General features: G+C 39.1%; 6 protein-coding genes across 24 annotated transcripts; 2 read left to right on the top strand and 4 right to left on the bottom strand.

Annotated features, from left to right (window-relative positions):
* Positions 1-19,191: 19,191 nt before the first annotated feature.
* Positions 19,192-20,228, bottom strand: LOC105481870 (H4 histone 16). Its single transcript, XM_011741669.2, has one exon. The coding sequence runs from the start codon at positions 20,158-20,160 to the stop codon at positions 19,849-19,851; it is 312 nt and encodes a 103-aa protein (XP_011739971.1). The 5' UTR covers positions 20,161-20,228; the 3' UTR covers positions 19,192-19,848.
* Positions 20,229-23,498: 3,270 nt separating this feature from the next.
* LOC105481862 (H2A.J histone) lies at positions 23,499-25,288 on the top strand. The gene is made up of 2 exons (XM_011741664.3): positions 23,499-23,968; positions 24,443-25,288. The coding sequence occupies exons 1-2, from the start codon at positions 23,602-23,604 to the stop codon at positions 24,541-24,543; spliced, it is 468 nt and encodes a 155-aa protein (XP_011739966.3). The 5' UTR covers positions 23,499-23,601; the 3' UTR covers positions 24,544-25,288.
* Positions 25,289-35,642: 10,354 nt separating this feature from the next.
* On the bottom strand, positions 35,643-53,650 carry LOC105481785 (WW domain binding protein 11). Its single transcript, XM_011741521.3, has 12 exons — positions 53,513-53,650; positions 51,509-51,617; positions 50,941-50,972; positions 49,826-49,919; positions 46,862-47,058; positions 45,076-45,209; positions 44,647-44,846; positions 43,853-44,044; positions 40,706-40,807; positions 39,991-40,284; positions 38,111-38,293; positions 35,643-36,662 (listed from the first exon to the last, which is right to left on the bottom strand). Exons 2-12 carry the CDS (start codon positions 51,570-51,572, stop codon positions 36,229-36,231), a joined length of 1,926 nt encoding a protein of 641 aa, XP_011739823.1. The 5' UTR covers positions 51,573-51,617; positions 53,513-53,650; the 3' UTR covers positions 35,643-36,228.
* C10H12orf60 (chromosome 10 C12orf60 homolog) lies at positions 53,363-73,760 on the top strand. Of its 19 annotated transcripts, none has more exons than XM_011741552.3 (5): positions 53,730-54,027; positions 58,867-59,030; positions 60,867-60,947; positions 71,653-71,797; positions 72,815-73,760. In XM_011741552.3, the coding sequence occupies exon 5, from the start codon at positions 72,839-72,841 to the stop codon at positions 73,571-73,573; it is 735 nt and encodes a 244-aa protein (XP_011739854.2). In that variant the 5' UTR covers positions 53,730-54,027; positions 58,867-59,030; positions 60,867-60,947; positions 71,653-71,797; positions 72,815-72,838; the 3' UTR covers positions 73,574-73,760. The 19 variants fall into 19 exon arrangements, with proteins under 19 accessions (XP_011739944.2, XP_011739909.2, XP_011739854.2 ...); XM_011741543.3 differs by lacking the exon at positions 53,730-54,027 and adding an exon at positions 54,233-54,491; XM_011741566.3 differs by lacking the exon at positions 58,867-59,030.
* LOC105481792 (single-pass membrane protein with coiled-coil domains 3) lies at positions 55,836-63,926 on the bottom strand. Its single transcript, XM_011741531.3, has 2 exons — positions 63,677-63,926; positions 55,836-56,871 (listed from the first exon to the last, which is right to left on the bottom strand). The coding sequence occupies exon 2, from the start codon at positions 56,853-56,855 to the stop codon at positions 56,178-56,180; it is 678 nt and encodes a 225-aa protein (XP_011739833.1). The 5' UTR covers positions 56,856-56,871; positions 63,677-63,926; the 3' UTR covers positions 55,836-56,177.
* Positions 73,761-73,904: 144 nt separating the features above from the next.
* On the bottom strand, positions 73,905-93,649 carry LOC105481776 (ADP-ribosyltransferase 4 (inactive) (Dombrock blood group)). The gene is made up of 3 exons (XM_011741510.3): positions 93,091-93,649; positions 90,570-91,281; positions 73,905-79,462 (listed from the first exon to the last, which is right to left on the bottom strand). The coding sequence occupies exons 1-3, from the start codon at positions 93,277-93,279 to the stop codon at positions 79,371-79,373; spliced, it is 993 nt and encodes a 330-aa protein (XP_011739812.1). The 5' UTR covers positions 93,280-93,649; the 3' UTR covers positions 73,905-79,370.
* Positions 93,650-121,729: the final 28,080 nt, after the last annotated feature.

Genomic DNA, 121,729 nt, shown 5'->3' with positions numbered 1-121,729 from the left:
AAATAAATGTTTTATTTTGATTAAAAAAACAAGATTAAATTACAAAAAGAAACGCTAAGATTAAATGGAGAATTTCTTGTGAAAGTATGTTGAGTTCACATATTCCCACTAAGCTCCAAGACTCCTGACAAAAAATAAAAGTAAAGATAAATAACAATTTACAAAGAGCTAAAAACCAAATAGCCAGAAAATGTTGGTAATTGAAAACAAGGGTCTAATGCTTTCAAAGGAGGTTTAGGTAAGAAACATAAATTCGAGCATCATCTTTAGCGAGGTGGTAAATTAATCCATTAATTTGAATGAACTCATTTTAGGACAAATAATGAATGAGGAGAGAATGAGCCTTCCTGCTAGAAACAGACTGAAGATCCAGAAACTCAAATTTTAGGGTGCGGTGTGGTGGATGGGCAGGTAACATGATCCATTAATGCCTATCATCTGGGGAGAAACTAGGAACTTACATGGGGGCCCTCTCACCTCCGAAGGAATGGCTTAAAACGAATTATAGTCCCTGAGGGAGGGGTGGCCTGTGTCAAGCTGCTGCTTAGAGTGGGAAGAGAGAAGACTGGCAGCCTGCATACCAGGACCAGGGCCATGCCAACCTTTGCTAGGTGCACAATAGCCAACAGAGCATTAAATATAAGCTATCAATTTAAGCCTGGAATGGAGCTGAGAAGCCCAGTCAGTCATGTGGGCACAATCTTAAAATAATCAGAGACACAGTAAAATTAAAGAGTGTATGGAGCCTCAACCCAGAATGCCATAGAGAGAGAGAAGATGCAAAACCAAGTGGCTAGGTCATGGGCAATTGACCCAGGTACTTTGGTAAGGAGTTAATAGTGCGGACCCTGAAGCTATGTTATAACGATTTAAATCTCGAATCCATTGTTTACTGACGGTGTGATGCTAGCCAGTTTTACTTATCAGCCAGTGTTCATAGTTTTCTCATCCGTAAAACAGGTGGAAAGACAGCACCTGTTCCATAGAATTTTTGTGAATCACCCTTTAAAAAAAGTAAGCACTCAGAAAATATTAACTATAAGTATACTTATATATACTATTTATACTATTAATAATTCTTGTTTTGTTATATTAGTATTTTATGAGTTCCACAAGTAAAAAAATGAAGAAAATTAAAAACAAGCAATATTTAAAAAGAAAGTGGCTGAGAATTTTCCCAAATTGAAATCCACATATCTTTTTTTTTTTTTTTGAGACGGAGTCTCGCTCTGTTGCCCAGGCTGGAGTGCAGTGGTGCAATCTTGGCTCACTGCAACCTCTGCCTCCCGGGTTCAAGCAATTCTCTGCCTCAGCCTCCCAAGTAGCTGGGATTACAGGCACCCGCCACCACGCCCGGCTAATGTTTTTGTATTTTTAGTAGAAACGGGGTTTCACCATATTGGCCAGGCTGGTTTTGAACTCCTGACCTCATGATCCACCTGCCTCGGCCTCCCAAAGAGCTGGGATTGCAGGCGTGAGTCACTGTGCCTGGCCAAACCCACATATGTTTAAGTGTACTTGAGGCAAGACACCTCCAAGACTGAGAATCTAATGGAAAGCATGCTTCTTTTTCATGCTACAGTAGCAGTTGCCAGAATTAAATAGTTCTAAAGTGCTGAGAGAAAATTTCTCTCGATCTAGAATGTCATAAATAGCTAACGTATCATTAAAAAATAAAGACCAAATATAGCCATTTTCAAACATACAAATATAAAGAAAGTTTGCAACCCACACATTCTTGCTAAAAGAAATACTAAAGGGACCTGGTTCAGAAAGATGTCAAGTGAGTCCAGGAGAGGGAATAGGATGCAAGAAACAACTGTGAATCAGGTGTCAGTAAAAAACACTGGTAAATGCAATTAGCTATTGATTATAAAAAACTTAGCTTGTAGTTACTCATAATGTTTTCTTAAATTGTTTTTATATTCTTTATATATGTGTGCTGTTTAAAATTATTCTTAGCAGGCCGGGCATGGTGGTCACGCCTGTAATCCCAGCATTTTGGGAGGGTGAGCAGATCACTTGAGGTCAGGAGTTTGAGACCAGCCTGGCCAACATGGTGAAACTCTGTCTCTACTAAAAATACAAAAAAAAAAAAAAAAAAGAAAGAAAGAAAACCAATTAGCTAGGCATGGTGGCACATACCTGTAATCCCAGCTGCATGGGTGGCTGAGGCACGAGGATAGTTTGAACCCAGGAGACGGAGGTTGCAGTGGGCTGAGATGGTGCCATTGCACTACAGGCTGGGCAATCTCAAAAATTAAATAAATAAATAAAAATATAAAATAAAATAAAATTACTCATAGGAGACATTTTTCTAATTTATTATTGTTTACAAAAAGTTTGCTTTTAGCTTTGGTTCTCCTTTTTTTAAAAGTTTTTAAAGTTTGTTTTCTTAATGTTTTTATTTTACTGATCTCTTTTATTTTTCTTATCTTTCATTATTCTTTCTATAAATTAATTCATTTTTCTGTTTTCGTTATTTTTGAAATGGGATCTCACTTTGTTGCTCAGGCTAGACTTGGACTCCGGGGCTCAAGTGACCCTCTGTCCTCAGTTTCCTGAGTAGCTGGGACTATAGATGTATGCTGCCATTCCTAGCTGTTTTCCTTTTGGTTTTTTTTTGGGGGATGGAGTGTTGCTCTGTCACCCAGGTGGAAGTGCAGTGCCACGATCCCAGCTCACTGCAACCTCCCCTTCCGGGTTCAAGCAATTCTCTTGCCTCAGCCTCCTGAGTAGCTGGGACTACAGGTGCGCACCATCACGCCCAGCTAATTTTTGTATTTTTTTAGTGGACATGGGGTTTCACCATGTTGGCCAGGCTGATCTTGAACTCCCAACCTCAAGTGATCTGCCAGTCTTGGCCTCCCCAAATGCTCAGATTACAGGCATGAGCCACTGCGCTCAGCCAAAGTGGTCTTTCTAAAACAGAAATGTGGTTTATACAACTCCTCTGATTATTCTTAAATAACTTCACATTCATTCAGATGAAAATCTAAATTCCTTAACAGTGGTATAGTCATTTCCTATGCCCCGGGCACCATTTCTCCCTTCCCTCTATTAGAGACTAGGTCAGAGGCGTAGTGCATAAATTCTGGTATAAATTTCCTGACTCCTCTTTAAAAAGCACTCTTACTGGTTCTTTTTATACCCATATTCTTTTCCTTATTTCTAGTGTTACACTTATAAAACAGTTTTGCAAATACTTGTTTTTACTATATGTAATTGTACAGACCCTGAGGCCTATGATGTGTTTCACTAGGGTATAAGAAAATGCTTGTCATATATAACTTGTATGATTATGGTAAATAATAATGCGTTGAAGAAATTATTGCCCCATCTTCTTTTCCGAATCCTCTAAGGCAGCACTTGAGATTTGTACTTAGCATACATACTTAGATGTGTCGGGAATGGTAGGGTTGAATTCCCTAGTGGAATACAAATTTAATAAATTGGAGAGCAGTCATAGAACTCTTATCATGCCTGCTGGTTTCCTTTTTTTCTGTAAGCCTCTAATGGTAAGCAAATCTTGATTTTATTTCATGAGAATATATCTTCTTTAAAGAACAGAACTATGATGTATTGAGCACCCTTATCCCAGACTGTGTGAAGCTTTTATGGCATTCGTGTAGTCACCTGAACACCGTTGTATGGCCACACACCACACCTCCACTGACTCCAGCATGTGTGACATCTTTTAAGATTTCCTGTAAATAGCTGGGCATGGTGGCATACCTGTGGTTCCAGGTAGAAGACAGAAGATCAGTGTTAAAGAACACTCATCATATTCTTATAGATTCACTTGATTAAAACAATTAGGCACACTTGAATCAAATCCGGAAGGAACACTATTTTCTGACTACAAATACCCACCTTCATTGAACTGTTATTTTAGTGAGAAATTAACTTGTATTGCATTAAGCCTCTGAAAGTTTGGGATTTGTTTGTTCAGCACCTATAAATCTCTATAAATATTTGTAATAGAAAACATTATTTACAGTTATAATATAAGGAACAGTTTGGAGGAAAAAGAAAATTAATTTAGAAAGAAGGTGCATTTCATAAGGACATATGGGAGTTAACAAAAACAATTTGGTCTCAGCTGGGCATGGTGGCTCACGCCTGTAATCCCAGCACTTTGGGAGGCTGAGGTGGGTGGATCACCTGAAGTCAGGAGTTCGAGACCAGCCTAGCCAACATGGTGAAACCCCGTCTCTACGAAAAATACAAAAAAAAAAAAAAAAAAAAAAATTAGCCGGGTGTGGTGGCGTGCACCCCAGCTACCCGAGTATAATCTGAGTTACCTGGGAGGCTGAGGTAGGAGAATCACTTGAACCCAAGAGGCGGAGTTTGCAGTGAACTGAGATTGTGCCACTGCACTCCATCCTGGGCAACAGAGTGAGACTCCATCTAAAAAAAAAAAAAAGAAAAAAAAAAAAAGAAAGTTGTTATCATGGAGGTAGAGAGTAGAATGATTTAGAAGCATACAGTTAGATAGAAGGAATAAGTTCTAATGTTTGATTAGCACAATAGGATGACTATAGTTAACAACAGTGTATTGTATATTTCAAAATAGCTAGTAGTGAAGATTTGAAATGTTCCCAACACAAAGAAATAATAAATGTTTGAGGTGATAGATATGCTAAATACTTTGATGTGATCACTACACATTCTATGCATGTACCAACAGATCACATGTACCACATAAACGTGTGTACAATTGTGTATCAATAAAAAAACTTGGAGGCTGGGCGTGGTGGCTCATGCCTGTAATCCCAGCATTTTGGGAGGCCAAGGCGGGCGAATCGCTGGAGATCAGGAGTTCGAGACCAGCCTGACCTCTACAAAAAATACAAAAATAAGCCGAGTGTGGTGGCAGGCACCTGTAGTCCCAGCTACTCAGGAGGCTGAGACATGAAAATCGATTGAACCTGGGAGGCAGAGGTTGCGGTGAGCGGAGATCGTGCCACTGCACTCCAGCCTGAGCGACAGAGTGAGACCCTGTCTCAAAGAAAAACAAAAAAACAAAACAAAACAAAAAAACTTTGAAAAAAGAAGGTGCATTTGTGAATTTTATCACCCAGTGAAACCAGATAAAACCAGATGTAGAGAAGATGAATGGAATCCCCCACAAATAAGCACTGGCAATTTTAAGGGGTGAGCAAGCAAACAGCAAAGAAGAGTGCTTACAAACAGAGCTAAGAGAATCCAAGGTGTTTAGAAAAAATTGTTACCTGTGCAACATGCTACGGGCGAGGCAAATAGAAACATTCCATTCCCTGCCTCTCAGTCACATATACTCTGTCTTTCTTCAGGATTACGTGGCCAAATGAAAAAGTGAGACTTTGTCGTGAGCACCCACGAAAATGTTCTCCCTTTCGCTTTGTTTCTGAAGATTAAATGTTCAAAAACCTTACTTACTCCCACACTAATCAAAGGCGCATACCCTGCTATTTGGAGGAGTAAATATTATTACTGAAGTATAAGTTCAAAACATTTACCAATATTTGCTTTACTATGTTCACAGAACTCAATATCATGTTTCAGATTTTATAACTTTTTAGTTAAAACCTATGTAAAATTTTAAATGCTCCTTTTATTTACTAGGAAAACTTCAAGTCATTTAATAAATATTTTCAAGTTTTGGTTTAGTTCAAAAACTAAAATAAAGTGTCAGGAGAAACTGGGAAAATGCATCTGAAAAATATGGCATACCAGTTTATGGTCATAATATATAAGATGATTCTTTAAAGCAAATTTTCAAAGACTAACATTTGTATTGAAAATAAGATGGTAAAGAACAGAAACTGACAATTCTTTTCTTTTTTTTTGAGATGGAGTCTCGCTCAGTCACCCAGGCTGGAGTGCAGTGGCCTGATCTCAGCTCACTGCAACCTCTGCCTCCCGGGTTCAAGCGATACTCCTGCCTCAGCGTCCTGAGTAGCTGGGATTATAGGCATGTGCCACCACACCTGGCTAATTTTTTATATTTTTGGTAGAGATGGGGTTTCACTATATTGGCCAGCCTGGTCTTGAACTCCTGACCTCAAGTGATCTGCCCGCCTTGGCCTCCCGAAGTGCTGGGAGTACAGGCATGAGCAATTGCGCCTAGCTTGACAATTCTTAAAAAACAAAATCTAAATGACTTATGTATATATATATATGAATGAGTGATCAATCTTTTTATAATCATTCATTCATTCAATAAATAACTATTAAGCCATATTATTTTTCATTTTTTCAGATGAAAAATCAAAATATCATTTTCAGATAAAAATGGTAGTTTTAAAACTATGTTACCATTAGGATTGATGAAAGTGTGAAGAAATGGGGATTTCAACACATTAATTGCAGAACTTCAAAAGGGCAAGTTAGGCCCATATTTCAAAAGCCATGCATTTCCCTTGATGTAGATATTCTACCTGTGGGTATGTATCTAAGTAAATAATCACAGAGGGTCACAGTGATTTATAAACAGTAACATTTGTTGTGGCATAATTCATAATAGCTCTCAAAAAGAGACAAACAAAATGTCAAACAATAAGAAATTGGTTAAATAAGTCATGGTGTATTTATATGATATTTAATAAAAGTTACATTGTGGAAACGTATTTTTTGACATGGAAATATTCTTGAGATGTTGACAAGTTAAAAAGAAAAATTTTAAGTAATATGTATACTATTATTCTGATTATCCATTGCTTATATGTTTGAAAGTTCTCCCAAATATAAACAAATATACCATTCCATGTGAATATATTTGCATATAATATATGCTAACACATTATTAGCACATATAGTATATGCGAACACATTATTAGCATATATTATATGCTCATCAGCGATGACCTCTGAGTGCTGTATTTAGGAGGCTTTTAAATTTTGTTTTTGTGTGTGTGCTTTTTCTATATATTTTGCCATTTCCCCCGTTAAATAACCACTACTTTTGTAATGAGAAAATAAGCTACAAAATTGGGTTTTTAAAATTAGGTCACTGATAACCTTAGAGTAATTTCAGTATGTTTTAAGTGTGGAAGATTTTAAAATTTGAGTAGTGAGTGTGACTTGAAGTGGAGGCAATGAATGTAGACTGCCCTTCAGAACATCTGGCATTAAGGAGCACTAGTGAGAAACAAGGGCAAGTTTTGGGGAGGTCAGATGGAGGGAAAAGAAGATGGGGGCTGGGTGCGGTGGCTCACGCCTGTAATCCCAGCACTTTGGGTGGCCGAGGCAGGCGGATCACGAGGTCAGGAGTTCGAGACCAGCCTGGCCAACATGGTGAAACCCCGTCTGTACTAAAAAGACAAAAAATTAGCCAGGCGTGGTGGCGGGCACCTGTAATACCAGCTACTCGGAAGGCTGAGGCAGGAGAATTGCTTGAACTCAGGAGGCAGAGGTTGCAGAGAGCCAAGAACGTGCCACTGCACTCCAGCCCAAGTGACAGTGTGAGACTCCGTTTCAAAAAAAAAAAAAGAGGATGGGATATGAATATATTTGGAGGATAATGGGAAAAAGACAATGGGGAAAAATATTTGTACATAAATTAAGGTTATCTAGAGATATAATATCTTGTCCTTATCCATGTGCCTTTGTATATAGGTTCAAAGGAAATGGAAAATGCAAACAACTGTGCTCTGAATACATAATAAAACATGTATAAATATGATGAAGTGTTAGAAGGTTGCATTAGGGTTCTGCAGAGACATGGAATCAATAAGATAAAGGCCAAAGAACTATCGTGGATGGTCTTCTTTATTCGTTATTATACTCTTCCTTTATGTTTACATGTTTACTGATACATAATAATCGTACATATTTAGGGAGTACATATGATGTTTTGATACATGCGTGTTTAGATTCTGATATTGAGAACAAAAGAGAGAATGGAGGGTGTCACAAGCAGTGTTTGTCACAAATAACATCGCGATAAAACCAAAAATAAAAAGAAACAAATTGTAGTGATAAACTCAGGGAAATTAGAATATACATCACCTCAAACATTTACCATTTCCTTGTGCTGAGCACATTTCAAATCTTCTCTTAGCATGGGACCCTTAGCTAACCTCAGAATCTACAGTACCATGGAACACTATCTAGACTTCTGAGAAAAAAAAAAAAAAAGACTGAAATGTCATTAAGATAGCATTTAACAGACAGCATGAAGAAAAGATAGTCATGGAGTGCAAAATTTCTTAGCTCCTGCAGAGCTTATAGCTTGCAGTGAACACCAAGAATAAGTTCTCAGACTATTCCAGCTGAGTGGGGCCGGGGGGCAGCCTGAGAGAGTCCGTCCCAGCATCCGTCTGCCAAGTATTTATTGAAAGGGCTTGTTAAACCACAAACATTCACTAGATGGCCTTTTTGAGGTCGGGTCGTGAGACACCTGTGGCCTTGTAAAAACACTCAAACTGCATTATCAGGAGGCTCTTTTCAGTATTCCTTATTACACCACTCACTCCACTCCCTGTCCTGTTTTCAGGGTCAAGGAGTTTCATGCTCATGCACAAAGAACATACACACAGTGCCTCCGTATTTTTCCATGCCCCAACCTCAAATGCCATGTACATAAGCTTGAATAAGTTGCCGTGCACACCTACAGCTTCTATTACCGACATAACTCATCTAAGGAAAATTCTTTAAAAAGGACTATTCAATCAAAAAATAAATCAGAACACAGACTTTGATATCAGAGAAGATGAAGAGAACAAACAGTAGTGAGCAATGATTCATCTGTTGCATATATAATTAAGTCTGAGTAGATAATGATATAGTGACTGGGAATTTGCAATGTAAATGCTAAATAAAGATGCTTGAAATAATAGAGGTATTCGGCAAGAGAAATCATAATAACAGTCTCGAATTGAAGTGCTAATCTCCCTACATCTTTGAAGTTGACAAGGGATACAGAGAAAGGAAACGGAAGTGATGAAAAGATGTCAACCAGAGAGTAAAGATGGAAGGTGGGGCAGTAAATATTCTGGAAGTCTCCACTTTCTGAGGTGGGATAAGTAGTGATGTGGCTGGATATACAAGAACTGGTATTTCATAAAAGAGCAAAGAAATGTTTGACTATGCATGCCGTGAAAGAGAATGTAACAACCAATGAAATAGAAAAATACAGTATTACTTCTAAATTAACAAGGAAAAAAAGAGGAATACATATTCTACCAGTTTGGTATCACTTTGGGAAAATTAGTAACAGAGAGCTGAAATAACAGGGGCTTAAACATAAAAGTTTACTCTTCCCTCATGTACAATATATCTGAAGGTAGACTACCTAAGACTGATGCAGTGGCCTCATGATTTCATCAATGTCCAGTTTCCTTTTATCTTTTTTGTTCCAATATCATTAATATTCAGTTTCCATCTTCAGTGTCATCTTATGAATGCTATATGGTCATTATTACTTCCATATTCCAAGCAGGAACAAGGAGGAAGACTGAAGCACAAAGCTTCTCTTGTCTGCGTTATCCTCTGCAAGGACAGTTCGCAGTTGGACTGGAAAACCCACATTTCCCACTGAGTGCTTTACCACTCTCAATAGAACTCAGGTTCTGATACTGAGAACAAAGGAGAGAATGGACAATGCAGGGATCACTAGCAGTTTTTGTTACAAATAGTATCTTGAAAAAACCTTAACAATAAGGCGAGGTGTGGTGGCTCATGCCTGTAATATCAGCACTTTGGGAGACCGAAGTGGACAGATTGCTTGAGCTCAGGAGTTCGAGACCAGCCTGGGAAACATGGCGAAACCCTGTCTCTACAAAAACATACAAAAAATTAGCCAGCATGGTGGTACACGCCTGTAGTCCCAGCCACTCGGGAGGCTGAGGTGAGAGGATCACCTGAGCCCAGAAAGTCAAGGCTGCAATGAACCATGATGGTGCCACTGCATTCAAGCCTGGGAGACAGAGTGAGACCCTGTCTCAAAAAATAAATAAAATAAAAAGAAACAATAGAAACACACAAAGTAAGAAGGAAGGAAAAATCATATTTGCAGTTTTTAAATGTGAATGAACTGAATTCTCTTATTAAAAGATAAAGACTGCCAGATTAAATGAAAAATACAAAACCACTTAAGTTGCTTAGAAATACAATTGTAACAAAATTATTTTATAAAAAGGCTGAACTCAGGAAGCACCTTCCCCAGTTTCTTCATCTTATGCTTCAAAGAGTAAACAAGAGTTCAGAGCTAATGATGATGATGATGAATAAAGACGACACAAAAATGTAGATATTTAATTGAAAAATATAAAGTATTTCCTTTTTGTATATCTAGTGCAGCTAATTCAATGGTTTTTCAAATTATAAGATTAATATATAATTTATCTCTAAGACAATTTGCTTTTCATCAAATTTCACAAATCCCATTTAAAAATGTAAAACAGCACAATAAGTATTATGGAAAACTTATTGATATGCATTATGTCTTAGTCTGTTCTCTGCTGATTATAACCGAATAACTGAAACTGGGTGGAAAAAAAGAAAAGAAAGAAATCTCTTTTCATTTTTTTGTGAGACAAAGTCTCACTCTGTCGTCCAGGCTGGAGTGCAGTGGCGCAATCTCAGCTCACTGCAACCTCCACCTCCCGGATTCAAGCAATTCTCCTGCCTCAGCCTCCCAAGTGGCTAGGATTACAGGCACCTGCCACCACACCTGGCTAATTTTTATATTTTCAGTAGAGATGGGGTTTCACCATGTTGGCCAGGCTGGCCTTGAACTCCTGACCTCAGGTGATCCTCCCGTCTAGACCTCCCAAAGTGCTGGGATTACAGACATGAGCCGCTGTGCCTGGCCTAGGAATTTATTTCTTACAGTTACGGAGTTATTAAATTTCAATAAGAGTTTTGGAAGAGACAAATGTTAAAACCATAGCACACTATTATAATTTTTAAGATTATAAGGGTGCTGTTTGTATTTTAGGATATTATGATTTGATTGAGTTTCTAGGGAGGAATTTAGTAGTAGATTATTTTATAATTACAAAAATATGTACAAAGGATTTTAGATTTCATAATGAACAAATGTATTATCAGACGATGATCATAATCATGATGAATTCAATGCCAGTTATTAAAAAAATACTTATTGGGTGGGCTGGGTGTGGTGGTTCATGCTAGAAATCCCAGCACTTTGGGAGGCTAAGGCGGGTGGATCATGAGGTCAGGGGTTCAAGACCAGCCTGGCCAAGATGGTGAAACCCTGACTCTATTAAAAATACAAAAATTAGCTGGGCATGGTGATGGGCGCCTGTAGTCCCAGCTACTCAGGAGGCTGAGGCAGAGAACTGCTTGAACCTGGGAGGTGGAGGTTGCAGTGAGCTGAGATCATGCCACTGCACTCCAGCCTGGGTGACAGAGCGAGATTCCGTCTCAAAAAAAACAAACAAAAACTACTTATGGGTAATTAAAACATCAGCTTGTAAATGTTGCAAAGGAATGATAGGAAAACCATTGAATCTACATTTAAAATAAAGTGTGTAATGAGAGGCTTTGAGTTGTCAGAAGGAAGTGTGATATGGTTTGTCTGTGTCCCTATCCAAATCTCACCTTGATTTGTAATAATCCCCATGTATCAAGGGCAGGGCTAGGTGGAGATAATTGAATCATGGGGGTGGTTCCCCCATACTGTTCTCATAGTAGTGAATAAGTCTCATGAGATCTAATGGTTGTAAAAATAGGAGTTTCCCTGCACAAACTCTATTTGCCTGCTGCCATGTAAGACGTGACTTTGCTCCTCCTTCACCTTCCGCCATAATTGTAAGCCCTCCCCAGTCAAGTGGAACAGTGAGTCAATTAAACCTCTTTCCTTTGCAAATTACCCAGTGTTGAACATGTCTTTATTAGCAGTGTGAGAACAGACTAATACAGTAAATTGGTACTGGGAGTGGGGTGCTGCATAAAGATACCCAAAAATGTGGAAGCAACTTTGGAATTAGGTAATAGGCAGAGGCTGGAACAGTTTGGAGGGCTCAGAAGAATAGCTTTGGTCAAAATGCTGATAGTGATATTGACAATAAAGTCCAGGCTGAGGTGGTCTCAGATGGACATGAGGAACTTGGGAACTGGAGCAAAGGTGACTCTTTTTATTCTTTAGCAAAGATACGGGTTGCATTTTGCCCCTGCCCTAGAGATCTCTGGAACTCTGAACTTCAGAGAGATGATTTAGGGTTTCTAGTGAAGAAATTTCTAAGCAGCAAAGCATTCAAGAGATTATTTGAATCCTGTTAAAAGCATTCAGTTTTATGTGTTCACAAAGATATGGTTTGTAACAGGAACTTATGTTTCAAAAGGAAGCAGAGCATAAAAGTAGAAAATTTGCAGCCTGACAATGTAATGGAAAAGAAAAACCTATTTTCTCAGAAGAAATTCAAGCCAGCTGCAGAAATTTTCATAAGCAATGAGGAGCCACATGTTAACCACCAAGACAATGGGGAAAATGTTTCCAGGGCATGTCAGAGGCCTTCAGGCAGCCTCTCCCATCACAGGCCTGGAGGTCTAGGAGGAAAAAGTGGTTTTGTGGGCTGGACCCTGAGCCTTGCTGCTTTGTCCTTTCTCAGGACTTAGTGCCCTGCATCCCAGCCATGGCTAAAAGGAGCCAACATACAGCTCAGGTCATTGCTTCAGAGGGTGCAAGTCCCAAGTCTTGGAGGCTTACATGTGGTGTTGGGCCTACGGGTGCACAGAAGAATTGAGGTTTGGGAACCTCTGCCTAGTTTTCACAGGATGTATGGAAATGCCTGAATATCCAGGGAGAGGCATGCTGCAGCAGCGGACCCCTCATGGAGAACCTCTGCTAGGGCAGTATAGAAAGGAAATGTGGGGTGGGAGGCCCCACAGAGTCCCCACTGGGGCACTGCCTAGTGGACCTGTGAGAAGAGGGCCACCATCCTCCAGACCCCAGAATGGTAGATCCACCAACAGCTTGCACCATGCACCTGGAAAAGCTGCAGACACTCAAAAATGCTAGATGGGAAAGCAGCCATGAAGGGGTCTGTACCCTGCAAAGCCACAGGGGCAGAGCTGCCCAAGACCATGGGAAATCACCTTTACATCGACATGACCTGGATGTGAGACATGGAGTCAAAGGAGATCATTTTGGAGTTTTAAGATTTGACCACCCACTGGGTTTTGGACTTGCATGGGGCCTGTAGCCCTTTTGTTTTGGACAATTTCTCCCATTAGAATGGGTATATTTACCCAATGCCTGTACCCTCATTGTATATAGGAAGTAACTAACTTGCTTTTGATTTTACAGGCTTATAGGTGGAAGGAAATTGCCTTGTCTCAGATGAGACTTTGGACTGTGGACTTTTGAGTTAATGGTGAAATCAGTTAAGACTTTGGGGGACTGTTGGGAAGGCATGGTTACCTTTGAAATGTGAGGACATGAGATTTGGGAGGGGCTGGGGAGGAATGATATGGTTTGGCTGAATTGTAATAATTTCCACATGTTAAGGTTGAGGCCAGGGGGAGATTATTTAATCATGGGGGCGGTTTCCTCCCATACTGTTGTCATGGTAGTGAATAAGTCTCATGAGATTTGATGGTTTTATAAATGGGAGTTCCCCTGCACAAGCTCTCTTTGCCTGCTGCCATGTAAGATGTGACTTTGCTCTTTCTTCACCTTCCACCATGATTGTGAGGTCTCCCCAGCCATGTGGAACTGTGAGTCTATTAAACATCTTTTCTTTATAAATTACCCAATCTTGGATATATCTTTATTAACAGCATGAGAACAGACCAATACAAAGTGTGAAAGTGTTGGGTGCTTGAAGGATGGAAGAGAATAGGTACAGAAAGAGAGAAATGTCAAGGACACATCTGTCACACTTGGAAATTTTACCAAGGACCTCCAAACCAGATTGCAAACTCTCGGTTTTCTATTTGCCACAATTGTATCAAGTCACTGTAACTCCAGCAATACCCTTAATAGTCCTGGTTTGACCTTTGGTTGCATGAGTAAGTCACATCTTGTACTGACTTTGTAATGTGGCTCTAACTATTCACAGACCTTGAAAAATATAATATAGTAGTCAATGTTCAGCTAACTTAGAATAATGATAGACATGAAAGATAAAGTTAATACTCAATCTGATTATACCAAAGGAAAAAATGTCAGTTTCACTAGTAAATCTTAATACAAGGAAGTGGAAAAGCTGTATCTGTATGAGTTGCATAAAAGTAATGACACATAAAAGAGATTTGAATTTAAACTTTTCACTAATAATAAATAAAGCATGAAGAAGATAACTTAGACCATTATAAACATGTTGCTTTTTATTGTACTAAGTTCTTAACATATGCTGTCTCATTGAATAAAACAACAATCCTGCTAATTAGATCATATTATCACTCTACAGAGGTGAAGACTACAAAGGGGTTTAAGTGGTCTGCCCATGTTTACACTAGACACTGTCAGAACAAAGCCTCAAATGCAGATTTTCTAACACCAGGTCCAGTCTTACTCATAATACACTGAACTGCACACCAACCAAGTTTTCTTGAGGTGCATGAATCCATACTGGGTATATACTCAGAGGAAAATAAATCGTTCTACCAAAAAGACACCTGCACTTGTATGTTTACTACAACACCAATCATGATAGCAAAGGCATGAATCAACCGAGGTGCCCATCAGTGGTGGACTGGATAAAGAAAATGTGGTACATATATACCATGGAATACTACACAGCCATTAAAAAGAATGAAATCACATCCTTTGTAGCAACATGGATGCAGCTGGAGGCCATTAGCCTAATCAAATTAATGCAGAAACAGAAAAACAAATACTGCATGTCCTCATAAGTCAGAACTCAACATTGTGTACAGATGGACACAAAGATGGAAACAACAGACACTGACGTAAAAAGTAGAGGTTTCTCTTCAAAGACTTTCTTCCCCATCTAATTAGGAATAAATAGTAACTTCCCTTAGAAGCAAAATTTATTCAAAGACCTGTGCTAACATTCTTAAATATCTGCTAGCTGTAATAAAGGAATCAACGTAGTTTATGTTCTTAGCTCCCACAATTTAGCCTAAATATTTGCCCTGGCATGCTTATACTGGTCGAAGCAAGCATTAGGTCATAGCCTGTTCCTCTTCCTTATTTGAAGGTGTTTTTACCTTTCTCAGCATTCCGCAGGTTACTTCCTTCTTCCTTTGTTCTCCTCTGCCTTTGCCTCTTTTAAAAAGTTCTAAGTTGCTAGCCAATCGGGACAAATACAGAACGTGAGGTCCCGTTCCAGCCAATGGAAACCAGACACAGCAGTAGGGTGGATGCATCAGGTTACAAATGACCCTGTCTCCTTTGTTCTGTGCACTCATGACAAAACTGCTAGCGAGTGTACTCTTTCTGCAGAAAGTAAAAATGGCCTTGCTGAAGAAATTAAATTTAGGTTCAAGTACTATTTCTCTATGGCACTGGGGAACAAGCATTTCTAACACTGGGGATTCATGAGAAGGGAGGGAGTGTGGCAAGGGTTGAAAAACTAAAAAATTACCTATTGGGTACTATGTTTGCTACTTGGGTAATGGGGTCATCAGAAGCCTGAACCTCTGCATTATGCAAATACTCATGTAACAAACCTGCATGTGTATCCCTTGAATCTTAAATATATATATAAATCTAGGGTTACACAGGAGAATAAGCCTTGGGAATAAGCTGTAAGAAATAAAACTTGACTCTTCTAATAGCCTAGGATACTCAAATAGGGCTAAAGTGGCCCCAGTCCATAGCAGTATGTGACCCAAAAGACAAGCAAATGCTAATTATCTCTGGAGGCTGCATGCTCAATTTAGTTTCTCAGACTCCCACAGATGACCTTCAATCACATGTAAGTTCAGAATAAAACTGCCAAACATACGAAGATGCAGGTCTTAATATGTGTCAGCAGAGAAACAAAACATTCGCTGTAAACCACTGTTAAGTCATATTGGATTTATCTGTTAATTTTGACTGCAAAATATTTCACCATAATTTATTCATCCACTCTTGTCAATGGGCATTTGGTTTCTTTGTTGTTGCTATTGTGAGCAGTTCTACTAAGAACTTTAATGACACCTCCTGGGGCATTCACGCTATCGTTTCCTTAGGTAAATATCCAGAAGTGGAATTGCTGCTTGAGCATATAATGTGAATCTATCTTAAACTTCACAAGATAATGCAAACCCTTAGTTTCAAAAATAGTTGAAACAATTTATACTCCTACCAGCAATATAAGAGATTCTGTGTAACATTTGTTAATTGTTGTCAATCTACTGAGTCCAAAGTTGTATTTCATTGTGGTCTTTTTTTGAGAGTCTTGAGTGCAGTGGCTGATTTCTGCTCACTGCAACCTCTCTCTCCAGGGTTCAAGTGATTCTAATGCCTCAGCCCCCGAGTAACAGGGATTACAGGTGTGCACCACCATGCCCAGCTAACTTTTTGTATTTTTAGTAGAGACAGGCTTTCACCACGTTGCCCAGGCAGGTCTCGAACTCGTATCCCAAGTTATTTGCCCACTTCGGCCTCCCAAAGTGCTGGGATTACAGGCATGAGCCACCACGCCCAGCCTCAGTGTGGTCTTGATTTGTAGTTTCTTTGTCTTGATTTGTAGTTTCTTGATGACTAATCAACTTGAACATCTCTTCTTATGCTTATTGGCCATGTTTTTCCAGTCTTTTGCCCATTTTTCAATGGGCTTGTTTGAACTTGGTTTCAATTTTTATTCAACTAGTTGCCTAGTTCATTGCATTATTCTTGGGCAAAGGACAAATTAAATATTCAACATTAGATTCTCTAAATACACCCTGCCTGGAAAATACTCTGGCATTTGTTTATGCTGTTTGTTCCCCAAATTGGTGTGGCCTTCTTCAGTGGGTCATTAGCTCAGAACAGATGGCACCTGTGCTCTTTGAAGATACCCATACACTTGGCTGACAAAATTTGTCCTTCTGTATACCAATAGCATTTGATTTATACCACTCTATTAGAGCAAAGCACATGTGTACAATTACATGTCTTTCCCCTTTCTCTCCTAGAAAAATAGGAGCTTCTTGATGGCAGTAACTTACTCATTTTATCTCTGAATATTCAAAATATGCTTGGAAAAGAGGCATGAAATAAATGTTCAAAATTCAAAAGGGATGACTTTGCTACAGGATCAAATTTCAATGCATTCCATTCACTTTAGACATTTTATTATTATTTTATGTAGAGATGGGGGTCTCACCATGTTGGCCATGCTTGTCTCAAACTCCTGGCCTCCAGCAATCCTACTGCCTCAGCCTTCCCGAAGTGCTGGGATTATAGCCACTCCCACCCTGACCCCCTCATTCACTTTTTAAGTGAGGCATTACAGAGAAGTTTTAAATCAAGTTCTTTAACATTTTTAGTAAGCAATTTTATTACTAATAGTAAACTTCAGAAAATCTTGGTCATTTTCAGTTTGACATATTCTGTTCCAGTTATTGAACCATGTGACCCAGTTTTGGTTTGGAAGATATGGTTATTGTCAGGACTGAGTACTTACTATACCACAGAACTCATAGTCACAGACAAAAATAAATATTTCTTGGGTTTGGATAACTATATTTTATAAAGAACAAAACACACACACAAAAATAACTATGCTACAAGGGAAAATATTAGTTCTATTTAATCAAAGAATTGAGACCACTCCAAAAAAAAAAAAAAAAACCGAAACCCAAAACCATAAAATATTTAAACAGTTCCATATAAATTAAATACTTAAGGAAGAGTTTTAATTGTCATACAAATATCTACAGTATTTCTATCCTCCATCGGGGCCCTAACCTTCATCCTTAATTTATGTGAAACTCAAAATCACACATTTGGTCATGCAACAAATATTAAGGGTACGGAAGTATGTCAGACTCTATTTCTTTTAAGTAACTCAATTTTTCACTTGCATTAAAGAACACTGAGCTTCTGCAAGTGTCTCACTGTCCTAGAAATTAAACTAACACCAGTATTGTGTACTCACTTGAAGTCTTTATGGAGTAGGAGAAAGTACTTAGAAGTGACACGTCAGCAGAAAGGAACCCGGGTGCCTTCCTGGCAGAAGAGGAGGCAATGTCAAGATCTAGCGGTGCGGAATCCTTCGCCAGTTGGGTTCAAATCTTGGCTCCAGTTCTTTAATCCCTGGGGCTGGGAAACTCCCTTAGAGTGACTTCAGCCCACCACACCAAGGAAGCTAAATGACTTCTCCATGTTTAGAAAAGCTAGAGTGAGACCAAGCGTGGTGGCTCACGCCTGTAATCCCAGCACTTTGGGAGGCGGAGGCGGGTGGCTCACTTGAGGCCAGGAGTTCAAGACCAGCCTGGCCAACATGGTGAAACCCCGTCTCTACTAAAAAATACAAAAACTAGCCGGGCGTGGTGGCGCAGGCCTGTAATCCCAGCTACTAGGGCGGGTGAGGCAGGTGAATCGCTTGAACCCGCGAGGCGGAGGCTGCAGTGAGCCGAGATCATGCCACTGCACTCCAGCCTGGGTGGCAGAGCGAGACTCGGTCTTGAAAAGAAAGGCAAAAAGAAAAACTAGAGAAGAGGCAGATTGGTTAACGTGGCATGGATCACACCGCATCCTGGGGTGCTAAACCTAATGAGAAGTTAGGAAGGACAGAGCTAGGAGTAGAGCGAGGCTGTTAGGCGGAGCTTTACCGGAGGCCGGCACGGCCCGGCCCCTACGGCCTGCACGCAGGCTGATCACCAGGTCTTCAGCCTCTACCCTTGCCTACTGGAAAGTGTGCTTAACTGGTCGCCCCTGCGCCCCACCTTTCTCCAGGACCCTCACTACACCCCGGGAGTACTGGGTAGGACCACGCGGCTTGCTAATCCCACAGCTGTCTCTCTTACTTTCTCACTGAACTGACTAGAACCTAACCCGCCGCCCGTTTCCTTTCTAGACCCCCAGGCTGCTCTGAACAGGGCCTTTACTCGGAAGCCAGGGCTTATCTTTCGGCTGCGACCGGGTCATTTGTGATAGGAATGACACTGCCCGGAGCGGAGGACTCCCGGCAACTTGGCGACCCGCAGGTGGAGATCTGGCTTTCCATGCCGGCGTGACCTCCACTGCCTGCCTGCCAACTCCACGCCCGCCGCCAGGTGGCCGAGCAGGACGCCACCCGCTCGGCGTAGGCAACTTTACGCAGCTGGCTACCGGAAGGGGCAGGGTGCCGCGAGTTTCGCCCAGCCGCCTTACTCTCAGCATCTGAGCTTGGTCACCTCTCACTCAGGACGTCAGCAATGAATTAAAATAGTACCCAGTAAGACTACAACGCGCCACACTAGGGCTGCATTCAGCGCTTTCGGGCTTGCAGGTAGCGGCGTCCTCCCATTTCCTGCGATTTAGCAGGCCCTGCACACGCACGAACCGCCCTCTGACGCGTGACGCTCACCCCTAAAGGTCGGCGGGAAGTCACCTAAGCCCTGATTTACATGGAAGCCATCCATAACGTGCTTAAGGGCCAACGACTCGGCCGCTTAAAAACCCATGACCAGTTCTAACACTGGGGCTTTGTAGAAACACTCTTCTAAACAAAATCCGCAGCCTGGATTTTAGGTGCACAGAAGTGGGAGGTCACTACTGCGTTGCACGGCACCTCCCAGGGCCCTTCCTAAGCACAGGCGGAGTCCCCTCTATGAGGTCTAGTCGTCCCCGCTCCAGCCAAGCCTAATCCCGGGCAGATGATCGGGTCGCGAATGTCCCACTCCCGGTATCCGGAAGGCGGCATCAAAGGGCTGATATTTACCCGGTATCTAGGAAGTGTTAACAGCTCTTTCTGTGACAGTTTGGGGGCCCTGAAAAGGGCCTTTTGGAGTCTGGAGAGAAGCTGTGGGGACAGCTCAGCCGCCGAAACCATAGAGGGTGCGACCCTGGCGTTTCAGCGCGTATACCACATCCATGGCAGTGACGGTCTTGCGCTTGGCGTGCTCCGTGTAAGTCACCGCGTCGCGGATCACGTTCTCCAGGAAGACTTTGAGGACTCCCCGGGTCTCCTCGTAGATGAGACCAGAGATGCGCTTGACGCCCCCACGTCGGGCGAGACGGCGAATCGCGGGCTTTGTAATGCCTTGGATATTGTCCCGCAACACCTTCCGGTGGCGCTTGGCGCCTCCCTTACCCAGCCCCTTGCCGCCTTTACCGCGCCCAGACATTCTGAAGTCACAGCTCCTACTTAGCAGAAAAGCGGGCAGCCTACTGTGATTGCCGGGCGCAGACCAGGGCTTATAGTCTCTCGATGCGGACCTGTTTGAAAACGTGAAAAAGTGGGAGGAGCTCTAGGCCCCACCTCTAGAGACGTGCTATAGTTGTTAAATCCAGGAAGCAGTCAGCGAAACCAGCCTGATTTTTTTGTTGTTTGCTCTTTTGGGAAAACTTTTTCTGATATTTGGAGAAAGGTTCATGGTGATACATTTTAAAGTTAAAACAGTATGAGCTAATAGAATTTATATTGCCTTTTTTCAGCCCTTAAATAAAAATAGGCCAGATCCTATGAACGTTCCTTGTTCTGTCTCTCCCTCCCTCCCTCCTTCTAATCATGTTTTTCCAAACGGAATTCCTGACTTACTGTGAAACTCAATAAAAACCTGAAAAGCTTTACATCTGAGATTGCAAAGCAATTACTTAAAAATTTTCACATGTGGGTCTTTTAAAGACATAGTAGGGGGGGAGGATTTTTTTTTTCCACTTTTGCGGCCCTGCAGAGAATTAAGATACTTTCAATTGAAAAAAAACAAGCCCAGCTTCCCGGCCCCCACCTACACTCCACCCCCACCTCCCCCAACCCCCGCCATTCCCCTTTCAGCTGCTTCTGCGCAATTTGCAGGTTTTCCTGCCCTGCAAGAGCCTGTGTGCTTTTCAACTAAGTAACTTCCTATGGTTATTTAGTTGAAATATTGTAAATGTCTTATGTCATTCAAATCTCAGGTTCTCATCTCACATTTTCCACTTAAAAATTCAAAGTTCTTGTAAAATAGTGGATGCCACAATCATGACTTGGAATAATGATTTCTACTGCAAATCCCCTCAGGAGGTTCTGAATCCCTTCCTTTCTCAAGAGAATCCCTGAACAAAAACGAAAGTTTCTGTGAGGTGTCACCGGTCTTCGAAGGTGTCAGGACCCTGTCTTCTCTAAAGGTCTGACTGTGTTAAAAAGCAGCTGTTATTTAGAGGATGATTCATAAGTCTTTCCCCAGGTACTTAATTAAGATTCTGAGCAATGTATTTTAGTAAGTGGGGCTCTTTGTACCTGGTCTTGAAGATAAGCCTTTACAGCAGGAAGGCTTTATGGTAAATTTTTATTATATTTCTAAATGCTTATAGTTAACATTTGTTTCAATCTTTGCCCATCTTCATAACCCAAAAGGTATTTCTTTTTCTTTTACTTTTTGTTAAAGATAAAAGAGTTGGAACACTTTCTTGAATGGCTGGAAAAAGTCCTGCATGGTCGAACTTCACTCCATGATTTTAATACTTTACTCAGAGGGAAGAGGAAAAGTCTATCAGATCTTGAAGGGATAAGAATTATTGTAATGGGGCTGGGCGCGGTGGCTCACGCCTGTAATCCCAGATCTTTGGGAGGTCGGATCACGAGGTCAGGAGATCGAGACCATCCTGACTAACATGGTGAAACCCCGTCTCTACTAAAAATACTTAAAAATTAGCCGGGCGTGGTGGCGGGCGCCTGTAGTCCCAGCTGCTAGAGAGGCTGAGGCACGAGAATGGCGTGAACCCGGGTGGCGGAGCTTGCAGTGAGCCGAGATCTCGCCACTGCACTCCAGCCTGGGCGACAGAGCAAGACTCTGTCTCAAATATATATATATATATATATATATATATATATATATATATATATATATATATATATATATATATATATATATATAGTAAAATAGGTTGACTTACTTATACTCACTTTCTAAGAAATCAAGGCTAGAATATTTTCAAATCAGAAATCTCTTGCTTATTAGAATAAAAGAAAAAAATCGTGTCCAAAATAGTAATAGTCTCAAAAACTCCTGAAAATTCCATCCATGATACAGGCGAAAATTTAAGCTAGTTTACAGAACTCATTCCAGGAACATCTCGTTAAAAACTGTATCAGAGATTTGTACGTCCATTTATTTGGTATATCTAAGAGTTGTTGGATGCTTACTAACGTATTTAATTTTCAAAACACTTTGATACAGATACAGGAGTCAAATAACTTATCCAAGATCACTGCTTAGTGGTGAAGCCAGGATGTAGGCTGAGGCAGTCTGGCTCCAGAAAGGCCGCCTTTATAAAGCATGACAATAGCTCTGAAGACATTTATTGAGTCCCCAGTATGGGTTAATCATTGTTCTAGGCAGTAATGACATTTACATAAATACTTGAAAATGTTATTTCAATGAAGTCAAATCTTTATTCGGATAGGGAGAAGGTAAATTTGTTTTACTTTAAATGAATCCATGTAAAATGTTTATTTTAAAAAGCAAGTGTTCAACATTACATCACGTATCGATGTTAACTGTGTTGCTGAAAATGTTCAGGTAAAAATGAATTGACCTCGATGAATTAGTAGAAAGTAATTTCTAATTAAAATAAAACAAAAATACTTTAAACAAAAACACTTTTTTTGTTTCAAAAAGCGTGGGTCCACAATTCAGGTATGTAAGAATAAACTGCCATTCTGACTTCAGTCTCTGGGCTCATTTACAAAGAGACCCGGGGGACCTCCACGTCCTCGTAGAGGACCCGATCCGCTGATCTGCGGCGCCCTGGCTTGCGCGGAGCAAGCGAAGGCCAAGACTTCGGCCTCTCCAATAAAACCTAGTGGCTCTTTGCAGGCCCATAGCCTTAAAGACAAAAGATATTTTGGCTAGGCGAGCTTGTTCCTCCCGTCAGCGCAGGAAGTATTCACGTCTGGCCATCACTAGCTTCAAAGACTTAAAAGTGAACGATTGGCTGGCTGTGAGCCGCAGGACCCAGCCGGGAGACCAGTGTGGTCTCCACACCGTTGGGTAGCTGCAGGCAAGGCTCTTGTATAAGAAACAGCCCACGGACCCTGTCCTGGGCAGGCAGAATTCCGCAGAGAGGCTGTTGTTTCGCCTAAGCAGCACGGGCTGCCGAGACAGAAACCTACCTGACTAGTATGGTGTATTATATGAGACCATCCACTTAGCATAGCAACGTCTACGGATAACCCCTGTAGCTCTTCTTCTGGATTGCTTTCTGTTTCCAACCATGTTTTCTTATTTCCTACTAGTTTATTTGCTTGGGAGCGAGCGTGGTCGTGGAAAACCCGTAACCGCTAAATTCATCTGGGTCCCCAAACGCGGAGCGGGTTGGCCTGGGTATTTATGTGAGCGGCTATATAAATGAGGATTCGGAGCTTGCTCTATTGATTGGAGAGAGCTGGAGGAGGCGGTCTCTCTTCCAGCGCGCTAGTTGGGAGCGGCGCCTGCCTGTCATTGGTCACCAGAGCCAATGGGAAGGGGCTGCCCCGCGGCCGCAAAGAGTTTGTAGAGGCAGTTCGGAGGCGGTACGTTGCATTCTGGTACCGGACGCCGAGAGCGGTTTGTCTCCGTCTCTGGAGTTGTAGGCGAGAGGTGGTCATGTCCGGTCGCGGAAAACAGGGCGGCAAAGTACGAGCAAAGGCCAAATCCCGCTCCTCCCGCGCGGGCCTGCAGTTCCCGGTGGGCCGAGTGCACAGACTGCTGCGCAAAGGGAACTACGCGGAGCGAGTGGGCGCCGGGGCGCCGGTGTATCTGGCGGCGGTGCTGGAGTACCTGACGGCGGAGATCCTGGAGCTGGCTGGCAACGCCGCGCGTGACAACAAGAAGACCAGGATAATTCCCCGCCACCTGCAGCTCGCCATCCGCAACGACGAGGAGTTAAACAAGCTGCTGGGCAAAGTGACCATCGCTCAGGGCGGCGTCCTACCCAACATCCAGGCCGTGCTGCTGCCCAAGAAGACGGAGAGTCAGAAGGCGAAGAGCAAGTGACCCTGACGCCGCCCTCAGGGAGCTGGCTTCCCCCGCAAGGGCCCTTTTCATGGTCATCCCGCAATGGTTTTGAATGTGGTGGATGTCATGGAGGGCCGGTGACATCTAGCGGGGAGGTGGGCAGCGAGGGGCCCGGCGGGAGCCAATAAAGTTGGTGAAAATCGTTTGGTCTAGAGAGCTGTATAGTCGCGGGGACCTGCCGGATGGCCCCAGGGGAGGGGGGCGATTGGGAAACCCCTGGAGCAGGTACTGGTGGGTGGGCTTGAGCCGCTCTGGACTGCTTTGGTCCGCAGGTCACCCTCGAGGCGTTAAGGGAGGGTGGCTTGGAGGTGGGCAGGGTGGGAGCGCACCTCGCTCTCAGTAGGGCAAAGGGGAGGCAGAGTTGGTGCGGCGAGGCCTCCTCCGGAATTATTTTTACTTCCTCTTCCCAGAGGCTTCGCTCTCCTGCCAGTTTGTGGGCACTCAGGACCAAGTTCTGGGAAGAGACCGTCGGATCGAGCTGGGCTCGGGGCAGGAAGTGTCTCCGGCCATATTTTTCAAAAAGTGGAGTAACTTTCCGTCTTGGAAGGGTGGTTCTGACGGCACGATATTAACTTAAGAGATTCTTCTTAGCCTAGTAGCTGCTGTGCTTTCATGCTTTGGATATCAGATATCTTTATATAGCACCTTATGTTCATATTTTTTTAAATGAAGGAAACGTTCAATTTGAGTCATGAGGTTGGAAATTCGTTCCCCGGACAGTCATATTGCATAACATTGCAGCGCCTTTAGTCGTGAGTTACATATGCTTGAGCTTTTAAAGTGATGTTTTCAGGTTTCTAGCTTCATAATGATCCTGTCTTCAGATTATATTCTCTTTGAGACTCAGTTTGACTTTGCTTTAAAACAAAGCAAAAACCTCTTGCTTTTAGGGGTTCTTAACCCAACAAATAACCTGTTTGAAATCTCTTATGTTCTCCCACTAGCCTGAAGCAATGACCTCATTCCAGTAATGTCTTTGGGAGTTGCATTGCCTAATGGCACGATATTGCTTTAATAAACATGTGAGGAAAGGTAGGGCCAAATACTTAAGTGCAGGGAGAAACACATTTCAGACCAGGAATCCATATTTAAGAGTTAACGCTAGTAATCATCTGCCCTTAGTTGACACTCCCATTTATTTCATCCTTCTCAGCTAATTTCATCCTGGCCCACAGACCCCACAAAAAAGATCCCAGTACAGATTTCACATCTTTGGACTCCTCTTTCCTGTGAGTCAGAATTGAAGTCTTCCCCCAAAATATATATATAAAATAATAAATATATATCATATATATTATAATAAACATATATTATCTATATTATAATATATATTATATATATATTATGTCTTCATCCTTAGTAGCAGCTGGCCCATTTTCCCACTTGGACTTTATTTTGTCCCCAGTATTTATTGAACAGCTGTCTATGCCAGGCTCTCTACAAAGTGATAGAAGTAGAGCTGTGAATGAGGCCAACCAGATTTCCATTCTCTTGGAGCTCATTTTATTTTTATTAGTTCCTGAAGACGGGACAAGGAACAAATACATACGTTAAAATGAGAGATCAGCTTCTGTTAGTACTTGTACCTCTCTATGTGTGGATGAATGATGGAATTACTTCTCCCATGTTGCCACTTTTGAGGTGTACAAAGGTCAGGACGTACACACCTCTGTTAGGGGGCAAATTATTGGGCAGGTTCCAGATGTCCTGCTATTCACTCCCTGTGGTTTTGTCATATGTAAAAGTCATAACACCTGTTTTAAGGATTAAGCTTGTTCATTTACTGTGTGCCACGTATTAGACAACAAATGGAAAAAAGTACAATGTTCTATGGGGGTATGGGTTTATCCTTATAGGTTAAATTATAGGTAAACATTAATAGGACTTTTAAAAAATGCCTAATTGTTAGAATTAATACTTGCGGTTACCACTTGGGGTCAGTGGAACAAAATGCATATATGGTTTTGACATTTGAGTCTAATTTCTTAAAGAGATGAGGCATCTGAGGGATTGTTACCAAAATGATGAAGAAATAAGGACAAGGGATATCAAGACATTCATAAGAAAAAGCACCTTTGCCTTTCCCTGGGAAGATTCACAGGAGTCTGTCCAGCTCTTGTTACATGATGAGCAACATAGACAAGATACAAGGCATGGTAACTGCCCTGTCTCTACCCGCCTCTCCCACCGCTACCCTAAGGATTCTTAGCATCCCCTCGCATACTTTGCCTGCCTCAAAATTCAATCATCTCCTCACCATTTTTGTTTTTGAGAGTTTTTTTTAAAGCTGAATCGTTTATTGGCAGTTTAAAATGCATACTCCTACAAAATCAGCTCAGTCCATGATCCACGATGGACAAACAGTAGTTCTTGCTGATGTGTGATTGTTAATTTAAAAGGCCACTATTTCTTTAAGCATAAGACCATATGGAAAAAGACCTAAGACAAAATCTGGTGGGAATTGAATTCCAGTTTTTAATAGAGTTATAATCCATAGTTTTAGTTACACACACACATAGTCTTTCCTGCAGAGATAAGCCCTTCAGTGCGGCTGTGGCTTGGCCAGGATTTGTTTGATCTTTGTTTTTCCTGCAGGGCCAGTCTTGTCTTTGTGTCCCTGAGGACTGGTCTGTTTAGTTGTGCCTGCCTGGAATCAAAAGGTTTAGTCAGGCTCCATAATTGGTGATAACTGGCATACTACATGCAAACCACAATGCCCCTTCCAGTGGTTGAAAGGTCGCATACCACTCTGTGTAAGAACTTCAGCTCTCTGCAATGAGACTTAAATTCAGATTCACTCTACTCATTAGTTATCTGATTTTTGGAAACTTAATCTCTTTAAACCTGTTTCATCTCTAAAATGGGCATAATAGTTTACCTCAGAGAGTTTGGGGAGGATTCAATGAATTAATGTGAGTGAGGACACTAGGATTCCCGTATAGAAATAGGCTCAATGAATAGTGGCTGTTCTTATTTCTATGTAAAGTGAGTAGCGGTAGTTGATGGGAGCTGTTGAAACAGGTAAACATACAGCATTCTAGCAATCCTATGACTTTTGTGATAGCAACCATAAAAACAATTTTAGTGACTTTTATTAAAGCACATCCACAATTCAATGTATAACGAAAAAGAAAGTAATAAATGATTAAAGCTTGTGAACCTGAATTTGCATTTTTGTGGGTTTTTTTGTGTTTGTTTTTTGTTTTTGCCCCTGAAGACAACCTAGTTTAGAATTTATGGCTTGTTAAGTCCATCCACACACATTAAAAATGGACCCTGCTTGTTCAATAATTTATTGAACAATATTATGTGTTACACCTGTGATTGGTAACCAGCTGCCAAGAAACTTACTATCATGGTACACACACTCAAAAGGAAGATAATAACAGAGTACATGTAGAGGGAAGGAGATGCTCAGGGTGTTAACAGGAACAGGGAATATGGGTACCTGTGTCACTCAGCCAGGTGGGCACACTGGCTGGTGGGAGGTGTAAGCTGGGCTGAGAGGCAGCACGCACGAAGACATGGGGGTCAAAGGTAACTCCTGCAACTGGATTTGGATCTGAATCTAGGGGAAAAAAGTCTGGATTGGAGATAAGAATTTGGGAGTCATGACTAAAAATAGCCAGAGTAGATTGAATCATCCAGAAAGAACATATACATGTATAGAGTATAGACCGATATCAAAAATTGCCACAACCAACAGAATGTGAAGATCTGTGAGATTTAATCAATTGGCAGAGGAAGAGGCATCACTAAAGAGAGAAAAGGATGTGGCCGGAAGGACACCAGGAGAGAAAGTGTCAATAGAGATTTTTCCACCATTTGGATCGTTGTGCTGCTTCGTACTCCCTGCTTGCTTATACTTAAAGAAATGGTCTTTAAAAGTTATTACTTTTTTCCACACATAGGAAATGGTGACAAGCTGGCTCATTTCACTAATGGAATTGGAATCAAAATGCATTTTTACCCTTTACATTTTTAAACTGCGCGTATGGAAATTCAAGGTATACATGGTGACAGCAAAAACATTTTTCTAAAAAAAAAACCTAGAATAATATTGGCAAAGATCCCTTAAAGATATCCTTTATCATCATTCTTTTTAGTTGAATATAATTTTTTACATATAAATTTTAAAGAAGTTTTAAAAAGAGGTAACTTATTCATAAAGCCAATGTGGGCATTTTAGAATGATTAAAACATGAGAAATTGGACTCTGACAAGGCAACTTTTTAAAAAATCAATAAATGTTTAGCTTTCCAAGAGAGAGAAATGGAGAGTAAGAGGAACAGAGAAGAAGCAGAGGGAGAAATAATGAAACTGGTTTCAGGCAGATATGAAATTATCACTGTAAAGCTTTATTTTGTTTTCTCCACAAGTGGAGGAAGGAAAACTTACGTGTTGAAAATTGGATTTTAACATATACATACTTGAAGGAGAATGGTGACTTGTTTGGGCAGTAACTTGGATCCATTTTTTTTTTTTTTTTTTTTTTTGTGACAGTGTCTCCCCAGTTGCCCAGGCTGGCGTGCAGTGTTGTGATCACAGCTCACTGCACCCTCCACCTCTAGGCTCAAGCCATCCTCCTACCTCAGCCTCCCGGGTAGTTGGGACTACAGTTGTGTGCCATCACACCTGGCTAATTTTTTTATTAATAATTTTTGTAGAGATGGAGTTTCACCATGTTGCCCAGGCTGGTCTCTAACTCCTGGGCTCAACTGATCTTTCCGCCTCTGCCTCCCAAAGTGTTGGGATTGTAGGCATGAGTTACCATGCTCATAGACCCTTGATAATTTTATCGAGCCATGAAATAAAAAAGGAAGCATTGCTTAACCCCAAAGTATGGAATCATAGGAGAGAGGAACCCTGTATTCAACAAAATTATCTTTCTTTTAGACAAACAAGCAATCTGAGCATGAGAGTTTGCTTTCTGTTTTAAAGCACTTCTCAAATGAACTGTCCTTTTCATGTCAAAAACCCAAGTGACCACTGCAATTCTGAACTATCCTTGATGAAATTGTTATATTAGAGACGGAAGTGTACAGATTAGCTTTGTAGTAAGACATCATGAAGAAAACGTGTATTTGGCCTGAAAGAAGTGCAGTTTTACATTGTGAAGACTAGGAGAAATGCAGTCGTATGTAAAGATGTGTAACCTCTAACCCCCAGAGTTTGGCCATGGGCCAGCTATTAGTCTAGGCAGACAAAACAAAATAGTCCAGTTCTCAGGGGCACATAGACAAGACTGAGGAAGACGTCTTAATCAGACTTGGAAATGGTAACCCCAAGCAAAATTTATCCTAAGATCTCTGGTCTGGAGACCTTCTGAACTCATTAGCACTCGGAAGTCACTTGCAAACAGATTTATCAGAAGTATGTTTATAACTTTCCCTGTGGACAACACTAAATATTAAGCAAGCAGTGGAAGCAAGGAATAGAAGACTAAAAATGGTTTGCTGAAAGAATATAAATCTGATTAGATAATTTTAAAAATTCCAAGAGATCGTCTTCCTAGGGAAACACATAAAGTCAACACTGAAGTGCTTCAACAAAATACAGGAACTCAGTTCAATGTGAACTTATTTCCCAGCCATGAGCAAGTGGCACCTCACACAGATCAAGTCACAAGAGGTCTCAGATGTGCACACTGCGTTGAGAGTCCTGGTGCAAGCAATAAGAGCTTTGGCTAAACCTGTAGTTTTGTCTACGCCCTCTAGCCGAAGACCATCAGGAACATATTTGTAGTTGAACAAGTTGGGATTATTTCTCTTTGCAGCAAGGGGGAACACATTCCATGGGGAAATGTGGGGTGTCTCAGTAAGAGGCTGTTAGGACGTATTATAGGACTTGGGTTTGTGTTAGTTGATTCAGGGGCTTTGCTCAGAATTGCATGCCGTCAGGAAGTAGGGTGCAAGGAATGTTGTAAAGTGCAGAATGCAGTGAAACTAAAGCTGTAATTGATAAATATGCTAATGCATATTAGCCAGGATAGGGATTTTTTGTTCATTTTTGTTGTTTGGACAATGTTCATGTTTTTGTTTCTGTTCAGACATGATTACAGAAAGGTCTTGTTTTTTATTTGATCTTTTTACGGCCACTCAGTGGCCTTGTCTCGTGTTAGTGTTCTGTGAATTGTGTATGTTCAACAGATCACCACAGTGTAGCTGTGTCAGGCCAACTCCTGGCAACAGCACAGCCTAGCTGATAGTCCAGATCAGTTGCTATCTGTCACGGGCTGCTTTTCCCTTGCTCATTAGCTAAAAAAATGTGACACACGGAAGAATGGTTGCTCAGCGGTGGAAGTAGACAAATACATCTCAAGGCAAATGTTGGCAGTGTCCAAGCATCATGCAAAAGAGGGAGCTACTGTCTTCAAGTAGTTCAGTCACACATTTATATATTTCAAGCATCCATATCCACTAACAAAATCCTCATTTTCATGTTCATCAAGTAACTTTCTATCTTGAATTTATCTTTTTGTCCATGTCTTCACATAGGGTAAGAATGTCCTTGTTTCTTGAACATGGTATTCCAGGTGTTTCTAATAATAAATCATGCTTTAAATTTTTTATATCTATATATGTATATTACTTATATTTATTTAAACATATATATTAGGTAAATACCATGCCCTCACTTTCCTCCCTTCTTCCAGTATCCTGTTTCCCATTGCCCAGCCCAAATGGAAGACAAAAGACAAGAAAGCCCATTGATGCCTTATTACAGTTTAGCCTTCTGGTGGCAAAGTATAAAGGTGGAAAAGTATAAAGACAGCATTAGGAGGGCAGACCTCTTAGTTGTCCAAATATAATATAAGCATGCATCCATTGCCAGGGTAAAGAGTGTCAGTGGACCTTTTACAACATGAGAAAGGTTATTTCCTCACAAAACCCTTGATATACAGAGTGTTCTAGCAAGAGCAAACAGTCCAGATGAAATCTCTGGTGTAAAACTTTCCTAAGAGTAGTCCTTAAATGAAGTCTATAAAATTTATAGCTTTACAAATTCCAGCCTGTTCTTCTGCCATTCTTTATAGCACTCACCAGCCATGCAAAACTATCTCTTGTCTCTTCCAGCAGGGAACAAGGGCACAGAGAACTCACACCCTCTTCTTTGCTTCAGCCTGTCCACTAGAACTAGCTCAGGCTTAATCTAACTGCAAAGCAGCTCAGGACATATAGAAGAGAAGATGACATATTTTGGTGAGTACCATTGTCTCTGCCAGTTTCTTGGAGCATTTTTGCTTACTTCCTAGTTCTTAGCTTTGTTCTATTTCACATACTTCTGTTGTGGAGCTTGCCAGTTAATTAAAGTTCCTTTGAGAGTTTTCAAGAAAAGTGACACACTCAGTTATATTAGCTAGCACACATAAGCTAACAGAACTAGCTAGTAGCCCCTGCCAAAAAGGGCTTGAGAAATACTCCATTTGTTTTTGCCAAAGGAACCTGTGCTAAGAATTGTTTTAAAACATTGTGATAGTAGAAGTAAAGAGCACTGTGTTTTCTTTGGATTCATGTGTGCCAGTTCTGAGCTCCAAATTAAAACTTCAAATTCGGCTCTGAGTTTTCTCAGTAGAGGGCCCCGTAGAGAAACATTGCAGTAAGAAAGGGCGTATTTCCATTTGGACACCAAGTAAGATAGGCTACCTGCCTTCAGTGCAGGTTTCATCTTAGGAAACCAGAGTAGTGACAGAAACTGTAGCTCACAAAGTCCAAAATACTCACCATCTGGCCCTTTAGAGAAAGTTCGCTGATCCCTGTTCCAGTCTATCTGTGGAAACAAAAATGAAAACTACGAAGCTCCCCAAACCACAAAGCATCTATTGAAATAACTGATGTTGTTCTGCTAGCTTTTTATGGAGAAAAACTAGCAGAACAACATCAGTTATTTCAAATAGATACTTTTTAAGGTTAACCCTTAAGTTTTAAAATGATCCGTCTTAAAATTATTTCGTCAAATACAAGGTTTTTTTTTTTTTTTCCATGAATACGTATTTTATAAATGAACTTTGAGGGTACAAGTGTGGATTTAAAAATACCTCCTCCTTTGGTCTGGGTTATTATGCAGTAAGAACAGTCTTAGGGGGAGATGTTGAATTTGTACTTGGCCTGGGTTTTACTTCCCTTTTCAATCAAGAAAGCCATCAAACATTCTTTGAAGGTAAGGTTTTCTTTGCAGTGAGTTGCTGAAGCCCTTTTTCGCTTTTACAAAGAAGTTCAGCCTTCATAAAAATAATATGGCTTTTTCATTTGTGGGTGGTATGTTTTATAAAATCAGACAGGATTTCAGAGATGGATGTTTCCCCCTCTTCCTGCCTAAACTTTGGCTGTCATCTTCCTTTTTTCTTTGCCTCACTCCCCATTTTATTGGGATCAATCAAGATTGCTGGGTATAGACAGTAATAATGAACAGCGCAGTTCATTCTGTTCTTCCTTGGACTATAAATTTTTCTAGAGATTCTATGGCTAGAAAAGCTATTGTATTCTTTCTTCACAAAATACTGTTACAAAAGCCATTATTTTACATTTTTTACAGCATTTTTAGAGTGTTAATTCTGCATATATTTATCTCCTGCAAAAGTGGTGTAACTCTTACTAAAAATGGACTTACCGTGGTATTTTACAATTTTAAAAAGCACAGCTTATTTTTAAGCTTAATATGTCTAGAGGGGAAATACTCTGTGACTGGAATAACATGTCAAGGAAAAATGTGTTTGGGGACTCATGGTCTTCTCTTGCAGACTTCCGATTTATTTTAAAAAACATACTTTCTCTATTTGGTTGCAGCACCATTAGACCCACAGTGTATATTTAATATTTCTAAACTTACAGAGAAAATATTCAATTAAAAAAAAACTTTAAAAAAGTTAACATATAAAATTATAAACATAAAATGAGTATGTCTTCACTGGCACATGGCATATATAGCTGATTTCCCCCCCAAATTGTTGTTAAAAAAAGATGCTTTAAAAATTTAGCATTAGTAAGTATTGTACTCAAGGTTTGAGACAGATAAAGACAATGAAGTTTATTCCCTGAATTTCCCTAAGGTCCATGAGGGTAGGGACCTTACTTGATTTAGCTCACCACTGTATTCCCAGCACCTAGCTCAGTTGTTGGACAGTAACTGTCTATAGAATAAGTAAACTTCATACTCTCATGTCCCCATATCCTCAAGTATGTCATTCCATCAATTACCCCATCATTCTCCACCCTCTCCTTATTGGCTATCGCCCCTCAGCAAAACGTCTGCCAATTAAAATCCCTCCGTTCACCCAGAGCATAGCCACCTGCCTTCTGTCCTCTTTGCTTCATAAACTACAAGGCTTTCTTAGAGAAAAAAGTTGGGAGACAGTTCTTTTGGCTTCACAGAAGTTCTAGTTCCGACTTTTGCCAAAAGCTCTTATTTCTAAAAATGTAAAAATACGTTTTCCAGCAACTCATTAATACCTTCCTGGATCTAGGATCTGTATATGAAGAAAGTATGTGTAGCTCTGCTTGGTGACAGCTTTGAGCCCCAGTAGTTCTGAAATAACGCCGGTCTTCCAAACTGGCTGAGGAACATTTTCAGATGTTAGACCTGCTGTAGTTTGAGTTAGGGATAAAACTGTTCAGTTCTATAGGGGTAGTGATTGTCCCATCTTCTCGGCCTGAAGAATTACTTGAATGCAATAAAAATAATTTTTAAAATACTTATAACCCTCCCCAGCTATACATAAGGAGGTATTTTAATAAAGAGCACAAACGAGAATATAGAAAATGATAATTGAAACAGAATTTTGGATAGCATCTGGGCTGCATGCTGATTCCATGACATGGCAGAGTATTATTGTGGTGATCCTTAATGTAAAGGGGCAATTGCTGTCCCTAAAGTGACACTTTGCTAAGGAAATAGTAACAAGTCTATCTATATACATGATTAAAGATTTTTATCATTTACATTTCATAGCTGTGATCTAACCATTTTTGTGAAAATATTATGTAAATTATGATCATAACAAGTGTACCCAGAATCAGAACTAATTAATTCCCCTTTCCTGTGGATGCAGCTGATGTATTGTGTCACATCTTACCACTGATTTTCAGAAAATTATACTAGCAATATTAGGAAATGCCTTTATGATAAACTATCAACAGCTTTCTTATATTAACATGAATCAGAAATCTCCGAGTCAAGGCTGAGATGGGAAGATCACTTGAGGTTAGGAGACCAGACTGGGCAACATAGCAAGACCTCGTCTCTAGAAAATAAATTAGCTGGTTGTGGTGGCACATATCTGTAGTTCCAACTACTTGGGAGGCTGAGCCCAGAGGATCACTTGAACCCAGGAGTTTGAGGCTACAGTGAGCTATGATCATTATCACTGCACTGCAGCCTGGGCAACAGAGCAGGCACTTGTCTCTAAGGAAAAATGATAAAAAAAATCGCTCCCAGAAAGAATATATGTTTCAAGTAAGATCATTAATAATATTTCAGATCAAGTATTGGGGAGCAATTCTGTTTATGCTGAAACTATAACTACAATATTGATACCATATGGTTTGATCCTTGATATCCATAAGGTTATCAAGGACAGTGTCAAGGATTGATACATAAGGTTCAATCCTTACATCTAAACAATCAGACTCAATTCACCTGCTGACCTATATTAATATTACACTAAAAAACCAACCCAAAACGGTCTATTTAGTGCTTTGGCAGGATTTGCTTTAATATTAAAGAATAAATCAGTATCTTCCAAGCAAAGTCAAAACAAACAAAAGATCTTGAATAAAAGTCTAAAAATCCATCAAATAAATCAACTCTAAGAAAATAAATGCCTTGTTGTATTATTGCACTACATTTTAGGTTATCACCAATTTTTGATAGTATGGGATTTACATGAAGGGCATTTGAGATACTGTGGAAAGTAACGTATGACTAAACAATGCACACACTGTGTGTATGTGTTTATGAAATACACACTTTGGATCACTGGATAAATCATGAGTCCTTTTTAAGTTTCAATACTCTCTAGTGTAAAATGGGGAAAATACCCAGAAAAGTCATCTATTAGGGTTACTTGGTAGATCAGTTAGTCATGAAATTAACATTAAACTTAATAGACTAAGAGTTAGTCAACATTGGTACATGAGTTTACATTAAAGCATTTTGTAAAGAAAATGGTATAAATGCAAATTAATGTTATATATATTAAAATATGAATGAATAATATAAAAGCACACAAAACCCATCATTTAGCTTTCCTTCAGAAAGGGAAAAAAGCTAACCTTTTCTGATTCTTTAATAGCTTAAAAATGGTTTAAAATGACTTTTGCCATTCAACTCGTATCAGTTCATGAAGCTCTAGAATAAGTAACCACTGAAGGTAAGCTATCTTTTAAACAATAAAAGCCAAACTATACTATTCCTAACACCTTTCAGTTTCTCTAAAGCCAGGAAAATAATTACTCCTCTTTTTTATCCCTTAAAATTTAAAACGTAGTTTCTACCATGTTTTCAGTAAGATTCTCATTCTGTACCAGAAAGGCAGTTCCTTGAAAACCCAAGTTTTAAATACTTAACCTTTTTTTTTTCTGTCCATAAACTAGGTATTATGTTTACACATTATCAGTAACACAGAGTCAGTATCTTGGTGTAGAACATTTATTTATTTTTCCCACGAATCACTGAAAGTTTAGGTCAGTGGGAAATAATTTTAATCAAATAATTATACATTTTCTTCCCACATATCCTGCCTTGTATTAGGAAATGACATTGTGATCCATTTCATTACAAGTAAAATATTACAAAATATTTACAGGAAAATATTAAAAATAACTCAAACACAAAAGGCAAGATGAAATAAACTGTTTTCAAAAATCTCTACTCCAGTGCCCACAGCACACAAGAGAGTCAAAACAAGTAAGCAACTAAGATCCCCCTGTGATCACAAATTTCCAAAGAACTGGAGGAGGGGAAGAAACAGGATGAAAATGGTGGTGTGAAAGGGAATGGATGTTAGCAGCACTGCTTCAATAACTGATCTATTCTGGATGAAATACCCTCTTTTATGTGCAGTAAATTCTGAACAAGGCTAAATTTTAGGATATTCCTTGAACTGAAATTAGAAAATACCCTGACAATGGAAGCAGCTCTTTCATCTAAGTTTAATAAGAGCTTCTTTCTCCATGGGCCACTGTTGTGAACAGAAGCCTGTTCTGGCATCAAAAGCTGTCACAGTAGCCCTTCCATCTCTTTCATGAAAGCCTCATAGACATCATCCTTAGTTTGTACTGAGACAGGAACAGAAGGACCAGATTTGGGTGCTGCTTTGGCAAGAGGCACAGCAGAATCATCCTCTGACTTTCTCTGGGGAGCAGCAGTAGCCCCTTTATTCTCCCGACGTACTCTCAGTGCAGTGGGCACAAATCGAGTAATCTCTGCCTTGGGATTAGTGATCTGTGGCTTGGCACTGATGGTTGCTGTGGCTTTCTTCTCAATGGTGGCTGCACTCGTATCATCCGCCTTGGGTCGCTGAATCAAGTTGGGTGGGGCACTTAAAACCCCAGGGTTCGGCAAGGGAGCTGGTGGGAAAAGCCCAGGGGGGGCAGGTCCAAGGGGAGGCACCAAAGGTGGGCGCATCATGCCAGGACGAGGTGGAGGAATACCTAAATGAATAAAATAGGCAGGATGAATACTGTAAGAACTAATACAATTTAATTACTATTAAGGACATTTAAATATTGGTTACCAATTTTTTAAAAAATGGATAACAACTTACAGAAAATAAGCTGAACTCATACTGGTTGCAATTTGAAACTCAGGAATATTTTATTATAAAACAGTATTTACCTTCAGCCTGTATTCCTGCACTTACAGTAATATGTTCTCTTCTCTAAATAATGTTCTACTTTAAAATATAAAGTGACATCAACTGGTTTCAAATTACTATCTCAAATCTCACATCCCAAGATTCTATTCCAGCTGCATAGTGCAGATATTAGTAAGGACAAGGTCAGGAGACCAATGCCCATGCATTATATTTCTATTACCATTTCTCCTGCACAAAAAGGTAACAATGTGCAAGAAAGAAAATTTTAACCCTGGTCATTAAATGCACATGGAGGTCAAGCATGGTGGCTCACATTTGTAATCCCAGCACTTTGGGAGGCCAAGGCGTGTGGATCATTTAAGGTCAGGAGCTCAAGACCAGCCTGACCAACATGATGAAACCGTGTCTCTACTAAAAATACAAAATTAGCTGGGCGTGGTTGTGCACGCCTATAATCCCAGCTACTTGGGAGGCTGAGGCAGGAGAATTGCTTGAACCCAGGAGGCGGAGGTTGCAGTGAGCTGAGATCGCACCATTGCACTCCAGCCTGGGCAACAAGAGCGAAACTCCGTCTCGAAGGAAAAAAAGTGCACATGGAGTAAGAGAATGCAACTAATCACAATCTGTCATCATTACTGGAAAAGAACTCATGTCCTATGGACAGTCAGACATACACAATATTCATGTACCAAGAACTGCAGATTTCAGTTCTTCAAATGCTACTTTTAAATTAAAGTACCATATTTTATCAAATCTAAGATCCTATTGATTACATAAACTCATAATTATTCTGTGTACCACTAAGAGAGAAAGAAAAAAAAAGTCCCAGATGGGGCACTTAAAAGCAGATCTTCACATGAAAGTGGGACATTTCAGTGTTGTAAACTAGAAATATACCTGCCACATAAAACAAGCCCACAAGAAAATCTGCATGTCTAACCTTGACACTAGGTAGAAGAAAGGAAAAAAAAACACTCTCTGTAATTTTAAACTTTAAGTTGGTACTCATGCGGATGCATGGAACGGCTTCATAACTACAACTAAAACCAAAACATTATCAAATAGAGAATTTAATCCCATGTTCTCTGGCTAGAAGTCCCTCAAGCGAACCAAGTGCAAATACCCACTGGAAGAACTCTACTTCAAACCAGGTCAACAACTTAAAAACCACCACCGACTGTAAGATTACCTCAGATTTCAGAATACTGAAATGTGACCATACATCTTAGAACAAATTAAATAAACAGTAGGCAAAGTTTTTATTATAGAAATTGAAAGTGTCACCTGGAGGTGCAGGGGGAGGTAGCCTTGGTGGGGGTCCCCGAGGAGGGGGACCAGGAGGCAGACCTGGAGGTGGACCTGGGGGAGGGCCAGGGGGTCGGCCTGGTGGTGGTCCTGGAGGTAAAAGTCGGGGTAAGGGCCCTCGGAGTCCTGGCATTCCAGGTGGTCTCAGGAATGGAGGAGCTCCTGAAAAGGGAGAAATGATAAATTAATGTCACACAAATATACATTAAGTAATAATTATGGCTTAAAAGTAACTCAAATGTGGTTTGACTTTAACCTGAAATCAGATTAACTTCAAAAACTTAATGAAACATACATGGAAACAGAATTCACTCAATAAATATCTCAGTACAGCCGGGCACAGTACAGCCACCTCACGCCTGTAATCCCAGCATTTTGGGAGGCTCAGGCGGGTGGATCACGAGGTTATGAGTTTAAGACCAGCCTGACCAAGATGGTGAAACCCTGTCTCTACTAAAAATACAAAAAAATTAGCTGGGCATGGTGGCGGGCACTTATAATCCTTGCTACTCGGGAGGCTGAGGCAGGAGGATTGCTTGAACCCGGGAGGCGGAGGTTGCAGTGAGCCGAGATCACACCACCGCACTCCAGCATGGGGGACAGAGTGAGACTTTGTCTAAAAAAAAAATATCTGAGCACCAGAAAAATGGTACTGGATTTGTTGTGGATCTTTTCACTTTATTTCCCAACACTGACAAAAAGCGTACTCAATCACAGCTCTGCAATGCTGGAAATATAAAAAGGTGATTAAGAATTCTTAAATGGTTCCAGTATAAGCTGAAAATGGAATATAAAACACAATGCTTTGTCCCTACAAAGGACATGAACTCATCCCTTTTTATGGCTGCATAGTATTCCATGGTGTATATGTGCCACATTTTCTTAATCCCGTCTATCACTGATGGACATTTGGGTTGGTTTCAAGTCTTTGCTATTGTGAATAGTGCCGCAATAAACATACGTGTGCATGTGTCTTTATAGCAGCATGATTTAGGGGGGAGGGACAGCATTAGGAGAAATACCTAATATAAATGAGGAGTTAATGGGTGCAGCACACCATGGCACATGTATACATATGTAACAAACCTGCATGTTATGCACATGTACCCTAGAACTTAAAATATAATGATAAAAAAAAGGCAAGCAAAAAAACCCCACAAAAAAACCAAAAAAAACCCCAATGCTTTAAGGACCCCTTGAAACCCATGAATATATAAAGACCACTAAGAATGACATAAAATATGTAACTTTCCTTTGCACCAATTGGAAAATGATTAGCTTAACTGAAGAAAACTTAGTAGGCTGATAATAGGATGAAGGACTAAAATCACAAATAGCTGAAAAGTTCTCTGTTGTTTCATTTTATAATCTTTTTATACTTTCGAGCTGAACACTTAATAAACAGACTAATCACCTTTGCCTCTAAAAAAGAACTACAACTAAAAAACTATGCAGATTACACTGACATTCAACATTCTTAACCTAAGAACACAAGACAGTATTAACTGTGTCTTACTCCCACCTGCTGCCAATTTAGAGCTAGGTCAACCTATCATATTAAAAAACAATACTAAAGAAAGCCTCCATTACATGTTCAAGTTTCTGTCTGTTGTAATCAGAAAAACTTTGAAAACAAGAGTGCTTTGCAGAAAAACAGGTGGCTGTCAGTAGAACTATGAGTTGCAAACAATGGTTTAGGAATAAACAAGCTTTACTTGTCCTTTGAGAATCTTTCACATCTTAAGAGAATCCCATTAGGAGGAAACAAGAAAACATGAACGCTAATAACACATACTGTTTTTTGGAATGACTTCACTCTAACCTCATTTAAACTTTAGTCACATGATGTAAGTGTTTACCTGGAGGTGGACCAGGAGGGAGGCCTGTAGGTGGCCCAGGAGGCCGTAATGGTGGAGCAGGTGGTGGTCCAAGAGGTGGTGGTCCTGGCATGGGAGGTGCTTGTATCTGAGAAGGAGGAACAGACTGCGGCGGAGCCTGCTGCTGTGAAGAAGCAGTGGATGCGCCATCAGAATGGGATTCCTCTTTATGCTGTTTTTGTGATTGCTTTTCTGCTTCAGAGTCATCAGAATCATCTTCATCATCGTCCTCTGAAAATTCCTCTACTTCCCGTCCCTCCTCAGGGATTTCTTGACCTGAAAGAAATTTTAAACTCAGTAAATGGAGTTGATTCACTTTTTTACAGTTTGGAGAACAGCAATGACTGAATACACATGGTTAATAAATGTGTTCTTAAAATTAAAAACCAAATAGTCTTCTTCAATAAAATACTTAGATGTGAAAGAAATACTATTCTATACTCATCTGTATTAGTGTAGCATAGTGGAATGAACTCAGGCTTTAAAACAAGACAGACCAATATTTAAATGCCAGCCCAACCATTTACTTGCTATGTAACTTCAGGCAGCCTATATGATGGTTCCAAATCTTATTTTTGTAAAACAAGGACTTATTACTTACTTGAAGGTTGCTGAGATACTAAATGGAAAAATGTATGTAAAGCAATTAGCGTGAGGATACACCAAAAGGTGATTCACTATTTTTTCCCTGCCTTACCTGCCATACGAAGCATCATGGCTTGAAGAGGAGTCAGTTCCTTCATGTTCTTCTTTTTCTTCCTTGATTTTCCAGGCATATCTGCAAACCGTACACTCAGACCTAGGGGGTCAAAGAAGGGAGTGGAGTAGATTGGGATCAACAAAATTCAGTAAATGTTTACTATATAACAGTATAAAGTACTAGATATGACTGCTACCCACTACTTGGCAGAGGTGCAATATGAACACCCAGATAAAAACAATGTTCTAGAAAATATAAATTATTAAAGTTGGTCAAAGAGGTGATAAGCCCAGAATATACAAAACTTAAATGGTAGTTGAACATCTACTCCTTAAAGGCTACAAATAATTTTAGGAGGAAATTCAGCCAAACATTAAGTTACAGAAATTTCCTGATAAACAGCATAGGAAAAGATGAAATGTTACCCAACTCATGAAGTTAGCTTAAACCTGATACCAAAACTCATCTATTGGCCAACATAAAATATAAGCAAGTTATACATGTTTATAGCAGCACAATTTGCAATTGCAAAAATACGAAACCAATTTAAATGTCATCAACCAACCCATGGTTAAAGAATGGTATACATCCACCATGGAATACTACTCAGCCATAAAATGGAACAAAATAATGGCCTTTATAGCAACTTGGATGGAATTGGAGGCCATTACTCTAAGTGAAGTAACTCAGGAATGAAAAACCAAATACTGTATGCTCTCACTTGTAAGTGGGAGCTAAGATATGATACCATGGACTTTGGGGACTCAGTGGGGAAGGGTGGGAGGGGAGTGAGGGAAAGGAGACTACAGACTGGATACAGTGTATACCCTACTTGGGTGAGGGATGCATCAAAATCTCAGAAATCACCATTAAAGAACTTATCCATGTAACCAAACACAACCTGTTCCCCCAAAACTATCAAAATTAAAATTTACAAAAAGGAAAAAAATATATAAGCAAGTTGAATCCAAGTGTTCTAAAAGCCAGCAATGTAGTTCACTACAATAAAGAACTTACAAAGAACAAAAAAAGAGTTACATCCCAACAGATATAAAAAAATACTTATGATAAAAAAAAAAAAAAAACTCTTAGCAAGCTAAGACTAAAAAGAACTTTTTTTTTTTTTTTTTTGAGACGGAGTTTTGCTCTTGTTGCCCAAGCTGGTGCGATCTCAGCTCACCGCAAACTCTGCCTCCCAGGTTCAAGTGATTATCCTGCCTCAGCCTCCCGAGTAGCTGGGATTACAGGCATGTGCACCCACGCCCGGCTAATTTTGTATTTTCAGTAGAGACGGGGTTTCTCCATGTTGGTCAGGCTGTCTCGAACTCCTGACCTCAGGTGATCCGCCCACCTCAGCCTCCCAAAGTGCTGGGATTACAGGCATGAGCCACCGTGCCCGGCCTAAAAAGAACTTCTTAATTGACTAAGGCTATCCATTGGACGCTGGATAGGAGTATTTTTAGTTAGTAAACATTTTAGGAGGAGAATAGTTCCATGTGAACAGGACTTTAGTTTTGTTTACCCTGTATCCTTAGTGCCTAGAAAAAATGCCGTGTGTATAGTAAAAACTCAATAAATATTAGCTGAGTGAATATCAACTCAGAGTTGGGATGGCCATTTTCAGAACATGTGTATTGATGAGAATATATAAGAAAAATGTGGTTGGGTGCTGTGGCTCATGCCTCTATTCCCAGCACTTTGGGAGGCCGAGGTGGGCAGATCACCTGTGGTCAGAAGTTCGAAACCAGCCTGGTCAACATGGTCAAACCCCGTCTCTACTAAAAATACAAAAATTAGCCGTGCATGGTGGTGGGTGCCTGTAATTCCAGCTACGTGGGAGACTGAGGCAGGAGAATCGCTTGACCCCCGGGAGATGAAGGTTGCAGTGAGTTGATATTGTGCCACTGCACTCCAACCTGGGTGACAAGAGTGAGATTGTCTCAAAAAAAAAGAAAAAAGAAAAAAAAAAAAATCTGTCGGCAGAATAAAAGAAAAAGAAGGCAAGAGACCACATAGACCCAGAAAAAAGTGGAGCTGCCGTGGCTCTAATGGCTTTCTACTTTCCAGTACTAGTTCCTACCTAACAGTCCTGTATAATAATCTTTCATTACCAGCTCTATTATTTTTAACTAGCTTTTTTGTGTTTGCAACCACAATTCTTAAGACACAGCAGGAGAAAAATTTGTCATTATCAATATTAACATTAGTATTACATAGTATTATATAAATATTCTGTTGTAGGCTACAAAAACAATCCCAAAAGAAGCTCCAAAACTGCTGAGGTTTGATAGAATTGGTGTGCATTTTGCACTGTCAGTACCTATTAACGATGCTTAAAATTTTCTTGACAAATGTCCTATTTGAATATTTTTTTTTTTGACACGGAGCCTCACTCTGTTGCCCGGGTTGGAGTGTAGTGGCACGATCTCGGTTTACTGCAAGCTCCATCTCCTGGGTTCAAGCCATTCTCCTGCCTCAGCCTCCCAAGTAGCTGGGACTACAGGTGCCCGCCACCACGCCTGGCTAATTTTTTGTATTTTTAGTACAGACGGGGTTTCACCCTGGTAGCCAGGATGGTCTCAATCTCCTGACCTTGTGATCTGCCTGCTGCGGCCTCCCAAACTGCTAGGATTACAGGCGTGAGCCACCGCGCCTAGCCTGAATTTTTTAATAATAAACATACACATTATAGATACAATATGTTTCATGATTCCACTCTTGAGTGTACCTGGGTTATAAATATGATCCTGGTTCATGTAAGATACTATAAAAGGGCTTCAAAGGTAGATATTTAAACAGATTTATAAAATACAACATCAATGTTTTTCTTAATATGGCTATTCTCCTTTCCTATAACATACCCATAAAAATACATGTTTATGCTGTTGAATAGTTATACCTTTTACCCCGAAGTGAACTTTTGCATAGACATTTTTATTACACACAGTTTGTTTTTCCTCATAAACATCCACTGAGTACTTACTGTGTCAAAAACTTTCAAAATTTTAGTATATAAAGATGAATATAGCTATGATCCCTACTTCCAAAGATTTCAGAGTACTCTCACAGATTCACTGATAAATTAGGACCTTCAGCTTGTCTTTTCTTTATTGATCAATACCATGGATCTTCATCCGCACATACCTGACTTCTTTTCTTCATTGTTGTCTCTCTCACCATCATCACGGTGCACAAATTCATCCCCGTCACTTTCTCCATCTGATTTGTCGGTGTCACTGTCATCAGTACTGTCATCATGCTTATCTTGATCCATGTCCTCAGGATAGCCATCATCTTCACTGGTGCTAGAAATATCATCATCATGACCTCGCTGGGCTGAAAAGTGGGAAAGGAACATGGAGAAGTAATATGATTGGACCCTCCATGACATGGTACCCAGAAATACAGAAAATTATCCTATTTAACTCACACTGTAACAACTTAATGCTTACAAAAAAACATTCCTGTATATAGCTATTCATACAGTCTAACAATATTTTCATTTGCCAATAATTTTAAACACTTCTTTTTGGTAATTTAAGATTTTTTTTAAAAGAGGTTCTACTTTGAAAACCCATTTCCTCCTTTAGCAACAATCATGCTTGTATACACATACACAGTCAGTGAATGTATACAACGATGCTCTAGTCTGATGACAATAAAGCTAAAAGGGAACCAGATATACAAGTCTTAAGGGATTAGTAGCAAGAGTGACATCTCCAAGGAAAGCCTGACTTAAAACACAATAAACATTTCTATACTTATGTATGATGCTTTTACTTGAGTAGATCCTATGATTTATCCAACTGTATGTATATTAGTATGTACATGATATCCTCTCATTTACTTCCTAAGTTCTGAGGGTGGTGAACAATATGTTAAACAGGCCTAACACAAAAAATGATAGTTATAACAGCAAAGGAACAGTCACTTCTCACCAAGTTCAGGACTATATAACATGTCTTCATCTCGCCTACGAGGGGGAAGATCTAGGGCAAAACCCACTTTACGGCCATACATCTGCACGACTTGAGGAGGAGGTGGACCAGGGGGAGGGCCAGGAGGTTTTCTGCCAGGGGGCAAACGTGGAACACCATGTCCAAGAAGAGGAAGGATAGAAACTGCCCGAGTTGGAGGTCTGTTAACAAAAAAACAAAAACAAAAAAATCCCCACAGTAATCACTTAACAGGAATGAGATATTTATTTTGTCTTCTAAACAATTTTCAAGGGATTTATTTTACATTTAATCAAATGTCACACTGTTTACATCCACATTGTCTTTATTTCCCCCTGCATTAATTTTGGCACTGGACAGTCAATTTGTGCCTTTACTAAATGCTCTCTGATTGTGACACTGCTTCCTTACCCATAGGCTGAGGTTTTCTTTAGTATAGAGGGTGGCTGGGCACCAGGAAGTGGAATGTCCTGGATCAAAATGTTGGAAGGAGCATGTGGCATATCCGGCAAAGGAATACTCTCCACTTCCACATGCTGAGCATTCTGAAAGAGAGAGAACCATTCAATAGTACGATAAAAAAGTCATCCACTAACTAAACACTAAAAATGACAAGTCAGCTGTTTCGTAATTTGGACACGCTTTCCAACTAACATAAATATCACTAAAAACCCCCACAAAAATAATCTCACGTCAATACTTAACAGATTGTCAAAGAATTGAAAGAAATCTTCACTTTTAAAAATGCTAAAACCCAGCAGCTTTTTCTCCTCTTATCAGGTAATTCTTTTTGGATGTGATTCAAAATAGCTGTTGTTTAGAGAAACCCAACTGTTACAAGTATCTAGCATCAGACCTACCCCATTTAATATGCAGGGTGACAGAAAAATACATGTCGGGCTGGGCGTGGTGGCTCACGCCTGTAATCCCAGCACTTTGGGAGGCTGAGGCGGGTGGATCACGAGGTCAGGAGTTTGAGACCAGCCTGGCTAAGATGGTGAAACCCCGTCTCTACTAAAAATACAAAAATTAGCCGGTTGTGGTGGTGTGCGCCTGTAGTCCCAGCTACTCAGGAGGCTGAGGGAGGAGAATTGTTTGAACCTGGGAGGCAGAAGTTGCAGTGAGCCTGGGCAACACAGTGAGACTCGGTCTCAAAAACAAAAAACAAACAAACAAAAATAAAAATAATACATGTCAACTAACAAATAGTATATATCCAGTGGTGGAGGTTGGGCTCATTAGCTTGCCTATGTTGAATTTCTGTTGTGTATTAGCTTAACTAAGCAAGTTAACTTGTGCCTTCATCTGTAAAATGGGAGACATATTACCTCCTTTACAGAAATTATAGCATTTGATTTTTTCCCATCTTTATTTTGAGGTAAACAAAATGTACAAATTCAGTAAGTTCTGACAAATGCATATACCTCATACTCCTTCCCAATCCATCTCTATCATCCCCAAAGGCAACCACGGCTATATCTTTTTTTCCTGCACAGATTAGCTGTGACTATTCTAGAATTTCATAAAAATGAAATCATAACAATGAAATAAACTTAGCATGTTTTTGAGATTTATTCATAATTTTTCTTTTTTTATTCCATGCTGTTTTGAGTATTAGATTATTCCTTTTATTGCTGAATAGTATCTGATTGTATAAATATGCTACAGTTTAATTATCCATTATCCTATTAGTGAACACATAGGCTGATCCTAGTTTTTGAATTAATTTCTTCTGTTTAAATAAAAAGGATTAGATTTGCTGGTTCACACGGTAGGTATATGTTTAGTTTTAGAAGAAACTGCTATGAGGAAGAGGTTCAACATGACTAATTCTTCCATTAACTTTTTAAATCTAAGTACAGGTTGAGCATCCCTAATCTGAAAATCTGAAATGCTCCAAGACCCTAAACTTTTTGACTCCCACATGATGCCATGGTGGAAAAATCCACACCTGACCTAATGTGATGGGTCGTAGTTTTGTTTCATGCACAGAATTTATAACATTATCTTCAGGCTATGTTAATTTCATGCTTAGACTAGGGTGCCATCCCCCAAATATATGCAAATATATGCAAAAACAAAACAAAATAAAAAACAACACTAAATCCGAAACACTTCTGGTCCCAAGCACCTTGCATAAGGGATACTCAATCTGTGTAATATTTTAGTTTATCTCTAAAAAGAAAACCTTGATTACCTTGACAGCATCAAAATATTGGCTAAGTTGAGCCCTCTTCTGTTCATATTCTACTTCTAGCTTTCTCAATTCTTTGTAAATATCTGGATTCTCTTTTTCATAGAGTCGTAGAATACGTTCGAAGGTTTCACGCAGTTTTTTACGCTTGTCTTTCAGTACTTTCTCATTTAATTGTGGCTGTTGCACTGGGTTAAACTCTAAGAGAAAAAGTAGATTATGGAATTAAATATAAGACGCCACTTCAATTAGGTATCAATAGGTTACATAATAAAAACCTCCATATATGCTAAAAATTTTTTAAGAGATCTAGATACCCAGACATACTCTTTTCAATTTTATTCAAGGAACTACAATATTTATTAAAATCCCCACCCTTTTTAGATGGCCACTAATTTTACCTTTCTCAGAAATGCCACCTAATTGATTTTCATCTTCATTGTAATAAAAATCAATTTTCACTGCTCTGTGCTGAAAACCTGGTGAAGATTCTGTCAGATTTGTGTTTACATACCATATTAGTCCTGTCAAATTTTGAGATCTATTAGCTGGGTGTGGTGGTGCATGCCTGTAGTCCCAGCTATTTGGGAGGCTGAGGCAGAAGAATCGCTTGCATCTGGGAGGCGGAGGTTGCAGTGAGCTGAGATCGCACCACTGCACTCCAGCCTGGGCAACAAGAGCAAAACCTCGTCTCAAAAAAAAAATTTTTTTTTGAGATCTTAGGCATTTTACTTGAACTCTCAAGTAAAATTTTTGTAATAAAGCTATGATGATACAATGGGATTATGAATAAAATATCTGGTGGTGTTTGACTCACCACTTAACTATAATCTTTATAACAGATCTGTATTCCTGGCCTAGCTACCATACAATCCTTTTTCTCCCCAACTAATCATGTGTCAACATGGGGCTTAACTGCAGGTCCTCTATCCCAAGAATAAGACCTCCAGACCTGTCTGGTCAATCATATCCCCCTATTTTCCTTTTTAGTGAATCACTCAGAGATCAATGAGCACATGATCCAAACTAGGGCCAGAACTTTCCCTGAGATTTTAAATGTAGATGTGACAGACAGAAACTCTCAAGATTTTCTTTCTGGATGTGTTATGTAGAGATAAAACAAATCTAGAGCTGCCTGTGGCCTTGTCTCCCAATCATCACTAATTACACACATATATTCCACCTTCCATCCCAAGGAGAAGTTCATCAGTAGTAAGCTGAATGAGGCTAACAGAGACCAGACTAGACAGATGGACAGTACTGATGATGAGATTGGATTTTGAGGTTAGTTTCAGGGATTTCTCTTTTTTTATGTTCAGACTTCTTAATTAAGAGAGCCAATGCATGCTTTTTTCTGCCTTAACTAGCCTGTATTGAGTTTTATAAATTGTAACTAGACTCCTGATGAATAGTATTCTCTTCACCCCTTTCCTTTTTCTTAAAAGAATAACAAGTTTATCTTCTTCCTTAAATCCTATCAACTATTATTAATCTTGGTAATTTATTCAAATCTAGAGGGTGTTCTTACACTATACTATTCCTAGTGTGATTAGTAAAAGCAATGAATGCCTGAGCTTTAATCTCAGCTTTGCCACTACATAGCAGTGTGATCTTGAGAAACCTATGTAATCTTTCTGTGCCCGAGTTTCCTTACCTGTAAAATAGGGACAGTGCAACTACTCTAAAAAATCGTGAGGATTAGAAAACTAGTGGGAAAAAACTGGTGCACAGGTGTGTAGCAAGATAACTACTCAAGAAACCTCAGTTATTACTATTAGCTCCTTTTAAAACAACACATAACATTTGGGGTCATTTAATGAAGGATTCTCTGATTCCGAAAGGAAAGTAATTATCCCTGCTGATATTTAGACCAGATGCAAGAAGTGAAATCAGTTACAGCTGAACTGGGAAAGATCTGGGATCTTGAAGCCTGACCCAGAACTCTTACACAGGTTAGCTGCACAGATTCTTCCACATTATTTCAGAAACCTTGTAATAGCATAATGCCATGACTGAATTTTTTCTTGTACTGCATTTAATGTATCATTGAGGAGTTTCATTTCATCTCTTTTACTTACTACTCTGTTTTTGGGCAAACCATGGAACTTGTAACGATCACTTTAAAATGCTATTTTACAAAAGTGGCAAAGGGTAGAAGACAAAGTGGCAAAAACTTGACAGGTGAAAAGTACATGGAAGTTAACTAGACTGTTTTATTTTCTGCATGTCTGAAAACTTCTATTAAAAAAACAAAATATTCTACATGTTCTAGTATTAAACAGGAAGGGTATTTGTGGGTTAGGATAAAATTTCCAGTGGCAACATCAACGATTTTCAAACTTAGATCCAAAAAAAGATAACATGCAGCTATTTCATGTGATTCCAGTTATAACAAAGCAGCGATACTTACAATGCATATGAAGAGTGAATAAAATTATTCTATAAAATGTGAAAAAGGCGGAGAATCCTGGTATAGTATTTTATATATTTGGTTTTAGGTATTTGATGATTTTTTTTCTATATCCTTACTAAACAGTCAAGTATCTTTTTGGATCTTCTGACTGGAAAAATTGGAAACTGCCTTATATTGACAGGGGTGTAATACATAGATTTACATGGTAGTTGCCAACATTAAATAAAAGACGACAAACAAAAAACCCAAGGTTATTTCATAAACCAGATTTAAGTCTTCTCCTGAAAACCAAGCTGGCCAAACTGCTTCTGTTATCTCATAATAACAATTAGCCGAAAGCCAAATAATCACTTCTCTCTTATTCTGGTATATGGGGTCTCCAGTTTGCAACAGCCCTCTAGCACTCCATTTTGTCTCCCTGAAACTAACATTAAATCCAAGCATCAAATGTCCTCATGCTGTTCTGTTTTACTTATGCCTATGCTGCTTCACTCATTACCTGCCTGCCTCTGTATGTGTCAGACTGTTATAGCTGCCTGTTTGTAAATTCTTACCCATTTCATCTAGTTTCTCCATGTCTCGGATTATCTGTTTTGGATCCTTCATCTTTAAAACTGCAGCTCGAACCATCATGCGCTGTTTTTTGTTCTTAGAAAAACAAAAGAAGGCCAGATGTCAAGACGTCAGGCACTCATGAGTTTTACTTCAACCCGCTTTAAGAATCTGAACAGAATAACTCCTTGGCTTCTGATCACTTGTTTCCACCACCAGAAACAGCTATGTAATTTTTTGCCTTAAAAACGTTTACATTTGTCAAAAAGTATTTTTAAGATGTGTTTTCTTAGTAAAGTATTTCTTTGAGCTCTGTGAGGTCTTTAGCAGTTACTTAAACACACACACTTAAAATTTCTTTTTTTAAACCCCTTATGTTCTTGAAGACCTTGGGTGATTGTTCCTGCCCCTTGTTCTAAAACCTCTGCTAGCTGAAATCCAAAGTTTGTTGTTTTTTTTTTTTTTCCAAAAAAAAAAAAAAGGAAAGGTTGAAGCTAAATTCTAAAATTAAAGAATATTTTAAAATTTTGCAGAAGTTAATGCTAAACATGAAAACACAACTGAACATTATTTAAAATCTGTGTTGCTTCAATGTATTAAAGCACAATACTATAAAGCAAATCCTTTCTTACTCTGTTGAAGTACTTTGCCACAAATTCAACAGCTAAGAGGAAAATGCTAATCAGGAAAAGAAAGGTAATATATTTATAAATATTATAAGCCAATATATATATTTAAGCTAATGTAATATACATAATAGTTAATCAGGAAAATGGATAAAGTGATCTAGCATCATGTTTATTTCCATCCTCATTGGTAGATTTTAAAAGTTATGTTTTAATAAATAACAAAAAAGAATGATTTTCCAAAGTATTTTTTAACTCACTGGAAAAGTAATCAAAAATGGCATTGTAACTTGTAGTGAGCTTCTCTGCAAAGTTAGTTCAGTTCCTAAATATAGTAAAGTTTGGCTTAGTATATCTTACAGTTTTTATAAAAAGCATAAAGCATCTTTTCTAGAAAATATTAGAAATGTTATTCTGAAACCCACTAATCCCAAACCACAAGATGTGCCAAATAGTACTTAAAGTTTTATAAGATGCCTCTGAAATCATACCTTCTTTAATTCTCTCTTCCGGGCTTCCTTTCCTTTAAAAGGAGAGAGGGAGATATAATAAAATTTTTGAATCTTGAACATTAGCATTTCCTTCAATTTCATACAGGTAATTCTTTATTGTGGGAAGTTATAGTATGCACTGTAAAACAGCAGCATCTTTGGCCTCTATCCACTACATGCCAAGAGCATCCCTCTAATTATGACAACCAAAAATGTCAAGACATTTTTGTTTAATGTTCCATAAAAAACAACTATGAATCTGAAAGAAAAAGATAACATAAAATGCGAAACAAGGGCTCGCAAAACTAATTTGCTCAAAATTTCAAATACAAAAAGAAAACTTTCAGCCAATTCTACTTTGCAAGTCAATCAAATCTGAAAACTAAAATATGGGTACTAATTTCTTTGCATGTTTAACGTCTTAATGTTCCCATCCAAACACTGAATATACAATTTATTCCTCCTATCACTGCTGGTCTTGTAATTAAGCCACAGAGAAATAAATTCCCTAATATGTGCAATTTTTAACACTCTCCTACTTCATCATTCCACACTAATGGACACTTACGGGCTTGGTCTGTGGGGTTCATAAATTTTCCACTCTTGGTGGATGATGTAGATCTCCGTCCCATGTTGACAATTTGTATGGTTTACTTGTTCATTAAAAAAAGAAAAACCTGTGAAGGTGAAGACAAAGAAATAGCTTATATCTCCTAAATTTATTTCTTCCTTTTTCTAGTCCCAACCAATCTCTGAAAAAAAAAATTCCTTTAATTAGAAATTCTGTGAGACTGTTCTTTCCTTAGTTTTGACTTTAATGTCCAAGAAAGATGGCATTAAGTTTCTTGACCATGAAAATTTAGATCTCCATCATTCTTTGGAAATGTGATGAGTGTGAAGACCACTTTGAATATCCTCAAGTCATTACTTTATCTTTTTTCTTATGGATCACAGCACTGACTTTGTCAACTGATAAAAAAAACAACTAGAAAATGCTTTAACGATATGGCACAAACCATGAACATCAGAATTCATTAGTCCTTCTTCTATAACCTCCCTTTATTAATACGTAATTGTAAAAGAAGAATACGAACGGAATGGGGGTAATGGATCTAGGCTCAAAACAAACACCTCACCCTTGCCTCGCTCCATGGTTTTTCTTGGCATGTATGCTGTACATTCTCAACACTTCTAAGACACTAAAAACTCATTCATTTAAGCATATTTAATTCAGATATAATGCTTGACTCTCAAGAGTTCAAAACACAACTAAAAATGCAAGTATTTGAAATTAGTGCTACACTGAGAGCTCCCCAAAATTTAAATATTAAGACACATATTTTTCTAATACCTGACTCCCAATATATATTTCTTAAGGTAACTAAAGGGAATACTTATTCTTGTTTGAGGAAAAAATATTTTGTAAGCTAAAACTTTTATTAACACAATACCCTATTACATGACTTCTTCCTCTTATTCCAAAAGAATGGGGCTTAATTTTTTGAAGCATTCTTTCCAGTAACAAAGGTGGACAAATTTGTTTCCTTTTGCAAGTAGACACTTTTTAAAGGGAAGAAAGGGAAGATTTTCAGACCAGTTTGTTACAGTTAATGTGTCTTTCGCCAAGTGTCCAATTGCCCCGAAAGCCAGATGTTTCAGAAAGCTAGATGTTTCATAGCTGTTCTGGTGGCAATTACTTCAAGACGGTGGTGTCAAAGGCTCTGATTTTTAGCTTCCTCATCTAAAAAATGGGGACATCAATTACTTTATAACAAAGCTCTGATGATACAACGGGATTACAAATAAAATATCTTGTGATGTTTGACTCACTATTTAACTATAATCTTTATAATGGATCCATATTCCTGCCCTAGCTACCATACACCCTGTCAAGTGGTTTCCTTCTCAGAAAAACTGGGGGGTGGAGGTGTGGGTGGGAGAGCAGCAGGGAGTAGGAGGTAGGGAAGGAAGAAAACATGCAAAATTCGTACAAATACAAGCTCTCCCATCTTTGATTGCCTGCGTTTTTCGTGCTTTCCTTTCTCAAGCGGGCTCATGTTCTGAATCTCCTCCCCCACAAATGAAACACAACGGATACGAATTACAGAGAATTTTACGGAAGATACGGGAGCTTAAGTCTGCAAAGATTAGTTTTTTGTCTACAAGCGGGGGCGACTGGAAAAATCAAGCCAAATAACCGTTGGGGAACTGTAAATAGCCAAAAAACCTTCAATGGGATAGGGTCCAGGTCCACCAAAGGAGGCAACACCAGCAACTGCCGAAACCATAGTGACGGTTGACCGACCATGACTCGAGGTACAAGACGTCAAACCTAAGGCTACCAATCAACGTGCATAGGAAGCGGCCCCAACCGCCCCGGGCGATGCCAACCGCGTAACCACTGGTCGCCGCGCCACCCCAGGCCCTGGAATACCCCAGTCCGCAACCGGGAGACCCCAGCCGGGGAGAGGAGGAGCGGGGCAAAGGGACTGGGTGTCCCCCAAGCCACTGCGCGGGCCGTGGAAGGACGAAAGAGATGAGGAAAAGAAGTAGAGCAACTCCATACACTCACACTTCTGCTGTGCTCCCAGGACTACGAGAAGCGGGCAGGGGGCGATTCCCGGCCTCTCTCACTTCGTAAGGGCCTTCAACTCGGCCTCTCGGTCTACCCCTCAGCTACCGCCATCTTGAAACCTCGCGCCCCTCCGCAATCCTTACGTCATTTCCCATTCCTCTGTCCCGCTGTCTCTTAGCGCAGCTCAGCCCTAGAACCATAGAGAATACTCAAGAATTCCAGGACCAGAGTCTCTTCCGGTCCCATACAATACTCCATTGGTTGGTTGTCGGCTAAGAGCCCGCCTCATTGCGCTCATCTAGTACAATAGGAATTGAAAGAAGATAGCTGCTATCTGATTGGCTGACGGTCCTGTCTCTCAAGTTGGACGCGTTCTGACCTAGTTGCTGGGGGCGTAATGCGTTGACCTGTCCGAGAACGGTACTTTCTGCAGATGCAGAAGCGTTCCGCGTTTTGTGTCTCTTGGAATTACGTTAGTTTTTGGATTTTTTTGTTTCTTATGACGCAAGCAGGTGCGATCCTTTAGGGGTGTCTCCGTTTGTAAACGAATACCCAGATAACATTTGCTACTGAGTTTAATCCGCTTTGTAAGCATCAGGTTATCCCATGTGGGCGTCTGGTACGTGTGGAAATTTAATAGACGCGCAGAACAGAACATTTGTAGACCACCTGAACAAATAAATCAGCACCCGTATTAGAGTCGCAAATTGCTTATACGGGCGGTGATTTATTATTTATTATTTATTAGTAGTGTTCTGAAGAAGAAATACGGGGATACATATGCAGTCGGTTTTAAGTTTATGAGTGGCAAGGTTGACATATATTGGCTGTATTCCCTACTGGTCTATTCACCAGCCAAAAGTCCTCTATGATGTCACTCTACGTACAGGATTATTCACTTAACTCTAGCCTTTGCCCTTTCCTTACCTACTATCCCCTCTTTCCCTGAGTCAGCCCCCACTTATTTCCCTTAAAGGTAAGTTTAAACATTTAAAAAACTATCTTAGAGGGTACGCTTGGTTATTTCTAATCTTAACCAGACTATCCCTTGTAGGAAGTCTATTCTTACCACCAGTTATAAATATTTCAAAATATTGTTGGAGATACATATTAATTTTTGGCAGAATCTTTAAACTGCCCTTGAAGGTAATATGATCGGTCCTATACCTAAACTTACCTTTGTGTTAGGAAATTCTTGATTTGATTTTAGATTGAATTTCAGTGTCGGAAAGCAATGACAAGATCTGGTAGGTTAAAGCTGATAAACCAGGTAACACATAAAAAAGAAAATAATCTTGAATTTTGAAGATGAACTAAGTTGTAATATTTTGCAACTTGTTTTTTTTTCTTCTTAACACCATATTAGTGGTCATAGTTTTGCAACTCGTTTTGAAAAACAATGCGAGAAGAGAAAGAGAAAACAAACTGTTTGTTGGAAATATTAAAGTCTTTCATGTAGCTAAAATTTTTCCTGTAGCTAATATTATTAAGATAGGCTGAGCAGTTTTTATTTCAATACATTTCTTGTACTTGGATGGGAGAATCAGCTATAAAAAACGCAGTCTGGCATCAACAGCATATTAATAATTTTGTCAGTATAGACTAAAAGAGTCCTCATGGGAATTACTTACTGGCAAAGGATTTAGAAAACAAACACATCTGCAGAGATTCAGCTGAACCATTAATAGGCCTCTATAGCCTTTGGCGTTTTCTAAAATCAGGTAATTAGTGAAATGGCCCACCTAATGCGTCGTGTATCAAAGGCAGCTGCCTCCTTTTTGCTAGTGTTGAAAATGAAATTATGTTAATTTTTCTGAAAACATAATAAAGTATGACTTTCCTTTAAATGACAAATGCTTTGAGAGTAGTGACCTTCTATTCTGCATCCTAAATGCATTTTATTCCTGTGTAGCTGTGTTTTGCTTGCTTGTCTTTTAAATGTTTCAGTGTTTGAACATTCACTTGAGCGATATTTAATCATCACAATTGGTCAGGGTTGATTGCAGTTACAGAAACAGGACCTTGATGTTTTTAGTTTTGATTTTTACCATTTTCAAATCCATCCAGTTTACATTGTGTAATTAGTAGACTTTTATAGATCTGTTTCCTGTCCTAATTGAAGCAAATTGTTACAAATCATTTTTCAGTCTCTTCTAGTTTACGAAAAACAGATTTACTCTGATGGTCAAAAATATGATAGTATTTCTGTCTCATTTGAAGGCCTAGGGTTTGTGTCTAGGCAGAAGTTACTAAGTATGTCCCCTTATAACTAAATGATGTTTGAAGCTGGTGGTAGAAATGAAAGTCTCTGCAGTCAACGTAAAATTTAAGAATTTTAATGAAATTAGAAAAGGAAAAAGTAACCTCTATACTTGCTACTCTATGACAGCATTTACCCCAATGTTGATCTGGTAGAGCAGGGTGTGAAAACATCCAGTGGGATAATTTTTTTTTACCTCATAGCGTCTAGCACCAACTCATCCAGGCATTGGCTCTAAACTCATCTAGTCATCTAGTCTTGGCATCCCCAATTTCCCTCTCCAAATTGTTTATCCTATTTAAGTCCATATTGGAAGCTTATAGAAAATGAACCTAATCAAGGAAGCAAACACTGTTACTGAAAAGGAAGCAGAAAAACTTCAGTGGCAAATAAGATGGCTGTTCATTTCATTTGGTGTTTCACTAGATTGGTGACCTCAGTAATGGCATGATTATATTTTTCTGAGGCTGACTTGAATTCCACCAGATGCTTCTCATAACTTTTGATGGCTGCTTGAAGCTGTGTTTTTTCCACTGCTCCCAGGATGGCACGGACAATCATATCTATGCCAAGGCCAAGAACAGCAACTCCAATACTACCAAGGAGAGAAGCACCAATTTGAGCTAACACAGTGACCAGCTTGTTAATTATGCCAGTTGTGATATTTGAGCCCACAAGTTTAACAGCGACTGCACTGGCTGCAGATGTAGCTTCTCCCAGGATGACCGAAATAACCTTTTGCACTATTGCAATTTTCTCTGTTTCCCTTTCCTTAATATCCTGAAGCTTTCTATAGAGGGTTGGCTCTAGCTTGTCTTTTAGTGCTTCATCAACCTTTTGCAATTCCTTTTGGATTTTCATAATGGCTTGGATGATGATATCACAGTTTTCTTTGATGGTCCCATCTCTTTTCATCTCAATGAAGGCCAGCCTGCACCCCAAGTGCGTATTTAGAACCTCAGTCAGCTTATTGGTGACATCGAAGCTGTCAGATAAGCAATCAAGGAGCTGTTGGTGAAGACGATTTACTTCTTGCCGCCTCTTTGGGTTCTCTGGGTAGAGGAAGTCACTTTGGGCCATATTTCCAATATGATCGCTGAAAAATAAAATGGTAAATTTTTACTGAAAGTCTTAAAAAACGTCTGCTAACTGCGTAGAAGGGACTAGGAAATCTTTTTCTTCATGCATAGCAAAGAAGCAAGATGCTGTGTAAGGAGAATTCCTCAGAACACTCAAGTTTTTTTTTTTTTTTTTAGAGAGAGTCTCACTCTGTTACCCAGGCTGGAGTGCAGTGGCGTGACTTTAGCTCACTGCAACCTCTGCCTCCCAGGTTCTAGCAATTCTCCTGCCTCAGCCTCCTGAGTAGCTGGGATTACAGGCACACACCACCATACCCAGCTAGTTTTTTGTGTTTTAGTAGAGACGGGGTTTCACCGTGTTGCCCAGGCTGGTCTCCAACTCCTGAGCTCAGGCAGTCCACCCCCTCGGCCTCCCGAAGTGCTAGGATTACAGGCGTGAGTCACTGTGCCCAGCCTCAGCAGGTTCTTTAAAACAGTTATTGTTACGAAATTTGGAGTCAGTGTATGGAAAATGTAGGCAACATAATACAACCCTTTGAAGGATAAATTAAGGTATTAGATTTTGTGGTGGTGGGAAATATTCATGTTTATCAGGCATCTGTTTATTAATAAGCATGATTATTTCTAGGTAATATTTAATAACTTTTATTTGAAACAGACCCCAATTTGAAATGCTTAGCTCTTGATTACTAGTGCTCCTTAGTTTCTCCAACCCCTAGTCATCACATTGACCACACCTACCGACTGATTTCTCTGAATTTACAGGGCTGTTTTTTGTGTTTCAATACTTGGTTATTTTCACTTAAAATATTCAAATTACTTTATATTTCTCTATAGGCAAGTTATTTGTTTTCTAAACCTAAGGGATATCCAAAGGCAACATATATATCATGCTAGAATCTTTAAATAATTTTTTTCTTGTGATAAGAGTATATACTCAAGACTCTTTGGATTAAAATTTCATGTGAGGAGAAGGTAGGAACTATAAATACAAAAATTAGTCAGGCGTGGTGGTGCACGCCTGTAATCCCAGCTACTCTGGAGACTGAGGCAGGAGAATCACTTGAACCGGAGGTGGAGGTTGCAGGGAGCCAAGATGGTGCCACTGCACTCCAGCCTGGGCAACACAGCGAGACTGTCTCAAAAAAAAAAAAAAAAAAAGTAGTGAAAGTACATCATAGAATGAATAAAATAACTTGACAGGAGACTTCAGCATTTGTTCTTTTGGCCCATGGTACCATTTAGAGAAAACAGTCATGTTCTTCTGTGTTTATTTGGGTGAAAAATCTAAATTTGAGCCAGTAAGAGCACGATGCTACTCAATATGCATACTTTGAGTAGCCTTTCTATGTGGCTGGCACTTTTTTAAAAAATTAAACTCGAGAGAAAAGAGAGAAAAAATGGAGTTCTCTATCCATATCCATGTGGAATCTGGCACAGTCTCTTTTTAAGTAAACAACCTCGTAATTAACTTGGACCCTATGTCTTCTAGCACCACAGTTCTTATTCTGCTTAAGGGGAACCTCAGAAGCATGGAATGAAGGAATGAAGATGTTTTTCTTTCAAGAAAGTAAACCTGAAAATAACCTATCCTCCAAATCATATGGATATAATTTGGAAACAGAAAAGGGAAAATTTTTCTGAAATTGTTTAGAAACATAAATAACCATGTATGTTGTTAGATTTAGAAAAATGCACTGGAACCTCCTGGCAAAATAAACTACCCTGGTCAGAAATTCATTTTTATCCTTGATTCAAATCCAGCACACATGCACATATATACAGGCAGGCACACGTGTAACAGACACACACTTCCACAAAACAATACTTAGAAAATCTCTAATCCAGTTCCCTTTAAATAAATTGCTTGTTGAGGATCCAGTAAATATTCTCTAAACACACAATGGGTTGCAAACTGTAATTTGATAAGCACAGATTTGGACTTTGAATTTTATTTTTTCTTCTAGTAATTTTCCATTAAATGTTTGTCTTTTTTGACTCCTGGTTTTCAGATCTCATTATGAAGTGAAAACTCTAGTTTCTGACTGACAGAAGAAAATTAGCTATATTCCTCTTCAGACAGTTAGGCGAGAGGAGTTTCCTTATCCTGAAAAAGTTGAAAATATCTCTAGCAGCTATCATATGCCATTATATGAAGGCATAGTTTCCAGAAAAGGTGGGTGGTTTTGTCTACCTCAAGATAAACAAATGGAGAAATGAACCTTCCTCCTGGATGGGAGGCAGAATGCTTCCAAGTGGTCGCCTCCTTTTCAGTTAACTCATTCTTTTAGCACAACTTCACAAATTAGTCATAGAATGTTTCGGAAAGACTGAACAGGTGAGCCTTATTTTTTTCAGAGAAAAGAAAAAATAGAACTCTTCTCCCCCCAGTATTGAAACACCATAACCCAACAAAATAGTGAACAGTATGGTACAGGAACAAGAGTCAGTGAATTAATGGAACAAATTAGTCCCCAAAGCAGACTCTTCTATCCATTTAATAATAATAAATTGTAGAATCTCAAATCAATAATAATCAAAATTATTACTCCATAAATGGTCCTGAGTCATGGGCTAGACTTTGTAGTTAAATTAATAACAACGTTGCTAGTGTCATACATGTAGAAAATTAAATAATAGCTAGAAGAAAATGGATAATTTTCAAATATCTGTACGGAGGAGGACTTTATAAGCCTAAAACCAATGAAAAAAAAAATCACATGCAAAAATTTGACTAATAAAGATGGCCAATGTAAAAAGAACTGAAAACAAGCTGGGGAAAATGCAAAAAAAGTACTGTTATTATTTTTAAAATGCAGTGACAATCTAATATATAAATGAGCAAACAACCCTGAACAGAGTACAAAAAAATAGTGTCTAATAAAATGGTGGGAAAAGTTCAGTCTTACTAGAAATCAAAGTGTAAGACACTGTATGTTTTCAACTACTAATGTGTTTCCTCCTTTTAAGTAGTCATGCTCTTGCACTTGCACTCTTACACTCTTCTTCATAGGATCTAGATATCAGTTCATGACTTTGTTCCAATAACAAGTTTGGCTAAGAAACGTTATGATGTGCTAAGAATTATGTTTCCCTTATAATGAAAAAGGACTTTTATTCTGAGTCAGACTTACCTTCCTAGCTTTTTTCCTAAGGGTAGGAAGTGGGGAGGGTTTTCTTCTGCTAACATATCTTCAGCAGGCCTGCCACCACACCTGCTCAGGTATGTCTGAGCTCCAGCTCTGAATACAGCTCCAGGTTATTTCTACACCCCAAATGAGATAAGGAGCACTGGGCAATTAGGAAGAGGAGAGGTGGGGATTGAAGGTGAAACCATTGAATTGTGTTTTGGATAGGTGAAGTTTGAAGAGCTTAGTGAAGAAGGCAATTATTAATTCATTAACAATTCGTCTAGTATGTTAGTACTTACCACGTGTAAGGTCATATGCTAGCACCACTCTGCAAACCATACAAAGATGAAAAAGACATGGTCCTTGCTTTTTTGGAATTTCTAATCTAGTTAGGAAGTTAAGACAGATTTGTAACTATAATGTCAAGTTGAAAGTAATATGTCGTACAAAATTAAAGGTATAGTTGGTATTTGACTTGTGCAAATCTGTTTTAAACAACCCATACTTTAATATATAATATATTGGCACTGTGGCCATATGGAAACATTTAGTCATCTAGTAAGGTTAACAATTTGTAAGCTTTCAAGTAGATATTCTTAAATATGTGCTTGACAGTTGAGGAGAGGTTGGGCACCACATGGAGAACCATAGTTGGCAGGGTGCAGTATTTTCATTATTGCTCTTAACGGTTTAGTTCTGACTCCCAAAGCGATAACTCCACTCAGCAAAACAAAAGCCTTGCAATTACTTGGAGTCACCCTTCTTAAAGGTCAGAGTTGTTACTCATGCAAGCTTCAAGTGATATTTTACAAACAACCCATAATATTGTGCCCGAGAGGAGTTCTGTGCCATATATTTTCTCCATCTTATTCCATTTTCAGTGACGACCTGTCACTTTCAGAGATTGTGGCACCAGCAGCAAGTAGTATATTTAATCCAGCTCTGGTTACACCCATTCTATGGTAAGTTTGAACTTTTACATAATTTGAATTATCACATGATGGTGCTTCCTGTCAGTGAAAAATTGCACTTGGGGAATTACCATCCACTTTTGTACAGAGTTTATGCTATTATTTGAATATTTTACTGTAGTTATCCATGAAATGGGCTCTGTAGTGCCCTGGAGCAACTGCTGGGGAACTGCCAGCCAGCAGGTGGAGCTCTTGGTCTCTGGGACTCTTCGTTTTTCACCTGGGCCTTTGCTGGACTGGAGCAGCTGTGCTTTCTCTTGCTCTTCACATTTGGGATCTGGGTGGGTAAAATTTTATTTGATGACAGAGTTCTGTTGCTAAAACAAAGTCTGGAAACTTTTGACTTGTTATTTTATTAAAAAATGACAAAAACATCTGAAAGTGCTGATGCCATTGATCAGCACACCTTATGAAATGAAAATAGAGACAGAGGTTAGCTTGAGATGGATGCTTACTGCACCTAACCTTGTCACTTTTTTTGAATTGAGAAGTCAACATTTAAGATTAAAGAGCATATAAGATATGGTAGAAATATACTGATAATTGTATCTAAAAGTTAAGGTTTATTTAATGACACCATACAGTTGTTTTAGTTTTTCAGAAAAGGAGCCACCTTACAAAATGAAAATGTATTGATCGTCATATGTTCAAATAAAACTTTTTAGGATACTTCGTGAATAACAGTAGTGCGTTGACTGTCAAGTGCTAGTGAACTTAGAAATTAATATCAAGATGATTAGAGAAAGCTTCATGGATAATGCAATATATGATTTGTGCTTTGATAGATGGTATATTATGGAGAAATTAAAAGTGAATGGTTTGGTAAAACAAATAATTTTTTAATATATACTTATTACCAGTAATATATAAACTTTTTTAAATAGAGGAGAAAAAACACCCATAAACCTACCATTTTATTTTTGATTTTTGTTATTCCTTTTCAAAATTTGTTTATATGCATAAGTATCTTTATAAATTTATCATAATAGTATAAGTAAAATTCATCATATTAATTTACTTAACACTTTACCCTATTTATAGTTTTAAAAATATTTTATTGGTTGCATATACTATTCCCTATCTTTACCGTAGTTTAATAAATCCAAAATTGTTTCACTATCACAAATAATATTCTAATAAGCATCATGATACCCACAGATTTTTTTTACTCCATTATCTGGATTATTTCCTCAGCATAAATACCTAGAAGAATTACATAATTAGTGGCATAAGTAATGGGAATTAAATTTTTATTACTTTTGATCTGTATCGTAAACTGCATTCCAAAAGCTTTTTCTGTGCTACCCCAAATAAAGTTTTAGAGTAGGATACTGGGTATCCTGCTGTAAATTTTTTACAATTTTTATTTTAGATTCAGGAGGTTCATATGCAAGTTTGTTGCCTGACTATACTGTGTGTTGCGGAGGTTTAGGGTGTGAATGATTCCGTCATCCAGACACTAAGCATAGTGCTGGTATCTTTCCAAGCCAGAGATAGTCCTGCTTAAATATTATTGATTTGCGAAGTGTAAGGTTAAATTTCAAAAAGAGAAGTTCTTGCCTGTTTGGAAATACAAACTGAAAATGTTTACAATGAAATGAAATGGTCTCTGAGATTTGCTTGCAAATCATCTGGAAAGAATAGTGGGGTAGGGTTACAGAGGAAAAAAGATTGGCCTTGTTTTGATAATTTTTAAAGCTGAGTTATGGGTACATGGGAGTTTATTATATTATTGTCTCCACCTCTGTGTATGTTTGAACTTTTCTTATAATAACAATTAAAAAAGAAAGAAAGGAAAATATGACCTCGTCTAAACCTCTGATGTTTAGTCATTAGTGCTCTCTGAGGTTTTACGTTTCTTCTTGCTGTCACTTTTCTTCACTGTCCAAATGGGGTTTTGCCATCATGCACAGTTCCCTTATTTGGGAGTGTGGAAATAGGGTATAGGTAAAATCAGGAGCTTTTCAGGAGAAAATAACAGCTTCTAACTAGTTCTGAGTCTCCTTTAATTCAAATAAAAACTGTGGCCTTTAATTAAAACAAAAATTGCTCATGATGTGATGATATACTTTCTGATATAAATTCTTTTAAAAAATGTTTCTGAGCAGAAAGAAGAATATTAAAGTCATTCATCAGCATTTATCAAGTGTTCACTGGTGAAACCTCTACTGTATCCCTTGAGGCATTTGAAAAAGACAGTGTTCCTTGCCCTCAAGATGATAACGGCCTGTTTGGAGACACACAGAAAATGCTCAGAGATATTTAGATAGAACATAATTTATGAAAGAGTATAAGTACTATACATTTACCAGTATTAGATTCCACATTCATCCTTTTGCAGATAGGTTCTGAGTGCCTATATTAATATTAATGACATAAAAGGAAATGGTACTATCCATATAAACTTCACACATTCACATAGGTATCATTTTATCCTTAATCCTTCTTAAAATTGATGTCTTTACTGCTTCTCTTCCACTCTGACTTAATCAGTCCTAGAAATTGTTAATTTTCTTCCTTCTCTGCTGTCCTCAGAGAAGGCACCAGGGAAGGTTCCTTCCAAATCACAAGGAACGTGTCATGGGATCCTCTTATAACAAAGCTGCTTTTTTTACTTTATTTTATTTATGGTTAGGATTCAAGACTGACGGCCTGTTTCAAATTCCTCCTCCTATTGAGAAACAGAGTATTATATCAATAGAAATATCCACGTTGCTTACCTTGCTGTGTTTCTGAGTTCCGTGGTCCCAGCAGTTGTTGAGGAGTATTGTTAACGTGCTTTTTCATCTGGTTTCCTCTGGATATTTCTGGTGGAATGTGATGACTTACAGACTTTGCTGGTCTCTGCTGGGTCCCTCTGCCTGTCTGGTTTATAGGCTATTTCTACGTGGCTTGGACCTCAGGATTCTTTTATCTCCTATTGATAAAAACTTAGTCTATGGTATTAAGTTATATAAATTGAAAGACTAATAGTGTGTAAAACTTATTTTAAAATTTCTGTTCTTTAATGGACTTTTTATTTTTGAGAAGTGCTATATAACTGAGCTAATTCAATTCAGTAGAGAAGATGGCTCTTTGATTGCAGCTTTCAGATTTTGGGGTTTTATCTTGTCAACTGTTCCAGATATTAAGTTTCTGTTAGCTTCTGTTGCATTTGTACCTCTCACTGTTGCTGATTATTTAAATTCTCAAGAGATATAAATGCAGTTACTTGCATCCAATTTTTTTTTTCTTTTCTTTCCAGCTAGGAGTTCTCCTCTTTATCACTCTTTCTCTTCCTATGTTGGTGAATTGTCTTGACAGTATAAAAACCTTGAAGTCCAACTCGAGTCTTTTCTCCGAAAGCTCAGATCAGAGTTTTCCCTGCTGCTTCTTCTGGCTTCTGTCTTCAGACCTGTTAATTCCTCCGCAGCAAAGACACCTGAGTCACAGGGAAATCACTCAGCCCCAGTGTAACTTAATGAAAGACAGCAGGCTTTACCCTCAGACAGTCCTGGTTTTGTGTACTCCAAGTACCACTTACTGGTCATGTAACCCTAAGAAAGTCACTTAGCCTCTCTAAGTTTTCCCATTGGTGTAATATGAGTATTAGTTAATAATTTATGGATTTTCAGAAGGTTTAAATGGGATAATGTTTATAAAGTAATTGCCATAGTGGCTGATATGTGGCAAAATCTTATGAAATGGTAGCTATTCATATATTAACAACAGTATCTCCTGGTGGAGGGGAGAGGAGAATGGGTGGGTACAGGATACAGAATCAAAATGCCAGACAGGCAGACAGGAGACCTTAAAATCTAAAGATGCTGCCCAGTGATCCTAAAGAAGGGCTAAGTGGGGTCACTTTTCTACTTTTGTCCCAGTGGATCATCTTGCCTTGATGTATCCAGGGCCCCACCATGTACGGACGTGTGGCCAGTGTATCTGAACTAGGTATGGATGTTAAGTAGGATTTTAACAGATGTTTGGGGAGGATGGCGGTATAGAGGAGATAATACAGATGGAGGAAACACTGAGAGCAAAATTGTAGAACATTTTCAGGGAACAAAATCCGCCATGCTGGTGATACAAGGTGTAAGTGGGAGCAGTTAAGGGAACGTAAGTCATGGAAAATTGAAAACAGTTTGTAGATAGCCTTAAATGTCATGCTAGGAAATTGTATTTCATTCTGTAGGTAATAGTGAACCATTAAAAAATTTCTTTTTATTATGGGGCAATATTTGGAGGTTTGGATTTCAGGAAGGGTACATTATGTAAACTTGATTAGTAAGTATGGACAATAAAGCATGAGTCACCAATCCCATTACCTACAGTATCTAGAAAAAATATGTCTGTCTTTCACCCTGTCTTAAAACAGTTGCGTTTTGTTTCTGAAGAGGCTATTGTTGAAGAGTACCATTTAACCCACTTGTTCCTAAGGTGTTTGTTTCTCTCCTATTTCTACCCTTCTTAACATTTATTGCCTACTCATCCACTCCTTTCTCTCCTACCACATAGTAGCCTAAGTGGAGTTGCCAAAATTAGGGATAAACAGTAACAACGCAAAAGAATTATTAGAGAAAAACTAGAAGCAATATTGACTTCATACGGAGCCCCCTCATCAACTTGAACTTCTTTTTTCTGCAATCAGTTTCTCAGGTTGAAAACTTGAACTTCTTAAATCTTTCTTGACTACTAAAGCCAGTATTGCCATCAAATCAATAGTCAGAACTGAACTGTAGGAAGGAGGCAAATTTTCTTAGTGTAGATCTTGGAGTCAGGGTGGTTTTAGGGAATCAGGAAGGCTGATTTGACAAGTTTCACTGCTGGATTGACAGTGGTGGGAAATGAGAGTGAAAGCAATAATATCTCCAAACTTATCTGCATGTAGCTCTCACTTGATAGTTTCTTTTATTTAGAATGCTTTATTTTCCCCTTTATTCTAAAGCTCATCCCCTTCTTTTCCTAAAAAACTCTGCTCAAAAAGCATATATTCCGTGATCCTGAATAACCTGCCTGATTCAGTTATGATTGTTTCAACAATTCGCCAGCACTTATGAATGTTGCTCTTAAAAAAAAATCAAGCAAACCTAAAAATAATCACCTTTTTGACCCAATAGCCTCCTTTATCTCTCTTTTCACAGTTAGACTTCCCAATTGGGTAGTGTACATGCATTGCCTCTACTTCATTTTCTCCATCAATTTTCCAGTATTTATAATCTAGCTTCTGCACATATTCCTGCCTCTTGCAAAATTGCTTTTCTAGCATTGCCAATGACATTGTAATGAGTAAACATAATAATTTACAATGTTTATCATACTTGCGACATTTGAAATTGCTGATCAGGTCTTTACATTTTCTTTTTCTTTTCTTTTCTTTTATCTTTTTTTTGAGACAGAGTCTCACTCTGTTGCCCAGGCTGGAGTGCAGTGGTGCCATCTTGGCTCACTGCATCCCCTGCCTCCCAGGTTCAAGCGATTCTCGTGTCTCAGCCTCCCAAGTAGCTGTGATTACAGATGTGTGCCACACCCAGCTGATTTTTGTACTTTTTAGTAGAGACGGGGTTTTGCCATGTTGGGCAGGCTGGTCTCCAACTCCTGGCCTTAAGTGATCTGCCTGCCTTGGTCTCCCAAAGTGTTGGGATTACACTAAAATAAAATACTTAAATATAAATACTTAAATATAAATCTAACAATATATGAGCCACCATACCTGGCCAATTTATCATTTTTTCTTTAATGGATATACTTTTGGTATCATACATATCAAAGGACTAATCAGCTAACCAAAAATTACAAGATTTTCTTCTGTTTTATGGTTTTATGTTTTTATATTCATGTCCCATTTTGAGTTAATTTATGTATGTATATGGTATGACATAAAATCAAGCTTTATGTCTTTGCATATGGGTATCAGGCTTTTCCAGCACCATTCGTTGAAAAACGCTAAACTTTCTTTTTTTGTTGTTCTTTTTTGTGTATGTTTTTCTTTATTTCTTCTAAAAAAAAAAAGGATACATGTGCAGAACGTGCAGGTTTATTACGTAGGTATACACGTGCCATGGTGGTTTGCTGTACCTATTGACCCATCCTTTAAGTTCCCTCCCCTCACCCCCCACTCCCCAACTGGCCCTGGTGTGTGTTGTTTCCCTGTCTGTGTTCATGTGTTCTCATTGCTCAACTCGCACTTATGAGTGACAACACGCAGTGTTTGGTTTTCTGTTCCTGTGGTAGTTTGCTGAGGATGATGGCTTCTAGCTTCATCCATGTCCCTGCAAAGGACATGATCTCATTCCTTTTTATGGCTGCATAGTATTCCATGGTGTATATGTGCCACATTTTCTTTATCCAGTCTATCATTGATGGGCATTTGGGTTGGTTCCAAGTCTTTGCTATTATAAATAGTGCTGCAATAAACATACATGTGCATGTGTTTTTATAGTAGTGTGATTTATAATCCTTTGGGTATATACACAATAATGGGATTGATGGGTCAAATAGTATTTCTGGTTCTGTATCCTTGAGGAATTGCCATACTGTCTTCCACAGTGGTTGAACTAATTTACATTCCCACTAACAGGGTAAAAGCATTCCTATTTCTCCACACCCTTGCCAGCATCTATTGTTGACTTTTTAATAATCTCCATTCTGACTGGCATGAGATGGTATCTCACTGGTATTTCTCTGATGATCAGTGATGTTGAGCTTTTTTTTTTTTTCATACATTTGTTGGTCGTGTAGAGGTCTTCTTTTGAGAAGTGTCTGTTCATATCCTTTGCTCACTTTTTGATGGGGTTGTAAATTTAAGTTCCCTGTAAATTATGGATATTAGACCTTTATCAGGTAGGTAGATTGCAAAAAATTTCTCCCGTTCTGTAAGTTGCCTGTTCACTCTGATGATAATTTCTGTTGCTGTGCAGAAGCTCTTTAGTTTAATTAGATCCCATTTGTCAATTTTGGCTTTTGTTTCAATTGTTTTTGTCATTTTTGTCGTGAAGTCTCTGCCCATACCTATATCCTAAATGGTACTGCCTGTGTTTTCTTCTACGGTGAAAACACCTAAACGTTCTATATTAAATTGCCTTTGCATCTTTGTTAAAAATCAACTGACCGGCCAGGCATGGTGGCTCATGCCTGTAATCCCAGAACTTTGGGAGGCCAAGGTGGGCAGATCACGAGGTCAGGAGATCGAGACCATTCTGGCCAACATGGTGAAACCCCGTCTCTACTAAAATACAAAAAAATTAGCCAGGTGTGGTGGTGCGCACCTGTAGTCCCAGCTACTTGGGAGGCTGAGGCAGGGGAATTGCTGGAATCCGGAGGGGCGGGGGTGGAGGTTGCAGTGAGCTGAGATTGTGCCACTGCACTCCAGCCTGGTGACAGAGGAAGACGCCATCTCAAAAAAAAAAAAAAAAAAAAAAAAATCAATTGACCACATTTGTGGGTCTTTTTCTAGACTTTCTATTCTGTTAGGTTCATCTACATATCACATCACCAATACCATACTGTCTCAATTACTGTAGTATATCTTAATATTAGATTGTATGAGTCTTCTAGCTGTTCCTTTAGAAAAATCTTTGTCTATTCTTGTTCCTTTACATTTACATATATATTCTAGAATTCACTGTTCTATATCTATAAAGAATCTTGATGGCATTTTTATTGTGATTGCATTAATTCTGTGGAGCAATTTGGGAAAAATTGACATCTTAACTACATAAGTCTTCCAATCCATGGACAGAGTTTGAGTTGACATCTTTGCTTTATAGGGTCTTTCAATTCATGGACAGAGTTTGTCTCTCCATTTACTTACATCTTCTTTGATTTTTTTTTTTTTTACTTCAGAATTTTTTAAAAATCTTAGTGCACAGATTATGCACATATATTCTTAGGTTTATATTTAAGATTTTATTGAGAGAGTATTATAAATGATACTTATAAAAATGATTGGTTCCCTATTTTTCATTCCTAGTGAATAGAAAACAGTGGATATTTGAATGCTGACCTTGCATCTGCTAAAATTACTAATAGCTCTAAGAACTTTTGTGTAGATTCCTTGGGATTTTATATGTAGATATCATGTCTACAAACAGAGGTAGTTTTATTTCTTCCTTCTCAATTTGAATATTTTCTTTTTCTTGTCCTACGTCACTTTCTAAGATTTCCAGTATGATATTAAATAGAACTGGTGAAAGTGGACATACCTGACTAATTCCTGGTCCTGAGGGGTAACAATTAGTCTCTTATGTTAGCTGTGGTTCTTTGTAAGAGCCCTCTATGATTAAGGAAGTTTTCTTATATTCCTAGTTTGCTAAGAATTTTAATTATGAATGGATATTGAATATTTAAAAATGCCTTTTCTGCATCTACTGATGTGATCATGTGGTTTTTCTTGTTTAGTTTGATTTTTTAATGTTGAACCAACTTTACATTTTTGGGATACACCTTAAATTGGGTGCGATGTATTATTCTTTTTATACATTTTTGGATTGGATTTGATAATATTTTGTTGAGGATTTTTATATGTATGTTCTTAAGGAATATTGGTCTAGAGTTTTCTTATTTTTCTACAATGGTAGCCTTATAAAATGAGTTGAGAAATATTCTCTTGTGGACTTTGGGAGGCTGAGGTGGCTGGATCACGAGGTCAGGAGACTGAGACCATCCTGGCTAACACAGTGAAACCCCGTCTCTACTAAAAATACAAAAATAAATTAGCCAGACATGGTGGCGGGCGCCTATAGTCCCAGCTACTCGGGAGGCTGAGGCAGGAGAATGGCATAAACCTGGGAGGCGGAGCTTGCGGTGAGCCGAGATCAGGCCACTGCACTCCAGCCTGGGGGACAGAGCAAGACTCCATCTCAAAAAAAAAAAAAACAAAATGAATTAGTCTCCCTTTCTGTTTTCTGGAGGATATTGTGTAGAATTGTTATTCTTTTTTAAATGATTGTTTGAATTCACCACTGAAACCATCTGTGTCTTGAATTTTCTCTTCTAGAAGGTGTTTAACTACAGATACAATTTCTTTAAGAAAAATAGGTTTATTCAAGTTTTCTGTTTCTACTTGGGTGAGTTTTCATAGCTTGTGTCTTTGAAGGAATGGGTCTATTTCATTTAGATTGTTGAATTTGTGCACACAGAGTTGTTAATAGTGTTCTCTCATTATCCTTTTTATGTCTGTAGGGTCAGTAGTGACATCTCATTCTTTATGTTGGTAATTTGTGTTCTCTCTCCTTTTTTTGGTCAATCTGTCTTGAAGTTTAACAATTTTATTGGTTTTTCTTTTCAAAGAAACACCTTTTAGTTTTATTGGATTTTGTCTATTTTTTCTGTTTTGAATTTCACTGATTTCTACTCTTTATTTCCTTTTGCTTACTTTGAATGTTTCCTCCTTCTTTTCTAACTTAAGATAGAAGTTAAAATTATTCATTTTATATCTTCATTTCTAATATAAACACTTAATCTACAGATTTCTCTCTAAGCACTGCTTTAGTTTCATCCCACAGATTTTGATATATTTTCATTTTCATTCAGTTCAAAATATTTTCTATATTTTTGTGACTTTTTTGATTATTTAAGGGTGTGTTAATTTATAATATTTTGTAGTTTTTCGTGTATCTTCTTTGTTGACTTCTATTTTAATTCTATTAAGAGAACATTTATTGTCTTTTATATATATCAGAAAAGCTGCTGGAATTTTTTATTGGAATTGTGTTGTTTTTATAAATTAATTTGAGGAATACTGACATATTAGCAATATTGACTGTTTTGGTCCATTAACAATATATATCTTTCTATTTATTTAGGTCTTCCTTAATTTTTCTCAGCAATGTTTTACAGTTCTAAGTGTAGAGATATTTCATCTCTCTTGTCAGATTTATCTATAAATATTTCATATTTTTAATGATATTGTAAAAGTCATTGTTTTAATTTTAATTTCTGATTTTTATTTTATTGCTAATATATGGAAATACAATTGATTTTGTACATTTGATCTTGTATTTTTCAACCTTGTGAAACTTAGTTATTAGTTCTAGAAATGCATATTTAATGTAACTATTGATATGCTTAGATTAAGTGTAACATTTATTATTAGTTTTCTGTTTTTCTGTTCTGTTTTTAAAATTTCTCTGTTTTCCTTTTCAAGCCATCTTTTGAGTAATATAAGTAGTTACTTAAATAATTGTGAAGTTTCATTTTAATTTGCCTATTGACCAAAATCTGTATTAGTATCCTAGGGCTGCTATCACAAATTACCACAAACTTAGTGATTTTAAACAACAGAAATGTACCCTCTCAGAGTTCTCAAGGCTGGAAGGCTGAAGTCAAGCAGGCCCTTGCCCCTCTGGGGGCTCTGAGGGAGAATCCATTCCTTGCCTCTTCCAGCTCTGGTGGCCATCATCAGCCCTGCATATGGGACCACATCACCCCCATCTCTGCTTCCATGGCCCCATTGTTTCCTGCTCTGTTTTCAGTGGCTACTCTAGAGATTATAATATACTTCCACACTTCACACAATCTGCTTAGAATTAATATTTTATCACTTCAAGTGAAATCAAGAAGTCTTTCAGCTACATAAGTCTCCTTACCCTCTCTCCTTTATGATGTAATTGTCATATACATTGCGTCTACGTGCATTGAAAATCCCAGCAGTGCTATTTTTTGGTTATAATTTTTGCTTCTTTCTGTGGTCTGCCACCCACTATTTGATTCCCAGGGGTCCCCTTTCCTGGTGTTCTGGCTGGAAAACAGTTTCAGCTCTTCCCATTGCAACTGGTTCTCATCTTGGGGCAAAGCAGTGAGAGAAAGGAGCCTGCAAGATCACTACCACCATGCCTGCATGACAGTTGCTTCTGCCCAGGGTAGAGTGGGAAGAGTGAAAAGGGATCCACCCCATAAGGACAGCCTTTTCACTGCCAGTTGGCAGGGGCGGGGGCAAAGGACTGACTGACCTCTGCTGTGCTTGTGAGATGTGTGTGGGGGTGGGGTGGGGAGTAGGGGATGGGGGTGGGTGGCACTGCTGTTACTTCCTAGCACTTGAAGTCAGAAGTGTTTGGGGCTGCCTCCTGCTCATGACTAGTTGAGGGCAGACAGAGGGCTAGGTCGGTGGGGGTGGGGGGCTACCATTTTGCTGCCGGCAACTAGATCAAAAGGGATCTACCCGGCAGAGGCCCCTGCTCCTGATTTGCTAGGCAGAGTAGGTTTTTTTTTGGAGCTCTCCCTGTTTGGGCATGTTCACAGTTCTAATTCCAGGCGGTCCTAGAGCCCAAGGTGGGATATATAGGAAGGAGGAAAAGACAAACAACAACAACGACAACAAAACACCCACCCTCAAACAAAAAGTCAGAGAGCTTCATTGCTTTGTTGTCCTTTCAATGCCGTACTCCCTACTTCCTTGGTCTTTTGTCATCTAGCTTTCAGCATTATCTGATAGGGATTTTATATATTCAGTTCAGATTTTTAGTTGTAATCAGTAGGAAAGATTGGATGGAGTGTGCTTAGTTTACCTTAACTGGAACCAGAGACCCTCTATGTAATTTGTAAAGATTTATCCAATATTTTTCACTACACTGAATAGTTATCAAGGGTAATATCCTTGAATGTAGTGTAATTCAGTATGTGAATCTATCCATATATTTGGGATCCAGCATACAGTATTTGATATGTGGTATAAATTCAGTGATAAAACCCTGTTCTACTCTGTTTTAATTATTTTTGTGATTTTTTTTATTGAAGCAAAGTATCATTTTTGTTTTAATGTTTGTATAGCTTTCCTGCACTTGGCAGGAGTTATCCTCATATTTAGACTATACTTTCAGTTTTTTATGGTTGCCAAATCGACTTTTAGTTTTCATTGGGATTACTGCTTTGCTTTGCAGTGCTGAAACTTCTTTGTTGAAGACATGTCTTCAGAGTCAGAAAAGGATAAAGAGAGACTGATTCAAGCTGCCAAAATGTTCTTCTTTCATGTACAAGATTTTGCTTCTGTCACAAACACACTGACTGAGTTGTTTAACCGCAGTATGAATACTCAAATCCTTTTGATGGCTGTGAAAAACAATAGTAACATTAAGGATTTTTTTGAGCAAATGCTCAAAATTTTTAAGGAGATGCAATCTGTAGTGGATGCAAAACATGACAAAATTCAAAAGGAGTCTTTAGGTTCCAAGGTTGCAATGGCCATGTACTCTGTGTTTCAGAAGGGTACCAATGTAGAGGAGTTGCATCAGTCAGCTAAAGAAGTGTTCAAAAGTGCCCATACACCAGTCATCATCTCTGCGCTAAACAGCAGTAACATCCTTGGGAGTTTGGAATCTTCTCTTTCACACTTGATGAAATTCCCCATCATGAATCTTCAATTAAGTGACTTCTATACAGAAGACACCAAAGAGCAATCAGATGTCACCACATCTGAGAGAAGCAGGAGTCCAGATTCTTCCAAAACCACTATGATAGACACCTTGAAAAAGCTGCAGGATGCACTAAAAACTGAGGATTCCAAAAATCCCATAGAGTCAGCAGCAGATTTGTTGGAACAAATTGTCAAGGCTATGGGACCAATCTTAGAGATTCTCCAAAAAGCCACAAAGACTATGGAAATGAATATTTCTGTGTTTAAGAAAGCCAGTGACAAGTAGGGATACAACAGAACTGTTCATTTCTGTCAGGAAACTAATTCAAATCTTATGGTTTTTCATAGTGGTTTCTAAGATCTTTTGGTGCCAAACATGGTATGTTAGAACATAAGTACACGAAAGTCATCTGGCAAAACATTTACCTGTAGTTTTGCTTTATTAAAATGAAAATAAATAATTCAGAAAGCCTGTTTGAAATGTCAGTCACTAAGAAGAATATATTGTTGAGAAAAACAAGGTGGTATTACATTTGAGGATGTTTCTAAATATTATGTTTCATCTTAAAGCATAATTAAAACAACCCTAAAGTAGTTCCCACTCAACTATTCCATTTCCAGTGAGAAGTCCAGGTAAACTGTAAATGTTGTCATTAGATAGACAACCTAGGCCTGGGAAACAAAATAAACTCAATTTTTGTCACTCATATACCAGTTTCTATATACTTCAGTACCTTGACGATCAGAAGCCATCACTAAATATTTTAGATACGATTCATTCATAAGTAAATAAGAACAGTGAATGAGCAATAGTAGACTTTTCTTGCTTATGTGAGTAAGACTAGAGCAGATAGTTCATTCTCATTTGTCTCCTTCCGAGGTCTTATGATTAGGAGATTAGAGGTGGAAAAATGGAGGTACTCTAGCCTTTCACAAAGAAAAGATTTTCACAGAGAAAACACTTGCAGAAGTAGAATATCTGAGATGTGTTTGTATTTAAAGAGATGAGATAGGACAATATCTTTGTCTACCATAAGTCTTTGGTTCTCATGCATTGTAAATGAGTGTGTACTCCTAAGATTGGCCTTGAAGTTAACTATTTCACATGATACCTGATAGAAACTCTGTTGAGAATAGGAAAAGCAATGATAACTCCAAGCCAAAGTCATCATTGTAATTACTACTGTCATTTAAAATAAGGAATCCCTTCTCCATCCTCAGACAAATGGTAAGAATTTCAGAATGTTTGGTAGGGAGGGTCAAGTGGATTTTGACCATTACCAGAGCTTGGAGGTCCTGGAAAAAAGGATGAGTTTCAATACATTAACTCTCATTTTCTCTCCACAGCAAAGCTGAAATCTTGCTTATTTGTAATAGGTTTCTATTAAGAACTCTATTATTTTGAAGAGGATGTTAAATTGATTCATTTGCTGCCATCACCTCAGAAGAAATATACACACACACACCCACACACACACACCCACACACATACATACACACACACACACACACACACACAGAGGGTGAGAGAGAGGAGAAGGGAGACAGGACTCTCATTTTGCTACTTTTTCTAGACCTATATGTGTCTAGGGTTTCAATCTCCTTTTAGTCTTAGAATTATGTTTCAGAATGTTGCATGCAACAGCTAGGGGGATTCATATGGAAGTGAATGAGACAAAGACCAAGAAAGGTCTTGGTGCAGAGTCTTTCTATGAAGTGACTGGAAGAATGGCTGGTGGCAGTTCACAGGACGTCCTTGCCAGATGCCAGTGGGAATGACAACCAGGGTGTTAGAGATGGGAAGTGCCCACTTCAATAAAGATGAATGGTCTTCAAGTGCTGGTGGTTGTTGTTAGGCTGGTGATCACTTACAGTGTTTCACATTTTCCCACTACTGGGTACCACCAGTCTGACCACTCTAATGACATCATGTCTGCTACTGCCTCTTGGCTTATGGAAATACTGAGGAAAGGCTGTACTTTTTCTCAAACCTATTACTCACATTTAATGTCTCTCAAATACTTTGGTTGTGGGTTCCTCTCATTTTCTCTGATATCCTTCGATTTTTGAAGAACAAAGTGGGGTGGACTCAGGTGTTTCTATGCTATGCCTGGTCTCATTCCTCCTCTAGGCTGTGAACATGGCATGGCCTAGCTGTTTGAATGAAGCATAAGTAGGGAGGAAAAAGTGAACTGCCACACAACAGAACACAACACATGATCATTTACTATTATAAAAAAGGAAATCCTATTCTACTTGTATTTTTTTTCTTTATCAGTTGCCAATGTTTGCTGCATCTTGGTATTTCTGAAAGCACCTAATTCAATAAATGCTTGTTGAATTTTACCAAATCAAGAGCTAGTTCATTCAGTGTAAATCAATTTGATTAATATCATTAGACAACTCAGTACAAGAATCCTGATTCTTCCAGCAAAACAAACTCTACTGAAATTTTCTTTCATTGGATTTTTTTAAAAAAGAGTAAATAGAGGACTTCAGGATAATCTAATAAGCATATTAAAGAGAACACTTTGTTATAAAAATAAAGTATTTCATGGGTTGAGTATTTTTACTTTTAAAATTTTTCCTGTTTCAGTCAGCTTCCTCAGGTTAAACAGTATATTTCTGTACACATCAAAAGGAGAGATGCATGTATTTCTTTAATAAAATTACTATAGGATATAAGTATTCCTTATAGCACAGTCTCTGTTAACAATTGCATGAATTTACACATATTTGAGCATCCACTTATCTTTGAAAGATATCCCAGCCTAACAAATTTATCCCAGCAGAAATTACAGTGGAATTTCTAAAGCTAGTCTCTAAGAGTCTCTTAGAGTTTCATAAACATGTAACTTAGACTTTGAATCAATTTAAATCAATACTCTATAGACTCCTTGCTCAAAAACTTTGACTATAGGGAGAGACTGAGGGGATGTGAACCATGTACATTTATCCTTAACCAAACTCATGAATCTGCATAATTTTAAGAGAATAGTTTCTGTCTCCAGAGATTTGATCTGTAAAACAGCAGCAGGAGTTAGAACTAAGTTATTTTTTTTAGAAACTTCGCTATTCCCCTAAGGATCATAATCATGTAAGTCACAGTGTTCTCAAATGTTGGTGTATAGCAGAATCATCTAGAAGACATTAAAACAGACTGTTCAATTTCTGATTCTGTAGTCTGGGATCGGGCTCTAAAATTCACATTTCTAATGAGTTCTTAAAGGATGCTGTTGCTGCTTGTGCCTGGAGAGTCAACGCTTTAGGAGAATTGTCTTACTCAGAAAATTATGGCTTCTCATTGGAAATCAAATGCTTTTGGCTGACTTTTTAGCTTCACTGAGTGGCTTCCAATTGCCTGTCCAGCCCACATTACCCCTCACTCTCTGCCAGACCTGTCTGCTCCCTGACCTTATGCTGTACATACATCGATCATTCTGTATCTGCTTCTATTTTCTACTTTCCTCTAAATAAAACCTCATCTCTGATAGAAAGTTTTATCTAACCATAGGCCAGAGGAACCACATTTTTGTCTCAGCTCCAAGAATTTAATATTTGGCCTTGTTTTGGGCACTACACACTTGGCACATACTCTTTCTTGTTTTTTTCTCCTTCCGCTCACCCCTTCTCCCAGGCTAGAGCCCTAAGGACTGGTTCAAATGCAGCCTCTTACTTAAAGCCTTCCAGCTGTCTCTTCTTGCCTAGGTTGGAAGAAATCTTTCTTTTGAATTGTTTTGAACAGAAAACTTGATTTTTGCCTTTTTTTTTTTTTTTTTTTGGCCTTTCACTTGTGGCTTGCTTATGTTCTTAATTTCTCCCAAGAGATTGTAAACTCATGAGAGATCTGGCCTAGTGTTCTCAACTTTTAATCCCCAAAGTGCTTTGTACATAGTATGGCTCAATACATGCATTTCTATGGCACAGGAAAAATGTACTTAAGATGTTGGTTGGCTTTTCCCAACATAGCATGTCATTACTGACTCATCAATGCTCACTGGAAAAGCTTGCTCCCGAGCCATGCCCCCAGGACTCTCTACTAGGTAGCCACCAAACTGCCAAAGACCCTATCCTATGCAAGTCACATAAATTGTCTGTTTGTAGAAATTCTTTCTTTTTTTTCTTTTTTTGAGATCGAGTCTCACTCTGTTGCCCAGGCTGGAGTGCAGTGGTGTGAACTTGGCTCACTGCACTACCTCCAGCTCCTGGGTTCAGGCAATTTTCCTGCCTCAGCCTCCCAAGTAGCTGGGATTACAGGCGCACACTACCATGCCTGGCTAATTTTTGTATTTTTAGTAGAGATGGGGTTTTGCCATGCTGGCCAGGCTGGTCTTGAACTCCTGACCTCGTGATCCATCCTCCTCGGCCTCCCAAACTGCTGGGATTACAGGGGTGAACCACCATGCCTGGCAGAAATTATTTCCTTTTATTGACCGTAGAGGCTACTGCAACTAGGTGACAGAGGTGATTTGGCCCTGTTAGTTTCAAATCCCAATGTAAAGAAGGATAGTACAGAGATGCCTGAGCTCCCTGCTGGGTAATTTTATGTAGCTTATTCCCCATTCTGTTTCTTTGATCATGACACAGGCCATTCAGGAAGTCCCATGGAGAGTAAATAGATGGATCGATTTTCAGTTTTGCTGCTGCTTATCCAAATCTCAGAAGGGATAAGGAGCATGGACTTTCAAAATCCAAAATTACAGAGTTAGCCCACATCTTTACTCCATTTAGCCTGATCCCAGGGTCTTTAGTGATCATGATCAGGTTAAACAATCCCTTATGTCTCTACCTAAATTACTACCTGAGGGAAGCGTTAGAGAACATTTCCAGCTATGCAATTCAACAATTTATACTTCTCTGCATCTGCTAGTTTACATGTAATGAGACCTCACGATATCGCTGATATTTGTTTGTAATCAGTGTTTTTTTCCTCTCATAATCTCTGTTAACCTTCACACATACCCTTATGTTTTCCTAATATTTAAATTTGCTATGAAGACTTAAATTTGCCATCAAGTTCTCTATAAATTAACGTATGAGTTTAAATTTTAACTTTTGTAATGTCTTAGGAACATCCATGAACACCCATTAGTGCTGGTGAATGAGATTTCACTAACATCTTTCATTAACTTTCCCTTTTATTTCTCAAGTTTCCATGTGTCTTCTCATCTGAGACCATACTAGCTTGATCTTGAATGCTCATAAAAATATCTGAAGAAAATTCACACCTTGATTAATCTCTGGGGTTCAAAGCTTTTCCGTTTGGTGAAAAATTTGTCCTTTGCTTTCTAACTTAATCTTCTTTGATTTGTTCCTATTTGGAATAACTAAATTAAAAAAAAAAGGAAGAGTCCTTGTATTCATTGGAACTCCTTCAACTGCTTGATGCTTCACATAGAAAATCTAATTCAAATTATGCAGGCAAAACCATAAATTATTGATTTATATAATGAAAAATCTTGGAGTATTCAGGTTTAGGCAAAGTTGGATCCAGAGGCTTATACACTCTCATCAGGTCTCAGTTTCTTTTCATTTATCAGCTCTTCCTTTGTTGTGTTAGGTCCTTTCTCAAGGAGGTTCGGTCTCCTCTCCTGGTGGCAGGATCTCTACTGGCAGCTATAAGCTCCTACCCTGCTTTCATTAATATCCATTCAGAAAAGAAGCTCCCATTCTATTTCCAATTGCATTTCCAAAAAAGTACCCTGATTGTATCTTACAGGCTCTGATTGGAACATTTTCTATTCCAGCATGAATCTTTGTGTCCATGAAGAAGAAATATACTGATTGGCTAAGGCCTGAGTTACAGGCCAATCACAGTCAGTGGGCTGAGCCAGCTCTGCATCAGTTGCTAGATGGGCAGAGTGATTTCCCCAAGAGTACTTAGGGTGCTCAGATTGAAATAAGGCAAAGGGGTGCAAGGAAAGGCATAAGAGAATTAACAAAGAGGAGGCCATGTACTGGTTTCAGCAGAAGTATGATGGGATCATCCTTCCTGGAAAACAAATTTCCATTTCTAGCCAAAAGGCCAATAAAAAAGATTTTATTTAAAAATTTTTTTAAATAAAAGGAGTCACAAGATTCCTTTATACTCGGCTTTTGGAAAAGATGATGACACTGGCCAAAAAGGAGAGAGATGCAATAGCTATAGGATCAGGGATGCATTTCTTGCTGGAAGCTGTAAAAAACAAAACAAAAGTTAGAGATATTTTAGGTAGCAGAGTTTTTTTTTTTTTTTTTAAACCACCTCATTTCTCCATTGATCCACTTTCTTAACTTAGAAAATTCCTAATAAAAACATTTGAAGTTAGCTACTTAAAACACATTCTTTTAGATTTTTCAAACATAACTTGCTTATTTTGTAGATGATGAAACAGACACCAAGAGGTTAAAAGATGTACTCCCAGGTAACCCAGCCAGCTGGTGGTAGAGATCTGATTTTCCATCTTTATCATCACCAGCAGCATAATCACTGTTATCATTATCTCCATCTTAATTATCATCATCTTCATCACCATTATGAAAGTTAACGCAAACTGAATGCTGATTTTTTGTGCTAGTATCTATTTTGAGCCCTTGCTATATATTAACTTACTTAAGCCTCACAACAAACCTATGACATTTTTATTGTCATTATCCTTGGTTTTTAGTTGATGAGATTGTGACACAGAGATGTGAAAAAACTTGCCAGTGTCACACATCTCGTAAGTAGTGTAGGCACCATTCAAATTTGGCCAGTTTGTCTCAATTCTGCATTCTTAACCACTAAACTGTTTGTCTGTGTATTACATGTCCATCCATAGAATTTTTCATTACAAGGTGAGCAAGAAATATTCACATAGTCCTGTTTCGAGTGTGTGTGTGTATGTGTGTGTGTGTGTGTGTACTACACATATACACCTTTCACAGGAAATGTGGGACAGGTTAGCAGTCAGTTCGGTGTGGAAGCAAAACTGGAAAATAAAAAAATAAATTGTCAGATATAACTAATAATTGACCATACAATGGGATGGGGACTGAAATGAGATGGGAGATGGAAACCCCGTAAAGAATAGTCTAAATAAAGACTGGAATCTCTTTTCAGCCAGTCTTCACTGATTGTTTCAGGTAGAAAAGATGTTTCTGGGAGGAAGAGATTCAACTCTAATTGCCTCAATATTTGCTCATATTCTTTGATAGGATAACCAGATGAGGGAGAAATGCATTTCTACTATTTTCACACTCTGTCTGTCTATCTATCTATCTATCTATCTATCTATCTATCTATCTATCTATCTATCTATGAGTTTTTTGGAATTTCTATATAGGAGTGTGTGTGTGTGTGTGTGTGTGTGTGTATACAAGTAGAAATTCAAGACAGAAAAGACAGAAATTTACTGTGTGTGTGTGTATGTGTGTGTGTGTGTGTGTATATATATATATATACACACAATAATTAGTAATTTCTGTCTTATTTTTTTGAGATGGAGGTCTCACTCTGTCACCCAGGCTGGAGTAGATACAGTAATTTTCAACACCTCAATTTTCACCAATAAGAGTTGGCAAGGAAAATTAAGAGCATACATCTTTCTAAACTTTTGTCAAAGTTTGTGTTAAAATCAAATTATGTGAATCCCTATAGAGACCTAGGAAGCATTAATACTGCTTTAGCAGATCAGTCATTAGAATGGTTCTCAAACGATTTTTTTTCCTCTTCATTGAGGCTAAAGATCAGAAGGATTTTCAGTCCCACCCTTTCCCAGTATTTAAAGAGCTTAAGGGTCTCTCTTAGGCCACACAGTCAGCGACAGAACCAGTATTTAACCTAGAGCGTCTGATTCAAGAGATTATATGTTGAGCTTCCTGGAATGTAAATGGCAATTCTGAATCCTCACTGTATTTGACCTATCAACCATATTTATGATAGTGAATCACTCCATCTTCCTTGCTACTTACTCTTCACTTTGCTCTTAGGACACCAACTCTATCGGTTTTCTCCTCCCTCACTGGCCATTCCTTCTCCATCTTTTTTTTTGAGATGGGTCTTGATCTGTCACCCAGGCTAGAGTATAGCAGTGCGATCTCTGCTAACTGCAACATTGGCCTCCCTGGCTCAAGTGATTCTTCCACCTCAGGCTCCCAAGTAGCTGGGACTACAGGCGCATGCCACCATGCCTGGCTATTTTTTTGTATTTTTGGTAGAGACAGGGTTTTACCATCTTGCCCAGGCTGGTCTCGAACTCCTGAGTTCAAGCAATCTACCTACCTCAGACTCCCAGAGTGCTGGGATTACAGGTGTGAGCCAACACACCCAGCCTCTCCATCTTCTTTGTACTTGACCTTTTAAAATGGCAGTGTCCTGAGGTTTGGTCCTTGGACATTTTCTCTCCTTTATTTACACACTTTTGTGGGGAGTTCATCCAGTCTCATGGCTTTAAATAGCACCGATCACCCACTGACCTCAAATTTATCTTTCCATCCTGGGTCAATCCTCGGAATTCTACACTCATGCATCCAACTATCCACTCAACACTTCTGCTTGGGTTACTATTGCACAGCTCAGATATAACGTGTCAAATACCAAACTCCTGCTCTTAAATCTACTCCATCCCCAGGCTTCTCCGTCTCAGTGAGTGCCACCTGCATCCTTTCAGTTACTCTAGCCAAAGCTTGGAGTCATCCTTCACTCTTCTTTTTCCCTCACTCTTCACTTCCAGTGTGTCAGGACCTCCTCTTGGCTCTGAATCTGGTCAAACCTTACTGCCTCCACTCTACCACCTTCATCTGTCATGTGAATGATCGAAATAGCCCCCTATTTGGTTTCTCTGCTGACCTCATTACAGTTTATTCTCTACTGGGCTGCTAGATCAGTTTTGACACAATCTTCTATGTTCTCTGCCCAAAACCTCTCAGTGGTATCCTGTCTAAGAGGAAAAGTCAAAGTCCTTACAACTGCCTTCAAGGTCCTATGTGATCAAATCTACATCATCTTCTGTCTTCACTTTCTACTACTTTTCTCTCATTCATTCCCATACACTGGCGTCCTTGGTGTTGCTTCTAACTTGGGGCATTTGCACTTGCTGTGATCTCTTCCTGGAATGCTCTTTCCTCAGATATTCATGGGACTGGCTCTCTCATCTCCTTTCAACCTTGGCTCAAATGTCATCCTCTCAGTGAAGTTTTCCCTGATCACCCAGTTTAATATTACCACTCCCTCCCATGGTGTTCCCTATCTCCTTACTCTGCTTTATTTTTCACCTTAGTACCTAACGCCTACCAGCTACGACATAATTTACTTCTTTATTTTGTTTTTCTGCCTCACATCAATAGAATGTAAATCCCCAAAGGGCAGAGATTTTCACCTATTTCCTTCCCTACACCTAGGATAGTGCCTAGAACATAGCCAGTGCCCAATAAATAATGATTTGTTGAATGAATGAATGATAGCTGCTATTACGAAGATGCCCAAATAAGAGACAAACATAGAGACGCTACTGTCTTGTAATCATACTCATTCTTCAACAAAATTCATAAGCCCTCTTTATAATAATTAGGATGTTAAAAGTAGCTTCCTTTTTTTTTTTTTTTTTTTTTTTTTTTTTTGAGACGGAGTCTCGCTCTGTCGCCCAGGCTGGAGTGCAGTGGCGCGATCTCGGCTCACTGCAAGCTCCGCCTCCCGGGTTCACGCCATTCTCCTGCCTCAGCCTCCCGAGTAGCTGGGACTACAGGCGCCCACAACCGCGCCCGGCTAATTTTTTGTATTTTTAGTAGAGGCGGGGTTTCACCGTGGTCTCGATCTCCTGACCTTGTGATCCGCCCGCCTCGGCCTCCCAAAGTGCTGGGATTACAGGCGTGAGCCACCGCGCCCGGCCAAAGGTAGCTTCCTTTTAATTTTATGTCAGGTTAAAGTAAGTAACTCTGTTGATACTTTTTCTTTATCTCTTGTATGGCCATTATCATTTCTACCCGGCATTGTTATCATTATTGTTGTTAGATGGACCGTATATTTAGGAAAATAAATGAAAGACAGCTGTGCATTAAATTAATTACAAACTGAAAAGTGTTTTATTTGAGGATACCTCACATTTTTTTTTTTTTTACTTTTGTAGTTGTCTTTAGTTTTGTATTTGACTATCTCTTCAAAGTTTTTAATTTTCTCTTTACCTTTTTACAGTATTTTTTAAAAATTGGAGAACGTGATCCATTGACGGGTTGTGACATCAGCTTAGGAGGTCATAGTCGTCATTGTTGAATAATGTAATAAAATAGGTTAGAATGGAAAACACTAGCATTACACTGCCTGTGAAAAGGATAATTGTTGTATTTTATGAATATGTGTGTATTTGCATATTTATGTGTGTGTGAACTGACTTCTAATGTAAATAGTCACAGTCAAGAAGCTTAAAAGTAATGGCAGTTTCTCAGTTATATTTGCTGAAGAATGAATGAATCCCCTGAAACCAGTCTGTGGAGAATACCGTCCTGGAATTCTTATTAGAAAACATGGGGAAGGATCCTATTTTTGTCATTTGTAAACTGTGAATAATTTTACGCAAATCACTTAAGCTCTCTGAATCTCAGCATTCACATCAGCACAGCGGAGTCAATAACCTGACTTACAGGGTGGTTGTAAAACCTAAACAGATAACGGGTGTCAAAGCATTTTGTAAACTAAACTGCTAAACAAATATCATTTTATCAGTGTATTATAACCTGATTTTGGTCATCTCTGCCTTAGGGTAGAAAGTGTGGAAGAAATACAGATTATAATGATTATAACTTCTATTGCATGGAATCTGAATCTGAATTTTATCAGACTGTTCAGAAGTAAATAGTCTCTTAAAAAACAGAAAAAGGCAAAACTGATGTGCACTATATCAAGTTAATCTAGTGTTTGAGGCAAATGCTATCTATAGCCTCTTTCTGTCAAAATGCAAGGAGCATGACTGTTAATATTTTAGAATATTACCTAGCAAAAACTTAGCACCCGAAAATGAAAAGCATTATTCCTTCTGCCTCTTCCTTTGTTTCTCTTCTTACTATCAATTTCACTGAAGCACATGTTTGTGCCATTAAGCCATTATCCCACTTCCATGTGCAAAGTACTTTCCCAGAGTTTCTCAGTTGTGTTTGAGAGGATGCAGAGACACCAATGCTATCACAGCATTCCCACAAGGTGAGTATCACTTCCATTTTATAAATGAAGAAACAGGCTCAGAGGTTAAGTCATTTGCACAAGGCCGCCTAGCTGCTAACATATGCCCAAATCTTTCTGGCTCCAAAGTTTATTCACTTTCCACCATGCCGTGTGGTCTCCCAAATTCATTCAATGACTCATTCTTTCATCCATTTATCTGAGACAGGCACTCTACTTCAAGGTCGTTGTGATGCCACAAATAGGGTAAACTAATTTTAGATAATTGAAGCCCAGAGTAAAAGAAAATGGGAAGAAATAGAAATCTAATAAAATAAACAATAATAATGGTAATAGTAATAGTATCTCAAAAGTTTTGAGTACTTACATTTGTCAGATACTGTTCTAAGAGATTTTACATGCATTCATTCATTTTCTCCCCACCAGCATCGTACAGGTTTTTAAAAAGTGAAGTTTACATGTAAAACCAGGCTGACTGCAAACAATTGCCTATATTTTTCTAGAAACATGTTAAGAATTTTGATTATGTGAAACATTTTAACAAACAAATCCCTGTTCTTTGTGAATCCAACGATATAGAACAGAGCATGTATTTGTGTGTCTACAGATTTTTGGCGTAGGTTATTTTGCTAAAGGAAGCAAGATTAAGGGCAAATAACTAACATTCTGTTAACATATTCTGAGTCTTCCAATGGGCATGAAAACACCTGTTTCTATGGCAACGAGTATAGGTCATGTGAGGGATGATAGAATAATTAGAGGGGAAAGTGAAAGCTGTTAGTTTAGAACGACAATTTTTTTCTTTTGCAAATTTACTTCCTAAAATTGTATAATGCTATTAATTTGATCTCTTGTCTCTCTAAAAGCAACCGATTCCTGGAAACTCTTTAAACTTGAGTCACGAGTTAACAGGACTGATTTTAGCATAAATTGAAGGACTGGGGAAGCTATGCTCTTTAATATACTGTCTCTTCTTTGGGAGAATTACGGTATGCTGGCTGGGTAATTTTAAAGGTCTTCATGTGGTCTTTCCAGTATCATGTCTGTCAGATCGAGAGGGAACAGGAGAGAAAACATAATTCACTTGGCTTATAGGGACTTCTGGGGACACAGAATAGCCTGTGGCTCCTGCTCATGAAACAAAACAAGGCTGAAAGAATGAGAAACAGCGTCCAGAGAAGATTTCAGTTTCATGAGGAGTTAGGTATCAGTGCTCCAGAACACCATCTGTGAATTCCCTAGGCTGGGATTAGTGGAGCAGTGAAGTGGGAAATAGCAGCTATCTAGAAAGTCAGGTTTGGGGAGAGTCCGCTGACCTCACTTCCTCCCTGTTAAGGACCCCAGATAAGACAGACACACTACCTCCTTCCTCTTATTGTTCATGTATGGATCAGTCCGATACTGCTCCACAATGTTGGGGTAAGTACTACTTATCAAGAAATGACTTTCTGATGTTCCTTAGCTTATGGATTGAGAGAAAAACAAAGAAACAAACAACAATCAACACTGTAGCGAATCACTGAAAACATTCTGAAGGCAATCAAACTTTTTTTTTTTTTTTTTTTTTTTGAGACGGAGGCTCACTCTGTTGCCCCGGCTGGAGTGCAGTGGCACAGTCTCGGCTCACTGCAACCTGTGGTCCTGGGTTCAATCGATTCTCCTGCCTCAGCCTCCTGAGTAGCTGGGATTACAGGTGCGTGCCACCATGCCTGGCTAATTTTTGTATTTTTAGTAGAGATGGGGTTTCACTATGTTGGTCAGGATGGCCTCGATCTCCTAACCTTGTGATCCACCTGCCTCGGCCTCCCAAAGGGCTGAGATTATAGGCTTGAGCCACTGCACCTGGCCGGCAATCAAACATTTTTTAAACCAGAAGAGGTAGATATTGTGTACTGTCCAAGACCGTATTCAGTAGTGCCCCCTTATCCTTAGTGGATACATTCCAAGACATTCAGTGGATGCCTGAAACTACATGTAGTACTGAACCCTATGTTATTTTCCTGTACATATACCACCAATGATAAAGTTTGAAATGTGGCAGCAAAACTAGCATGAATTTCTTTTTCCTTCTTCACAATTCCACAGGTAGAAGATTCATTTTTACTGTAGATCTTAGCAGCCTCAGCATACAATTTTTTCTTTTTTTCTATTAAGTCGAGAACTTTAAACTTTTCATTCAAAGGAGGCACTTCCTCTTGGGCATATCTGAATCGCCAAGATCACTATTCTTGCACTTTGGGGCCATTATGAAACAAAATGAGGGTCACTTGAAAACAGACACTGCAATACTGAAACAGCAGATCTTACAACCGAAAAGGCTACTAAGTGACTCACAGTGTAGACTGTGGATCCCCCAAACAAATGGATGATTCACATCCCGAGAGGGAAGGCACAAGATTTCATCACACCACTCAGAATGGCATACAATTTAAAACTTAGGAATTATTTCTCTTTGGAATTGTCCATTTAATATGTTCTATGGGTAACTGAAACCACAGAAAGCAAAACCATAGGTAAGGGGGCACTACTGCAATTTTTTGCCCTCAACTAAATGACTGTGATGCCAACTAGCCAATGGCAGATGAGGCTTAAGTAGGTCAGGTGGAACCAGAGGATGGAGCAGCCTTCTCTGCAACCCTTAGTCAGAGTCTGGGGTCAAAGGAAGAAAGGCATCCCTGCAATGTGAGCTTATTCCTTTCCCTCTTTTACCTTCTCAGATAGTTTCATAGCTGTGGAGGGTGAGAAGATGCTCCAATTCCAGCTCTTGGCTGATTATATGATGCCTCTGACCTATCTCTTCCCTCTTCACTTCAATTTATAAAGAAAATATTATCCTCCATGACCAGTGGTATTTTTTATTCTGCCATTTACAAGCTTTGCCGCATGGCCACACAAGCTTCTAATTGATAAATTTCTGAGAAAAATTTAGTTATGGTAACTCACAGTGCAAGTGACCATGTCGATCATTTACATTGTGACAACAGCTTACTTTTGACTAGCAGTTGAAGCTTCTAGAATATTTTCCCTTCTTCAAATATTGGAACTGTTTTTAATTAATTGTGTTATATGGTAATGTGGTCTAAGGCTTAGATTGCTTAGAGATGTAAAAGGGAATGCTTCATTCATTCACCATTCAACAAAATAGGCTGGGCACTTCTATGTGCCAGAGGACTGAAGTTAGTAATAGCTAACACTAATTTACTATTACTATATGCTATATAATATACAAATAATTTTATTTATTTATTTTTCTTTTAAGATGGAGTCTCTCTCTATCACCCAGGCTGGAGTGCAGTGGCATGATCTCAGCTCACTGAAACCTCTGCCTCCTGGGGTCAAGTGATTCTACTACCTCAGCCTCCCTAGTAGCTGGGACTACAGGTGTGCACCATGATATCCAGCTACTTTTTGCATCTTTTTTGTAGAGATGAGGTTTCACCATGTTGGCCAGACTTGTCTCAAACTCCTGGCCTCAATTGATCCACCCGCCTCGGCCTCCCAAAATGCTGGGATTATGGGTGTGAGCCACCGCACTTGGCCAATAATTTTACATTTTTTTTCATTTTCACAAAAGTCTTCTGAGGTTCTGTTATGATGATTATTAGGTAGATGAAAAAACTTGGAGTTTAAGCAACTTGACCAAGAACACATAGCTATTAAGTGGTACAGTGGGATATAAATTCAAACAGAGTGGGTCTGGGCTCAAACTGCCTGCCTGCCTAGCTCTCAAATACTCTGTGGTCAAGTTCCTGACCACAGGGAGCTTACAGAGCAATACAAGATTATTGATTCCCTTAAGTGTGATTTGTGATTCCAAATATTTCATTAAGACCAACCCAACTTTCAGAATTTAGTGATATATGTGGCTATCCCAGCTAAACCTTAACTCAAAACTAAGTTAAAGTTACATTTGAGTAGTTTCGCCATAGGAAAGCAAAGATTGATTTGGGTGGGGGTGTCCTGAAATATTTTTCTTTGAGGTTTATAGAGTGGCAGAATGTGATTAATAGTTTATATTATATTCTTCTTTCCCGCAGTTTCCCACTCAATGCTTGATATAAGTCTTCTGTAATTTTTCTTTGAATATATTTTACTGTGCTTACTATCCTAGTGAAGAATTATATGCCCCAAATTCATGATGAGAATGAAGTAATCATATCCTAGTCAGGTGTAGTTCTAAAGAATCCTGGAACCTGGCTATGAATGTTTTGGTTTATTATCAAAATCTCAATGTTTTCTTCATATTCTACTATAGTTTTTCATCCTCTACAAACACTAATCTCCTGTGTCTGTGGGGCAGATACTCATTTCACTCGTTTTGCTGCCATGCTTCCAAGGGGAAATGTGAGGAGATGACAGTATTAATAGGTCTCCTCTCCCTGTTCTGTATTTATAGCTAGGACAGAGTGAGCAGATTCTAGACCTCAGTCTAGATGCCAGTTTGAACACCTTTGCAACACTACCACCCCGAAATGCTGAGAAATGCTGAGAGCCTGAATTATAAATCATAGCAATAATGATAGAGCGAAGACGAATTTGGGGATATATTGAAGGTAGACCCTGCAACTGGGTTGCAGCTAACTGGGAGTGTGAATAAATTTATATATTAATAAAGACAGTCTTTTTTTTTTTTTCTGAATCTAACAGAGCACAGGATTTGCTACACAACTACCCCTCCATGAAATGACTAGGTGGCAACATAAAATTCGATCAGCCATGTTTTTCTTAAAAAAAGTTTAACGTTTTTTTTTGTATTTTGATATTTCTAATGTTTCCTACTTCAGTTCATTTTTCACAATATCATCAGAGCCCTTTCTAAGATGTTGATCAAATTGATTTCTACTCCTTAAAACTTCTAATGACTTCTTATTACCTACAGCATAAAATTAAAAGGTCCTTAGCAAAAAATACAAGACCTTTTATAATAATGCCCTGTCAGAATTCTCCCACCTGGATAAATCCCCTCCTCCCTTCCTACTCCTATTCTTTTCCCATATCCTACACATCCTACATACCAGCCACCCAGAATTTCAGAAGACACCAGGCTGTTTGAAATCCTTGTGATTAACATATGCTGTATCTTAGTCTGTTTTCTGTTGCAATAACAGAGTATCACAGACTGGGTAATCTGTAAAGAAAATAAATATACTTCTCACAGTTCTGGAGGATGGGAAGTCCAAGAGCATAGCTCCAGCATCTAGTGAGGGCCTTTGTGTTATACCATAACATGGTGGAAGAGAAGGGGGCACACAAGACAGAGAGAGGCACCAGTGATCAGACTGTCTTCACAATAACATACTCTCACAATAACTAACCTGCTCACATGATAACAACATTAATCCATTTATCCAATCATCTCTTATTAGGAAAGATCCAATAATCTCTTATTAGAGCCCATTTCATGACACTGTTGCATTGGAGATTAAGCTTCCAACACAGGAACTTATTGGGAGACACATTCAAACCACAGCAAGCTATTCTCTGCTTAAAATGACTTTTCTTTCATTGAAAACCGCCATTCTCATGACAAGTCCCCTGTGGCTCTCTATTATGAAGCCTTCCTCACTGTTCCTGGAGAGAATGAGTAGCTCCCTGCACTGAGCAGCCACAGCTCTTGCTTAAATATTTGGTATATCACTTAGTACTTCTGAGTGTATACATTTGTTCATATTTCCATTTCTCATTAGACTAAAAATCCTCCTAGGTTATTATTTTGCTTTATTCATTCTGTATTTCCAGGGCCCCCATCACAATAGAAGATGGTTAATGAACAGAAAATTAATGAATAAATATCTTGCCTCTTGCTTTACTTTTAGAACTCCTATCCATGTAATGACGATGACAAAAACAATGAGTTTGAGGGAGAAGTTAAAAGTGCTATCTTTATGCTCCACCTTCCAGTCAAGCTTTACTCTGTCTGTATGCAATTTTCTACACAATAATTTCATTGCAAAACTTATTGTCCTAGAGGTAATGGAGCAGGAAGAAAAGAGAAGAAGCCAATAAAGTGGCTTTCTCTAATCTGTCAGTTCCATCATTACTGAAGGCCAGTTTTCATGTTTTTGGTCTTTCCCCTCAAGCCCACTGAGAAAAAATAACTTTTATAAAAGAGCAGTGGTCTGTGAATGGCCTCAATTTAGATAAAGAATACCTTTTAGCAGCTGACAGTTGTACGTGCTCAGGTTCCCAGTTGACCTCAACTGCAACCAGTTTCCTCTTGGGTGGGAGCTCATATTTATAACTTTGAACAACTCATAGGGAGGGATCAAGACTTCCTTCTTGAGGGAGAAGTATTGTACAGGTGCACCCAGGCATGTGAATATGGTAAATAGTGTCTGGTTCCCAAACTCCTGTGCCTCTTCTTTTAGGAGGGATGTGGAGAGGAATTGGCCAAATCGAATGGTGGCACCTGTGTAGGCGCTGAAGTGGACATCCTTCGTCCTATAATGCACCTCATAGCACAGAGGAGTGCCATTCTTCATGACGCTGTCTTTCCTCAGCAGCTGGACTGCTGTGGTGAGGTAGTAGTGTAAATATTTGAATTGGAATGAACGTTCATACTGCTGTGGAGCCCTGGCAACATAGGCCACGGCTCTAGTAAAGTTAGAACGAACATTGCTGTTCAATGTATAAAACAAAATAGCCACAGCATGTGTGGTAGTCATGTTCTGGGGTAGAACTTTTCCTTGGTTAAGCCAGGTTAAGTGAGCTTTTTGCCACATCCCAAAGTAATTCTTCTGGGCTTCTATGTCTTTTGTGAAATAATCCCCTTGAGTTAGTTTCTCCATAACCTCTTTGCTACAGCCTTGGTACTGATCATCAAAGGAACCTGGTGCGAAGTCAAAGTCGATTTTCATCGCAACCTATAAAAAAATAAAAATCTTGAGTTTAATTTTTCAAATCAGATGGTGAATGTGGTTGCAGATTTGCTGTACTCTATAAGGCCAAGTCTTCTCCTGGAAACCAATATTTGCTGAAGTAAGTTTCACTGAAAATCATTACACTGTTCCAATCCTTCCTGTGTCAATGACCTGTGCTAGAGATTGAATTTGGTTTGATAAATAAATTACTGAAAACTTGAAAAACTCATCTCCCCAGAGAGGGAGTAACTCTTTTAACATCAATAAAATCACAGCATGTTTGCATATTAAGTACTTTGAAGAAAAAATTCATAATCTTATAGTTTAATTATACTTTCTGTTTCCTCTGCTTTCCCCCCTTTCTATTCTCTCAGTAGTGTTTTCAAAAATATCACTTTTATGAATGCCCAAAACCTATATTAAATCCTTGAACTTTATCCTTAAGCTATGAATAGTACTGGGGGGGCTCTCGTAAATAACCTTCTTGTCTACCCAGGTTCTGAAAACACTGATAATAAAAATAGCAAAATACGAAAGCCAAAATGTCTGTTTTCTTACTGAATAAGGGCACGCTACAGCAGTCACATCGTTAGGTCTGATGGCAAGTGGCTTGTTAAGAGCAAATTCCAGAATGGGACTGACTCATTTGCAGGCAGTACTGAACTGGGACCTGCCCAGGTAAGATTCTTGTCATGGGGAAACAGAACTGATGCCCTTTGCCATCAGGCTAACTCGCAGGAGGAAGAAGAGCAGAGCCAAACTCAGCACACCCAGTTGTTTTTTCCCATGCTGCCAGTGGAGTACATTTGTCCACCTCGGGGAGAGCAGAGTGAGTCAAGGGTTGGACAGTGGCCAGGAATGTGCCCAGGCAAGTCCCTCCCCTTCTGGCAAAGGACATTCCTTTCTAATGGGTGGCCAACAGAATGTTATTTATTGACATCTGGTGCATGTTAAACTGAAGTGACAGATTTGAATAGAAGTCCACAGAATATCATCGGTCTATCATTTAGAGCCATATGTAAATTATATAAATTCTAAAACATTTCTTTCTTGGCAAAGAAATGGTGTTTTCCTAATAAACAGTGCTCATTAAGGGACATGTTAAAGGATCACATTCCATCCAGTCAATATTAAGCATGTTGGAACTGGAACTTAAAGAACATCCCATTTGGTATTTTTACTGTGTTATTTATAAAGAGACATCAGCTAGTTTGTAAACTAGAACACATTTTTAAGACTGATTAAACGATTTTAACCAATTACTCTTCACAACAGGTATTAAAATAGGTCTACGGTATCTGTTTAAGCCAAGCCGAGCCAAACCAAACCAAACCAATAACATAATGTTCTGTCAACTGTCATGAGGAACTCCGAAACTTTGTTAATATGTTACTAGATCTCAAATATGCACTCTGTCATCTCTTGACATTAGGTTGTTTTTTTGTTACACAGATCTTTATTAGAATACTTAAAACTTAAGTCAATCTGTATGATAGAGTTTAAAGCCAAATAGACTTGGTTTATTTTGCATTGTTTTGTACTATGGAAGCAATATTTTACTTAATTTTTACAGTGGATCAAGAAAATAACTTTATGCCACTAGCATCCATAATGTCACGTGTACAAACAATGAAGGATTCTACAATTTTAATAATTGTTTTCAACACTCTTTACTAACATGATTTGTTAAAATGTCGGAATGAAACTAGAAACTGAATGCCTAAGGTCTGGGCCATCTAAAGGCTGTGGCCAGGTGAATGCTCTGTTGAAGCACTGATCATAAAGAGATCACCTCCTCAATTGTCCCCCTACCTCAGAACCATCTGTGGGTCTCTGCAGGCCAGAGAGGAGCAGCAGGAATGGCAGCAGGCCTCCAAGGAGCCAGATTCTTATCACTGTAGGAGCTGCAGTAGTTGGGAGAAGAATCTTCTTGCATCTGTTCATCAATGGACCCCATTTGCTTGTATCACAAGTGCTTCTCCTTTGCCCTTGCATCTTCATCCTGAGATGAATTCTCAGCGTTCTCTCTTGAGGTTTTCGTTCGGTCTCAGCAGGAACCTTTTTTGCTTTTGTCTATGCTGAGCAACTTCTGTTGCCCACCAACAACTAATAGCTTGTCTGAGGGAAGAAATCAACTCCAACTTCTTTGCAAAACTGAAATCTCTGTGAAATAGCCAGATGTGTGCACCAAATAAGGGTTTCTAAAGAGAACCCAAGTTACTTTTCAATAAAAAAAAAAAAATCTCTGATCTAGTCTGTTTTCAGGGGAATGCCAAAGTCCTGTTAAGTGTCAGACTCAGCAGTTCAGCCTTCCCTTTCCCAGACAAACAGGAAAAAGCATGCTCTGTCCAGTGTCTGGGGCCAAGTAGCTTTATCTGGAGCCCCAGGCTTCCATCAAAGCTGATAAGATTGGCATGCGCAGGGCAGCTGGGAACGCGCCACCTCAAGGTGGGTGTCTATAGGCTCATCTGGCACTGCTGATAGGCCCTGCCCAGGACGGGCTGTCACAGAGCTAACTGTGTTTTAGGGTAATTGTCAAAAAGAAGGCGCTCTGTACTGCTTTTCCCTGGCACCTTTGAAATTCTCCAATCCAGAGATTGTACCTCTGGGTTCAAAGCTCTTCCCCCATTTTCACTTCTGAAGATATCAGGCTGTCTGTCCACACAATCCCAGTCTCCAGCGAATCCTAATGATGACTGTCAGGGGACTGTTTATGTAGAGCTGACATAAGTCAAAATAGGGTCCACTGTGCAAACTTAATCCAGCAGAGTTCTATTAAGCACTCTCTTTTAGATACTACCCTTTCTAGTCTGAACATCCTTCCTCTCTTCCCAACCCTTGATAAAATTATATTTTCTTGCAGATATTTTGTATTTATACTCTGGATTCATTATTTAAGAAACTAAAAGTTAGCAATCCTTGATAATTGTTTTTCTTGCAAATATTTACTTCTGGATTCAATTTTTAACTTTTAAGGTAAACTAAATGCTGTTCTTAAGTATTCTAGTATTTTTTGGCAACCTAAATCTTTTTTAATCTAAATTTTCTGATGATCATAGCAGTTCTGCCTCATTAACAAATATTCAGAATATTTAGAAAGCACAAAGGAGAAAAAATTACACATAACTCATCAGTTGGAGAAAGCCACTAATTAGGGTCTGGGTTTTGATTTATACACCCTTAGACATACACACACACATGTTTCTAGAACTAATATAGTATGCAGTTTTGCATACTGTTTATTCCCCTTAATATTTTTTTGTAAGCATGTCCCTATATAATTTAATATCATTGAAACATTTTTCAAAAAAGGTTCACTGTATTCCATTATATAGGTGCTGCCACATAATGGAATAGCATGGGTGGATCCACAGACTGTACAGTCTCAGAAAAAGATTGATAAGTGACTAGAACATGGACTCTTGAATAAGACATCTCAGTTCAATTCCTGGTACTCCCTCTTCCTAAATGTATGATCTTGGACAAGCTACTTAACCTCTCTGTCTCTCTGTTTCCTCATGTGTTGAATGGAGATAACAATAGTACCAACTTCATTTTAGTGTTGATACATTCTTAACCCTTAGAACAGCATCTGGCATCTAGAACTTTTCCAATAAATAAAACCAATTGTTATTATTTGCACCAAAGTTTATTTAATAAATATCTTATATTTAGCTTGTTTTCAACTACATAAATCTTTGTGTGTTTCTCACAATTTTTAAGATGTAGCTCTAGAGATGTGACTACTGATCAATGGAATGCATGTTTTTCAGATTTAATGGTAACCACTAGCAGTGTGTGAAAATATCCCTTTAAGACTTCAAAAATTCTTAAGATTCCTTATTAGCAATTGTTACTTTGGAATATTGAGATGTCATGACGATAACTAGAATTAGAATATGAAAATTTGAATTATAGGTCTAGTTCTACCCACAATGTTGGCTGAAGTAACATTAAAAAACAAGTAATTTATGCTTAGCGTCAGTTTCCTTAACCTTATATAAAGTTGTCAGGCTTAAATAAGGTAAAACTTTTCTTTTTTTTTTTTTTAATTTATTTATTATTATTATACTTTAAGTTGTAGGGTACATGTGCATAACGTGCAGGTTTGTTACATATGTATACTTGTGCCATGTTGGTGTGCTGCACCCATCAACTCATCATTTACATCAGGTATAACTCCCAATGCAATCCCTCCCCCCTCCCCCCTCCCCATGATAGGCCCCGGTGTGTGATGTTCCCCTTCCTGAGTCCGAGTGATCTCATTGTTCAGTTCCCACCTATGAGTGAGAACATGCGGTGTTTGGTTTTCTGTTCTTGTGATAGTTTGCTAAGAATGATGGTTTCCAGCTGCATCCATGTCCCTACAAAGGACACAAACTCATCCTTTTTTATGGCTGCATAGTATTCCATGGTGTATATGTGCCACATTTTCTTAATCCAGTCTGTCACTGATGGACATTTGGGTTGATTCCAAGTCTTTGCTATTGTGAATAGTGCTGCAATAAACATACGTGTGCATGTGTCCTTATAGCAGCATAATTTATAATCCTTTGGGTATATCCCCAGTAATGGGATGGCTGGGTCATATGGTACATCTAGTTCTAGATCCTTGAGGAATCGCCATACTGTTTTCCATAATGGTTGAACTAGTTTACAATCCCACCAACAGTGTAAAAGTGTTCCTATTTCTCCACATCCTCTCCAGCACCTGTTGTTTCCTGACTTTTTAATGATCGCCATTCTAACTGGTGTGAGATGGTATCTCATTGTGGTTTTGATTTGCATTTCTCTGATGGCCAGTGATGATGAGCATTTTTTCATGTGTCTGTTGGCTGTATGAATGTCTTCTTTTGAGAAATGTCTGTTCATATCCTTTGCCCACTTTTTGATGGGGTTGTTTGTTTTTTTCTTGTAAATTTGTTTGAGTTCTTTGTAGGTTCTGGATATTAGCCCTTTGTCAGATGAGTAGACTGCAAAAATTTTCTCCCATTCTGTAGGTTGCCTGTTGACTCTGATGGTAGTTTCTTTTGCTGTGCAGAAGCTCTTTAGTTTAATTAGATCCCATTTGTCAATTTTGGCTTTTGCTGCCGTTGCTTTTGGTGTTTTAGACATGAAGTCTTTGCCCATGCCTATGTCCTGAATGGTACTACCTAGGTTTTCCTCTAGGATTTTTATGGTATTAGGTCTAACATTTAAGTCTCTAATCCATCTTGAATTAATTTTCGTATAAGGAGTAAGGAAAGGATCCAGTTTCAGCTTTCTACTTACGGCTAGCCAATTTTCCCAACACCATTTATTAAATAGGGAATCCTTTCCCCATTTCTTGTTTCTCTCAGGTTTGTCAAAGATCAGATGGCTGTAGATGTGTGGTATTATTTCTGAGGACTCTGTTCTGTTCCATTGGTCTATATCTCTGTTTTGGTACCAGTACCATGCTGTTTTGGTTACTGTAGCCTTGTAGTATAGTTTGAAGTCAGGTAGCGTGATGCCTCCAGCTTTGTTCTTTTGACTTAGGATTGTCTTGGAGATGCGGGCTCTTTTTTGGTTCCATATGAACTTTAAAGCAGTTTTTTCCAATTCTGTGAAGAAAGTCATTGGTAGCTTGATGGGGATGGCATTGAATCTATAAATAACCTTGGGCAGTATGGCCATTTTCACGATATTGATTCTTCCTATCCATGAGCATGGTATGTTCTTCCATTTGTTTGTGTCCTCTTTTATTTCACTGAGCAGTGGTTTGTAGTTCTCCTTGAAGAGGTCCTTTACATCCCTTGTAAGTTGGATTCCTAGGTATTTTATTCTCTTTGAAGCAATTGTGAATGGAAGTTCATTCCTGATTTGGCTCTCTGTTTGTCTGTTACTGGTGTATAAGAATGCTTGTGATTTTTGCACATTAATTTTGTATCCTGAGACTTTGCTGAAGTTGCTTATCAGCTTAAGGAGATTTTGGGCTGAGACAATGGGGTTTTCTAAATATACAATCATGTCATCTGCAAACAGGGACAATTTGACTTCTTCTTTTCCTAACTGAATACCCTTGATTTCCTTCTCTTGCCTAACTGCCCTAGCCAGAACTTCCAACACTATGTTGAATAGGAGTGGTGAGAGAGGGCATCCCTGTCTTGTGCCAGTTTTCAAAGGGAATTTTTCCAGTTTTTGCCCATTCAGGGTGATATTGGCTGTGGGTTTGTCATAAATAGCTCTTATTATTTTGACGTACGTTCCATCAATACCGAATTTATTGAGCGTTTTTAGCATGAAGGGCTGTTGCATTTTGTCAAAAGCCTTTTCTGCATCTATTGAGATAATCATGTGGTTCTTGTCTTTGGTTCTGTTTATATGCTGGATTATGTTTATTGATTTGCGAACGTTGAACCAGCCTTGCATCCCAGGGATGAAGCCCACTTGATCATGGTGGATAAGCTTTTTGATGTGTTGCTGAATCCGGTTTGCCAGTATTTTATTGAGGATTTTTGCATCGATGTTCATCAGGGATATTGGTCTAAAATTCTCTTTTTTTGTTGTGTCTCTGCCAGGCTTTGGTATCAGGATGATGTTGGCCTCATAAAATGAGTTAGGGAGGATTCCCTCTTTTTCTATTGATTGGAATAGTTTCAGAAGGAATGGTACCAACTCTTCCTTGTACCTCTGGTAGAATTCAGCTGTGAATCCATCTGGTCCTGGACTTTTTTTGGTTGGTAGGCTATTAATTATTGCCTCAATTTCAGAGCCTGCTATTGGTCTATTCAGGGATTCAACTTCTTCCTGGTTTAGTCTTGGAAGAGTGTAAGTGTCCAGGAAATTATCCATTTCTTCTAGATTTTCCAGTTTATTTGCATAGAGGTGTTTATAGTATTCTCTGATGGTAGTTTGTATTTCTGTGCGGTCGGTGGTGATATCCCCTTTATCATTTTTAATTGCGTCGATTTGATTCTTCTCTCTTTTCTTCTTTATTAGTCTTGCTAGTGGTCTGTCAATTTTGTTGATCTTTTCAAAAAACCAACTCCTGGATTCATTGATTTTTTGGAGGGTTTTTTGTGTCTCTATCTCCTTCAGTTCTGCTCTGATCTTAGTTATTTCTTGCCTTCTGCTAGCTTTCGAATGTGTTTGCTTTTGCTTCTCTAGTTCTTTTAATTGCGATGTTAGAGTGTCAATTTTAGATCTTTCCTGCTTTCTCTTGTGGGCATTTAGTGCTATAAATTTCCCTCTACACACTGCTTTAAATGTGTCCCAGAGATTCTGGTATGTTGTATCTTTGTTCTCATTGGTTTCAAAGAACATCTTTATTTCTGCCTTCATTTTGTTATGTACCCAGTAGTCATTCAGGAGCAGGTTGTTCAGTTTCCATGTAGTTGAGCGGTTTTGATTGAGTTTCTTAGTCCTGAGTTCTAGTTTGATTGCACTGTGGTCTGAGAGACAGTTTGTTATAATTTCTGTTCTTGTACATTTGCTGAGGAGTGCTTTACTTCCAATTACGTGGTCAATTTTGGAGGAAGTACAATGTGGTGCTGAGAAGAATGTATATTCTGTTGATTTGGGGTGGAGAGTTCTATAGATGTCTATTAGGTCTGCTTGCTGCAGAGATGAGTTCAATTCCTGGATATCCTTGTTAACTTTCTGTCTCGTTGATCTGTCTAATGTTGACAGTGGAGTGTTGAAGTCTCCCATTATTATTGTATGGGAGTCTAAGTCTCTTTGTAAGTCTCTAAGGACTTGCTTTATGAATCTGGGTGCTCCTGTATTGGGTGCATATATATTTAGGATAGTTAGCTCTTCCTGTTGAATTGATCCCTTTACCATTATGTAATGGCCTTCTTTGTCTCTTTTGATCTTTGATGGTTTAAAGTCTGTTTTATCAGAGACTAGTATTGCAACCCCCGCTTTTTTTTGTTCTCCATTTGCTTGGTAAATCTTCCTCCATCCCTTTATTTTGAGCCTATGTATGTCTCTGCGTGTGAGATGGGTCTCCTGAATACAGCAGACTGATGGGTCTTGACTCTTTATCCAGTTTGCCAGTCTGTGTCTTTTAATTGGAGCATTTAGTCCATTTACATTTAAGGTTAAGATTGTTATATGTGAACTTGATCCTGCCATTATGATATTAACTGGTTACTTTGCTCATTAGTTGATGCAGTTTCTTCCTAGCCTCGATGGTCTTTACATTTTGGCATGTTTTTGCAATGGCTGGTACCGGTTGTTCCTTTCCATGTTTAGTGCTTCTTCAGGGTCTCTTGTAAGGCAGGCCTAGTGGTGACAAAATCTCTAAGCATTTGCTTATCTGTAAAGGATTTTATTTCTCCTTCACTTATGAAACTTAGTTTGGCTGGATATGAAATTCTGGGTTGAAAATTCTTTTCTTTTCTTTTTTTTTTTTTTTTTTGAGAGGGAGTCTCGCGCTGTCACCCGGGCTGGAGTGTAGTGGCCGGATCTCAGCTCACTGCAAGCTCTGCCTCCCGGGTTTACGCCATTCTCCTGCCTCAGCCTCCCGAGTAGCTGGGACTACAGGCGCCCGCCACCTCGCCCGGCTATTTTTTTGTATTTTTTAGTAGAGACGGGGTTTTTCTTTAAGAATGTTGAATATTGGCCCCCACTGTCTTCTGGCTTGTAGAGTTTCTGCCGAGAGATCTGCTGTTAGTCTGATGGGCTTCCCTTTGTTGGTAACCCGACCTTTCTCTCTGGCTGCCCTTAAGATTTTTTCCTTCATTTCAACTTTGGTGAATCTGGCAATTATGTGTCTTGGAGTTGCTCTTCTCGAGGAGTATCTTTGTGGCGTTCTCTGTATTTCCTGGATTTGAATGTTGGCCTGCCCTACTAGGTTGGGGAAGTTCTCCTGGATGATATCCTGAAGAGTGTTTTCCAACTTGGTTCCATTTTCCCCCTCACTTTCAGGCACCCCAATCAGACGTAGATTTGGTCTTTTTACATAATCCCATACTTCTTGCAGGCTTTGTTCATTTCTTTTTCTTCTTTTTTCTTTTGGTTTCTCTTCTCGCTTCATTTCATTCATTTGATCCTCAATCGCTGATACTCTTTCTTCCAGTTGATCGAGTCAGTTACTGAAGCTTGTGCATTTGTCACGTATTTCTCGTGTCATGGTTTTCATCTCTTTCATTTCGTTTATGACCTTCTCTGCATTAATTACTCTAGCCATCAATTCTTCCACTTTTTTTTCAAGATTTTTAGTTTCTTTGCGCTGGGTACGTAATTCCTCCTTTAGCTCTGAGAAGTTTGATGGACTGAAGCCTTCTTCTCTCATCTCGTCAAAGTCATTCTCCGTCCAGCTTTGATCCGTTGCTGGCGATGAGCTGCGCTCCTTTGCTGGGGGAGATGCGCTCTTATTTTTTGAATTTCCAGCTTTTCTGCCCTGCTTTTTCCCCATCTTTGTGGTTTTATCTGCCTCTGGTCTTTGATGATGGTGATGTACTGATGGGGTTTTGGTGTAGGTGTCCTTCCTGTTTGATAGTTTTCCTTCTAACAGTCAGGACCCTCAGCTGTGGGTCTGTTGGAGATTGCTTGAGGTCCACTCCAGACCCTGTTTGCCTGGGTATCAGCAGCAGAGGCTGCAGAAGATAGAATATTTCTGAACAGCGAGTGTACCTGTCTGATTCTTGCTTTGGAAGCTTCCTCTCAGGGGTGTACTCCACCCTGTGAGGTGTGGGGTGTCAGACTGCCCCTAGTGTGGGATGTCTCCCAGTTAGGCTACTCAGGGGTCAGGGACCCACTTGAGCAGGGAGTCTGTCCCTTCTCAGATCTCAACCTCCGTGTTGGGAGATCCACTGCTCTCTTCAAAGCTGTCAGACAGAGTCGTTTGCGTCTGCAGAGGTCTCTGCTGCGTTTGTTATTGTTTACTGTGCCCTGTCCCCAGAGGTGGAGTCTACAGACACAGGCAGGTTTCCTTGAGCTGCTGTGAGCTCCACCCAGTTCGAGCTTCCCAGCAGCTTTGTTTACCTACTTAAGCCTCAGCAATGGCGGGCGCCCCTCCCCCAGCCTCGCTGCTGCCTTGCCGGTAGATCACAGACTGCTGTGCTAGCAATGAGGGAGGCTCCGTGGGTGTGGGACCCTCCCGGCCAGGTGTGGGATATGATCTCCTGGTGTGCCTGTTTGCTTAAAGTGCAGTATTGGGGTGGGAGTTACCCGATTTTCCAGGTGTTGTGTGTCAGTTCCCCTGGCTAGGAAAAGGGATTCCCTTCCCCCTTGCGCTTCCCAGGTGAGGCAATGCCTCGCCCTGCTTCAGCTCTCGCTGGTCGGGCTGCAGCAGCTGACCAGCACCGATCCTCCGGCACTCCCCAGTGAGATGAACCCAGTACCTCAGTTGAAAATGCAGAAATCACCGGTCTTCTGTGTCGCTTGCGCTGGGAGTTGGAGACTGGAGCTGTTCCTATTCGGCCATCTTGCTCCGCCCCCAAAACTTTTCTTTTATTGAGCAAGTACTGTACTTCAAAACCTTTTTGCGTGTTAACCCACGGGACAACCATGAGGAGATATTTTAACTTTTCCTTTATAAATGTGGTTGTTGAGGCCCTGTGAAGTTAAATAACTTTTCAGTAACCACAGGTGCTGTCCCCTGAAGCCCACGATCTTAAAACACTAAAAGAGTGTAAGTGTTATTTTATTATTATCTTCTATAAAGGTTTTGCTATTTTTCCTATCGTGACTGCCACTTCCAGGATAAGACCACTGGAGGGCAGCAGAAAACTTTGTAACTCTTTATACCACTCAGTCTAAAAGAGGGAGAAAAGACAAGGGAATGGGACAGGGAGCAGGGAGGGGGAGAGAAAGAGAGAGAGAGAGAGAAAGAGAGCGAGAGAGGGAGAAAGATGGGGGTGGGAGAGTGAGGGAGGGACAGAGGGAGGGAGAGAGAGAAGCGGGAGAGAGAGATAGAGAGATTGAGAGAGACAGAAAGAGACAGAGAGAGAACCATCAGTGAAAACAACTGGCGTAGGGAAAAGCCCAAGGTCTGGTGTATATGTGAACATATTTGAATTAAAATGAAAAGAAAAGTTTTCTGACAATATTTGGAGTCAATAAAAAGTCATCTTTTGCCTTAAGGGCTGTCTTATTAAGATTCTCATGTAATAATTTAATATTAGTTAATTTAGAGTTTGGGGTGCATTCAGTTATCATTTAATGAAACTTGATTCTTCAAAATGCAGTTTATTTGTGCTGTCTTGATGGGTTGGGTTTTGAAGTAGCACAGACCTTGTGTTGGAATTTTACTTCCATCACTTCCTACCTTTGTGAGTTAGAACGAATTACACTAATTCTCAAGTTGCATTTTCTTCATATGTAAAAGTAGAGACGGTAACACCAGTCTTGCAGGGCTCTGTTGACAATGAAATGAAAGACCAACAACTCATAGGGTGTCCAACACAGTGAAAGTTAATTTTAATTTTTTTAAAGCAACTGTTTAAGAAGAGGTTTTGCTAATTTTCCAGATCTGTTTTCTGGAATAAATTCTAGACGTTCTAGCTTGGTTTTCTAAACCTTCTATCAGAGAGTGGGTTGCAGTACTCACTAGACGGCCTTGCCCAGGGAAGAAACTTACCTTCTGCTACCAGCCTTAAGGTTTGACAATGACCTTTAGTAGTTCCTGTTTGGATCTTGTTGAACTCCTTCAGGTCTGTGTCTAAATTTCATAGGAGTGTTTTATTGCCAGAAGTACTTGTTATTCACAGGACAGTTGTTTGAATAGTGACCCCATAATTTGGTAGGCAAAATGGGTTTGTGGAGTTATCTACGTTTTAACTTATCAGTCCTTCCTTAACTCTTAACACTCTTACAGAAGTGAGCAAAGCTCCCTGAGTGATTTCACACTTTTATAACTTTTTGTTTAGATAACATTTCATGCCTACACAAAAGGTGCAAGATTAGAAGGAATTCTGATACACCATCCAAATTAATCAGTTGTTAATATTTTACCCCAATTGCTCTATCATTCTCTCTTTATCTAAACAACTTGAGAATCAGTTGCAGACATCATGCTCTTTTACCCTTAAATACCTCAGCATTTATTTCATAAAACAAGGACATTCTCCTATATAACCACAGTTAATTACAAATATCATTTATATAATATTGTTGTCTAATCGATAGTTCATAGTCAAATTTATTAACTGTTCCTATAACGTCCTTTATGGCTCTTCCCAGGATCACAATTTGCACTTAGTTGTCGAGTCTCTGTAGTCTCTTTAAGCGGCAATACTTCCTCAGTGTTTATTTTGCCTTTTGACCTTGGCAGATTTGAAAAACATCGGTCAGTTATTTTGTGGAATGTCTGCTAATTGGGGCTTGCACATTATTTCCTGGTAATTAGATTCAGATTATGCAGTTCTGGCAGGGAAATCACAGGGAGATGTTTTACCATTCTCAGGAGACTTTTGCATCTATTATTTTCATACATTTTGCAATAATAATTATGAAAGCAATTGCTTTATGATAGTATCTGGTTGCTTCGTTTTATATTGATTATCAGATCATGTTATTTACCCTTCCTTTTTCTCACTTTTTTCTTTAAAAGCACAGGATCTTAGTATCAGGAAAGAGCTTTGTTTTCCTTATCGTTCCCCCCCATCACTCCTCTGTGAATCTCCTCCTCAACATTGTTGACAGAGCAACTTCTGCTGCATGTGCCCTCACAACAGCTAGCATTCTGTAAGTGTTTGTTGAATGAATGAGTGAATGGATAAATGCTTCCAAATTTCAGTAGCTTGGGTACCATCGCCAAGAAGGCCTTTTATTCTGGGAGAGATACAGCAGAATTTCTAGTGGTGCATAAGAGATTCTGAGGCCCAGGCTCACAGAAAAGACATTTGCCCAAGGACTATGCCGGAGTCTGTCCAAATCCTGGGGACACAATGGGCAGCAGAAGATCTTACTTAACTCAGGGACCGTCTCAGCACTTGGGTAGAACAGAGTGATTGGGAATACAAGGCAAGGGAGTAGCCATCCTTTCACGCATTTGAAAACAATATATTTGCTGAGCATGAGCTGTGCATGAGGCTCTGGGGATTCAGCTATAACCAACCAGATATGGTCCTAGCTCTCTAGGAACTTAGATTTGTGCAATTTAGAAGGTCAGCTCATGGTAACAGGGGCCTAGCAGTTAGGAGGAGATTCTGGCAAAAAGCTCCATTTCCCAAAGGGAATTTAAAAAAAGAGAGTACTAGGCACATTAATTTGCTGGAGAATGGGGATTAGAAATGGGGTCTTAATTTCCAAATCATCCATTTTTCGTGGAGAGTAGAAGCTCTAAGCTTTTCGAGGCATAGTGAGGACTAAGAGAACTGGAAGTTACTTACATTTCTAGGGAGGAGCTGTGATCCCAAATAAGTCTGGGATCATGTTCCTCAATGAAAAGCGTAGTGACTGAGAGGACCCAGCATGCAATGCCCAGGCGCTGGGCCCAGCTCCTGCTGAGGCTTGAGGGCATGTGAGGCTTCACGTGAGGCCGTCTGCACACAGGGCAGGGCTGAGCTTTTAGAGGTGGAATGAGTGGGTCCGTCTTTGGGAAACAAGATGGCAGAAACGGGAGATTAAGCGAGGGAAGAGTAGCATGATGACATGAGCACCCCTGCAATCTCCTTCTAGTTAATTTTCCTACATTTCTGTGTTTTAAAAAAAGAATTTTGTGTGTGTATGGGTGTGCGCGTGCACATGTATGTGTGACAATATAGTCTTTGGGGGGCAAGTATTGCTTCAAAATCTGGAGTTTCTATTGCATTGTGTTTTTCTATTTTCAGCATCTCCTCCACTTTGGCATTCGTTTTGGTGGAATCCTTGGTTGTTTCTCATGTATGTTGAACTTGCTGAGCAGACCAAGGTTTCCCACCAGCAGCAGTGGCAGCAGCAGCAGCAGCAATTCTCTATGTTCCATGGATTAGTGGTTGTAAATTTACTTCTACACTTATGTTAGCACCCAGACTTAATTAGAATTAAGCTACCTCTCTTCGGGTATGATGGCTTTATATTAAATAATCCTTTGTTTATACATTTCTATTTTGTTCACTAAGAGGCAATGAACTGAAGGCCTTTTTACCAGATTTTTTATCTGCACCCTGTGTAGTCAAACTCCTTCTTTTATTTCCATGTGTCTCTACTATACTGGACAGAGGGGCACAATTCAGTGAGGATGGACCTCGCTTTTCTCTGGATAGATCACGGCGAGTAAATGCTTCGTGTGGCTCAGAAGTCTGCCTTTTGAAGGTTTTCTAACTTATTATCCCGCCAAACTTAATAGCTCTTGCCCCATTCCCTATTTTCCTGGGATCACAAGCTACTCCCTAGAAATAAAGTTAATTTTTAGCATCTTTGTCCTGACTGTATCTTGAACAATTTGTAGCTTCTGTTCACTACTAGAAATTGATGGCTTTTCTCTTCCACCCAGCTGTAGCTTCTTTGTGAAGGAAGACACAGCGTGGCTTCAATGTCTGTTACTGTTCCTGGGGAGGTGGGAAGAGTGAGCTACCTTTTTATGGATACAGTGGGTTTTAAATTTGTACTATAGCTGTTTTCCTCTTAGGTTCCATGAGTATCTGAAGTTAAATCCATTCTACCAGTTTAAAGATTGATTTTCTTTAAAAAAAACTCTTGTCTACTTGAGAAATTAATATTACATTCATAAACATAAAATTGATCACATTCTTATAAAATTCATAACCCTGGCTTCCTGCTAACAGAGATTTTGCTCCTACCTTGCTCCGACACATGTCACAATCTTCTTGCATTCACTAATAATGAATGGTACAAACATAAATCACATTTCTCTAATCACTACTTTTTTGTTTTCACTGACTGGAGGGGAAAATGTTTCAGTCCACCTTACCCCAGAAGTAATAACATATCAAATAACACTTACTACATCAGTTTCATTGAATCCAAATTCATTCACTGTTATTTAGAATGTTTCTGGTCTGCGGGGGCCAAGTCTCTCTCGTTGCTCTTTTCTAACGTTTGAAGATGCTATTCTGTTCTTCCAAGTTTTCCCTTTCCAGACTCAACATTCTGACTCAACTTTTCCTCAGAGGGCACAGTTTCCAGACTATCATCCTGGCCATCTTTCTCTTTCTGAATTCCAGTAAGCCAATGACCCTTGTAAAATACAGCAACAAGACACTCCACATGTGTCTCATCTGTGGGACTAAAGGCTTCCTTTGTTCTGAACACTTTGCTTCCACTGATGTTATTATAACCTAAGGCAGAGCAGCTTATTTGGGGGCAATTATGTCATCATTTGACTCACTAAATTTGCACCTGATAAAAATCATCAGTCATTACCATATGAACTTCTATTAGTAAGTCAGCTCTCACCAATTCTATGCACCTGTAAATTTGAAGTAGATTTGTTAAGCCCAATTTTAGAACCTTACATTTATGCATATTAAGTCTCTTTATTTTAACCTGTCAAGCACCTCATGAATCTTAATATGAAGTATATTAGCAATAACTCTTGATTTAGTTTCATGAAAGAAAACCAGAATACTCTTCTTTTTATATCTTCATTCCAAACCTTAAAATATTAAAATCAGCACAGGACTAAGTAGAGATTTCTGGCCATGACAATAAGAATTTCCTTTTAGGTCGAAAATGATGCATTTTAAAGCTCTTTTTAGTTATCGATCAACCAGTTCTGCTTAACCAGGTTTGAACACATAATTCTGCTAATATCTTAATTAGGAAATTCAACTTGTCAGTTGAATTCTAAAGACATTTTTGGTTTAGCATGCATAATTTTAAAAATATTTGTATGCCCTCAGATAGTCAAGCATTCTTCATTTACTCATAATTCACACCTTTCACCCTTAGACTATTTTGATCACGTATATTCTCCACCTGAACTTTGTAGGCATTTGAGTTTGCCAGCGCTATCCGAATTATTCCATTTAGGATATAGAAACCTTTAAAGCATGTCACCCCTAGCCTAAAAATGAGAGGAAAAGCTATATAACTTATAAAATCACAAATTTTCTTGAATCTGTGAAAAAGCTGAGATCACAAGACAACCAGGTTAACTGAATTTCAAAGGGCAACAGGCCCTCTGAGGAGAGATGGGGCACATGAATTGCTACATCTTTGTGGAAGTAGAGAAAGAGGCAGCTGTCTTAAGAGTGGGTAAAAAATAAGCAGCTAAAATTTTAACAAATTCTTAAAGGTCCAGTGTTAGGCTAGTGAGACAGTTCAGAATCTTCTAGAGATCTAGACTCAAGAAGAATAGACACTCATTCTCAAATCCTTTTCCATAAGGCTCCATGAGGAATTCACAAGAAAGATTGGAGACAGGCCGGAGACCTGAGAAATTCGTTTTCTGAGATGAAAGCAGGTACAAAGCCTTCACTATTCTCTGTTTCTGCTGTTATTCGAAGCAAAAGCCATGTGCCCTGGGGGAGGGCCAAGGGCACTTGTCTGGTTCAGCAACCTGCAATCAAACAAAGCAGAGAGGTCAGCTGCCACCAGGGCAGAGCAGAAACTCTCCACGCAAGACCTTTCTTAGACACAAGGCGGAGTTTGCTGTGGGGGTGAGAAGGGAAGATGGAGGAGGGGGAGGAGTACTGAGAAAGCCCCAGGCCATGGCCCAGGCACAAGAGTCCTTCCTTAGTTTGAGGCTATACCAGGGAAACCCCTTGCCCTGTCTTATAACGAGCCTGGCAGCAAGTAACAAGCAGGCAACACTAGACTACTGCAGAGGGACGCGTATGCCTGTGGAGAGGCATGCTGGGCCTGCTGCAAGCTGAACACAGAACCGAAACAGAAGAAAGCCCTCAGGTGTCTCAGACTCCACAATAGACACAAGGTAAAAGCAATCCGCAGCTGGAGGAGTTTGAAGCTGTGGTGCACTGAAGGCAAATAGAGCCAAACAAAACCGAAACCCAGCCCAACTACTGACTAGATCGACTCAACTCCCATACTAATTGCCTGAAAGAAGAAGATATGTGTCTGTTTCAGGGTATAGATACTATTTACCTCAGTCTTTATTGTTTTTCTACCCACAGCATGCAACATTTAATTATGAATTATGGGCCGGGAGTTACAGCTCATGCCTATAATCCCAGCACTTTTGAAGGCTGAGACAGGAGGATGGCTTGAGGTCAGGAGTTTGAGATCAGCTTGAATAACATAGTGAGATTCCATCTTTGCAGTAAAATTAAAAATTATTCAGGCTTGGTGGCATACACCTGTGGTCTCAGCTACTTGAGAGGCCAAGACAGGAGGATCCCTTGAGCTCAAGAAGTCAAGGCTGCAGTGAGCTATGATCACACCACTGCACTCCAACCTGAGTGACAGAGTAAGACCCTATCTCAAAAAAAGAAAAAATTATGACACTCATACAAAAACGAGACAAACAATCCATTGTCAAGAGATAAAGCAATCCACAGAACCATACTCAGAGACTGTCCAGACTGGAGACGTTAGACAGGGATTTTAAAATGACTATGATTGATGGGTTAAAGTCATCATGAAAGTTTGTCAAATGCTTTCCTAAAATCTAGACTTAACATATCCTAATTTTCCTAAAGCAGTTGACATTTTAAGAATTGGTATCTGTAGTTCTGGCCATTTTTTTTTTAACTTCTTGGAGTTTATTTCATTAGAAACTGGTCTATAATATCTATTAACTTAAATTTCTTCATGCTAAATCATCATGTTTGCTTAATGCTCCAGGTAACACAAAGCAAACAAAAGATTCAGACCAGGTCTTCTCCCCTTCTCCTCCTCCTTCTCCTTCTCCCACTCCCACTCCCCCTTCCCCTCCCCCACACGCTCTCCCTCCCCTTCCCCCACACACTCCCTCTCCCCCTGCCCCCTCCCCACTCCCTCTCCTCCTCCTCCTCCTTCTTCTTTTTGAGATAGGGTCTTGTTTTGTCACCCAGGCTGGCGTGCAAAGATGTGCTCACAGCTCACTGCAGCCTCGAACTCTGGGGCTCAAGTAATCCCCTCACCTCAGCCTCCCAAGTAGCTAGGACTACAGACACATGTCACTATGCCCAGCTGATTTTTAAAGTTTTTGTAGAGGTGGAGTCTCACTCTGTTGTCCAGCCTGGTCTTGAGCTCCTGGGCTCAAGTGATCCTCCAACCTCAGCCTTCCAAACTACTGGGATTACAGGGGTGAGCCACTGCATCGGGCCCAGACCGGCTCTTCTGACTGCAGTCAATGATTCTTTGCATGAAACTACACTATAGTTAGCTGTAGGTGATTCTCTAGAACAATACTAGCTGCAGCTAATATTTACTGCTATTGATATTTACGTCAGATATTGTGCTAAATACTGCACATGTTTTATCTCATTCAATTCCCCAACCACCCTTTTTTAAATAGTGTAATCAATACTCTAACTGCTGATGAACTGAGGATTAAAGCAACTAAAATAACTTTCAGCCTTCTTACCCTGTCTCTGTTGTCTCTTGTTTTCCATATCCTTTGTTGGGGTGAGGTGAGTGGGGAGCTGTTTGTCCCTTTTGTCCTCACTCCCCTGACCTGCATTGATGAGCCCACATGCTCTGAAATTTATTTTCCGGAAGCGGTGGTACAGGCTTGTTTCTTTTCTAGCTGGCCGACTTTTCTGTGTTTGGTTCTTTTTCACATAAACTGTTGGACCTAGTGGCTCTTTTCTGATTAAGTTTACTTTTCTGAATTCGATAGCTCAAGTTATAGGCCCTCATGTGCATGTTTATGATTCTCTGCTCCAGTCTAGATGAATTCCAGACATGGTTTTAGCATCTCTTGGTGAGCGCTGTAGTCTTGATCCTCAATGAAATTGTATTTTTCAAGTCCCTGCATGATCAAAGGACACAGTTGTTTAGGAGATGGGCAGATTCAGGCTTCAATCCTGATTCTACTTTTTCTAGTCCAACTACTTTGAGCATATTATTTAACATCTCTAAGTCTCAGCTTACACTTTGGAAAATGGAGATAACATTATCTGTCTCAAATGGTCATTAGAACTGAATGAATAAAGTTCGTAAAGTGTTTAGGACACTGTCTGTTACTACCTAGGGAGTGCTCACTAAATATGGCAGTTATTATTATTGTTTTTAATACTATGATTATTATTCTTTAGAAAGAGGTTGGCTAGATCCAAATTGATACATTCGGTGTTCTTAGCCTTATAATCCAGTAAGTTAATCAAATCAGTCACAATCATCTAAATGCACAACAGTTTCTTGACAAATGTACCTCACTTTTCATATATCCATGTTTTCAGTTGAATTTAATTAGTTGAGTGGCTGCCTGGCAAAGACTTTGGGGAGTGGGTAGATGGGAAAGAGATTTAAGTATCAGATGAGAGGCCTTTAGGATTTTTTTTTTCAAATTTAAATAAAGGTCCTTTTTTTAAAAAAAATTTAAATTATGTAATTCTTTTTAGTTGCAACAGCTCGTGTTTTGGATTTTTTTTTTTGTTTGTTTGTTTATTTTTAGAGACAGGGTCTCTGTTGCCCAGGCTTTAGTGTAGCAGCATGATTGTAGCTAACTGCAGCCCCGAATTCTCAAGACATCTTGCCTCCCCAGCTGTCAAAGTAGCTGTGACAACAGGCACACACCACGCCCAGCTAATTTTTCCATTACCTTGCAAAGATGGGGTCTTGCTGTGTTGCCTCAGCCTCCCAAAGTGCTGTGATTACAGGCATGAGCCCCGTACTGGGCTGCTTACCATTTTTTATGTTCATTTTTCCTGTTTTAGGCAAGCATGGATATTGTTAAGAATTAATTTTTTTAATAGAAGAAAATACCTATGAGAGCTTTTGTACATTTCTCAAGTTGATGGTTTGTAAATCCAATGGATGTTTAACATATTTAATGATAAAAATGTTAGTTGAAAGGCAACATGTTACTGTCCAAATGTAGAGAAGAGTTAGAATGATATTTTAGCTGAAATATAATGTAAGTTTTCTGGACTCGGTGTAGGGTTTTACTGCATCATTTATATCTTTTTTTTCCTTAATTAAAAAAATACGCCTTTAGATGTTGTTTCAGACTGGGAGATCTTTGGGTAAAACTTTAATTGCTGTCAAGGAAAACATAATTTGCTGGCCAACTTAATATAACCACACGGTTCTACATTCATGTGAGTCGTGTACAAAAGCAGAACTGTACTGTAATATTGAGAAAGGAAAATTTTGGTCAAGCTGCTGCTTGTGGATCTTGACCATAGTTACATAAACATTGACATTTTGTGACTAATGGCCAGGAAAACAGCATTGTTTACATATTGGCCTAGCAGAACAGTTTACTATCGTTCTGTCAATAATTTGAATTGCAAGTTTCCAGAGCCAGTAGGGGCAGAAGAGCTGGGCAGCTAAGCACACGATTTTCTCTACTTGCTCACTCATGCCTGACATCCCCTAAACCAAACAGGGGCTAGGCTTTCAGGGTATAGCTAGAGAGGAATCTTACAAAGCAATTATCTATGGAAAAAGTCATATATGGACTTTCATGATCAGGGTACACATGACTGCAGATTACTCCCGAAGGAGATTTTTTACTGGGGTATAAGTCAAAGGGGATGACACAAGGTTACTTTATACCTGCAAGTAATGGATGGTGGTGAAAGGAAGAGCAAAGAAAAGGGAAATGAGAGACACTAGGAAAACAAATGTATTTTAGTATTTTACCTTAAATTACTTTTTTGTATAATGAAAAGTTTCCCATTCTCACATTTAGTTTAAAAGTGTTGAATTTTTAGAAAATATGGAGATACAGAAATTAATACAGTTTTCACATTTCTGTGTATTACATATAAGAAACTTCTATTTTAAAGACTGGTGTTAGAAGTTAAAACAACAAAAAAAGGAAATGATTTATATTCTGCTAACAAGTGGTGGATGTGTATATTTTTATAAGTTCTATAACAAGAAGTATGTAATAGTGTAGATAAAAATATCTAACCTAGCTCCTTTTTATACATATTTTCTTTTTTCATGTACTAAATACACACTTCGCAGTTTAAAAATTCTCATTTTTCAATTTAATCTTCATAGTAACCTAAAAAGTAGTTAGAATAGACAGTATTTGCCCTATTTCCCAGGTAAGGAAATTGAGGGCAAATAGGCTAAGTGACCTTGTTTTGTTTTTGTTTTTGTTTTGAGGCAGGGTCTCTCTCCGTCACCTAGGATGGAGAGCAATGGCACGATCATAGCTCACTGCACCCTCCTCCCAGGCTCAAGCAATCCCTCCACCTCAGCTTCCTGAGTAGCTGGGACTACAGGCGTGTGCCACCATGTCCAGCTATTTTTTATTTTTTGTAGAGTTGGGATTTCACCATGTTGCCCAGACGGGTCTCAAACTCCTGGGCTCAAGCAATCCTCCTGCCTTGGCCTCCCAAAGGCCTGGGATTACAGGCGTGAGCTGTGCCTGGCCAGCTAAGCGACTTTGTTAAGAAACACTTGACTAGTATGTGTTAGGACTATGTGTAAGACTTACATCTACTGTCTAGTGTCTTTAAGCCCGGTTTCTTTCTTTCTTTCTTTTTTTTTTTAAATTTCCAACTTTTATTTTAAGTTCAGGGGTACCTGTGCAGGTTTATTACATAGGTAAACATGTGCCATGGTGGTCTGCGGCACAGATCATCCCATCTTAATACCTGGGCTTAACACCCAGCTATTAAGCCCAGCATCTATTAGCTGTTCTTCCTGATCCTCTCCCTTCTTCCATCCCCCGCCCTTCGACAGGCTCTATTGTGTGTTGTTCCTTCCATGTGTCTACATGTTCTCATTATTTGGCTCCCACTTATAAGTGAGAACATGTGGTGTTTGCTTTTCTGTTCCTGTGTTAGTTTGCTAAGGATAAAGGCCTCTAACTCCATCCAGGACATCCAAAAGACACGATGTCATTCCTTTTTATGGCTGCATAGTATTCCATGGTGTATGCATACCACATTTTCTTTATCCGGTCTATTATTGATGAGCATTTAAGTTGATTCCATGTTTTTGCTATTGTGAATAGAGCTGCAATGAACGTATGCATGCAAGTGTCTTTATAGTCGAATGGTTTATATTCCTTTGGGACTATACCTGGCAACAGGATTGCTGGGTGGAATGGTGTTTCTGCCTCTAGGTCTTTAACAAATCACCACACTGTCTTCCACAATGGTTGAACTAATTTTTTTTTTTTTTTTTTTTTTTTTTTTTTTTTTTTTTTGAGACAGAGTCTTGCTTTGTCGCTCAGGCTGGAGTGCAGTGGTGCAATTTGGGTTCACTACAATCTTCACCTCCCAGGTTCAAGCGATTCCTATGCCTCAGCTGGGCACCACCGTGCCTGACTAATTTTTATGTTTTTAGTAGAGACGTGGTTTTGCCATATTGGCCAGGCTGGTCTCCAACTCCTGACCTCAAGTGATCTGCCCACCTTGGCCTCCCAAAGTGCTGGGATTACAGGCATGAGCCACTGTGCCCAGCCTGGTTGAACTAATTTACACTCACATCAACAGTGAGTGTTCCTTTTTCTCTACAAACTTGCCAGCATCTGCTGCTTTTTGACTTTTCAATAAGAGCCATTCTGACTGGTGTGAGATGATGTCTTGTTGTGGTTTTGATTTGCATTTCTCTAGTGATCAGTGATGTTGAGCTTTTATTCATATATTTGTTGGCTGCATGTATGTCTTCCTTTGAGATGTGTCTGTTCATGTCCTTTGCCCACTTTTTATGGGGTTGTCTTTTTTATGTAAGTTTGTTTAAGTTCCTTATAGATCCTGGATATTAGACCTTTGTTAGATGGATAGATTGCAAAATTTTTTCCCCATTCTGTAGGTTGTCTGTTTACTCTATTGATAGTCTGTCAATTTTTGCAAAAAAATTGCAATTTGCTTTTGCAAAAATTTGTCAATTTTTGCTTTTGTTGCAATTGCTTTTGGCATCTTCATCATGAAATCTTAGCCCATTCCTATGTCCTGAATGTTATTGCCTAGGTTTTCTTCTAGGGTTTTTATAGTTTTGGGTTTTACATTTAAGTCTAATCCATCTTGAGTTGGTTTTTGTATATGGTGTAAGGAAGGGGTCCAGTTTCAATTTTCTGCATATAGCTAGCCAGTTCTCCCAGCATCATTTATTAAATAGGGAATCCTTTCCCCATTGCTTGCTTTTTTTGGGTTTGTCAAAGATTAGATGGTTGTAGGTGTGTGGTCCTATTTCTGGGTTCTCTATTCTGTTCCATTGGTCCCTGTGTCTGTTCTTGTACCAGAACCATACTATTTTGATTACTGTAGCCCTGTAATATAGTTTGAAGTCATGTAGTGTGATGCCTCCAGGTTTGTTCTTTTTGCTTAGGATTGCCTTGGCAATTCGGGCTTTTTTTTGGGTTCCATATGAATTTTAAAATAGTTTTTTTTTTCTAATTCTGAGAAGAATGTCAATGGTAGTTTAATGGGAATAGCATTGAATCTATAAATGGCTTTGAGCAATATGGCCATTTTCACGCTATTGATTCTTCTTGTCTGTGAGCATGGAATATGTTTTCATTTGTGTCATCTCAGATTTCTCTGAGCAGTGGTTTGTAGTTCTCCTTGAAGAAGTCCTTCACTTCCCTTTTTAGCTGTATTCCTAGGTATTTTATTCTTTTTGTGGCAATTGTGAATGAGAGTTCATTCGCTATTTGGGACTGAGCTTACCTGTTTTTGGTGTCTAGAAATGCTATCAATTTTTGCACATTGATTTTTTATCCTGAGACTTTGCTCAAGTTGCTTATTAGCTTTAAAAGCTTTTGGGCTGAGATGATAGGGTTTTCTAGATATAGAATCATGCCATCTACACACAAAGGTAGTTTGACTTCCTGTCTTGCTATTTAAATGCCTTTGTTTATTTCTCTTGCCTGGTTGCCCTGGCCAGAACTTCCAATACTGTGTTGAATAGGAGTTGTGAGAGAGGGCAACCTTATCTTATGCTCGTTTTCAAGGGGAATGTTTCCAGCTTTTGCCCATTCCCGTATGTTATTGGCTATGGGTTTGTTATATATGGCTCTTATTATTTTGAGGTATATTCCTTCAATACCTACTTTATTGAGAGTTTTTGACATGAAGGGATGTTGAATTTTATTGAATGCCTTTTTTTCATCTATTGCGATAATCATGTGATTTTTGTCTTTAGTTCTGTTTATGTGATGAATCACATTTATTGATTTGCGTATGTTGAACCAGCCTTGCATATCAGGCATAAAGCCTACTTGATTGTGTTGGGTAAGCTTTTTGATGTTCTGCTGAATTTGGTTTGCCAGTATTTTATTGAGGATTTTTGCACTGATGTTCATCAAGGATATTTGTCTGAATTTTTTTTTTTTTTTTTTTTTTTAACTCTGCTGTGTTTTGGTATCATGTTTTGGATGATGCTGGCCTCAAAGAATGAGTTAGGAAGGAGTTCCTTCTTTTCATTTTTTTTTTGTAATAGTTTTGATAGGAATGGTATCAGCTCTTCTTTGTACCTCTGGTCGAATTTAGCTGTGAATCTTTCTTGTCCTGGACTTTTTTTGATTGGTAGGCTATTTATTACTGCCTCAATTACAGAACTCATTATTGGTCTATTCAGGGATTCAATTTCTTCCTGGTTAAGTCTTGGGAGGGTGTATGTGTCCAGGAATTTATCTATTTCTTCTAGATTTTCTAGTTTATGTGCATAGAGGTGTTTATAGTATTCTCTGATAGTTTGTATTTCTATGGGGTCAGTGGCAGTATCCTCCTTACAATTTCTAATTGTGTTTATTTGAATCTTCTCCATTTTCTTCTTCATTAATCTACGGAACAGTCTATTGCTTTTATTACTTTTTTCAAAAAACTACCTCCTGGATTCATTGATTTTTTGAAGGATTTTTCATGTCTCTATCTCCTTCAGTTCCACTCTGATCTTGGTTATTTCCTATTTCTTGTCTTCTGCTAACTTTGGTGTTTGTTTGCTCTTGGTTCTCTAATTATTTTAGTTGTGATGTTAGTTTTTTAACTTGAGATCTTTCTAGCTTTTGGATGAGGGCATTTAGTGCTATAAATTTCCCTCTTAACACTGCTTTAGCTGCATCACAGAGGTTCTGGTATGTTGTATCTTTGTTCTCATTAATTTCACAGAACTTCTTGATTTCTGCCTGAATTTCATTATTTACCCAAAAGTCATTCAGGAGCAGTTTGTTCAATTTCCACATAGTTGTATGGTTTCGAGTGAATTTCTTAATCTTGAGTTGTAATTTTATTGCAAACAGTTTAAGAGACTGTTTGTTATTATTTCAGTTCTTTGCATTTGCTGAGGAGTGTTTTACTTCCAGTTATGTGATCAATTTCAGAGTAAGTGCCCTATGGCACTGAGAAGAATGTATATTCTGTTGTTTTTAGATGGTGAGTTCTGTAGATATCTCTATCGGGTCCACTTAATCCAGAGCTGAGTTCTGGTCCTGAATGTCTTTGATAATTTTCTGTCTCAATGATCTAATATTGTCAGTGGGGTGTTAAAGTCTCCCATTATTATTGAGTGGGAGTCTATGTCTCTTTGAAAGTCTCTAATAACTTGCTTTATAAATCTGCATGCTCCTATATTGAGTGCATATATATTTAGGAGAGTTAGCTCTTCTTGTTGAATTGAACCCTTTACCACTATATAATGCCCTTCTTTATTGTCTTTTTTGATCTTTTTTTTTTTTTTTTTTTGGTGATTGTTGTTGTTGTTTGTTCATTTTGTTCTGAGACAGAGTCTCGCCCTGTCGTCCAGGCTGGAGTTCAGTGGCATGATCTTGGCTCACTGTAATCGTTGCCTCCTGGGTTCTAGCGATTCACCTGCCTCAGCCTTCTGAGTAGTTGGGACTACAAGCACATACCAGCACGCCTGGCTAATTTTTGTATTTTTAGTTGAAACAGGGTTTCACCATGTTGGCCAGGTTAGTCTCAACCTCCTGGCCTCAAGTGATCCACCAACCATGGCCTCTCAAAGTGCAGGGATTACAGGCATGAGCTACTGTGCTCAGCCCTGGTCTTTGGTGGTTTGAAGTCTGCTTTATCAGAAACTAGGTTTGTAACCCTTGCTTTTTTCTGTTTTCCATTTTCTTGGTAAATTTTTCTCTATCCCTTTATTTTGAGCCTATGTGTGTCTTTGCCTGTGAGATGGGTCTCTTGAAGACAGAATATCAATGGGTCCTGGTTCTTTATCCAGCTTGTCATTCTGTGTCTTTTAACTGGGCATTTAGCCTGTTTACTTTTAGTATTGTTATGTATGTATTTGATCCACATATAACATGATGCTAGCTGGTTATTTAGCAGAATTGTTTATGTGGTTGCTTTATATTGTCACTGGTCTGTGTACTTCAGTGTTTTTGTAGTGGCTGATAACAGTTTTTGTTTTCCATATTCAGTGCTTCCTTTAGGAGCTCTTGTAAAGTAGGTCTGGTGTTAATGAATTTCCTCAGTATTTGCTTGTCTGAAAAGGATCTTATTTCTCCTTTGCTTATGAAGCTTAGATTCACCTGATATGAAATTCTGGGTTGGAAATTCTTTTCTTTTTTTTTTTCTCATTTATTTTATTTATTTTCTGTTTTCTTTTTTTTTTTTTAATTATACTTTAAGTTTTAGGGTACATGTGCACAACATGCAGGTTTGTTACATAGGTATACATGTGCCATGTTGGTTTGCTGCACCCATTAACTCATTAATTACATTAAGTATTTCTCCTAATGCTATCCCTCCCCCTGTCCCCCACCCCACAACAGGCCCTGGAGTGTGATGTTCCTTGCCCTGTGTCCAAGTGTTCTCATTGTTCAATTCCCATCTATGAGTGAGAACATGTAGTGTTTGGTTTTCTGTCCTTGTGATAGTTTGCTCAGAATGATGGTTTCCAGCTGCATCCATGTCCCTGCAAAGGACATGAATTCATCCTTTTTTTTTTTTTTTTTTCTAAAGACAGAAACTTGCTCTGTCGCCCAGGCCAGAGTGCAGCGGTGCCATCTTGGCTCACTGCAAGCTCTGCCTCCTGGGTTCACACCATTGTCCGGCCTCAGCCTCCCGAGTAGCTGGGACTACAGGTGTCTGCCACCATGCCTGGCTAATTTTTTGTATCTTTAGTAGAGACGGGGTTTCACCATGTTAGCCAGGAAGGTCTCGATCTCCTGACCTCATGATTCACCCGCCTTGGCCTCCCAAAATGCTGGGATTACAGGCATGAGGCATCGCACCTGGTCAAACTCATCCTTTTTTATGGCTGCATAGTATTCTGTGGTGTATATGTACCACATTTTCTTAATCCAGTCTATCATTGATGGACATTTGCGTTAGTTCCAAGTCTTTGCTATTGTGAATAGTGCCACAATAAACATATGTGTGCATGTGTCTTTATAGTAGCATGATTTATAATCCTTTGGGTATATACCTAGTAATGGGATTGCTGGGTCAAATGGTATTTCTAGTTCTAGATCCTTAAGGAATCGCCACACTGTCTTCCACAATGGTTGAACTAGTTTACACTCCCACCAACAGTGCAAAAGCGTTCCTATTTCTCCACATCCTCTCCAGCATCTGTTGTTCCCTGGCTTTTTAATAACCACAGTTCTAACTGGTGTGAGATGATATCTCATTGTGGTTTTATTTGCATTTCTCTGATGACCAGTGATGATGAGCATTTTTTCATGTGTCTGTTGGCTGCATAAATGTCTTCTTTTGAGAAGTGTCTGTTCATATCTATTTCCCACTTTTTGATGGGGTTGCTTATTTTTGTCTTCTAAATTTGTTTAAGTGCTTTGTAGATTCTGGATATTAGCCCTTTGTCAGATGAATAGATTGCAAAAGTTTTCTTCCATTCTGTAGGTTGCCTGTTCACTCTGATGGTAGTTTCTTTTGTTGTGCAGAAGTTCTTTAGTTTAATTACATCCCATTGGTCTATTTTGGCTTTTGTTACCATTGCCTTTGGTGTTTTAGTCATGAAGTCTTTGCCCATGCCTATGTCCCGAATGGTATTGCCTAGGTTTTCTTCTAGGGCTTTTATGCTTTTAGGCCTAACATTTAAGTCTTTAATCCATCTTGAATTAATTTTTCCTTAAGGTGTAAGGAAGGGATTCAGTTTCAGCTTTCTACTTATGGCTAGCCAGTTTTCCCAGCACCATTTATTAAATAGGGAATCCTTTCCCCATTTCTTGTTTTTGTCAGGTTTGTCAAAGATCAGATGGTTGTAGAGGTGTGGTATTATTTCTGAGGCCTCTGTTCTGTTCCATTGGTCTATATATCTGTTTTGGTATCAGTACCATGCTGTTTTGGTTACTGTAGCCTTGTAGTGTGGTTTGAAGTCAGGTAGCATGATGCCTACAGCTTTGTTCTTTTTGCTTAGAATTGTCTCGCAATGTTGGCTCTTTTTTGGTCCCATATGAACTTTAAAGTAGTTTTTTCCAGTTTTGTGAAGAAAGTCATTGGTAGCTTGATGCAGATGGCATTGAATCTATCAATTACCTTGGGAAGTGTGGCCATTTTCACGATGTTGATTCTTCCTATTCATGAGCATAGAATGTTCTTCCATTTGTTTGTGTCCTCTTTTATTTCATTGAGCAGTGGTTTGTAGTTCTCCTTGAAGAGGTTCTTCACATCCCTTGTAAGTTGGATTCCTAGGTATTTTATTCTCTTTGAAGCAATTGTGAATGGGAGTTCACTCATGATTTGGCTCTCTGTCTATTATTGGTGTATAGGAATGCTTGTAATTTTTGCACATTGATTTTGTATCCTGAGACTTTGCTGAAGTTGCTTATCAGCTTAAGGAGATTTTGGGCTGATACGATGGGGTTTTCTAAATATTCAATCATGTCATCTGCAAACAGGGACAATTTGACTTCCTCTTTTCCTAATTGAATACCTTTTATTTCTTTCTCTTGCCTGATGGCTCTGGCCAGAACTTCCAACACTATGTTGAATAGAAGTGGTGAGAGAGGACATCCCTGTCTTGTGCTGGTTTTCAAAGGGAATGCTTCCAGTTTTTGCCCATTCAGTATGATACTGGCTGTGGGTTTGTCATAAATAGCTCTTAGAGAGACGTTCCATCAATTCCTAGTTTATTGAGAGTTTTTAGTATGAAGGGCTGTTGAATTTTATCAAAGGCCTTTTCTACATCTATTGAGATAATCGTGGTTTTTGTCATTGGTTCTGTTTATGTGATGGATTATGTTTATTGATTTGCGTATGTTGAACAAGCCTTGCATCCCAGGGATGAAACTGATTTGATCATGGTGGTTTTGATGTGCTGCTGTATTCAGTTTGCCAGTATTTTATTGAAGACTTTCGCATCAATGTTCATCAGGGATATTGGTCTAAAATTCTCTTTTTTTGTTGTGTCTCTGTGAGGCTTTGGTATCAGGATGATGCTGGCCTCATAAAGTGAGTTGGGGAGGATTCCCTCTTTTTCTATTGATTGGAATAGTTTCAGAAGGCATGGTACCAGCTCCTCTTTGTACCTCTGGTAGAATTCGGCTGTAAATCCATCTGGTCCTGGACTTGTTTTGGTTGGTAGGCTATTAATTATTGCCTGAATTTCACAGCCTGTTATTGGTCTATTCAGAGATTCAACTTCTTCCTGGTTTAGTCGTGGGAGGGCGTATGTGTCCAGGAATTTATCCATTTCTTCCAGATTTTCTAGTTTATTTGCATAGAGGTGTTCAAAGTGTTCTCTGACGGTAGTTTGTATTTCTGTGGAATTGGTGGTGATATCCCCTTTATCCTTTTTTATTGCATCTATTTGATTCTTCTTTTCTTCTTTACTAGTTTTGCTAGTGGTCGATCAATTTTGTTGATCTTTTCAAAAAAAAAAACAGTTCCTGGATTCACTGATTTTTTGGAAGGGTTTTTTGTGTCTCTATCTCCTTCAGTTCTGCTCTGATCTTAGTTATTTCTTGCCTTCTGCTAGCTTTTGAATTTCTTTGCTCTTGCTTCTCTAATTCTTTTAATTGTGATGTTAGGGTGTCAATTTTAGATTTTTCCTGCTTACTCTTGTGGTCATTTAGTGCAATAAATTTCCCTCTACACACGGCTTTCAATGTATCCCAGAGATTCTGGTACGTTGTGTCTTTATTCTCATTGGTTTCAAAGAACATCTTTATTTCTGCCTTCATTTTGTTATTTACCCAGTAGTCATTCAGGAGCAGGTTGTTCAGTTTCCATATAGTTATGCAGTTTTGAGTGAGTTTCTTAATCCTGAGTTCTAATTTCATTGCTCTGTGGTCTGAGAGACAGTTTGTTGTGATTTCTGTTCTTTTACATTTGCTGTAGAGGGCTTTAATTCCAACTATGTGGTCAATTTTGGAATAAGTGTGATGTGGTGCTGAGAAGAATGCATGTTCTGTTGATTTGGGATGGAGAGTTCTGTAGATGTCTATTAGGTCCACTTGGTGCAGAGCTGAGTTCAAGTCCTGGACCTGGATATCCTTGTTAACCTTCTGTCTCATTGATCTGTCTAATATTGACAGTGAGGTGTTAAAGACTCCCATTATTATTGTGTGGGAGTCTAAATCTCTTTGTAGGACTCTAAG

Source organism: Macaca nemestrina, chromosome 10, assembly GCF_043159975.1.
Source record: "Macaca nemestrina isolate mMacNem1 chromosome 10, mMacNem.hap1, whole genome shotgun sequence".
NCBI classification, from domain to species: domain Eukaryota; kingdom Metazoa; phylum Chordata; class Mammalia; order Primates; family Cercopithecidae; genus Macaca; species Macaca nemestrina.
Note: the sequence above shows the minus strand (reverse complement) of the source record. Positions and strands in the feature narration are given on the sequence as shown.

Bases quoted from the DNA above. Each gene is read 5' to 3' on its own strand.
- LOC105481870 (XM_011741669.2), bottom strand. From the start codon at position 20,160: ATGTCTGGGCGCGGTAAAGGCGGCAAGGGGCTGGGTAAGGGAGGCGCC.
- LOC105481862 (XM_011741664.3), top strand. From the start codon at position 23,602: ATGTCCGGTCGCGGAAAACAGGGCGGCAAAGTACGAGCAAAGGCCAAA. The intron at 23,969-24,442 runs GTCAGAAGGCGA...CTCTCCTGCCAG, and splicing joins GCTGCCCAAGAAGACGGAGA to TTTGTGGGCACTCAGGACCA.
- LOC105481785 (XM_011741521.3), bottom strand. From the start codon at position 51,572: ATGGGACGGAGATCTACATCATCCACCAAGAGTGGAAAATTTATGAAC. The intron at 50,973-51,508 runs GTAAGTGTCCAT...CTCCTTTTAAAG, and splicing joins GAACCCCACAGACCAAGCCC to GAAAGGAAGCCCGGAAGAGA. The intron at 45,210-46,861 runs GTAATCAAGGTT...TCTCTCTTTCAG, and splicing joins AATATTTTGATGCTGTCAAG to AATGCTCAGCATGTGGAAGT.
- LOC105481792 (XM_011741531.3), bottom strand. From the start codon at position 56,855: ATGGCCCAAAGTGACTTCCTCTACCCAGAGAACCCAAAGAGGCGGCAA.
- C10H12orf60 (XM_011741642.3), top strand. From the start codon at position 72,839: ATGTCTTCAGAGTCAGAAAAGGATAAAGAGAGACTGATTCAAGCTGCC.
- LOC105481776 (XM_011741510.3), bottom strand. From the start codon at position 93,279: ATGAAGATGCAAGGGCAAAGGAGAAGCACTTGTGATACAAGCAAATGG. The intron at 91,282-93,090 runs GTAGGGGGACAA...ATTTTTTTATAG, and splicing joins GACCCACAGATGGTTCTGAG to GTTGCGATGAAAATCGACTT. The intron at 79,463-90,569 runs GTATTCTTTATC...TGTTTTTTACAG, and splicing joins CAACTGTCAGCTGCTAAAAG to CTTCCAGCAAGAAATGCATC.